The sequence below is a fragment of the Rattus norvegicus genome, chromosome 2, assembly GCF_036323735.1.
Source record: "Rattus norvegicus strain BN/NHsdMcwi chromosome 2, GRCr8, whole genome shotgun sequence".
NCBI classification, from domain to species: Eukaryota; Metazoa; Chordata; class Mammalia; order Rodentia; family Muridae; genus Rattus; species Rattus norvegicus.
Genome location: NC_086020.1, coordinates 76176700 through 76320878, shown reverse-complemented (window position 1 = coordinate 76320878; position 144179 = coordinate 76176700).

Below are 144179 nucleotides of genomic sequence, written 5' to 3'. Positions count from 1 at the left end.
GGGAGATCATAGGGGGCTTATGGACAGGAAACCAGGAAAGGGAATAACATTTGAAATGTAAATAAAGAAATCTCCAATAAAAATTATATTTGCAATTGAAAAAAAAACATGAAAAAATACAACCCTCACAACAACAAACAGAACAATACAGAGAATAAACAAAACCAAGACTGGATTCTTTGAGAAAATCAACAAAGCAGACATATTCTTAGCCAAACTACCTAAAAAACAGAGAGTCAGTGTCTAAATTAACAAAGTCAGAAATGAAAAGGAAGACATTAAAAACAGACAGTGAGGAAATTAAAAAAAATACTAGGTTTTACTTCATAAGCCTATAATCCACAAATTTTTAAAATTGAAACAAAAGCAATGGGTTCTAAAATCAATGAGTTTACTTACCAAAGTAAAATTAGAATCAGATAAACCAAAGCCTTATAGTACCCAAAGAAATAGAGGCAATTTTTAAAATTCTGCAGCAACAACAGATAACCCAAACCAAACCCCAGTGTCAGATGATTTAGTGTAGAAATCTGCCAGATTTTCAAAGGAGAGCTAATACTGAGATGGACCAATATATTCTACAAAATAGAAACAGAAGGAACATTGCCAAACTCATTGCCCTAATATCTAACATACACAAAGACTCACCAAAGAAGCAAAATTTCAGAACACTCACTGTTTTCCTTCATGTGCACTGGTACAAAAATGCTGAACAAAATACCCATGAACCAAATCCAAGAACACATCAAAAACAACATCCAACATAATAAAATAGGCTTCATCTCAGAGCAGCATGTGTGGTTCAATATAATAAAGTCCATTGACCAATTCCATAAAAATCAGGGACAAGCTAATTCTGTCCACTTTCTCTGTATCTCTTCAACATAGGACTTGAAGTTCTAGCTAGAGCAATTAAGACAAGAAAAGAAATCCCAGGGGACCCATATTGGAAAAGAATTCACTGATGATATTGCAGTATGCATATGTGACTCAAAAAATTTTAACAAAGACCTATAGCTAATACACACTTTCAGCAAAGTGATTAGGTTCAAAATTAACTTAAAAATATCAGTAGCTTTTCTTTTTCCAATAATAAATGGGTTGAGTAAGAAATTACAGAAACAATACCATTTAAAATAGCTAAAATAATATAAAATAGCTTGGGGTAACTATAACCAAGCAAGTGAAAGACATGTAATGACAAGTACTTTGAGTCTCATAAGAAAGAAATTGAGGAAGATATTGGAAGGTAAATATCTCTCATACTCATTGATCAGTATGATTATCATCATGGACATCTTATCAAAACCAATCTCAGATTAGACGCAATTCCCATCCAATTCCAATATCTTGAAAGAGTAATTCTCAATGTCATATGGAAAAACAAACCCCCCAGGTCTACTGTAACAAACAATCCAAACCATAAAGAAGTCCTGGACGAATCATCAACCCCGATCTTTCTTTTTTTTTTTTAGCATTTTTTTTCTTTATTAACTTGAGTATTTCTTATTTACATTTAGATTGTTATTCCCTTTCCCAGTTTCTGGGCCAACATCCCCTAACCCCTCCTCCTCCCCTTGTCTATGAGGGTTTCCCTCCCCATCATCCCCCCATTACCGCCCTCCCCCCAACAATCACATTCACTGGGGGTTCAGTCTTAGCAGGACCCAGGGCTTCCCCTTCCACTGGTGCTCTTACTAGGATATTCATTGCTACCTATGAGGTCAGAGTCCAGGGTCAGTCCATGTATAGTCTTTAGGTAGTGGCTTACTCCCTGGAAGCTCTGGTTGCTTGGCATTGTTGTACATATGGGGTCTCGAGCCCCTTCAAGCTCTTCCAGTCCTTTTTCTGATTCCTTCAACGGGGGTCCCGTTCACAGTTCAGTGGTTTGCTGCTGGCATTCGCCTCTGTATTCCCTGTATTCTGGCTGTGTCTCTCAGGAGAGATCTACATCCGGTTCCTGTCAGCCTGCACTTCTTTGTTTCATCCATCTTGTCTAATTGAGTGGTTGTAGGCCACATGTGGGGCAGGTATGAATGGGTGTTCCTTCTGCCTCTGTTTTAATCTTTGCCTCCCTATACCCTGCCAAGGGTATTCTTCTTCCCCTTTTAAAGAAGAAGTGAAGCATTCACATTTTTATATCCGTCTTGAGTTTCATGTGTTCTGTGCATCTAGGGTAATTCAAGCATTTGGGCTAATAGCCACTTATCAATGAGTGCATACCATGTGTGTTTTTCTGTGATTGGGTTACCTCACGGAGGATGATATTTTCCAGTTCCCTCCATTTGCCTACGAATTTCATAAAGTCATTGTTTTTGATAGCCGAGTAATATTCCATTGTGTAGATGTACCACATTTTCTGTATCCATTTCTCTGTTGAAGGGCATCTGGGTTCTTTCGAGCTTCTGGCTATTATAAATAAGGCTGCTATGAACATAGTGGAGCACGGGTCTTTGTTATATGTTGGGGCATCTTTTGGTTATATGCCCAACAGAGGTATAGCTGGATCCTCAGGCAGTTCAATGTCCAATTTTCTGAGGAACCTCCAGACTGATTTCCAGAATGGTTGTACCAGTCTGCAATCCCACCAACAATGGAGGAGTGTTCCTCTTTCTCCACATCCTCGCCAGCATATGCTGTCACCTGAGTTTTTGATCTTAGCCACTCTCACTGGTGTGAGGTGAAATCGCAGGGTTGTTTTGATTTGCATTTCCCTTATGACTAAAGATGTTGAACATTTCTTTAAGTGTTTCTCAGCCATTCGGCATTCCTCAGCTGTGAATTCTTTGTTTAGCTATGAACCCCATTTTTAATAGGGTTATTTGTATCCCTGCAGTCTAACTTCTTGAGTTCTTTCTATATATTGGATATAAGCCCTCTATCAGTGGTAGGATTGGTAAAGATCTTTTTCCTAATCTGTTGGTCGCCGTTTTGTCCTAACCACAGTGTCCTTTGCCTTACAGAAGCTTTGCAGTTTTATGAGATCCCATTTGTCGATTCTTGATCTTAGAGCATAAGCCATTGGTGTTTTGTTCAGGAATTTTTTTCCAGTGCCCATGTGTTCCAGATGCTTCCCTAGTTTTTCTTCTATTAGTTTGAGTGTATGTGGTTTGATGTGGAGGTCCTTTATCCACTTGGACTTAGGCTTTGTACAGGGTGATAAGCATGGATCGATTTGCATTCTTCTACATGTTGACCTACAGTTGAACCAGCACCATTTGCTGAAAATGCTATCTTTTTTCCATTGGATGGTTTTGGCTCCTTTGTCAAAAATCAAGTGCCCATAGGTGTGTGGGTTCATTTCTGGGTCTTCAATTCTATTCCATTGGTCTACCTGTCTGTCTCTCTACCAATACCATGCAGTTTTTATCACTATTGCTCTGTAATACTGCTTGAGTTCAGGGATAGTGATTCCCTCTGAAGTCCTTTTATTGTTGAGGAAAGTTTTAGCTATCCTGGGTTTTTTGTTATTCCAGATGAATTTGCAAATTGTTCTGTCTAACTCTTTGAAGAATTGGATTGGTATTTTGATGGGGATTGCATTGAATCTGTAGATCGCTTTTGGTAAAATGGCCATTTTTACTATATTAATCCTGTTAATCCATGAGCATGGGAGATCTTTCCATCTTCTGAGGTCTTCTTCAATTTATTTCTTGAGAGGCTTGAAGTTCTTATTATACAGATCTTTTACTTGCTTGGTTAAAATCACACCAAGGTACTTTGTATTATTTGGGACTATTATGAAGGGTGTCATTTCCCTAATTTCTTTCTCAGCTTCTTTCTCTTTCGTGTAGAGGATGGCTACTGATTTATTTGTGCTAATTTTATACCCAGCCACTTTGCTGAAGATGTTTATCAGCTTTAGTAGTTCTCTGGTGGAACTTTTGGGATCACTTAAATATATTTTCATATCATCTGCAAATAGTGATATTTTGACTTCTTTTCCAATCTGTATCCCCTTGACCTCCTTTTATTGTCTGATTGCTCTGGCTAGAACTTCAAGATCTATATTGAATAAGTGGGGAGAGAGTGGGCAGCCTTGTCTAGTCCCTAATTTTAGTGGGATTGCTCCAAGCTTCTCTCTATTTAGTTTAATGTTAGTGACTCATTTGCTGTATATGACTTTTACTGTGTTTAGGTATGCATTTGAATTCCTATTCTTTCCAGGACTTTTATCATGAAGGGGTATCGAATTTGGTCAAATGCTTTCTTAGCATCGAATGAAATGATCATGTTGTTTTGTTCTTTCAGTTTGTTTATATAATGGATCACGTTGATGGTTTTCCGTATATTAAACCATCCATGCACGTCTGGGATGAAGCCTACTTGATCATGGTGGATGATTGTTTTGACGTGCTCTTGAATTCGGTTTGCCAGAATTTTATTGAGTATTTTTGCATCGATATTCATAAGGGAAATTGGTCTGAAGTTCTCTTTCTTTGTTGTGTCTTTGTGTGGTTTACGTATAAGAGTAATTGTGGCTTCGTAGAAGGAATTCGGTAGTGCTCCATCTGTTTCAATTTTGTGGAATAGTTTGGATAATATTGGTATGAGGTCTTCTATGAAAGTGTGATAGAATTCTGCACTAAACCCGTCTGGACCTGGGCTCTTTTTGGTTGGGAGACCTTTAATGACTGCTTCTATTTCCTTAGGAGTTATGGGGTTGTTTAACTGGTTTATCTGTTCCTGATTTAACTTCGATACCTGGTATCTGTCTAGGAAATTGTCCATTTCCTGAAGATTTTCAAGTTTTGTTGAATATAGGTTTTTATAGTAAGATCTGATGATTTTCTGAATTTCCTCTGAATCTGTAGTTATGTCTCCCTTTTCATTTCTGATTTTGTTAATTTGGACGCACTCTCTGTGTCCTCTCGTTAGTCTGGCTAAGGGTTTATCTATCTTGTTGATTTTCTCAAAGAACCAACTTTTGGTTCTGTTGATTCTTTCTATGGTCCTTTTTGTTTCTACTTGGTTGATTTCAGCTCTGAGTTTGATTATTTCCTGCCTTCTACTCCTCCTGGGTGTATTTGCTTCTTTTTGTTCTAGAGCTTTTAGGTGTGCTGTCAAGCTGCTGACATATGCTCTTTCCTGTTTCTTTCTGCAGGCACTCAGCGCTATGAGTTTTCCTCTTAGCACAGCTTTCATTGTGTCCCATAAGTTTGGGTATGTTGTACCTTCATTTTCATTAAATTCTAAAATGTTTTTAATTTATTTCTTTATTTCTTCCTTGACTAGGTTATCATTGAGTAGAGCATTGTTCAATTTCCATGTATATGTGGGCATTCTTCCCTTATTGTTATTGAAGACCAGCTTTAGCCCCTGGTGGTTTGATAGTAAGCATGGGATTATTTCTATCTATCTGTCTGTTGAGGCCTGTTTTTGACCAATTATAAGGTCAATTTTGGAGAAAGTACCATGAGGTGCTGAGAATATGTATATTCTTTTGTTTTGGATAGAATGTTCTATAAACATCTGTTAAGTCCATTTGGTTTATGACTTCTCTTAGTCTGTCTACGTCTCTGTTTAATTTCTGTTTCCATCACCTGTCCATTGATGAGAGTGGGGTGTTGAAATCCTACTTTTATTATGTGAGTTGCAATGTGAGTTTTTGAGCTTTAGTAAGGTTTCTTTTATGTATGTAGGTGCCCTTGTATTTGAAGCATAGATATAGGATTGAGAGTTCATCTTGTTGGATATCTATGGAATCTTTTTTGCTCCTGAGATTCTCTCTTCTATCTCTTGTATTCTGTGGGTGATGCTTGTATCTACAGCTCCTTGTCTCTTCCTTTGGTTTTCTATATCCAGGGTTGTTTCCTTGTGTTCTTTCTTCATTGCTTCTATTTCTATTTTTAGTTCCTTCAACTGTTTGATTGTGTTTTCCTGGAATTCTTTCAGGGATTTTTGTGATTCCTCTCTATAGGCTTCCTGCGTTTCTCTAAGGGAGTTCTTCATGTCTTTCTTGAAGTCCTCCAGCATCATGATCAAATTTGATTTTAAATCTAGATCTTGCTTTTCTGGTGTGTTTGGATATTCAGTGTTTGCTTTTGTGGGAGAATTGGGCTCCGATGATGACATGTCATCTTGGTTTCTGTTGCTTGTGTTCTTGTGCTTGCCTCTCGCCATCAGATTATCTCTGGTGTTACTTTGTTCTGCTATTTCTGACAGTGTCTTATAGGCCTGTGTGTCAGGAATGCTGTAGACCTATTTTCCTGTTTTCTTTCAGCCAGTTATGGGAACAGAGTGTTCTGCTTTCGGGCGTGTATTTTTTCCTGTCTTTACAGGTCTTCAGCTGTTCCTGTGGGCCTGTGTCCTGAGTTCACCAGGCAGGTCGCTTGGAGCAGAAAAGTTGGTCTTACCTGTGGTCCTGAGGCTCATGTTTGCTCGTGGGGTGTTTCTTATGAGCTCTCTGTGAGGGCGGCATCTAGGGGGGCCTGCACTGCCTTTTCCGTGTGCCCTCATGCACCAGGGTCCCAGATGGCATTAGTTGTTTTCCTCTGCAGTCAGAGATGTGGGCAGATTGTAATCTCTTTTGGCTTCCCACGCTTGTCTGCCTCTCTGAAGGTTAAGCTCTCCCTTCCACGGGATTTGGGTGCAGATAACTGTTGATCTGGTCCCTTCAGATCATCAATACCAATCTTAAACTGTACTACAGAGCAATAGTAATAAAAACTGCATGCTGTTGGTATGGAAACAGATTGCTTGATCAATGACATCTAGTCAAACACTTGGAAATAAACCTGCACACCTATGAACACTAGATTTTTGATGAAGAGGCCAAAACCATAAAATGGAAAAAGAAAGCATCTTATAAAGGGTGGGGGGAAGCTGGTCTAAATGGATGTCTGCAAAAGAATGAGAATAGATTCATATTTAGCATCCTGCAGAAAACTCAAGTCTAAGTAGTTCAAAGACCTGTACATTCAAATTTCAGAGAATAATTAACTATGGAGTGACAAGTCCAAACTGATACATGTACACCACAGTCCCTATACCTGAATGAAAATAGAGAAAAGCCAAAAGTACAGGACATCTACCTGGATACACTGTTTTATATATCTATGACAAGACATCTTTGCCCATTAAATTTCAACAATATTATCACCTATATAAAACCTAAAATATTAGAAGAGCAGTTGGCATTTCAGAGTAGATGGTGAAAATCTCACAAGGGTGATATCTAAATGAAAGCTGAAGACAATTATTGACAGATAAAAGATGAAATAACTCACAGGAAGAGACATTTCTTAGGTTATCCAATTTCAAGTGGTCAATCCTAAGCACATATACATCAACTCATAAGGTTGTCTCTCTCTCTCTCTCTCTCTCTCTCTCTCTCTCTCTCTCTCTCTCTCTCTCTGTGTGTGTGTGTGTGTGTGTGTGTGTGTGTGTGTGTGTGTGTGTATTAGAAAAATAAGAGGCCAAAAATTTGAGGGGGCATATCTGAAGAGTTGTATGGCAGACAGAAAGGGGAAATATAAGTACAGTATTTTTAAAAAGATATATTGATCTTGCGCATAACTTCAGTTTTCAACATCCAATTCATGCTCGGTTTTGCCAGGTTTTGCACAACTGCCTATAACTCCAACTTAGGTAATCCAGTAGTTTCTTCTATACTCCAGTGGCAATTCCAGTGGCAACTGCACGTATATGCACACACACCTAACACTTTTTCTTTTTAATCTTCAAAATAAAGATCAAGGGGCAGTCAGCTGTCTCATTTGCCTTCTTCTCTGCTGGAGAGTGCAAGAGACCCTGCTGGGATTTGATGGGATGATGGTGCATCATGTGTTGTCCCACTGCAGGGCTCCTCACATTGTCTAATTATCTCTGTGTATTTCCTTCTAAAAGAGAATTGCCAACAGGTAGAAATCGCCAAACAGTCATATATCCTATTTCAGATGAGCGAATGTGGAAGAGAGGGAAAAGTTGAATAAAGCGTAGTGCTAAGATCCTCCTGATCCTCAAGCAATTTGAATAAGACCAGCAACAAATGAGTGGAGTCAGCAAAATATGACCAGGTCTCAACCAAAGCCAAACTGGTGCAGGACCCAGGGAGGGGTCAAGCGGAAGTAGCTACAAGAGCAACTGAAAATCTGAGCCAATCTTCAGAGCCTATAACACCATTCTGAGTATATTTAGGGAACTTCCTTATGCTCTATCATACCATAAATACACATGTTCCACTGTGTTCATAAAAGCCTTATTTGTAATAGCAAAAGCTGGCAACAACCCAGATGTCTTTCAACTTAAGAATGGATATAGGGGGCTGGGGATTTAGCTCAGTGGTAGACCGCTTACCTAGGAAGCGCAAGGCCCTGGGTTCGGTCCCCAGCTCCGAAAAAAAGAACCAAAAAAAAAAAAAAGAATGGATATAAAAAATGTAGTTCATTTACACAATGGAATATTATTCAGCTACTGAAATGAGAATATCATAAATTCTGCAGGCAAATGGAAGGAACTAGAAAATATTATCCCGAGTGAGGTAACCCAACCCAAAAGGACATACATGGCATGTACTCACCAATAAGTGGTTATTCGCAAAAATGTACAAAATACTCATGAATCAAGCCACAAACTGTAAGAAGTTTAACAAGAAGGAAGGCTCAAGTGAGGATGCTTCAATCCAAATTAGAAGGGAGAAACTAAGCCCAGAGGTCCAGGAGAATGAATGAAAACATGATGGTTCTGGGGATGGGGGATGAAGGTACCCTCTAGAAAGTCTCAGAGACGGAGACCCTGGCATCTGAGAGGTTCCCAGTACACAACGGGGATGATGTTAGCGAAAATTACTAAGGGTGAGGAGAGGGAACCTGAAGAGACTATCTCCAGTGATAGACAGGTCCCTCAGTGGAGGGATTAGGTCACCAAGCCGCCTTCAAAATTTCTGACTTGGACAAGTTCCTGTCTAAAATAAATGTGTGGATATAAAATGGAGCAGAGGCTAAAGGAAAGGCTTTCTAGTGAAGGGCCCAACTTGAGATCTATAACATAGGTAGTCACTAAATCCTAGCACCGTTATTGATGCTATATTGTGCTTGTAGACAGGAGCCTAGCATGGTTGTCCTTTGAAATAATCTATAGCAGCCTACCAAGACAGATACTTAGAGCCAACCATTGGACTGAGTTTGGGTGGGGACCCCTATGAAAGAGTTAGGAGAAGAACTGATGGCAACACAACAGGAAGACCAACAGTGCCAACTAACCCAGAGCCCAGAGACTAAGCCACAAAACAAAGCACATGTACAGGCTGGACTGAGGGACCACACACATTTGTAGCAGAGGACTGTCTTGTCTGACCTCAGGTGGAGATGGTGTGCCTAATCCTGTTCCCCAGGAAAGGGGATTTGCAGGGGTGGGCATCTTCTCAGAAGCAAAGGGTTTGAAGAATGGGATGCAAAATTCTGGGAGGAGATATCAGAAGAGGGCATCATTTTGAATATAAATAAATAAAATAAGTAATAAAAAAGTACATTCAGAAATTGTTCTCATTTGTAGGAAATATAACCTAGTGAGAATAAGTGTTTATTAACATTTGGGTAGGGAAAAACTAACAAAAAAGTTAATTTGGACCACATCATCATGATTTTAAATATTTTTCATATTTGTATTCTTTATTATTATGTTAAAAAGAGAAGTATAAAATGTATTTTAGACCAACATAAAAATCCAATCCTACAACTGTTTAAACATGGCTGCTTTAGAGTTATAGGTCACAAGTCAACATTATACAATTATTAGTGAAAGTTCGTGAAGCCTAATTAAGTAATTTCAGTAGGAGAAAAATATAAATGGATCAAAAACTTAAAATCATACAGCTAGCTATGATTGCCTCTAACATATCATATATAGATGCAATAAATAAGCAAAACAAAACATGATTTAAAAAGAAAAATGCTAGTAAAGATCATTTATTAAATTATTCTATCAATGCAAGTCAAATTGCTTGGTCATGATTTTTACAGGAAGAAGGTTAGTGTTACATGCCTAGACCATGTAAAATCATTAGTAATAATGTTCTTGAAACACTTGTAAAAAAGTATTCCTTATCTGATTTTCAATTTCCATTGTCAGTTATGAATTAGATTGTGCCTTCTACATACCATCTCCTAATATCAGACAATCTTATTTGGTTTAATATAAATTATAATTTCAATTCCACAATTCCAATTTATGGTAGTGAGTGAGTCAATTTGGTTGCTTTTTTGGACGTTTGAAAATGGTGTGGAATACTGCAAGTCATTCAGCAGCTGCTATGGTAGATGATGAATCTATGCATATACTGACCTCACTGTCCATTCCAACTGCCATCACCAGTTATTCACAATTGTAGATTTCTCTTCTTACAGGGTCTCACATGATGAGGCTCAGATTAGGAAGTGGGATTCGTTCTCATCTCCTTTACAGGTCAGAATGGGGCTGTGATTATTGGATGAAGACAAATAAAACCGGCATTAAACATTTCGTATTTTCAAAAATACTTCATCATCTTTAACATGTAAAGCTGAGTGAATATCTACATTAAACTTGAAAGTATGTATTGTTGTCACTGACCAAAATCAGTCTATACAAATCCTTATGCTAACTGAAGTGTACCTTATGACATTACTAGGAGAGGACATCCAAAAATCTCACTTACACATGAATAAAGAAGGGCAGCAATGGTGAAGATGAATGAATGGGGAACGGCTCACAGTGCCTTAAACATACATCAAAATACCACAAGCTTCTGAGGAGCATAGAGTGGGAGAAACGGTCTTCTCCAAGATTTCAGTAAGTTGCCATTCAAAACCAAATGGTTAGCCCTGCAAAAGTACATACAAGTAATATCATATAGACTGACCCAGTTTTTGGTAGAAATGCATGTGCTTATATAGAGACTCTTATGCTTATAACTATAATTAATGCAAAAAGAGTCTATGAATAATCAAGATAGTAAGGATTGGTATGGGAGTGGTGCAGGAATGAATGGGAAAGTAGAAATGATTTAAAACTAAATTATAATCTCAAGAATAAAAGAAAAATACCTAGAAGTATCTATGCTATACATTTCCATAGATGAATATATCTGAAAGGGAAAACTGGAAAAGAGAATATTGATAGAGTTTCTCTATCTCCAAGCACACACACACACACACACACACACACACACACACACACACACACACACACACATACCACAGACACACAGAGTTAGACAATAGTTAATTTAAGGAGGCATAAATAAAACTTTTGTTTATTTTTATTATTACTTATTCACTTTACATCCTGACCACTGCCCCCACTCTGTTTCCCCTTCCCACAATTCCTCCCCTTGCCTCTCTCCCCTTCTCTTCTGAGCAGATGGGGGCATCCCTCAGTATCTCCCTACCCTGGCATATCAATTCTGCAAAGTTAGGCCCATCCTTTCCCACTGAGGCCAGACATGACATCTCAGCTAGAAGAACATATCCCATTTTTTTACTATAACTTTGGTGACATCCTGTTCCCCTTGCTATAGTTGTTCAGGACCCATGTAAAGACCAAGATATGCATCTGCTAAATATGTATGGGGAGGCCTGGTTCCAACCCATGTATGTTCTTTGGTTGGCTCTTCTGAGAAGCCCCAAGGGTCCAAGATAGTTGACACTGTGGGTCTTCCTGTAGAGATTGTATCCCTTAGGAGCCCTCAATCCTTCTTGCTATTCTTCCATAAGTCCCCAAACTCCACCCACTGTTTGTCTTTGGGTGTCTGCATCTGCCTGAATCAGCTTCTGGTACAGCTTCTCGGAGGACAACCATGCTAGATTCAGTCTGCAAGCATAACAGAGCATCATTAATAGTATCAGGGGTTGGTGCTTGCCCATGGGATGGGTCTCAAGTTAGTCTGGTTATGGCTTATAAATGCATTTCTTTAGTTGTCCAATTACTGATAGAGAGCAGTTAGACATTTTTGAACATCACATAATATTTTTGCTATGATTGCTGGTGGATAACTCTCTTCAATTATATCATTTCACCTGTCTAAGTTCTCATGAACAGAATAAGGAATATGAATTTAATAAGGCATAGGCTTACAAACAGATACTAGGTTTGGAGTTAGTTCTTTATTCTTTATTTGAAATACCTCAGGTCATAAAAGATTCCTAGTTCTCCAAATGCACCCAAAATTTTGTTACTGTCACACCTTCATTGGTTGATCCGTATAGCCTGACTAAAGTTATGAGCATCACGTATGTTGCAAAAAATTCTCTGAATTTAAAGCATTTTAATTCAAAACATTTTAGCTGACATATCTGTGCTTCTTAGATATGATATTTTAAATACTTTTATGAAAATTTCATAAATATTCAGTCTCATTGTATTTGTCTCATTAAAATCTATAGACATTGCTCTAAATATCTGAGAGAAGAATGGATATTTTACATATGAAAATATAAAAAATTAACTTTAAAATAAATCTTTATCTAACACTTGAACTCAATCTTGGACTTGAAACAATTTCATGAGACTTGAGAATTATTTAAAATAGTTGTCAGCTTCATTTCAGGACTGTGAATGAGGTGGGTCATGTAATGCCCTAGAGAACTCTAAAACTTTAGAAAGCTTTACATTTGATAGTAAGAAAAATGCTTCTGAATATATTAAGACTATTTCCAAATAGTATTTACATTAAATAGAGGGCTGCCTTACCATACGGACAGTTGTATTTTTCATCATAAGACTTTAAGATGTTTTATTTTTGAACATGCTTGCTCGTACATCTATGATCATGATAACAAGAACTGTGTATACAAAGTAAAATCACAGACACTTGTCACTACATGGTCCAAAACATTCTCATTACAAAAGAAGAGAAGCTTCATAGCATTGCCCTTAATTTTTTATTAGCCTTAATTACAGATTTTTCCTCCTTTAGATTATGCATTTAGATGACATTAGTAAAGATCATGTTTATCTTTCTAATCAAATTTATATCATCTAGTGATAAATATTTCTTCTAGTTACAGAGCCTCATTTTCTGAAGTAAAATATACAGATAATAATCAGTGACAAATTCGAGAGAGGAGAAGAACTGTCTTTGAGCTAATGGAATGTAACTTATTTTATCACCCTAACTACATTACTTATGAGAGCAAACATACAAGAGGATTTTAGTATTAAGGTTTTGAGGGAAGAAATTTACATGACATAAAATATTATGTAACTAATAGTCTTTGCTAAACGACTTTACTTCTTTAGTTTATCATGACACAGTATGCACATGATATAAAAAAGAGTGTCTATGATTGGGTTGTAAGAGACACAGTTCTCCCTTGCCATTCTGTTCTCCTCTGATAGGCACCGCTGCTCATTTTTCTTTATCTTTAATAGGCCCTTCCATCTTGTGCACATTTATAACTGTTACATAATTCACTTCATGTGAATAATGTGAATAGTCACCCCTGAGATATTCTCCATGTAGCTTCTACCTATATTCAACAAATACTACTTTAATATTATATTTTATAATTTGACTACTATATTTTATATTTTGCTTATACAATCAACCCTCTCTAACTGCTTCTATGAGGATGCTCCCCCCTACCCCATATCACCACCCTGGCATTCCCCTACGCTGCGGAAAGGAGCCTTCACAGGACCAAGGGCTTCTTCTCCTATTGATGCTACATAATCATTGATTACTAATTTTAAGAAATAGTTAAATTCAAGAAATTCAGGAATTTTCCTATCTTATGAAACTTGACACATATTTTGGAATTTGTCATGTTCCTTATTTGTTGTTATTTTATATTTCTACTTTTAAGTTTTCACAAATGTTGTGAAATATTTACAGAATATATTTTCTGAAAGTTTTCTTTTTTTGTCATGGCACTTGAAAAGGAGCAGAGAGTTATATATCTCAATCTGCAAGCAGCAGAAGACTGGTTGCCACACGGTGTAGCTTTAACATAGCAGATCTCAAAGAATGTCCATATATCCAACAAGGCCATACTGCTTCATTGTGCCATTCTTTATAGGCTAAGAATTCGAACACATGGGTCTATGGGGCTATACCTATTCAAAGCACCACATTGCATACTTTCCAGCTCTACCTCCTCCTCCTCCTTCTCCTTCTCCTCCGTCTCTCTGTCTCTCTGTCTCTGTCTCTCTCTCTGTCTCTCTCGCTCTCTCTCTCTCTCTCCCTCTCTCTCTTCTTATTGGATAGTGTATGTATTTACATTTCAAATCTTATCCTCTTTCCCAGACCCCCTCGTCCATCCCTCCTTTCCCTGCTTCTATAAGGATGCTCCCACTCCCACCTTACTGCTCCGGCATTCCCCTATACTGAGGAAAGGAGGCGTCAGCACCAAGGGCTTCTCCTCCTATTGATGCCTGACAATGCCATCCTCTGCTACATATGTGCCTGGAGCCATGGTCCCTCTATGTGTACTCATTGGTTGGTGGTTTAGTCCCTCAGAGCTCTGGGTGGGGTGGGGTGTCTGGTTGGTTGATATTGTTGTTCTTCCTATAGGTTTGTAAACCCCTTCTGCTCTTTCAGTCCATTCTCTAACTCCTCCATTGTGGTCTCTGTGCTCAGATCAATGATTAATTGAAAGCATCCTCATCTGTATCAGTAGGGCTCTGGCAGACCCTCTCAGGAGACATCCATATCAGGCTCTTGTCAATAGAAGAACTGGGACATTGGCTCAGTGGGTGGAGTGAATACTGTCCAAAGTGTTAGGGTTTCTAGCACCCATGTAAAGCCAGTCATGGAGGTGCATGGGGGAGGAAGCTGAGGTGACCTCTGCTCTTGATAGACAGAGACAAAGAAGATGTGCTAAACGTCCAATGTAGTTAAGTGATCAAATCTATGTTCAGTCTCAAAACATTTTGTAAGCAGTTTTAAAGGAGCATAGTTATATAAATTAAAAAACATTGTTCAGGAAAACATATTCCCCTGACACATTAGGAAACAGGAATGGAAATAAGATAAGAAGAAGAGATGGAGGAAGAGGAAAGGAAAGGGAAGGATGAAAGGAAGAAGGAAGGAGGAATGAAGGAGAAGAAAGGAAGGCTAAACCTGAAAATCAATTAGTTTCTATCCCTTTTGCCATGTAATTCCTTGGAAGTTTACTAAATAACTTTCACATCATAATACATACTAGAATAAATTTTTAATCACCTTCATGTAATACATTTTGCTATTACATGCATTTTTTAATTCTCTTAAAATATTGATGTGCTTTTCAATTTTTTTCTCTCAATTCATACTATTATCTTTTCTGTAGTTTAACTTACTCTCTCCACTTTATTTTTTAATATTATTAAAAACATTTATAAAATGATTTGCTGAATGCTGTCTTAGAACTAACATTGGAGTAAAACTGTCATGTAGAGTGATCTCTTTACATGAACATAGTCACATAGTTTATATTTTCTTCATATTTGAGGCATTACTATGATAATAGAAATTTTGACAAACATGCAGAGAAAAATGCTGATAGATTTTTAACAAAATTCAAACAAATTAATTTACATGATCTAATACTTTTCTTAAATATGTACATTCTCCAGTTTGTCATTTTTTAAAAAAAATTTATTAGATATATTTTTTACATACATTTCAAATGTTATTCCCCTGTCCGTAAGCTCTTATCCCCACCACTCGCCCTCCCCGATATGGGTATTCACCCTATACATCCACCTTACTGCCCCTCATACTCGCCTGCACTGGGGGTTCAACCTTGGCAAGACCAAGGCTTTCCCCTTCCACTGGTGCCCTAAAAAGGCTATTCTCTGCTACATATGCAGTTGGAACCTTGGGTCAGTCCATGTATAGTCTTTCAGTAGTGGTTTAGTCCCTGGAAGCTCTGTTGGTTGGCATTGTTGTATTTGGGGGGTTGCAAACTCCTTCAACTCTTTTAATACTTCCTATAATTTCCCCCAAGGGGTCCTTTCTCAATTCAGTGGTTTGCTGCCAGCATTGACCTCTGTATTGGACATACTCTGGAAGTGTCTCTCAGCAGTGATCTATATCAGGTCCCTTTCAGCATGAATTTTTTAGCTTCATCAATCTTGTCTAATTTCGGTGGCTGTATATATATGGGCTACATGTGGGGCAGGCTCTAATTGGCCATTACTTGAGTTGCTGCTCTAAACTTTGTTTCCATATCCTCTCTTATGGATATTTTCCTCCTTTTAAGAAGGAGTGGGAGCATGCACATTTTGGTCATCCTTCTCCTTTAGCTTCCTGTGGTCTGTGGTTGCATCTGGGGTAGTTCAAGCTTTTTGGCTAATATTCACTTATCAATCAGTGCATACCAAGTATGTTTTTCTGTGATTGAGTTACCTCAATCAGGATGAAATTTTCTAGTTCATTCCATTTGCCTATGTATTTCATGAAGTCATTGTTTTTGATAGCTGAGTAATATTCCATTGCATAGATGTACCACATTTTTTAATCCATTCCTCTGTTGAAGGGCATCTGTGTTCTTTCCAGCTTTTGGCTACTATAAATAAGGCTGCGAAGAATATAGTGGAGCATGTGTCCTTGTTGTATTTTGGAGCGTCTTTTGGGTATATGCCCATGAGAGATGTAGCTTGGTACTCAGGTACTAGAATGTCCAATTTTCTAAGGAATGTCCAGACTGATTTCCAGAGGTTTGTACCAGTTTACAATCCCAGCAACAATGGAGGAGTGTACCTCTTTCTCCTAATCCTCGCCAGCATCTGCTCTCACCTGAGTTTTTGATCTTAGCCATTCTGACTGGTGTGAGGTGGAATCTCAGGGTTGTTTTGATTTGCATTTCCCTGATGAGTAAGGATTTTGAATATTTTTAGGTGCTTTTTGGTCATTTGATAATCCTTACCTGAGAATATTTTGTTAACCTCTGTACCTAATTTTTAATGGGGTTATTTGGCTCTCTGGAGTCTGACTTCTTGAGTTCTTTGTATATTTTGGATATTAGTCCTCTATCAGATGGAGGATTGGTAAAGATCTTTTCCCAATCTGTTGCTTGCCCTTTTGTACTAATGACAGTGTCTTTTGCCTTACAGAAGCTTTGCAGTGTTCTGAGGTCCTATTTGTTGATTCTTGATCTTAGAACATAAGCCATTGGTGTTTTGTTCAGGAAATTTTCTCCAGTGCCCATGTGTTCAAGACTCATCCCACTTTTTCTTCTATTAGTTTTACTGTATCTGATTTGATGTGGAGGTCCTTGATTAAGCTTGGACTTAACTTTTTACATGGTGATAAGAATGGACCTCTTTGGGGTTGGGGATTTAGCTCAGCTGTAGAGGTCTTGCCTAGTGAGTGCAAGGCCCTGGGTTCAGTCCCCAGCTCTGAAAAAAAAGAGAATGGATCCATTTGCATTCTTCTACATGCTGACCTCCAGTTGAACCAGCACCATTTGTTGAAAATTCTATCTTTCTTCAGTTAGATGGTTTTAGCTCTTTTTTGTCAAAGATCAAGTGACCATAGGTGTGTGGTTTCATTTCTGGGTCGTCAATTCTGTTCCACTGATCGATCTGTCTGTCTCTGTACCAATACCATGCAGTTTTTATGACTATTGCTCTGTAATACTGCTTAAAGTCAGGGATAGTGATTCCCCCAGAAGTTCTTTTATTGTTGAGTATATTTTTCGCTGTCCTGGGTTTTTTGTTATTCCAAATGAATTTGCAAATTGCTCTTTCTATCTCTATAAAGAATTGAGTAGGAATTTTGATGGGAATTGCATTGAATCTGTAGATTGCTTTGGCAAAATGGCAATCTTAATGATATTAATCATGTCTATCCATGAGCATGGAAGATATTTCCACCTTCTGAGATCTTCCTTAATTTCTTTCTTCAGAGACTTGAAGTTCTTGTCATATAGATCTTTCACTTCCTTGGTTAATGTCACAGTAGGATATTTTATATTATTTGGGACTATTGTAAAGGGTTTCATTTCCTTAATTTCTTTCTCAGCCTGTTTATCCTTTGAGGAGAGGAAGGCTACTGTTTGAGTTAATTTTTGCCCAGCCACTTTGCTGAAGTTGTTTATCAAGTTAAGTAGTTCTCTAGTGGAACTTTTGGGGTCACTCTCATATCATCTGCAAATAGTGATATTTTGATTTCTTTCCTTCCAATTTGTGTCCCTTTGACCTCCTTTCGCTGTCTGATCGCTCTGGCTAGGACTTCGAGTACTATATTGAACAGTAGGGAGAGAGTGGGCAGCCTTGTCTAGTCCCTGATTTTAGTAATATTGCTTCAAATTTCTCTCCATTTAGTTTGATGTTAGATACTGGTCTGCTGTATATTGCTTTTACTGTGTTTAGATATGGGCCTTGAATTCCTATTCTTTCCAGGACTTTTATCATGAAGGGCTGTTGAATTTTGTCAAATGCTTTCTCAGCCTCTAGTGAAATGATCATGTGGAACTTATCTTTGAGTTTGTTTATATAGTGGATTACATTGATGGATTTTCGTATATTAAACCATCCCTCCATCCCTGAGATGAACTTTACTTGATCATAATGGATGATTGTTTTGATGTGTTCTTGGATTCATTTTGCAATTTGAATTTTATTGAGTATTTTTATGTCAATATTCATAACGGAAATTTGTCTGAAGTTCTCTTTCTTTGTTGGGTCTTTGTGTGGTTTCAATATAAGAGTAATTGTGGCTTCAAAGAAAGAATTGGTAGTGCTCCATCTGTTTCTATTTTGTGGATTAGTTTGGAAAGTATTGGTATGAGGTCTTCTATGAAGGTCTGATAGAATTCTGCACTGAACCCGTCTGGACCTGGGCTCTTTTTGGTTGGGAGACCTTTAATGACTGCTTCTATTTCCTTAGGAGTTATGGGGTTGTTTAACTGGTTTATCTGTTCCTGATTTAACTTCGATACCTGGTATCTGTCTAGGAAATTGTCCATTTCCTGAAGATTTTCAAGTTTTGTTGAATATAGGTTTTTGTAGTAGGATATGATGATTTTTTAATTTCTTCGTATTCTGTTATGTCTAACTTTTCATTCTGAAGTCTTCAATTTCTTTCTTTATTTCTTCCTTGACTAAGTTGTCATTTAGTAGAACAATGTTCAACTTCCATGTATATGTGAGCTTTCTGTCATTAGTTTTGTTATTGAAGACCAGTCTTAGTGTGCAGTGATCTGATAGGATGCATGGGATTATTTCTATCTTCCTGTATCTGTTCAGGCCTGTTTTGTGACAGATTATATGGCTAATTTTGGAGAAGGTTCCATGAGATGCTGAGAAGAAGGTATATCCTTTTGATTTAGGATAGAATGTTCTATAAAAATCTGTTAAACCCATTTGATTCATAACTTCTGTTAGTTTATCTATGTCTCTGCTTAATTTCTGTTTCCATGATAAGTCTATTAATGAGAGTAGGGTTTTGAAATCTCCTACTATTATCGTGTGAGGTGCAATGAGTGCTTTGAGCTTTAATAAGGTTTCTTTTATGAATGTAGGTGCCCTTGTATTTAGAGCATAGACATGTAGGAATCAGAGTTCATATTGGTGGATTTTTCCTTTGATGAATATGAAGTGTCCTTCCCAATCTTTTTTAATGACTTTTGGTTGAAAGTCAATTTTATTTGATATTAGAATGGCAACTGCAGTTTATTTCTTCAAGTAGTTTACTTGGAAATTTATTTTCCAGTCATTTACTCTGAGGTGGTGTAAATTTGGTTTTGTCATGGAATATCTTGGTTTCTCCATCTATGTTGAGAGTTTTGTTGGATACAGTAACCTGAGCTGGCATTTGTGTTCTCTTAGGGTCTGGGGTCTGTGTGACATTTGTCCAGGATCTTCTGGCTTTCATAGTCGCTGCTGAGAAGTTTGGTATAATTCTTATAGGACTGCCTTTATATGTCACTTGACCTTTTCTCTTACTGCTTTTAATATTCTTTCTTTGTTTTGTGCATTTGGTGTTTTAAGCAATATGTGACGGGAGGAATTTCTCTTCTGGTCCAATCTATTTGGAGTTCTGTAGGCTTCTTGTATGTTTATGAGCATCTCTTTCTTTAGGTTAGGGAAGTTTTCTTCTATAATTGTGTTGAATATATTTACTGGCCTTTTAAGTTGGGAGTCTTCAATTTCTTCTTTACCTATTATCCTTAGGTTTGATCTGCTCATTGAGTCCTGGATTTCCTGTCTGTTTTGGGCTAGGAACTTTTTTGCATTTTACATTATCTTTGACAGTTTTGTCAATGTTTTCTATGGTATCTTCTGTCCCTGTTGTGATGCTTGTATCTATGGCTCCTTGTCTCTCCCTTAGGTTTTCTATTTCTAGGATTGTCTCACTTTGTGCTTTCTTTATTGTTTCTATTTTCATTTTCAATTCCTTCACCTGTTTGGTTGTGTTTTCCTGTAATTCTTTCAGGGATTTTTGTGTTTCCTATCTAAGGGCTTCTACTTGTTTACTTGTGTTTTCCTGCATTTCTTTAATGGAGTTCTTTATGTCTTACTTAAAGTCCTCCATCATTATCAAAAAATGTGATTTTTAAATCTAAATCTTGCTTTTCTGTTGTGTATGGATATCCAGTATTTTCTTTGCTGCGAGAACTGGGCCCTGATGATGCCAAGTAGTCTTGGTTTCTGTTGCTTAGGTTCCTGTGCTTGCCTCTAGTCATTGGGTTGTCTTTGGTGTTTGCTTGTCTTTTGTTTCTGAGAGTGACTTGACCCTGCTGTAGTCCTCTGTGTCAGCACTCCTGCAGAACTGTTTTCCTGTTTTCTTTCAGTGTTTTCTGCAAACAGGTCCTCTGATTTCGGGTGTGCCGGTGCTTCTGGAGATTGTCTTCTGGCTCTAGACATGGGCAGGAATAAAATGTTCCTGTCTCTGATTGCTCATAGGTCCTTGCATTCAGCAGGCACATTTGGCTCTATTCGATTATCTCTTGTGTCTGGCCTGTGGGCAGAGGGTATTCTCTGACTTCTTAGGAGTATCCACACTTCGGAGGGTTCAGCTCTCTTCCCCATAGGATTTGGGTATAGGGATCTGTTTGGCCAGTTCAGTTCGGTCCTGGGCATACACCAGAACTGCGTGTACTGGCAGTTGTCTGTTCTTTTATCCCTGTGTCCAGAGGCACTATGCAGTTTCTCCTTGGACCAGGGATGTGGGCAGAGGTGTGCAGAGGTGGCAATCTGTCCAGCGGTCTAAGGATGTCTGCCCTCTCATCCCTTTCTATTTATTTGTTTAATTTTTTAATATGAAAGCTATTTCTATATCTGTCATTCCTAAATTTAACTTCTAAGTAAAAGCAATAAAAAACAATTGATAGAAGCATTGTGTGTATGTGTGCTTTTGGGTCATAGTGTGTATATGTACATGTCTGCACTGTAGGTTTGTGTCACTGAACATGATCAGGTACATATAATTCCAGGTTTCATTTATTCAAAATTTCAATTGTCCATAAGTGGAATATCTTTTCTTTACTTCTGAATTCTTCATAGAAAATGATGCTATGTGATATTTCAAAGATGAATAGATGTTCAGAAAGTATGTAAAAAAATTCTTTATTCAGATTCTAGTGTCTGAAACTGAAGTGCAGACATTGAAAGAAAATTTTTGTATAGTTTGTAAATTAAAAAATTGTATAATGTATTCTGATTATGATTTTGTTATCCCAGATTATCCTAACGTCCCCATCCACTCAAATCTACATTCCGTTCTCTCTTTTATTAAGAAATAAAAACTCCATTCTCAGCAACAGACAGATCATGGAAACAAAAACTAAACAGAGACTGGGTGAAATTAAGAGAAGTTATGAACCAAATTATTTTAAAAGATATCTATAGAACATTTTATCCAAAAACAAAAGAACATACCTTCTTCTCAGCACCTCAGGGTACCTTCTTCAAAATTACCCATATAATTGGTCACAAAATAGGCCTCAACAGATACAGGAAGACTGAAATGATTCCATGCATCCTATCAGATCACCACAGACTAAGATTGGTCTTCAATAACAACATAACAACAGTAAGCCCACATACACATGGAAGCTGAACAATGCTCTACTCTATGATGCTTAGTCAAGGAAGAAATGAAGAAATAAAAGACTTTTTAGAATTTAATGAAAACGAAGCCACAACATATCAAAACTTATGGAACACAATTAAGGCAATGCTAAGAGGAAAACTCATAGCTCTGAGTGCCTCCAAAAAGAAATGGGAGAGCATACAGTTTCTGTGAGAATAACTTCTTTTCTACCTTTCATTCTGAATTTTATTCTTATGCCCTATATTTGTATCTTTCTTACCATTCATTGTGCCTCATATGGATAGACTCCAAAGTTTTATTTGCTTCACAGGTCATATTAATTGCCAATTGTTCTATTAGCTTTCTTCTCTTCACGGATGGCAGCAACATTTCTCCTCATTTTTTATGAGACTATTAAATAAAAAGTATGCTTTTAAATCAGAACTCCTCTCAAACACAATGGCAGATTTACCTTGGATAATATGAAGGGAGTAGGGAAGAAGACTATTGCACCATTTGTAGAGATTGAGGATGAAATGTTACCCGAAAGAACAGGGTACTTTAGTACATTGGACTTACTGTGCATCCTTCCATCTGTAGGTTTAAGTCAAGGAAGAGCTCTTAGGAGACTGTAAAACAGAGCTGACTGTAAGGAACAACTAACAGTAATTATACCCTTAGCAAAGACAGGTAGCCCAGAGCACCAATAAATGGAAGAACACATTTATCTCCAAAATGAGAAGAATAAAACTCTTTTTTTTTTTTTTGGTTCTTTTTTTCGGAGCTGGGGATCGAACCCCGGGCCTTGCAGAATAAAACTCTTGATCATCTTGTTGGGTCTTCTTCCTAAAATCAACAACTGCATAGATATCCAGATGCCTAGAAGACTCATTGATAATACTTATGCAGTTTTTATATGCTTAATATAAAAAAGGGAGTGAGGCAAGAGCATCGATCATAAAATATCCAAAATGCCTTTCATTTGAAATTTCTTAACACCCAGCATCAAATGGTAATGAGACACAATTAATACTGATTTAATTTAATTTTAGAATCATCCTAATATGTAGGATGAGGACTAACATGCAGTAGCCAGGTCTGTACTCTCAGGTAAAACATCCCTGAAAGTGTAGGTGGCTATTGGTAATTTTGATATAAATTAGTAGTGTTAAATAGAAGAAGGCCTCTAGATATTCAAAACTATAGCTCTCCAACTGCTAACTTTCCTTTATTTGGCAAATAAAAGTTTGCAGATGAGATTACCTGAAGGATGCTGCTGTGAAGAGGCCATCCACACATCAATCAAGGAGAGAACCATGGATTGGACAATAGAGGAAATGTAGCCAGGAGTGTAATTATAGACACAGATTGAAGAAGTGAGGCAGTCACAGCAGGGGACAACTGGAGACATTAGAAGCTTGGGAATAGACTCTCTGTCTCTCTCTCAGATTTCAGGGTAACTTTTCCAAGAATTTGAGTTTGGAAGTCCGTCCCTAAAATTGTAGAAAATCTTCATGATCTGCTTACTCTTTTTGTTCAAATAGCTTTCATGTCATCATAAATGAAGTATAAAATTTCAATTGATTTTTATTGTTTCTATGATCACTGTATATTTAAAAGGCAAAGAAGTATCCTGCCTATCATTCCTGCCCTACAGCAAGTCATTGTCACACTGAGACTGGTTTGAAAACAGACTTAGATCTTTTACATGCATCCATGGTGGACCTTTGGCCATTGGGAGAGCAGGAGACTGTGTTCATGCTGTTTTGCAGACATACGAGGTTAGTAGTCTTCTGAGAGATACAGCACTTTCAGTTTTCTGTTCCCTGAAGGGTCATAAAGGGCATCCATCTTGGGTCAGCATTATAAATGTAAATGCCTATATATATTTATACAAATACATACAAATGTGTAACAGCAATTAATAAAAAAGCCAAAAATCTGAAAGTCAGCAAGGAGGGGGTACATATGTGAGAAGGTTTAGAGGCAGGAAGTAGAAGGGGAAATGATGCACACAAATTAGAGTTGACAGAGCATACCAATTCAGAGTAGGCAGTCCATGAGTACTGAAATGTAACATACACTTTTAATGAACAACAAAGACTTAAAGCCATGTCTTAATGCTGTCATGTCATAACTAAATGTATCTTAAGCACACATTTAAGAAAGTGCATAAATGGCATTCCCAAGGTCTTGTATGAATAGAAGGTCATAGTTTCAGTACTTGTCTGTTGAGAAAAATTTTAAAGCACCTGCTTTCCTCAAGATTCCTGCTCCTGGATTGCAAACACTGTATAGTGTTTTCCCTTTTGTATTGAAACAACTGAATGGCAGAGACGGCCCCACCTTGAGATCCATCCCATTTGCAGACAACAAACCCCTACACTATAGCCAATGTCATGAAGTGCTTGCAGATAGGTGCCCGGTATAGCTGTCCTCTGAGAGGTTCTGCCAGAGCATAACAAATACAGATGAAGGTCCTCATAGTCTACCCTTTGACTGTACTCTGGGGAACTCAATGTAAGAGTTAGTGAAGGGCTGAAGAAGCTGAAGGGGACTGAAGCCCCATAAGAAAGAACAACAATATCAACTAACCATGAGTCCACAGAACTTACAGAGACTAAACCACCAACCAAAGAACATACAGGTGTGAGTCCATGGCTCCAGCAACATAAATAGAAAAGAACTGCCTTATCTGGCAGCAGGGGGAGGGGCACTTGGTCCTATTGAGGCTTGTTCCTCTTTCAAAGGGGAATGCTGGAGGGATGAGCCAGGAGTGAGTGGGTGGGTGGCAATCACCCTCTTAGAGACAAAGGGGAGGGGGAATTGGGTAGGGTTTTTGCCGAGGGGAGACCAGGTGGGGGATAAAATTTAAAGTGTAAATAAATAAAATAATTAATAACAGAAAAGAAACAGAGCAACTGAAACATAACATGAACTATTGCAATTACATTTAAACAACTATGTGATTTGATTTTCATCCACATGGAGACTATTCAGGTGGCAGGGACTTGATCAGGTAAAGTGTACAAGTGATGGGTGTACGTGAATTCTGTTTGCTGTTAGCCTCAAAAACTCATCATCTGGGAATTTTGCCACTGCAAACAAAAGCAAACTTTCTGCTGACAACCAATAAACCTTTGGAAAGGACACAGCCTGAAATGAAATGACAAACCTGGACAAACTCAGGCTCCAGCCTGCTGAGTATGCTTTACAGTGATTGTGCTTAACCTAGGCTGCAACTCTTGACTTTTGAAAACTTTTATAATATATTGGCATGAGTTGAAATTTCTGTGCCTGTGGCAGTTTGTTAGTGTCAGAAAACTGGTGTATGAGCTTCCCTTCCTAGTATCTAAGAGTTTTCTATAGTGTTAACAGTGTTAATATTCCTGTGTAAAGGGAATAGGCCAATGTATTTATGTCCTGAGATCCTGAATTCAATTCCTTAATCATTTTCTAATTGTCTAGATTTCAGAGAAGCACATTGGAAGTAAAACTTCTAATTCAGTCCTTTTAAGACTACGCTTTAGAACAATGTTACATTTGAAATGGAGAGACAGATAATCTGTAGTCATCCCGTATCTTTAGGAAGTTCATTCTCCATGTAAGTGCTGCATGACAAGTAAAAAATTTAAACCGACACCTATGATTGTCATAGTCTGAAAGGTTAACTCCATACTTCTCATTGACTTCTGTACAGCTTTCTCTTAGGTGACATTCTCTGGGGACAGCAGTATGCATATTTAGTTTACATAAGCACGGAATTGGTGAGACTTGATTCTCTGGCTTGACTTTTAGATGATTATTAGGTATTACTATTCCTAAAGGTTAAAAAAGGTAACAGTCTACTAAAGTTTTTTATAACTGTAACTATTGATGTCACTGTTAGATAGCACATTGTTTCATAATGTTCATTTCCTATACATGTATTTGAATGTCACTGCATATCGAGTTAGCTAAATTTTCTGAAATGGAAACATTAATGGAAAGATCTTTAAGTCATTTAAAGATGACATATTTTAACATACAGGATACATATTTCATCAAAGGGAAAACCATACCTGCAGACAAATAGAAAAGGGGGAGACAGTATAGGTAGAAAGAATGTCAACGTAAGTTTAAACATAAGCCAACATAGATGATTTTGTAAAATATTTACCGCATATTTTATACAAGATCAGCACAACAGAAAAAGAATGACAAAGGTAGTCTTTTCTTTGTTGTCATCATTTTTTTACTGTCAGAATCTTCACTATTGCACATGTTAACTTACCCCGAGCAAGGCACATGAAAAGTGCACTGTGTAGTCATGAAACATTACTGAGATCCTTGATTTTATGTGTTTATATAACTATTTTATTCGGTGTTATGATAAAGTTTAATCATAAAACTTGAATGCAAAGCAACATGCACTTTAGTATATATAAGCTTGTGTATGTACATATACATGCAATCCTAACAAGCACAAACTTTTTCTCTAAGTGATTTAAAATTAAGCTGAGTTGCCATGGTTCCTTGTCAAAAAACACTTCACTGTGCAATTCCCAAGAGAGTAGCATCATCTCATTCCTATATCTAAAGCTTTTATCTTTGAAATGATAAAAGATGTTTTTAAATGTCAACACATTTTCTTCATATATTTTTAAAAAGTACATACACAAATCCAGAATAATGTATTTAATGAGACTCTGTATCTTGTCAGCATGTTTACCAGGGATGCCTTCCTTACTTCAGATTTTGGATTAACATGAATAATGTGCTTCATTTGCTTTGCAGGATTTTCACCTTTAAGACTGACTCACTAATCTGCACTTGTCATTTGTTTATTCAGCGTGTGCTTTGTAAACATATAATGATACATTAGCTATGTGACTTCCTTTGTATGAGTACACAGGTGAATATTGTCTTTGAGGCTCTGATCCAGAAGGCTCCTCTAAAAGCTCTCCATTGTCATGGAATCCATTTCTCCAGTGAACAGGTCTTGGTGTAGAGACTCAGCATTGATTGGACTCTGTCTAAAATACATATTTCTTCTGAAGTAAGAATAGCTGTCAGAATCAATTTTTTCTCGATTTCACGAGAAATACCAGTAATTCTGACCTATTTAGCTATTTGCTTCACATATTTAGAGCACAAGACTAATTGTTTGAAGATATTTTATTGACTCTTTTTTTCTCCATCTTCCTCACTAATCTCTAAAATATATGTCCACTGAATACATTGTCTTTAAAAAAAAAAACATAAACACCCACTACATAATAAGTTCGTATGTATTCTTTCCCAGCACATTAACACATTCAAATAAACGGTCTTTGGACATGGCATTTGAAATGTTGCATTTAGTTTAAAGAGGTTATACAGCTGACCATATTCCGCAACTTATTTCCTCTTTAAACTTTGCAAATAAAAATTGTAAACATCTCTTCACTTATCGCTTGATCTAATGGAAGCCAAATTCAGGTCAAACAAGTAAGACTTAGTGACAATTACCTAATACTATTTCTTCCATAGTAATTACTATTAATTTATGAGGAAGCTTAATAGATCACATGGTTAGGAAGTGATAATTTAATATAGTGCTAGAGATCAGATCTAGGATGTCACAGATGGTTAAAAGAGGAATTTACTATTAATACACATTTAGTATACCAATTAGTGATGCTCTTCTTTCTTTCTTTCTTTCTTTCTTTCTTTCTTTCTTTCTTTCTTTCTTTCTTTCTCTGTTTCTTTGTTTCTTTGTTTCTTTCTTTGTTTCTTCCTTCCTTCCTTTCTTTCTTTCTTTCTTCCTTCCTTTCTTTCTTTCTTTCTTTGTGTGTTTGTGTATAAAATGTGCATGCCTATGTTCATATTTCTTTCTGTAAGGGGACATTCGTATATTGTGAGTACCTATGCACATGTGTGTATGTTTGCATTTTATGTAAATACTATAGGTAGAGCTTTTATATTTTCTAGATTACTTTCACAACACATATCAGAGTTGAGTCTCTCACTTGAACTCAGACCTTACCAGTTTGAGAATACCTAGCCAATTTTCCTTGGGTTATTTGTACCTTGTTAAGGAATTACAAATGTCTACCCTATCTTCCCAGCTTTTACCTGAGTTCTGTGGATCTGAATTCTGAGTCTCACTCTTGCATGAAGAGTTTGTACACTGAGCCTGCAGGTGGTTTCAAGATGCAAGATGATGTACCTATTTTAATGTGTGACAAAATAAACTTCATCCCAGAAAGAATAGGAAGGGATAAGGTTGCTATATACCCATTAAGGGAAAGCCACCAATAATATATTTCAATTATAAACATTTATACACAAAACACAAGAGTACACAATTTTATAAAATGCTACTCCAGCTTAAATCACATATCAACCCTCACATAGGAATAGTGGGTGATTTTAATACTCCACTATTGCTAATAGACATGTCAAGTTGACAAAACCGAACAGAGAACTATTGAAGCTGAGTAATCTCATAAACTGAATGGACTTAACAAGTATTTACAGAACATTTAACCTTATCACAAAAGAATATATCTATCATTCAAAGCTCATGAAACTAACTCCAAACCTGACAATATACTTAGACACAGAGATAGTCTCAAAAAGTAAAATAAAGTCAAAATGACATCCTGCATCATATATGACCATCACAGATTAAAGTTGGATATCAGAAACAACCAAAATCACAGAAAATTTGCAGAATCTCATAAACTGATAAACTCACCACTGAATGAAGAATGGCTCCAGATACAAATTAGGAAACAAATAGAAAAGTTTAGAAATGAATATAGATAAAACAGAAAATATCCAAACTACTGGATAAAAGAAAGGCAAGTCAATCCATCGGGTGTGTCGCTGGTAAAAAAAAAAAAAAAAAAAAAAAAAAAAAAAAAAAAAAAAAAAAAAAAAAAAAAAACCATTTTTCAATTTAATAGCCTACCATGTGTTCTGAATGATGATGTCCTTTGCCATGTAAAAGATTTTAAGTTTTATGAAGTCAAATTTATTAACTCTTATTCTAGACTTATTATTCTTTAAAAAAGGAAATACAATGGCTGAGAAGCACTTAAAGAAATGTTCAATATCTTTAGTCATCATGTAAGTACATATCAAAACTATTTTGAGATTTACTTTACACCAATCAATGTGACCAATACCAATAAAACAAATGATAGTTTATGCTGGCATAGGTGCAGAGCAAGGTGGACACTCATCTACTGCTGGTTGTACAGTCGATGTGGGAATTAATGTGATGGTTCAGGAAGTTTGAACTGGATCTCCCTCCTCACCTAGCTAAACCACTCTTGGGCATATACTAAAAATATTCTACATCCCATCCTACTACAGAGACACATGTTCAAAGATTTAACTGCTGCTCTATTCGTAACAACCAGAAATTAAAGACAGAGATATCAATCAGTGAATGAATGGATAAATAAATGGTGATATATTAAAACAAAAAAAGAAAAAAAAGAAAGAAATTATGAAATTTGAAGGTAAATGGATTGAACTAGAACAAAATCATCCCAAGTGATGTAAGCCAGCCACAGAACTTCAACTATGGTATGTGTTTGCTTATATTTTGATATTGCCTGTTAAGTTTTCAATAAGCAGCATGTAATCTATATAACCACAGACAGTAAGTATAGAGGAAGGAATTAATCGATAGGGGTTAGATCATTATAGGAAGAGGAAAGAGAGTAAAGATTTATGGATGGGTGAGGGTGAACTAGAATGAGAGAATGAGAGGATCAAAGGAGTGGGGAGGCATATGAGAAAGAGCAGCTACAACTAGGGACCATTTGCCTGGTCATATGAAAACCTAACATCATAGAAGCTTCCTAAATTATATACATATATGGAGGTGATTGAAAGGAAATTTCTAAGTAAAAGGGGGGTCAGAGTCCCAGTTGGATATCTTTTATCACCAAACGAGACTGTAAATTCCAGAATAGAAAGAGCTTACATCAAATATTGTTGTTAGCCAAAGAGGCCCCAATGAAAACTCAAGCTTTTGCCAAGGAGTTTGGTTGATTTCCATACATTGACAGTTGAGGCCTTATTGCTGAAGATAACATTTGCACAAAATTCACCAAACAAGGAGAGGTTAAGGTGTTGGCTTCCTACTCAAGGTACTGGAAGATTATCTACATGCTACTAAAGGAGAAAGGAAAATAACAGCGCAACTAGACAGCCTTTTATTCATAATTGTGATGTGCCTGCAGGATATGCTGGTGCCATTGTAGCATAAAACCTGTAAAACTAATCACTCAGTATTTGTTTGAATTTAAGACCCACTCCATGAGGCAGATCCCATCCTGAATATTGCTAAGGTGTCTAAGAACCTGAGAAAAGACAGGGATTGGGCCTAAGGAAAAACATAAAACAACAAAAAATATTCTACTGTTTTGCAAAAGAAATACAGCAATTAAATGACTATTAAGAACTGGAAATCAGTCTGGAGGTTCCTCAGAAAATTGGATATTGAACTGCCTGAGGACACAGCTATACCTCTCTTGGGCATATACCCAAAAGATGCCCCAACATATAACAAAGACACGTACTCCACTATGTTCATAGCAGCCTTATTTATAATAGCCAGAAGCTCGAAAGAACCCAGATGCCCTTCAACAGAGGAATGGATACAGAAAATGTGGTACATCTACACAATGGAATATTACTCAGCTATCAAAAACAATGACTTTATGAAATTCATAGGCAGATGGATGGAACTGGAAAATATGATCCTCAGTGAGGTAACCCAATCACAGAAAAACACACATGGTATGCACTCATGGATAAGTGGCTATTAGCCCAAATGCTTGAATTACCCTAGATGCACAGAACACATGAACCTCAATAAGGACAGCCAAAATGGGAATGCTTCATTCCTTCTTTAAAAAGGGGAACAAGAATACCCTTGGGAGGCAGTAGGGAGGCAAAGTTTAGAAGAGAGGCAGAAGGAGCACCCATTCAGAGCCTGTCCCACTTGTGGCCCATACATATATGGCCACCAAACTAGATAAGATGGATGAAGCAAAGAAATGCAGGCGGACAGGAACCGGATGTAGATCTCTCCTGAGAGACACACCCAGAATACAGCAAATACAGAGGCGAATACCATCATTAAACCACTGAACTGAGAATGGGACCCCCGTTGAAGGAATCTTAGAAAGGACTGAAAAGAGCTTGAAGGGGCTCGAGACCCCATATGAACAACAATGCCAACCAACCAGAGCTTCCAGGGACTAAGCCACTACCTAAAGACTATACATGGATTGACCCTGGACTCTGACCTCATAGGTAGAAATGAATATCCTAGTAAGAGCACCAGTGAAAGGGGAAGCCCTTGGTCCTGCCAAGACTGAACCCCAGTGAACATGATTGTTGGGGGGAGGGCGGTAATGGGGGCAGGATGGGGAAGAGAACATCCATAGAGAAGGGGAAGAGGCGGGTTTGGGGGATGTTGGCCCAGAAACAGGGAAGGGGAATAACAATCGAAATGTAAATAAGTACTCATAAATAAAGTACTCTTTAATAAAGATTAAAAAAAAGAACATCCTCTGTTTCTAGTTTTGTGTCAATGGTCATCAGAGAAGGTTCGTTCTGTAATAGATGGACATAAATACAGGGACTCATAGGCACACAATGTTCAGAGTAAAAGACCTCGGGACAGTCAATTCTTAGTGTGTTGTTTAGACCAATTTCATCAACTCAGGGCTCCAGGAACACTCTATAAAGGAGAAAGAAGAAACTGTAAGAGTCAGTGAGTACAGACCACTCCAGGGGAATAAAGCCATCAGAACACAGCAGGGACAATGCTCATATCAGCTTCACAGAGACGGTGGCAGCATGCATAGGGTCAGCACAGGTCTGGCCATGATAGGATGTCAACAATAACAGCAGAAGGAAATATAAACCCACATCTCTAACACAAAAGCTACTCCAATGGATAACTGCTCTCAACAAGAAATTAGTCTTCTCCAATAGAGTCTCCCCGCATATATAAAACATGTTTAATGTCACGCACTGTACATGGCATTAGGTGATAGAACAAAACAAAATCAATGTATTTTTGGAGGTTCATTTTTCTCATCCTGCTTTGTCAGGGCTTACAAACTAATTTATTTATTTATTTATTTATTTATTTATTTATTTATTTATTTATTTATTTATTTATTTTTGGTTCTTTTTTTCGGAGCTGGGGACCGAACCCAGGGCCTTGCGCTTCCTAGGCAAGCGCTCTACAACTGAGCTAAATCCCCAACCCCCATTTATTTATTTATATTTGTTCATTTATTAATTTTTAACTTATAACACACACAAACACACACACACTGGTTTTACATTTTGTGGTTATCTGAGATTTTTGCATGCCTCAATGTACATACCTGCATCTAGATGTTTTTCTCTAGCTTTTTCGTTAGATCTTTGTTTTTCTGTTTGTTTCTTTGTTTTCTTCTGTTATGTACTGTTCACTTTTATTTTATTTTATTTTAACATGCTCATCTTATGAGATACCTGTTTGTATCCTAATGAAAAATAAAAAGAAAGGGTGTGGCAGAGAGGAAAATAGCAAATAGCTCAGGTAAATGGTGTTAAAATATGAATATATTTAGTTATGCTACAAGTATTTCTTCTTTCTTTAATTTTGATTTTTTTAATATATGAACTGCTCAAGTCTAAGTCTTGAATATTCAACCAAAGCACATGTGCTAAATTTCAAGTCCCGGCTTGGTGCTCTTGAGAAGTGTTGCAGAGTTAAAGATGTAGGAACACATGGGAGATTTTTCTGGGATTGGTGGCATGCTCATTAATGCCATGAAGTTCTGTGGTGCATTTGTCTAAGAAAGTAACAGGACTCAGGAAACATCTCCACAAGGTTATATGAATAATAAAAAATTGCTAAGGAAGTGAAGAATCTTCTATGAAGAAGCTTTGACAAACCCCACCCCAGGTTGGAGTGGAGGTTACCATTCTGTAGCTGCCCAAGTCACTCTGCTCTTTATTAAAGGGATTCAGTTCCTTTAGCCTCTGTTAACTGTACACAATCGTGGCTCTGTCTATTTTCACACGTGTGCATACCACATTTAGATCATATTTGTTCCCAATATCCTATCTCCTCTTCCTCTCCCTCCTTCTTGACCAACCCTCTTTCTACTTTCCTGGCCTATTGTGTGCTTTCTCTCCTGATGCTCTCAGGCTAGATATTCCTGCTTCCCCATCACGATGATTCTTACATTAAAATAATATCATGCTTATCTGTTTGCAGAATTAGAATAAAAGTTAACAATTTACATTTAGTACCTTTTACAAATAAATGCTATTTGCATACAATGTGAAAACAAGAAAAGAGGATAAAATACCTTGTTTGTCTCATTTTAATAACTGCAAATACTTGTGTAACAAAAGCCCTGAAAATAGCGTAGTTATGCATCACAACGTTCATTCCCTTGATCTGTAAGGCTGGAGCTCTAGGTTATCCAGCCTGTCACAAAGAGTTTCATAAATGTCTGATCAACAGTTGTGATTTTTTCCCCTCATTTATATTTTGTAAAATCAGTCCGTCAGAGAATGGACAGTTTCATTGTTTTTCTTTACAATCTAATCCAAATCTTTCAATCATAGCATTGAAGAATTAGAAAGCTGCAATAGAAATTGGGATGTGGAAACACTTATCACCAAAGGACATCCAGAGCAAGAATGTAATATTTTACCAATCAGGTGTGAAGTTCAGGTAGATAGGCCATCTCTCTAGCTGTTTAGAATGGATGCCCACAAATAGGGAAGTCTGAGGGCAATATTTGGCTATTTTCATCAATTATTTCTTAAATATTTCTCAACTTTATTTGTGGAGATAGTTTATCCAACTAACTGAAGCTCACTTATTTGCAAAACTGTTTGGTCAGAAAGTTCCAGAACTAGTTCTATGATCATAAGCAAATATTTCATATTTCCCACACTCAGAATTGTTCAAGTGTTGGAGACCTGAGTTCAAGCAATAAGGTCTGTGTAGACAACCTCTCTCAGTTAAAAATAACAGCTTTACACTTTTTTCTGAAATCAATTATAAATTCATAAATAATTGTCATATATTTACCCAATACCCAAATATATTATAAAAAACCCTCATACAATGATAAATGTAACTTTACTTTTTTTCAAACCCTATTTTTAATGATGGATCTTTTTTTTAATTTGGATACTTCTTTATTTGCATTTCAAATATTATTCCCTTTCCCGGTTTCCTGACCATAAACCCTCTATCCTATTTCCCTTCCCTTCTTCTATAAGGGTGCTCCCCTCCCCAACCACCCCCTTCTGGCCCCCCAAAGCCCCCTACACTACACAGGACCAAAGGTTTCTCCTTCCATTGGTGCCCAGCAAGGCCATCCTCTGCTACATATGCAGTTAGAGTCATGGATCTTAAGCACTTTAACCTCTCTTGTAGCCAGCCACCCAGCAAGAAGTAACGGAAAAGAAAGGGTAAGGAGAAATGGACCTGTTTAGAAAATTTTTTGGAGTCACCCCCATCTATGTTGTTTGGAAATTGGCAGTTCAGCTCACAGGTTAGCTGCAGCAGCTCAGTTGACTCACAAACACTTCAGCAGTCCAGTTTGGGAGTGTCGAGATACCAAACACAAATCAGCAAATGTGGAAGGACCTAGAAGAGACCACAAGGTCTCAGCCTCAGTAGTCAGCAGGAGGAACAAGGGCCAACCAGAACAGCAGGAGATGTTCTCAGCTGTGAGTTTCTCAGTGAAGCAAAGATTAGTGAAGATACAAGACCCACAAGCATTGCACAGCTTGCTCTATAAACAAGCCTAACTCAGTCTCCGTCACTGTCTGTCTAGTCCTTTTATATTCCCTCCAAACATCATGTGTCTTCCACGGGTCTTGCCTCAGCGTGTGTCTTGCTCAGAACGTGAGTCGAGTCTGTCTCAGCTGACATCACTCTGCCAAACAGCCCACAGAAGCAGCAAAAGACTGTAATACACCACCTGAAGGTTCTTGGCAAGTTTCTCTCTGTGAACTCCTGACAAACGGAGCTCAACTGTACACAGTAAAGTGGACCAATACATGTGTGTCCTTAGTGAAAAAGCTTTCATCATGTGTCTTTTCACATGCTTGCTTTAGCAGAACCTTCTTTCTCCATTTTCTGCTTCAGCAAAATGTTTATTTGTGAGTCTGCCTTAGCCTTTCACCTGTGTCCAATTCAGGTGAAGTTCCTGCACGTTTGCCCCAGCCAAACACCACCCAGTACCACTGACTTTCCAATGAACCCTTACATTTCCACTTCAGATAAACATATTTTTCTCATTCTCCTTTTAATAAGTCCACTTATGTGAGTGGACTTTAATGGGAAAATTTTGCTTATGTAAAATACTGTTTTAACTGATTTCAGCACCAAGAGATCTTGGATTTATTTTAAAAAGACTGTGCTTATTTTTATTATAGTTAGTTATTTTTTGTCTTTCTTGTAATATCTTCCATGATTGTTGATACCAAGCTTATTTTGTCTTAATAAATAGAATTGGGCAATTTGTCTCCTTCTTTAACCTTTGGTGATATGTGGCAATAATATGTATTATATAATTCATTAAGTCGGTTAAAAAACCTCACCTAGTTAATTTAGTCCTTGGATATTCTTTGCATGGACATTTAAATCAAGAATTTTTTTAGTAGCTCATATAACACCACTTAGCTCATCTTTGGTGATAGTTTATGGACTAAGTTTTAAAATAGTTCTATTTCATACATATTTGTAAGAATTATTGCAAAAATAAGCATAAAATAATTTCCATTTAACAAATAATTCTAATGCCATCTGAAGTCTGTGCAATGAACCCCCCTTTTGCATTTATGATACTGTCTGTGCTCTTGTTAATAATTTGACAATATTAAGAGAAATGAAGGAGATGGGTGGATTAGTGAATTATAAAGCTGCTACAGAAATGAGCCAGAATACTAACCAGTTAGTTTTGCATACTTGATTGGCCAGGAGATTCCTTTCTTTCTCAAAGGGCTCGCACTGAATTTATGTAGTGTATATACTGTATGCTCACTTTACACACATTGTATATAGCAATACTCAGCTTAACTTTGCTGGTAATTTATAAGTTACATTTAAATTTTTTTTCTATTTATATTTTAGAACTGTAAAAGACAGCCACATTTGACATTTTCTCATCCCAGAAATATTAGTGTTAAATTAGTGTTAATTATCAAACAGATGCAGGATTTGTTCTCAGCACAATCCACACTCCTCTCCAGTTCCACAACAAAGGAAATACCTTTGGACTCTCAACTGTTTCACGATTAATAAAGTATTTACTGCTGTTATTGAGCAAATGATGCATCTTATTTCTGATGTTTATTATCTTGACATATTTGTACATATTCATGAATGATTACATAACATATTACTTATTTGTGCATATTGGGAATGAGCAGCCTGGTCATTAAGTGGATATGTCAGTATGGTGAGTGTACCAACGTCCTCTCTTATATGTGAAATCTTACAAACATTACTATAAATATCAACCACCTTGCTCTGTCAGAGAAATTCAGAACTCAAATATTTTCTCTTTGTACAGAATTGTACCCGATAATCTTCCCAACTCTACACGTCTATCCTCATAGAGTAGTAACTTAGTAACTAAGGGATCCATCTCAGAACTTCATTCTGAAGCAATTATTTTTTTCTTTCGTTCCTTTTTTGCAAGTTTCACTAATGTGCAAAATTAGCACCTCACGGAATGCACATTATCTGCGTGAACAAGATGGAGGAAAAGTGGCCTAGATTCAGAAGAGTGAATTGCTACGATTATATCACTCAGGAAATAAACCAAAGCTGATGATAAGTATTCAAAGCAATGGGTCAAATGGTCTACAGTGGCTCTGCTACAGGGCACATGAGAAAACTTTACTAAACAGTTTAAGCACTGAACAGCCACATCTGCAAATTCAGTTAATACATCCTTGAACTAACTTTATAATTTATATAGCACATTTCCTCCACATAAATGCATTGTGTCACACTGTGCATATCTAACTGAACCATTGTTTTGGTGTTTTGACAAAAATGCCATCATGATGGGTATGAAGTATTTCCAACACAACAATTACTACTGTAATTGCAGCCTTCCATAATTATAACTTTTGCTGATTTACATCTCTATGCTTAGAGTAAAAGTCATCCCATATGTTTGTCATTCTAACGTTAGCTGACTTAAATGTGAAAGCAACATGGATACATTCTCATTTAATTTTCTCGTTTCTGTGTACTTATTGACATATGTAACGTAGTCATAAAATTCTATTTTAGTAATATTATGCATAGAATATTAGTCTGTCCTTGATGCATGTTTGTTATTTTAATGTACTTGCCAAGATGATTATACGACTATTTCAATAGATACAGACTCACATATGAAGTATGGTGTTGTGATTTTTTTAAATAATATATAAATATGGTATATTCGTTAACCATTAATTCCACAAAATTTAATAAAATCAAGTTATTTTCTTATTGGTAGTACAGGAGGTTTTTTATTCCAAAACTATATGCTTACTTATTGTGAAGTAATCAAATTGAGAATTAAAGTTTTATTATCAGCAAAACATTCATTTGACAGACCTTACAGATTTCTTGGATCTTTCTATATATCCAGTGTGGCCTTTGTCTGAGCAGCATGGGACTAATACACATTAGATAAATGTTGAATACAAAAAAGAGAAAAACAAAATGTATTTTCATGACACTAGAGATAACAAGATTAGTCTAATTTTTTCCAGTAGATATGTACCAAACACATACTAACAAGGCAGAAAATGTAAATATGAGTACTTAAACTAAGGTCACCTTAACTTAATGATCAAGATGAACATTCATAAAAAACAATATTTGTGAGTATGTTAATATGGATTGTTATTTTTTAAAAAAGAAAGGAAATTAAAGGTTGGTTTTATAAAACCAAGGATGGTAGATAGCAGGAAGGCAAAATAACGGAGGCACAGTAAATGATCGTAACTACATTCGAATGTCTAATGATGTACACCAAGGCTGAATAACCAGAATTGAACCAGAATCGATGCAAGGGAGCTTATAAAATACATCCCTGTTAGCACGAGGTTTAACATATATTCTGAACGCTTTTGAAACCAACATGCTTTCTTGACATACGCAGCTTACAGCCGTAGGCTAAACCTAAGGAAAAGAAAATAATGTTGGAGGTAGATCCACTCAAAGACAGTAGAGAAGATTTCCAGGTCAACTGCAAACTATGTGCTTCACCACATTCTTAGCACAATTACCAAATGTTCCTGTAAAAATGGGCATGCTTGAAATAAAAGTATCAAAATATTCTTTCACACTCATATTTTTATTTACTATCATATAAAAATTTAAAGTACGTCCTAAATATATTTATTTAATAACATATGATGTATTTGCAATCATACATGAGGTATGTTATTCTCTATGTAACTGCTATTATAGTAAATTAGCCATATACTTGTAGATTTTATAAAGTATGCAACAATATAAAGGACTTCTTTGGTGACTTTTCAATTAAAATTCCATCTTACGACATTTTACATCTGGGAAAACTCAATATTTGACAACTTGTTTACATCAACACAATCAGATGATTGGAACCAAAAACCTATTATACATATAAAATGAAGTAAGAATAATCATTTTTAAGGAGCAAATAATTTCATGTATAAGAACAAAAGAAGAAATGCTCTCATGTGGAAATTTGAAAGTATTCACCTCATAGATACATAAAGAATAGCTATACCAGAAGATTGTGAACATTTTCAAGAAATCTCTTACACAGTATGACAGTGATAAAGACGCGTAGTGTGGGACAAGTAGAATGTACTACCAGAAAGAAAAATTGGTAAGGTTGAGGTAGGTTCACATCCCCAGTAAATATCATAATTGAGAGTGGCAGGTGCTGCAAACAGCTTGGGGGCCGGCTCTCATGGAACTCGTAATCATGACATCCCACTAAGAGAACCATGACAAACAACAGATCTGATCACAGTCCTGCAACATGAAAACCTACATTTCTCTGTGCTAATGAAGTATCTAGATAGGCCTGAATCTTTAGCTAACATGCTTCTCTTCTTGGACATCTCATCCTGAAAAAAAAAATAATCCCTGGTTCACCCTTAGTAAGAGTGAACTATCACATCCACCATAATTAAAGCAGTTTGCTTAGGCAAGAACCATCTACTTTTTTAAGAATTGCTGTGGAGAGGGTCTGGGCACACAGAGGATTGAGAAAAACAGCATCTCTCCCAGCCCCTGCTGTTTTGCCCTGGAGGGATGGGGGGACACAGCACTATAGCATCCCAGAAGTGAGGCAGGCACACAGCTATTTTGAAAATTTTGAGTAGGCAATAGTTGTTTTCTTCCCCAAGTAACTAAATGAGAATATTTATACATTAGCCAGCTAGCCTTAGAACTTCATTTCTATTTTAAGATGGACCGTGTGTCCTTGTATGCATATGATTCTCCTTGTCAAATAAAAAATAAAAATTGCTCCAAAAAGAAAGATCTTGAATGAATGAATAAACAAAAAAAGAAAAAAAGAAATTTGAAAAAAATAATTGACTAAATGGAATTCAATTCCAAGTGGCAAATGCTGACATCCGAGGGTTGGATGCTGCTTAGGGGACTGATAGGAAGAGAGTTCAGTAGTTTGAGTCATACTGAACATAAAAGGGCATCTGGGGGTTGGGGAGCGGGGGTGTTGCAGTGGCCTCTGACTTGCATAAGGCAGAGGGCTAGCAGCCAGCATTGAGAAACCATTAGTGAGGTAGCCATCAACACCATTGCACTTCATCTGGTCTCACAAGACTGACCAACCGCCTGGTGGAAAGAGGGAATTGGTTCTCCAGCTTTCATTCCTAAAAGGTGTCTACTAATGTTTTTTTAAGCACTTTGACATAGGAACATTCAAAACACACACACATACACACACACACACACACACACACACACACACACACACACACACACGCACTGTAAGAAACACTTCTATATAATGAATAACTCAAAAACCTGGAAACTATTTTAAGATCAAGTAGCTAAGATGAAAACATTGCATTACTTGCATTTAGGGTATATGAATTGATTTTTACATTAGGGTTATGCTTGCATTGTTCTTTCTCACATGAGAGTAATGGGGTGTGTGTGTGTGTGTGTGTGTGTGTGTGTGTGTGTGTGTGTTTTACATTTTATTGGCTTGACAGTGAAGTTCTACTCTATGATTCTGACTGCTGAGTGTAAAGGGAAACTATTCCATATGAATTTAGTAGATCTTTATATTCCACACCGATAAGAGTGTCTTATGTTTGGAATCTCTGCTCTTTGTTTTACTTAGCATACCTATCTATATGTGGTTACTACAGAAGGTCATATGTGAATACAGATAATAAGTGTAGATAAGTTTATAAGCATTATTATTTTAAGAAAGTTAGATACTATAAGCATATTTTGTGTGTCACTTTTAGAATGGAGACTTTGCTTGCCAGTATTTTGTTATGGTTCATCTTTCACTTAAAACAGGAACTTTGGAGAGATCAGCGAGAGTTCTTTTAAGCCCAGAGCAATTAAGTGTACACAAATATAAGTCTCAGTTCTCAACTAGTTGTATTTTTGATACAGCTAATGATTCTCTTACCTGCCCCATGTCATTTATATGGAATACTGATTCTTTAGTTCAAGAAACACAAAAGTGATTCCTTAAGGAAGGTTAGAAACCTGAATCTTCTTTCTCATACACACTACAGATGTCATTTTAAGGATATTTCATTGTCACGATGATGATGCACTAAATTAAAATGCATTATCACATTTAGCCACAAGTAAAGAGAAATCGGTCAAATTTAAATTATTAAATTTGAGCGAAAGACATCTTCCATAACTAATGCTAAACAATTACCATTAAACACAGATGGGCAAACAGGACTTACTTCGTCGAATAATGTGACTATGAAAATGACATAGTATAGTTTGAAAACTAGGGTCATCTTTGAATCCATAGTTTAGAATCATGCTAATATATATTATTATTTTCATATTATTTTAAATGACAGAAATGAAATTGGTATTAAGTGTTTCCATATAAATAGTATTATGTTTATACTTATGACCAAAAGTAAGTTAAATTGAGAAACTTACCTTCATGCAAAAACTGGAAATTGCTTAGATATTTAATTAAATTGTGTGGGATATAGCTCAAAACATACTTATAATAAGATTTAAATATAAAATACATCATTCATATATACATTCATATGAATATAACTGAATACATAAATGTGTCTGTGAATAATGCTTCTATATCTATATCTGTCTATTTATCTATCTATCTATCTATTTCAGAGATATGTGGTATAAAATAAGATAATAAAATGTGTTATGTATGTTAATTTGTATATTATTTTTATTAAGTAGTCTTGTCTTTGTAAATTCCTGAAAAATTCCTGTTCTGAGTTAATTCACTTAGACAGTTTATATATGCACTAATCATACAATGTATTGGGTTTTGCTATAAATAAATACAAACATAAATATAATGTGTTGAACAAAAGTGGTTGTATTTTGAAAGAAGGTTAGGAGTGCTACAGAAAAATAAAGGATACTGAAGCAAAGACAATATACAACACCTTGACTAGGATTTCAAGGATCAGTAATCATAATGGATTCTTTATAACAAGTGTTAATTGTCAAGGACCAGCAAAAGACGCTAGGAAGCACCAGTAAAACAGCATGTCCCACTCTGAACATCACCAGAGCTAATAACAGAATCTTGCCTGTTAGCAATATACAAATTCAGGATGTTAAAAAAAATAAACACAGGATATTATCTGAGATTTTGAGTCTCAGAGATGAACATAGTGCTAATATCCAGTAATACGGGTATAACTCGAGCTTATAACCTGTTAGAAGAACAGTGATGGGAATTATGTAGATTCTCTTGCTTATCCCATTCATTATTGATAAGTTTGTAAACTATTTAATGAAATGGATTGTTCTGACTCCTGGCAGAATATGGAAGCAAAGAAGTTTCTTTTAACAGAGTAGTATATGCAACCTTGGAAAAATAGTTTGTTAACTGACATGTGTACAGTCGTTATGGTTAATGATGGGAAATAAGTAAGTACCTCATCAATTTTATAGCGTTTCTGGAGTAAAGGAGGATTAAACATAACATTGAAAGAATTGAAAGGTAAGTAGTTAAGTTATAAGAAATTTTCTAAATAATACAAAGAATTTCTACTTGTATCATATAATTACAAATATAATATAGAAAGATATGTGTCTATTAGATATTTCACAATTAATAAATTTATTTAATTACTAAACTTTTTATAAATACTGAAATGTATAATGAATTTTATGCAAACTGATAATAAAAATTAAACATTCAGTAAATTAAACATTGTTTAACAGTGTTAGAACAAATAAAGAACAGTGTTAGAACTTAGAACAAAAATATTTTTCAAGAAATTAAAGACTATTCTATTAAGAATAAATACACAAATTCACTATTTTAAATCTAAATTTCATATTTTACAAATTATTTACCTTTGTAGCAAATACCTTTGATTACTACTACATAAAATTTCAGTGTGCTTTTGCTTTACTTGTACTGTTTACTTAATTTCAAAATTATTAGCTTTCCTTTGAAATTTAGTAATCAGCAAAGCAATTCTACATTCTTAAGACAGTTCATTTCTAAGTTTTTGAAAAGTATCTATAATTCCTGAGCCAGTAAAGAGTTAATGCATTCAATCAGCCTAAAGCAGAAGAGAGAATTAGACAGTGAAAAAGCCTATGCATGCATTCCGTGTTTGGATTATAAATCTGTTTTACCATTAAAAATGTTGCATTTGGCAAATTTATCCAAGCAAAATGGAATGTTTTCCAAACATGAATAAAAGTAAAAGCATTGTTGTTTGAGAAGAGATAAAATGTGTGCTGACTGAAAATGTAGCTTAATTATATGAGACAGGAATTGCTGTTCAAATGTGCCAGACCAATTTCTCTCAAATCTATAAGGGAAATTAATACAAAATCAATTCAATGCATTCATCCATTTAAAAATTCTTCCTCCTCCTTTTCCTCCATTCTTAAATTTTCTTCCTTCTCCCTGCTCCTCCTCCTCTTCCTCCTCTTCCTCACCCTTTTCCTATTGCTTGTTTTCATTCTTTTTTTCTCTTCTTCTCCCATCCCCCTCTTTCTAATATAGAGTTCAACTATATATTTCAGGCTGTAGAAAAACATGAGGTCCTTCAGCTTTAAACTTTCCAACTACAGGGATAATGCACACCAGTATGTCAAGCTAAGTAGTTCGTTTAAAAAGAAATATCCTCAAAGTCTTATTACTTCTACCAGCTACTTGATTCTTCTAGTGTTTCAATGAGTGTCCTTTCACAAATTTTCACTTAAAGGAAAAGATGGTTTCAGGTATGGCAAATGTGATTTGCAAGAGAAATATCAACATTGGCTCTTATGGATGATGCTTGGTTTCTACTTAGGAGGAACTTTTGGGAAGGATAAGAACATGTGACACTGTTGATGGAAGTGTGGCCTTGTTGGGGAAGGTATGTTAATGGGGGTGGTCTTTGGGGTTTCAAAAGCCATTGCAGAACCATTCACAGTCTCTGATTTGCCTGTGTATCAGGAGGAGTGCTTAGACTCCCCTGTACTGACCCAATGCCTTGGTTATCTGCCCCCCATCATGCTCCCTGCCATGATGAGAAAGGGTTAACCTCCTGAAACTATAAACAAGCTCCCACCTAAGTAATTTCTTTTAGAATTTGCTTTGATCATACAGTCTTCTCACATGAATAGAACAGACCCAACATATCAAGTCAGGAGGAATATGGCATTGAAGGTTGCTTTGAGGTCTTAGGAGGACTCGAGTCTCTGTTGTGTTTTGATAAAATATAGACTCTCATTTTCTTCATCAAGAGTTTATAACATAGTACAGCTGCAGATAATCAGTCTAATGTTTCAATCATTTGACTTTAAAACTACAGAGGAGGTAAGATGGTTTGGGGGTAATGATTCTTGGTACTAATCCTGATGGCCTCAATTTTATCCCCAGAAGCCACAGAGAAGAGAAAAACTATTCTTGCTAGTTGTCTTGTGATCTCTACTCACATTCTACACTCTCTCTCTCTCTCTCTCTCTCTCTCTCTCTCTCTCTCTCTCTCCGTCTCTCTCTCTGTCTCTCTCTGTCTCTCTCTCTCTCTCTCTGTCTCTCTCTCTGTGTGTATGTGTGTGTGTATGTGTGTGTGTGTGTGTGTGTGTGTGTGTACAACAAAACAAAAAAAAGTTAATAGCAGTTATTTTATCTCTTGGAACATTTGTCTTATCAGGAGCAAAATCCCATGAAATTGCAATTTATTTATGTGGATGCTTTTGGCTGATTAGGATGCTGTGCTGAGGACTCAGTGTTTTTGGCAAGCTCTTGTCATCCATTCTGCAAAGCTTCTGCCTCTCTATGATTGTTTCCTTCAATCTCATCCAAACTCATTTGTAGCATGGTGGGTCTAACATATTGTTGAGTATAAATAATGAATTTTTCTTTTCTCAAAGAAAATCAGAACACAACTGCCACTGTCCCAAGTTCCTGGATTTTCTCCAGTTCTTTTAAGAGGTTTCTGTGTGTAGTACATCATGTCTAAGTACACAAAACCAGAAAATTTACCTTATTTTAGAGTTTATAAGATTTTACTATTTTCTTGGTAATAATTGTTCCTTCAAGTGTCTTTAGAATTAGAAGTGAGTTAAGTATTCAGGTAGGTATCCTCTTCTTGTTTTGGACCACAGAATGTTTTAGCTCTTTACCATTTGGTATGACATGATTCTTAGGTTTGCTGTCCGTTGTCTTCATTGTGCTGAGGAAGTCCATTCTCTACCATCTCTGTAGTGATTGAGTACAATGCCACAACATTAAAAGAAAAGACAGTGAGAATTGGAGGATGGTTTCACTCTCACAGGTGAGTTTTAAAGAGGGGTACATGTGTCTTTCATTCTACTCTTCTGACATATTAAAAGCTCTGTTGCTCTCTCTGTAGGATTTAGCATTCACTTGTAGCCTTGGAGGAAGTGTCAGTTCTATTATTAGGCAACAACTTAACAGTGCCTTGAGCTTGAATGTCTAAACCTTTAGAGGTAAGAGATTATTTTTTAATTATTTTTGAATTAATTAACTTGAGGTTTTGAATTAAATTATTTGCTGAAATTCTCACATTTCCATACTGTTACATCTGCTTTCTCTTTGAATATATGTAACAAATGTATGATCAAGTCTTGTTGAGTATCTTCCTAACTATCATCTTTTTTGTTATTTCTCACCTTCAATCTGGCATGCTATTTCAAGGCTAACATTAAATTATGAAAAAGAAACCTGTGAAAAGTCTCTATAAGGTTATCAATGCTATTCAAATACCTAGAATAAAGAAACATAAACAGGACATTTAACCACAACAAATCATTGACCACTTAATTTCTCTCTTTTTCTTTTTAATTTGATTAGACAAATATTTTTATTTTTCAAGTCAACTATTACAAATATTACTATAAGCAGATCAAAATCCTTAAGAATTCTAATAACATTCAAAGCGAGAGTTGAATCCAAATTATGTACATGGCACAATATAGCAAACTGAATTTTCCTGTGTGCACATGTTGTTAGACTCCCAAGTCTTTGGTTATTATTACAAGTCTTTGGCAAGCCTCCTTACAGCTTGGATTTTTCTATTTTATTTTTCCTGTGGTCTCACAGAGTTTGAATGTTAGAGAACATTTTACATTCAGCATGAGTCTATCCGGCTAAAATGCAGAACCAAAAATATACAGAGAGCCAAAATCTTTACATGTTCATCCTGTAAACTGCAGTTTTAGACATCGAAGGCATTTATTCCTTTATTCTAGCAGTCTGATGAAAGGCCAGGTATCTTCGGGGTTAACCATCATGGTGTCCATTGTTGAGCTTTGCTCCCTCTTCCACTTATAGGAGTCACCACCTTTAAATAGCAAGACCATAGTGCTAAGATTGTTGACCCTCCCTCCCCCCTGCCCTATATGTTCTGTAGAGTCCTGAGAACAGACCATACTAGTTCACCCTTCAGTTTAGAATGAACAGGTTTTTAAGTATATAACAAGCTAAAGTAAAAGAGTAAGTAGAAAATATAACAAAACATCATTTTAATCATGTACTTCAAATGTCCAGGGTGAATAAATGGGGGGTCCAGGGGGAGTCCTGCTGAAGCAGTCAGCTGGAGTTTCCAATAGAGTTCAGGACAGAACAGAGTTAACCTTTGGTATGGCTTTCAAATAAAAGATTAAATAGTAACCAAGAAAGTGAGAACTCCATCAGTCTGGATGCTCATAACAGTTAGCAAGAACTGTGGAGACAATATTCAGCACAGTTTCCAATTGAGCTTTCTCTCCATGACCCAGCTCCCATAGATGAGTTTCTGGCTTCTCTTTCCCATTTTACATCCAAGGACAAACAATTAAAATATCTGTTAGAAATGGTCACATTCTAGCTGTTTTTAAGGACACAGAATTTTCACTCTTGGGTTGTGTCTTTGTCGGGGTTTCTACTCCTGAACAAACATCATGACCAAGAAGCAACTTGGGTAGGAAAGGATTTATTCATATTACGCTTCCCAGGTTGCTGTTAGCCAAAGAAAATCAGGACTGGAACTCAAGTAGGTCAGGAAGCAGAAGCTGATGCAGAGGCCATGGAGGGATGTTCCTTACTGGCTTGCTTCCCCTGGCTTACTTGGCATACTTTCTTATAGAACCCAGGACTACCAGACCATGGAAGGGACCACCTACAATGGCCTTCCCACCCTTGATCACTAATTGAGAAAATGTCTTACAGTTGAATCTCATGAAGGCATTTCCTCAAGGGAGGCTCCTTTCTCTGTGATAACTCCAGCTTACGTCAAGTTGACACACAAAACCAGTCAGTTCAGCTTGGCTTCGCTGGTTCCTTCCTCCTATCAGAGTTAGGGGGAAAAGGCCACGCCTAGACAAAATACTTGGGAGGGCATTTTGAGACCAGCATAATTTGGGTTTGAAATGGGACAGGGGACAATCATGCTTCCAGAGTCATTTTCTCAGTGAGCTCTCTTGACACCTGACAGTTCACCTTACATTATATACCTTAAGCTTTATTTTGAACGATGATCAAACAGGAAGGACAATAAAGAAAGAGACAAAAGCAGGACAGGCTGTCTACACAGAAAGGTGGGCTGTCTGAGCATTGTGCTTGTAAGACTCTCAGAGAGAATCTTTCCTTAGGAGGGAGATCCTCTAGCCCAATGACCAGTCCGAGTCCACAGGCTGTAATCTGTAAGAGGATTTTTATTGATCAGGATACACTGGTATCTGTGGGCGTCCCAGTCAATTCGGAAGACTGGCGCGCCTAGCAGAACCAGGGACGGGTTTTTATAGTGTATTGGGAGCAGAAGCAGGCTTACAGAAGCAGATGTATGGTTACAGGGATGTGATTGGTGGAGTAAATGAGGCATACGTGTATGTTATCTATTTTGGCTATAATCATAACAGTGAGTTAGCAAAAAGTACATGGTGGTCAGGGCTTCTGGGGGCTCAGGGACTGTTTCTTTTTCCTGTCAGGTGGCCCATGGAGCAATGCCCATGATTTAGTCTGGTTTCTGCATTTTGTTTTCTTTCCTGGTCTGTTTCGTCTAAATGATGGGTCAGCTTGTCCCACATATCTAAAAACTTATTTTTTATTTCTATAGTTGAGTGCCTTGGGCTTGTACAATTCCCTTTCTGGGAGGGGGTCTTTTAGTGCTATTTGCTGCTGGAGGGCTGGGTAGTGGAGAGAGCAGAAAGGACTATATTAACGAAACAGTGCGCTTTCACAGTCAATGTTTGCTAGTATCCTCGCTAGAAAAAAAATTGCTTCCGATTGTGACCCCAAGATATTTTGAATTATTTCTTTCTCTTTGTTCGCTGTGGGATTGGTGGTTTTTCCTTCTTTTTTTTTCTTTTCCATGGTAGATCTTGTAGTTCTTTAGCAATTCTTTCATGGTCCATCCCCAACAGTGAATGCTTGGGTTCCAGTTCTTGGATCTTTCAAGGCTTCCTTCAATTTCAAACTCCATGAGTGAACCACAGTCATTTCTCAAATCCACTTACTCCTCACATAGTTGCCTTGCTTAAATTTCTCTTATATAGAGTCTACACAGAATTGCTCAAGAAGTTTAAAATTCCTATTTCCTTCTTTAGGAATTCTCCGACCTACTTTTCTGTCTCTTGTGAGGAAGGGTGGACATTTCTTTATGGAAAAGCTTTTTTTGAGCTTATTTACATTGGGATTTTGATGTTCCATATTAAGCAGTTTCCATGTCTGTCTCTCTTTTTCCTGATTTCTCCACTGTCTTTCCCCATCATAGGATTATTCTTAACACTTGTAGTTTTTATCCTGCTACACTTCTTGTCTTCTGCTCTGCCTTTGCACATACACCAGCGGGTCATGTGCTCCTAGGGTCTCATGGCTCCGATTCCTGTGCTGCATTTTTTTTGTCCACGATGCTCCAATTTGCTGTTCTCCCTTATTTCTCTGCTAATCAGTCTACGACTCATCTCGGCTGCTCTTACCTCCAACTGGTCACCACACAGGGCCACGTTTTCTTTACTCCTAACACCTGGCCACTTCATCCTCTTCCTCTTACACTTTATTCCTCTCCCCTCATGGTTCCTTTCTCATCCCACCTAATTTCTTAATGTTGGTTTGGAATTATGCTATTGCCATAATTCAAAACTCACCCTCCCCTCAAAAATCAGGCAAGTTTTAAAACACAAAATAAAAAAGTATGCAAATAACATAGGCAAAGATAAACATACATAAATAAATAAAATCTGTAGAATATTAGAATATGAATGCTTTGGTTCTTTGAGAGACAATGTTTAAGTTTTCTTTTTATGAAAATGTTGACTTTTTTCCTGAAGTGTCAGAACTATGCAGAAGAGGAGGCAGAAAGATCTCCAACCACGGGGTTGGTTGACAAGAAGAAACAGTGTCTTCTAGACACTATAGGAATCATACAGCTATGAACTTGCAGAAACATGATGGTATGTGCAGTCTCTGCACAGGTCTTGGCCTAAAAGGGCAAGAGTCTGAGAGGGAGATTTGAACGTGAGCTCCATTCTCTAACTAAGATTCTCCAATTAACAATCACTTGGAAAAGTAAAAACATTTTTCTCCAATGGAATCTCACTAAATACATAAACCACACTTAAGGCCAGGCCACAAGGCCACCAGTAGATGACCCACAAAACAAACTCAATGATAACATTTGTAGATTTTTTTTTGGTCTCACATTATTTTTTTTTCTTTTTTCTTTTTTTCAGAGCTGGGGACCGAACCCAGGGCCTTGCGCTCGCTAGGCAAGCGCTCTACCGCTGAGCTTAATCCCCAACCCCCTCACATTATTTGCTTTGGGAACTTTTATCTTACTGGTCTTTTGCTTGTAAATTATTGTTTTTATTTTTATTTTTGTTTTAATGAATTTTATTTATTTTCTGTTCTGTATATTTGCCCACATTATTCTCATGACTTTTTTTAAGTATTATACATTTTAAAATTTGCCTGATTTTTTTTTTGGGGGGGGGATCTTAGAATTGGATGTAGAGAATGAGGAGGATCTGGGAGAAGATGAGGGAGGAGAAACCATGATCTGAATGTATGGTATGAAAAAATATGGGGATAAAAACTACAGTGTAAGTTTTTATTGTTTAATGCATAAATATCTACATTTTATAAATATTTTGCTTGTACTCAGGCCTTATATCTATGAGAGATTGGTTTGGTTATTATTTAAAAAGTATTTCATTAAAATCAAATATTTATAATTTTTTTGAGATTTCTCTGTAAGTCATTAATTAATTACACTGAAGAAAATACAGAGTTTACTTTGGAGACTGCCTGCTACTTCCAACTTACCCAAGTGACCAAAGTCTTGATCACTGGGTTATTATGAAGTGACAACATGTGTCTCCTGTTATGATAGGTTGAGGAGAAAACAATCTGACTCCTGGGGATATTTCTGTCAAAACTGCATAAGCTAAATCTGATCACTGGAGAAACAAAAAAAGAACCCACACACTAAGGAATAATGTTTGAATCTTTCCATATGCCCACACTAAAAATGCCAAGGTGAAGAAGAAATGAGAAGAAACACCTTCACTTGGGATACTTGTCGCAATCAGAATGTCACTCTGCATGAAATGACAGTTCAAACAATAGATCAAATGGAAGATGGTGAGTTTTGATATATTAATGTACCATGTAAGATACTTTCTTAGCTAATTCCCTCAGGGCAAATGTAGATCTTGTTTGTTAATTTACTTTTCTATTTTCAGCAACATTAAGGTAAATGAAGCTGAGATATCATAAATGTTACTAAGCACGAAGAAACATTTCTTTTTAATCTATATCTAGTTCTAGTATGTAGTATATGGTTCTATAATAGAAATTCACTACTAATTTTTAATTTCCAAATTAAGTTTAATCAAAAATATCAATATAATTTATAGATATTATATGTAAATATTAACAATAAAACCTAATATTAGCAATTATCATTAAGCACTGTGAACAAAACACCCAAAGCCATAGCATATACCCTACTACTAAAAGAGACTTTGTGCATGTCCTTCTGTCTCTTTTTGTGGGACCTGTAATGTCAGTTTCATTTTGTGATCAAAGAGAAAGAAATCAGAAGAGACTAGTGAACGTTATTCAAACCAGAATATGCGGAGTAAGCTAAAAGCGACTGCAAAAGCAGCTCCAAGATAGACTAAGTTTCAGACAGTGAAAAACTCTTCACTTGAAAAAATATATAACTCTTGGCTTCTCCTATACATGGGAAAAAGTTGGTCGTAGGAGAATGAGGTCAAAGTGGGGGAGGTGTTGATAGAAGACAAATATTAGGAAGAGACTTAAATCTAACCAGTAAATAATTATCTCGTTTGACATTCAAGAGTCCTTAGTCTTCTAGGAAACACTATGTTAATGTGACTACTTGATCTCATTCTCCTACATTCATCTTCCACCTTTTGCTTTTTTTTCTTTTTTTTTAAATTTTTTATTAGATTTATTTCTTTACTTGCACTTCAAATAGTATTCCCTTTCCCGGTTTCCTGTCTATAAGCCCGCATCACCACCCCCTCCCCCATACTGGTATTCCTCCCAGATCCACCTCCCTTACCGCCCACCCCCAGACATTCCCCTGCACCTGGGGTCCAACCTTGGTAGGATCAAGGGTTTCCACTGGTGCCCCAACAAGGCTATTCTCTGCTACTTACGCAGTTGGAGCCCTAGGTCAGTCCATGTATATTCTTTCAGTAGTGGTTAAGTCCCAGGAAGCTCTGGTTGGTTGGCATTGTTCTTTTTATGAGGTTGCAAGCCTCTTCAGCTCTATCAATCCTTCCACTAATTCGCCTAAATGGAGTCCTGTTCTTAGTTCAATGATTTGCTGCTAGCATTGACCTCTGTATTGGACATGCTCTGGATTGTCTCTAAGAGATCTAAATCCGGTCCCTTTCAGCATGCATATTTTGGCTTTATCAATCTTATCTAGATTTAGTGGCTGAGTGTATATGGGCCAAATGTGGGGCAAGCTCTGAATGGCCATTCCCTCAGTCGCTGCTCTAAACTTTGCTTCCATATTTCCTCCTCTGGATACTGTTTCCCCCTTTCAAGAAGGAGGGGAAGCATCCACATTTTGGTCATCCTTCCTCTTGAGCTTCCTGTGATCTGTGGATTACATCTTGGGTAATTCCAGCTTTTGGCCTAATATACACTTATCAATGAGTACATACCAAGTGTGTTTTTCTGTGATTGGGTTACCTCACTCAGGATGATATTTTCTAATTCATTCCATCTGCTTATGAATTTCATGAAGTCATTATTTTTGATAGTTGCGTAGTACTCCATTGTATAGATCTACCACATTTTTTAATCCTTTTCTCTGTTGAAGGGCATCTGTGTTCTTTCCAGTTTCTGGCTATTATGATTAAGGCTACTATGAACACAGTGGAGCATGTGTCTTTGTTACATGTTGGAGCATATTTTGGGTATATGCCCAGGAGAGGTATAGCTGGGCCCTCAGGTAGTGCAATGTCCAATTTTCTGAGGAGCCTCCAGACTTATTTCCAGAGTGGTTGTACCAGTCTGCAATCCCAACAACAACGGAGTATTCCTCTTTCTGCACAACCTCGCCAGCATCTGCTGTCACCTGAGATTTTTTTTTAAACAGTATCTTTAATATGATGTTCTTTTTTTTTTATCTTTATTAACTTGAGTATTTCTTATTTACATTTCAATTGTTATTCCCCTTCCCGGTTTCCGGGCCAACATCCGCCTAACCCTCCCCATCCCTTTCTGTATTGGCATTCCTCTTCCCATCCTCCCCCATTACCGCCCTCCCCCCAACAATCACGTTCACTGGGGGTTCAGTTTTGGCAGGACCAAAGGCTTCCCCTTCAACTGGTGCTCTTCATTGCTACCTATGTGGTTGGAGCCCAGGGTCAGTCCATGTATAGTCTTTGGGTAGTGGCTTAGTCCCTGGAAGCTCTGGTTGGTTGGCATTGTTGTTCATATGGGGTCTCAAGCCCCTTCAAGCTATCTTAGTCATTCTGACTGGTGTGAGGTGGAATCTCAGGAATGTATTGATTTGCATTTCCCTGATGACTAAGGATGTTGAACATTTCTCTAGGTGCTTTTCTGCCATTCGATATTCCTTAGCTGAGATAATTTTGTTTACCTCTGTACCCAATTTTTAATGGAGTTATTTGGTTCTCTGGAGTCTAACTTTTTTAGTTCTTTGCATATTTTGGATAATAGCTCTCTATCAGCTGTAGGATTGATAAAGATCATTTCCTAATTTGTTGGTGCCATTTTGTCTTACTGACAGTGTCTTTTGCCTTACAGAAGTTTTGCAGTTTCCTGAGGTCCCATTTGCCAATTCTTGATCTTAGAGCATTAGCCGTTGGTGTTTTGTTCAGGAAGTTTTCCCCAGTGTCCATGTGTTCAAGACTCTTCCCCACTTTTTCTTCTATTAGTTTAAGTGTATCTGGTTTGATGTGGAGGTCTTTGATCCACTTGGACTTAAGCTTTGTACATGGTGATAAGAATAGATTGATTTGCATTCTTCTACATGCTGACCTCCAGTTGAACCAGAATCATTTGTTGCAAGTGCTATCTTTTTTTCATTGGATGGTTTTAGCTCTTTTGTCGAATATCAAGTGACAATAGGTGTGTGGGTTCATTTCTGGGTTCAATTCTCTTCCATTAATCTACCTGTGTGTCTCTGTACCAATTACAGTTTTTATAAATATTGCTCTGTAATACTGCTTGAAGTCAGGGATGGTGATTCCACCAGAAGTTCTTTTATTGTTGAGTATAGTTTTCGCTATCCTGGGTTTTTTGTTATTCCAAATGAATTTGCAAGCTGCTCTTTCTATCTCTGTAAAGAATTGAGTAGGAATTTTGATGGGGATTGCATTGAATCTGCAGATTGCTTTTGGTAAAATGGCCATCTTTACTATATTAATCCTGCCAATCCTGCATAGAAGATCTTTCCATCTTATGAGATTTTACTCATTTTCTTTCTTCAGAGACTTGAAGTTCTTGTCATACAGATCTTTCACTTGCTTGGTTCAAGTCACACCATGATATTTTATATTATTTGGGACTATTGTGAAGGGTGTCATTTCCCTATTTTCTTTCTCCTCCTGTTTCTCCTTTGAGTAGAGGAAAACTACTGATTTGTCTGAGCTAATTTTATGCCCTGACACTTTGCTGAAGTTGTTTGTCAGGTTAAGTAGTTCTCTGGTGGAACTTTTGGGATCACTAAATATACTATCATATCATCTGCAAATAGTGAGAATTTGATTTTTTCCCTTCCAATTTGTATCCCTTTGACCTCCTTTCACTGTTTCATTGCTCTGGCTAGGACTTAGAGTACTGCGTGGAATAAATAGGAAGAGAGTGGGCAGCCTTGTCTAGTCTCTAATTTTTGTGGGATTGCTTCAAGTTTCTCTCCATTTAGCTTGATATTAGATACTGGTTTGCTGTATATTGTTTTTACTATGTTTAGATAAGAGCCTTGAATTCCTGATCCTTCTAGGACTTTTATCATGAAGGGGTGTTGAGTTTTGTCAAATGCTTTCTTAGCACCTAATGAAGTGATCACGTGGTTCTTATCTTTGAGTTTGTCTATATAGTGGATTATATCGATGGATTTCCATATATTAAACCATCCCTGCATCCCTGGCATGAAGCCTACTTGACCACGTTGGATGATCATTTTGGTGTGTTCTTGGATTCAGTTTGCAAGAATTTTATTGAGTATTTTTGCGTCAATATTCATAAGGGAAATTGGTCTGAAGTTCTCTTTCTTTGTTGGGTTTTCTGTGGTTTCAGTATAAGAGTAATTGTGACTTCGTAGAAGGAATTGTGTCCCATAAGGTTGGGTATGCTCTATCTTCATTTTCATTAAATTTTAAGAATTCTTCAATTTCTTTCTTTATTTCTTCCTTGACAAAGTCGTCATTGAGTAGATCATTTTTCAACTTCCTTGAATATGTGGGCTTTCTGTTGTTATTGTTGTTACTGAAGTCCATTTTTTGTCGGTGGTGATCTGATAGGATGCATGGAATTATTTCTATCTTCCTGTATCTGTTGAGGCCTGTTTTGTCACCAATTATATGGTCAATTTTGGAGAAGGTACCATGAGGTGCTGAGAAGATATATCCTTTTGTTTTAAGATGGAATGTTCTATAAATATCTGTTAAATCCATTTGGTTCATGAATTCTGTTAGTTTCTCTATGTCTCTGTTTAATTTCTGTTTCCATGATCTGTCCATTGATGAGAGTGGGGTGTTTAAATCTCCTACTTTTATTGTGTGAGGTACAACGTGTGCTTTGAGCTTTAGTAAGGTTTCTTTTATGAATGTAGGTGCCCTTGCATTTGGATGATAGATATTTAGGATTGAGAGTTCATCTTGGTGGATTTTTCCTTTGATGTGTATGAACTGTCCTTCCTTATCTCTTTTAATGACTTTTGGTTGAAAGTCAATTTTATTTGATATTAGAATGGCAACTCCAGCTTGTTTTCTGGGGCCACTTGCTTGGACAGTTGTTTTCTAGCCATTTAGTCTGAGGTAGTGTCTGTCTTTGTATCTGAGGTGTGTTTCCTGCATGCAGCAAAATGCTAGGTCCTCTTTTTGTATCCAGTCTGTTAGTCCATGTCTTTTTATTGGGGAACTGAGTCTGTTATTCTTGAGAGATATTAAAGAATAGTGATGGTTGCTTCCTGTTATTTTCGTTGTTAGAGGTGGAATTATGTTTGTGTGCCTCTCTTTTGGTTTCATTGCAATGTGTTTATACTTCTGCTTTCTGTATGGTGTAGTTTCTCTCCATGTGTTGGAGTTTTCCTTCTATTTTCTTTTGTAGCACTGGGTTTGTAGAAAGATATTGTGTACATTTGGTTTTGTTGTGGAATATCTTGGTTTCTCCATCTATGTTAATTGAGACTTTTGATGGATATAGTAGCTTGGGCTGGATTTTTGTTCTCTTTAGGTCTGTATGACATCTGTTCCCGATATTCTGGCTTCCATAGTCTCTGGTGGGAAGTCTGGTATAATTCTTATATGTCTGCCTGTATATGTCACTTGACCTTTTTCCCTTACTGCTTTTAATATTCTTTCTTTGTTTTGTGCATTTGGTATTTTAACCTATAATATGGTGGCGGGCAGATTTCTCTTCTGGTCCAATCAATTTGGAGTTCTGTAGGCATCTTCTATGTTTATGAGCATCTCCTTCTTTAGGTTAGCGAAGTTTACTTCTATAATTTTGTTGAATATATTTACTGGCCCTTTACATTGGGAGTCTTCACTTTCTTTGATACATATTATCCTTAGGTTTGATATTCTCATTTTGTCCTGGATTTTCTGGATGTTTTGGGCTAGGAGCTTTTTGTGTTTTATATTATCTTTGACAATGTGTCGATGTTTTGTATGGTATCTTCTGCTCCTGAGATTCTCTCTTCTATCTCTGGAATTCTGTTGGTGATGCTTATATCCAAGGCTCCTTGTCTCTTCCTTAGGTTTTCTACATCCATGGGTGTCTTCCTTTGTGATTTCTTTATTGTTTCTATTTCCATTTTTAAATCCTTTATGGTTTTGTTCAATTCCTTCAACTGTTTGGTTGTGTTTTCCTTTAGTTCTTTCAGGGATTTTTGTGTTTCCTCTTTCAGGGCTTCTACTTGTTTACTTGTGCTTTCCTGCATTTCTTTAAGGGAGTTCTTTATTTTCATTTTAATGTCTTCCATCATTATCATAAAATGTGATTTTAAATTTAAATCTTGCTCTTCTGGTGTGTTTGGATAGCCAGCATTTTCTTTGGTGGGAGAACTATGCTCTGATGTTGCCAAGTTGTCTTGTTTTCTGTTGCTTAGGTTCCTGTGCTTGCCTCTACATTGGGTTGTCTCTGGTGTTTGCTTGTCTTGCTGTTTCTGAGAGTGACTTGACCCCCCTGTAAGTTACTGTGTTATCACTCTTGTAGAACTGTTTTCCTGTTTTCTTTCAGCCTTTTCTGAGAACAGGTGCTCTGATTTCAGGTGTGTAGGCATTGCAGGTGACTGTCTTTTTGTTCTAGGTGCCGGCAGGAATCATAAGGGTTCCTGCCCCTGATAGCTCCTAGGTCCTTGCACCCAGAGGGCACAGTTGGCATGAGGCAATTCCCTCTTGGGTTTGGAATGTGGGCAGAGGTTAGTCTTCTCTAGTTTCTCAGGAGTGGCCACACTTTTGAGGTTCCAGCTTTCTCCCCCACCCCAAAGGATTTTGGTTCAGGAAACTCTTTGGACAGTTTAGTTCTCTCCTGGGTACAGACCAGAATCACAGGTACCAGCAGCTGCCTGTTCCTATATTCTGCACTGTACAGTTTCTCCTTGGACCAAGGATGTGGGTGGAGGTGTGCAGAAGTGGCAGTCTGTCCTGAGGTCTTAGGATGTCAGCAATACTGGGTATTCAGTTCTCTTCCCCTATGCTTTTCTTTCATACATTGTATGTCCTTATCTAATTTGTCTTTGTAAAGAAACTACCATTTCTGAGATAGGTATTTATGTCTCCTGTGCTAAAATTAACAATTTTATAGATACAATTTTCTCTACGTCTACTGAGAATCCACTTACAAATAACCTCATGAGTTCTTTCTCTCAGTTTTGTTTTTGTCTTTCTTAAATCTAATCATAACATTGCAGGCATACATGGAAACTATTTAGAAGGTTTTTTTTCTATTATAACTCAAAGCTGTTCAATACTTTTCAAACTCTATAGTTTTCAAAAAACTAATTCTTTTACATGTTGTATGGGCGTTTTCTCTCAGAAACTATTTACAAAATATGCTTTTGCTATTTTGGAGGTTATAACATAATTATACTGGTCCCCCCTTTCCCCTCAACTCTCAAATCCCCCTAATACACTCTTATGCTCAGATACATGGCCTCTAGGCCTCTATCTCCTGAGTTGTTTGTACTTGCCTATGTATATGCACATCATATATTCCTATGTAAAGTTTGCTCAGCATAGACCTTTATATTGCTAACTAAAACCAACTGAGTCTGTATAATGTGCTTTGTATGTAGGTTTCAGTTTTGACCATTTGGTATTGGGTACAGCTTTGTTTATATATACTGATAATGTGTTTAAAACGTATGCTTGGAACCAATATTGTAAAGAAAGAAATAGGCTAGGCTAGGAGAAAAAGATAAGTTGTGTTATATACTTCTTTTTGTCATGTAGGCACATCTTGCTCTTACGAGGTGAGTATAGCAGAGAGGATCTGCTTGTGAATCACAACTGTAGTCATCAGTGCTGGCAGTGGGGTGAAGCATTGCAGTGGGACTTATCTGATTTAGGCAAGTGCATGGACATCATAGGACACCCTTTTGCATTCTGCATACTCCAAACACATTAATGTATCTTCCTAAACAAAACATCCATCAATAGGGAAAACCCCTGCTCACACAGTAATGTTTGAATTTACTGCTGCTACCAATACTCATCTCAACTCTACCCCCTCTTCAGGTCATCTTGAATTGATAGCTGTGGGAACAAAGCCTTCACTACTGAGTCATGGTCAATACAGCATATCCTTGGAAGGAGTTACTGTGCTTATGTTTATTAAAATAATTGAAGAGAGAAAAAAGGCAAAGGTGTCATCATGATATCAGCTGATGTTTCTGTGTCCAGTTATTAACAGGAACTATGTTGATCAATAGCACTCAGAACTGCTAAGAAGGTGGCTCCTCTTACAATTTACCACTTCCTGAATATAGGTGCTATTGCCTGCTAAAATAAGAGATATAGTTTATTGTTCAATGATATTCTTTAGCCTTTCCACTTGGGAAAGGAGCAACTATTCAGGACCAGGTGCTATACCCAAGCATGCATACAATAGAGAAATTGCAAAAATTAGCATATTTTCCTTTGAATTGTTGCATATATTAAAAATGTGACCCAACTGCTTTGAATCCGTGGATACAACATGTTCTTAATCAGTGAATTTCTTCCACAAGAACTTGGAAAGATCTTACATTAAAGCGTTTGTTGAATATTCTGGTGAAAATTGAATTTCCCTTCTAATAATTCTTGTTCACTAATGTATGAATAAGTGTTGTTCTTTTCAGTATAGAATATTATACTGTATTCAACTCATAATCAGTTAGATAGTTGGACCAATGAGGTAACAATTCTGATTCTAGTCAGAGTTTTAGCCTCTCTCATGAGAAAATAGGACAAAAGACATCGATAGAACTCAAAGCAGTGTCATTTAATGGGAATATGATCTTTGGGCTTCATGTCTAGTGCTCATCATCATATAATAAACACTAAGTGCAGCAAAAGAACACTGGGAGAGTTAATGTAACTAGATAAATAATTTCTCATAATTGATTATTTTAGAGCACTAGCAATGTGTTTTCTAAGGCATGTGGTCATATGTTGTAAGTTGCTTCAAACTTTGTATCCACTCTCTTCTACTAATACACATATTTCTTCTACACATGATTTTACTCCATTACTGTCTTTTACATCTTTTGCTTGTATTCCTCTAGACTAGTTGAACCAGAAATTATGCTTATCTGTCAAACTTCACCTTCATATATGCACAGAAATGTCCCAGGCATACTACTTAGATCTGCTCATTGAGAGAATTTTCACTGGTATTGTATTTGAAGGTCACTCAGGATGAAAAATCTAATCAATCTGTTGTCCACATTGACTCAATTTTAAAAGGCCAATTTTACAATATGATTTTACATGACTCATCATAAGGTAATTGCATGCATATTACAGTAACTGGTAATGTGAGTCTCATTCACATCACTCTGCCCACTCTACCATATAATACCAGCCCTGTTTGACTGCAGTGTAGCACATCAATCATATGATAGATTGTTAGGAGGTCTGTTTGATGTAATCCCATCAAACAGCTTAGAGGATTCAGTTTATGATAAAGGTTATGCACATTGGGATTCCTTGTAGCAGTTTTCTATATTGATTAGGTCCCATTTACACAGTAGGTGTTGTTTGTTATTAGTTAAGTTATTAGTTTGTTATTAGGAAAGTAGAGGAATAAATTACATTTTTTACACATGACATAAATTCTGTATGTTAAATCCTTCATAAATACTTCCTAAGCCACATGCTGAATTATATGACAGAGGAGAAAGGCTACTTCTACTGTGCACTGTATCTACTGTGGAATGGTTACTTTTTGAGTCATGTTGCAAATCATCTGGAACATTATTCCTGTGTATGAAATATGTTGTCTCTGGAAAATGATGAGTATTACACCAGAGCATTATTTTTTGTCATGATTGAATGTACTAGATGCAATAAATATTCTAAATAAATTTTTATTATTTTTATAAATAATATAAAGTGTGCCACCCCACTCCATCACCCAATTCTCTAGTACATAACTTTTTTCTGTTTTGTTTTGCTGCTTGCCATAATTGTGAAGACTAAACACCAGGGCTATGTGGTTGCTAATTGGTATCCTGCCCCTTAAAATGGCATTCAAGTGTATCATCCTCACTTATACGAGGCTGTTATATCTTCATGATTTTAAGAATCAACCAGATCATGATATGCCACTGATTAAGATCCTTGCTAAAGTGTTATTTCATTTCCTGGGATATTGCACTGATTTCTGTTAAACTTGGTATCCATGCTGCCTTAGTTAAATATCTGAAGAGTTTATATATATATATATATATATATATATATATAATATAACAATATATAACATATATAATATATATAATATATATTATATATTATAATATATAATATAATATGATATGATATAATAATATAATATATGATATATAATATATAATATTTATATATAATATATATTCAATATATATTTGAATATATATATTCAAATGAATTTATATGCTCATGGGTCCAGAAAACTTCTTTTGCTTCCCTAATAAATCTCTCTGAATTATTATGAAATTTAAGCTAATTTCAAAGACAGTTTTCAACACAAAGAATGGGAACAAATGGGAAATGCTTTGAGTTTGCGACATGGACAATAGCTTCTAGTCTTGAAAGACTTTCAGCACTTGTTTGAAGAAGGAGACCATTTGGCAGATGTGAAATTTTTTGAAGAAAATGAAGAATCAAAATGGCTACGATCTACGGTCAGGAATTCTCCAAAATACTCTTCAGGTACTTTTAAAGCTTCCCTATACTTGGCATAAAAACTCAACTCCATTTAGATATTTAGTGGTTGTCAAAATTCAGTCAATTTGATCATCAGATCATACCCTTGACATCCTGCTTCCTTGAGCTGACCACAGAAAGATACTATCTGTTCACCAGCTTTGGCCATTGCAGATAATTCAACAGTTTGTTTCTAATGATGCAGCTTTCACCTTCCTCTCTAGACTCACATAGATACGGACTGCCAGTACTAGTTCATAAGAAGTAAGCAGGGACATTGAGGTTTTGGCACCAAATTTGTATTTTGTATTAATAAGTTTGAAGAAGAGGGGAGTATGAGAAATTGTGCATGCAAGAGGAAAAACCGAACTGCAGCTCAAGAAATCACCTCAGAAAGTGACAGTGTTGTTGAAACTAGGACTGCCGACCTCAAGATCCAAAGGTAGGAGAACATCACGCTCATTATACCTCTGCTTCCTTTGAAGAAGACTCAGTGGTAAAGCAAAGTGTTTGCTATCTTTCCTCTGAGTGTGATATGACTATGAAAACGTCCTCCCTCTCTTTAGTTAAAATGTATAAAGAAAATCAAGCATGGAGAGTTAGCTCCTAGTGTAAGGACATACACAACTCTTACAGCTTGTCACCAGTTCTAGAGGATCCAATGCCTTCTACTGACCTCTCTAGGCGCATATATATATATATATATATATATATATATATATATATATATATATATATATATATATGTGTGTGTGTGTGTGTGTGTGTGTGTGTGTGTGTGTGTCACACAGAGACAACACACGTGTATGCACACACAAATAAAAATAAAATCTGAAAACAGTCATACACAAAATTTCTAATTCCACATTAAGCCAAAGTGTAAAGAGTATTTCTTATAGAAAACTCCCTCAATAGACTTTATAAATCTATGTGAGTCCCACCTGGAGAACAAATTGCCCTAGAGCTCAAATAATTTCAGAAATCAAAGAGAAACAATATTTATTCTTCAAGTGAGGCCATGAATGTCATACATTGAATAAAGTAAAACTCAGCGCAGCACCTGAAATTGAAAAGTAATTAAAAACTGTCTTTCATTAAACTTAGCTCTCTGGAATTTATTAGAAGGTTGTGAGTTTTGCAGAACAATTTTAGGCAGCAACTGGGATTATAAAGCTAATTTACATCCAGCAACTTTTCAGTTGTAAAACTAATTTATAGTCAGCAATTTTGGGTACATACCTGAAGATATAACTTTACTTTTCAAATATTAAAATATATGTGACCGTATTTATTTGAAATAAAATATCTCATAATGTGGCAAATGATTTATAGTGGAAATAAAAGTCAGCTTCAGTTCAGGCAATAAGGGCATAATGAATATAATTTTATCATCCTTGTGGGAATAAAATGTGTACAGTGGTTGTAATTTTAGATATCCTTCAACTCTGTAGCAGATATTTAGATACATACTCAGCTTCTTTATGAATTAGAATAAATAAGCAAAAATAAATATAAATGGACTAAATGTAATATATCTTATATATTATATATTAGATAATATATATATACATATATATATATATATATATATATATATATATATATATATATATAGAGAGAGAGAGAGAGAGAGAGAGAGAGAGAGAGAGAAATAGCAGTGAACTAATCCAAGAGAAGGAAGAATTGGAAGAAAATAAAAGGAATCAAGGTGATATTTAGATGTATTAGTTATTTTCTCTTTTCTGTGACATAATACCTAATAAGAAACACATTAATGGAACAGAAGAAAGCAGCATAGGAGAAAGCATTAAAACTTACAGTCATGATAAGAACAACATGGGAATTGGAATGAAACAGTGTTGTTCTGGTGTATGAAACTCATGGACATGAGTCTAAGGATTGACTTCCTCCAACTAGGTTTCCTGTCTGAAAAGTTTCACAAACACCTAAAACACTACTACCAACTGACGACCAAGTGTTCAAAGATATGGAAATATGGGTATTATTTTAAATATAAATAATATTTTGCTCCTGAACGCTACAGGAATAATGGCATCTATTGTAAAATGTATGCAGTCTATCTTAAAAAATCTGAGGTTTAGAGTTACAAATCTGTTTAAAAATCAAAATTTCATGAACTAATAAAGCCTAGCTGACAAAGGTAATTGCTGCCAATCCTGTCAAATAGAGTTGGATACCCTTGACCCAAATAGTCGAGTAAGGAAATTGACTTGTTCATGCAATCATCTGACCTGCACATACATGCTGTGGTGCACAACACACACACACACACACACACACACACACACACACACACGCACACACACACAAATATATGAAACTTTTCTTTAAAAATCTTAAGTGTTCTCTGAAAATCTATACAAATACACAGCTTAGCGTTCCTTTAAAACTGAAATATGTTTCATATGTCTAATATACAATGGCACAGAGTAAATAGTCTCACACAAAAAAGAGGAATAAAAAATATATTAAAGAAAGATCAGACCACCATCTATTATAATTATTTTCATGTTGCTACGGGGCAAGCTGGTTGAGAAAAACAATTAAACAAATGATCTATCTTGACTCACAAATTATTGGTACAAATAATCATAGTGTGAAATCAGGCAGCTACAGTGAGGAAGAAGCAGAAAATGATGGATGCCAATGGTCAGCTTGATTTATCATGTTAAGTCAGTAGGGGACTCCAGTCTATGAACAAATGTGTCTCACATTTATCAGTGACCTACTAACCTCATGTAAACCATCAAGAAACTCCCTCACATTTATGCTATGAACTTTGTTCTTTTAAGCAAGATCCTGAGAAGCTGACCATAAATTGTGACATAAAATAGATTTGAACTCTAGCAGCATAAACATTACACACTACAGTTGTATGTCTGACATCTCAGATACATGATGATATAATCAGGTTTGGATGGGTTTTATAACCCGTATTTCTAGTCTGTGGTAACCATGGCCTCTCTCTTTGCGCCACTCAGTGTATGTAACTTTCCTGGTTGAATATCTAACATCCCAGGTGTCTGCAACATTGTGGTGTATTCCTTGTACCTGAAGCGTCACCATTACATCTATAAGCACAGCTGTCAGGAATTCCTCTACAAATTGTCTGGTTTCAGTTGTTTTGTGAACCTAAACAACAGCTTCTTTGATCATCTTATTTTTCTTTCGTGCTCACACAAACAAAACAATATAGAAAATGCAAGTCCAGTAAAACTAGAGTCTGTCTTCCTTGTGTCATAAAGGATGCATCTGCTCTTTACTGGCTGAACCTAGCATGATGCTTCCCCATTTAGCCTTCTCCCAGAAGGAGATACTGAAGGAACTCTGTTTTCAGGCCTTCTCCTTTCAAATGACTTAACATTGTTATCTCAATAAATACAGCTATCAATCATTTACTATAACTGGAATACTGTGTGTTTAAATTTTTCTCAACCAACAACTATGTAGGCTTAAAATTGTACAGGGTCATCCTTATTGTTTCCACACATCTCATTCCTCTGGACCAAGTTTCTGTGTTAGTTCTGACTATTATTTCTATGATTGAAGTCCCATCTTACCTGCATAAGGGTTTGTCTTGTGTCCACATTTGGAAGTTACTCTTTTTACTGGTACAGTAGCCATTGTGGTATAAACAGCTAGAAGCTGAGATTCCAGCAACAGGAAACTGTTTGCTCATATTGTGGTCAACTAGGAATCAGGTGGGACAGGAGGTGGATGTCCAAGCCCCGCCCTATTTCTTACAGCTGTTCCTCACACTCGAAAGGTTCTACAAAACAATACTAACAACTATGGACCATGTATATGCAGACATGGGATTGTGAGTGACATTTTACTTTCAAGGCTCAGAACATGATAAATATAGACAAAAAGAATGTATAAGTATTAATATATTTAAAAAAGTCTATCTTTCATAAGCTAAATTATAAAAACTGTTCTAAGCTTTTGGTAAGTGCTCTAAACTTTAGGAAATGAACTGCATTCCTCTTGAAAATATTCTTTCGTCTTGATATTTTCTTTGTAGGGAGATCACCTTGTGTATTCCATGGAAGCCTCACTTGTCACTTGAAATGTTTATGTCCTGCAGCTTAGGCAAGAAATAGAGGTGGGACATCTGGAGGTGAAAGAATTATTGGGGAGAAGGGGGCAGGAGCAGGAGCCCAAAGAAATGAGGAGACAGACACAATGGTATCTGAGCACTGGTATTCAGCCACACATGGCAAAATAGATCATAATAAATGGATATCGGCGGATCCCGGCCCGCAGCAGCTCTCTGCTCCCAGACCCCGTGGGAAAGAGACCTCACCGCCTGGTCAGGTGGGCACTCCTGAGGCTGCAGAGCGGAAGAGACTACAAACACTGCCCACCCCTGCCCACATCCCTGGCCCAAGAGGAAACTGTATAAGGCCTCTGGGCTCCCGTGGGGAAGGGCCCAGGAGCGGCAGGACCCCTGCCTGAGACACCGTCGGACCTGAAGGAAACAGACCAAACAGTTCTCTGCACCCAAATCCCGTGGGAGGGAGAGCTAAACCTTCAGAGAGGCAGACAAGCCTGGGAAAACAGAAGAGACTGCTCTCTGCACACACATCGCGGATGCCAGAGGAAAACACCAAAGGCCATCTGGAACCCTGGTGCACTGAAGCTCCCTGAAACGGCGGCACAGGTCTTCCTGGTTGCTGCCGCTGCAGAGAGCCCGTGGGCAGCACCCCACGAGCGAACTTGAGCCTCGGGACCACAGGTAAGACCAACTTTTCTACTACAAGACAGCTGCCTGGTGAACTCAAGACACAGGCCCACAGGAACAGCTGAAGGCCTGTAGAGAGGGAAAACTAAACGCCCGAAAGCAGAACACTCTGTCCCCATAAATGACTGAAAGAGAGGAAAACAGGTCTACAGCACTCCGGACACACAGGCTTATAGGACAGTCTAGCCACTGTCAGAAATAGCAGAACAAAGTAACACTAGAGATAATCTGATGGCAAGAGGCAAGCGCAGGAACCCAAGCAACAGAAACCAAGACTACATGGCACCATCGGAGCCCAATTCTCCCACCAAAACAAACATGGAATATCCAAACACACCAGAAAAGCAAGATCTAGTTTCAAAATCATATTTGATCATGATGCTGGAGGACTTCAAGAAAGACGTGAAGAACTCCCTTAGGGAAACACAGGAAAACATTAATAAACAAGTAGAAGCCTACAGAGAGGAATCGAAAAAATCCCTGAAAGAATCGCAAAAATCCCTGAAAGAATTCCAAGAAAACACAATAAAACAGTTGAAGGAATTAAAAATGGAAATAGAAGCAATCAAGAAAGAACACATGGAAACAACCCTGGATATAGAAAACAAAAAGAAGAGACAAGGAGCTGTAGATACAAGCTTCACCAACAGAATACAAGAGATGGAAGAGAGAATCTCAGGAGCAGAAGATTCCATAGAAATCATTGACTCAACTGTCAAAGATAATGTAAAGCGGAAAAAGATACTGGTCCAAAACATACAGGAAATCCAGGACTCAATGAGAAGATCAAACCTAAGGATAATAGGTATAGAAGACAGTGAAGACTCCCAGCTCAAAGGACCAGTAAATATCTTCAACAAAATCATAGAAGAAAACTTCCCTAACCTAAAAAAAGAGATACCCATAGGCATACAAGAAGCCTACAGAACTCCAAATAGATTGGACCAGAAAAGAAACACCTCCCGTCACATAATAGTCAAAACACCAAACGTACAAAATAAAGAAAGAATATTAAAAGCAGTAAGGGAAAAAGGTCAAGTAACATATAAAGGGAGACCTATCAGAATCACACCAGACTTCTCGCCAGAAACTATGAAGGCCAGAAGATCCTGGACTGATGTCATACAGACCCTAAGAGAACACAAATGCCAGCCCAGGTTACTGTATCCAGCAAAACTCTCAATTAACATTGATGGAGAAACCAAGATATTCCATGACAAAACCAAATTCACACAATATCTTTCTACAATTCCAGCACTACAAAGGATAATAAATGGTAAAGCCCAACATAAGGAGGCAAGCCATACCCTAGAAGAAGCAAGAAACTAATCGTCTTGGCAACAAAAGAAAGAGAATGAAAGCACACAAACATAACCTCACATCCAAATATGAATATAACGGGAAGCAATAATCACTATTCCTTAATATCTCTCAACATCAATGGCCTCAATTCCCCAATAAAAAGACATAGATTAACAAACTGGATACGCAACGAGGACCCTGCATTCTGCTGCCTACAGGAAACACACCTCAGAGACAAAGACAGACATTACCTCAGAGTGAAAGGCTGGAAAACAATTTTCCAAGCAAATGGTCAGAAGAAGCAAGCTGGAGTAGCAATTATAATATCAAATAAAATCAATTTTCAATTAAAAGTCATCAAAAAAGATAAGGAAGGACACTTCATATTCATCAAAGGAAAAATCCACCAAGATGAACTCTCAATCCTAAATATCTATGCCCCAAATACAAGAGCACCTACATACGTAAAGGAAACCTTACTAAAGCTCAAAACACACAATGCACCTCACACAATAATAGTGGGAGATTTCAACACCCCACTCTCATCAACGGACAGATCATGGAAACAGAAATTGAACAGAGATGTAGACAGACTAAGAGAAGTCATGAGCCAAATGGACTTAACGGATATTTATAGAACATTCTATCCTAAAGCAAAAGGATATACCTTCTTCTCAGCTCCTCATGGTACTTTCTCCAAAATTGACCATATAATTGGTCAAAAAACGGGCCTCAACAAGTACAGAAAGATAGAAATAATCCCGTGCGTGCTATCGATCCACCACGGCCTAAAACTGGTCTTCAATAACAATCAAGGAAGAATGCCCACATATACTTGGAAATTGAACAATGATCTACTCAATGATAACCTGGTCAAGGAAGAAATAAAGAAAGAAATTAAAAACTTTTTAGAATTTAATGAAAATGAAGGTACAACATACCCAAACTCATGGGACACAATGAAAGCTGTGCTAAGAGGAAAACTCATAGCGCTGAGTGCCTGCAGAAAGAAAAGGAAAGAGCATGTGTCAGCAGCTTGACAGCACACCTAAAAGCTCTAGAACAAAAAGAAGCAAATACACCCAGAGGAGTAGAATGCAGGAAATAATCAAACTCAGAGCTGAAATCAACCAAGTAGAAACAAAAAGGACCATAGAAAGAATCAACAGAACCAAAAGTTGGTTCTTTGAGAAAATCAACAAGATCGATAAACCCTTAGCCAGACTAATGAGAGGACACAGAGAGTGCGTCCAAATTAACAGAATCAGAAATGAAAAGGGAGACATAACAACAGATTCAGAGGAAATTCAAAAAATAATCAGATCTTTCTATAAAAACCTATATTCAACAAAACTTGAAAATCTTCAGGAAATGGACAATTTCCTAGACAGATACCAGGTATCGAAGTTAAATCAGGAACAGATAAACCAGTTAAACAACCCCATAACTCCTAAGGAAGAAGAAGCAGTCATTAAAGGTCTCCCAACCAAAAAGAGCCCAGGTCCAGACGGGTTTAGTGCAGAATTCTATCAAACCTTCATAGAAGACCTCATACCAATATTATCCAAACTATTCCACAAAATTGAAACAGATGGAGCACTACCGAATTCCTTCTACGAAGCCACAATTACTCTTATACCTAAACCACACAAAGACACAACAAAGAAAGAGAATTTCAGACCAATTTCCTTTATGAATATTGACACAAAAATAATAAAATTCTGGCAAACCGAATTCAAGAGCACATCAAAACAATCATCCACCATGATCAAGTAGGCTTCATCCCAGGCATGCAGGGATGGTTTAATATACGGAAAACCATCAACATGATCCATTATATAAACAAACTGAAAGAACAGAACCACATGATCATTTCATTAGATGCTGAGAAATCATTTGACAAAATTTAACACCCCTTCATGATAAAAGTCCTGGAAAGAATAGGAATTCAAGGCCCATACCTAAACATAGAAAAAGCCATATACAGCAAACCAGTTGCTAACATTAAACTAAATGGAGAGAAACTTGAAGCAATCCCACTAAAATCAGGGACTAGACAAGGCTGCCCACTCTCTCCCTACATATTCAATATAGTTCTTGAAGTTCTAGCCAGAGCAATCAGACAACAAAAGGAGATCAAGGGGATACAGATCGGAAAAGAAGAGGTCAAAATATCACTATTTGCACATGATACGATAGTATATTTAAGTGATCCCAAAAGTTCCACCAGAGAAATACTAAAGCTGATAAACAACTTCAGCAAAGTGGCTGGGTATAAAATTAACTCAAATAAATTAGTTGCCTTCCTCTATACAAAAGAGAAACAAGCCGAGAGAGAAATTAGGGAAACGACACCCTTCATAATAGACCCAAATAATATAAAGTACCTCGGTGTGACTTTAACCAAGCAAGTAAAAGATCTGTACAATAAGAACTTCAAGACACTGAGGAAAGAAATTGAAGAAGACCTCAGAAGATGGAAAGATCTCCCATGCTCATGGATTGGCAGGATTAATATAGTAAAAATGGCCATTTTACCAAAAGCAATCTACAGATTCAATTCAATCCCCATAAAAATACCAATCCAATTCTTCAAAGAGTTAGACAGAACAATTTGCAAATTCATCTGGAATTACAAAAAACCCAGGATAGCTAAAGCTATCCTCAACAATAAAAGGACTTCAGGGGGAATTACTATCCCTGAACTCTAGCAGTATTACAGAGCATTAGTGATAAAAACTGCATGGTATTGGTACAGAGACAGACAGATAGACCAATGGAATAGAATTGAAGAACCAGAAATGAACCCACACACCTATGGTCACTTGATTTTTGACAAAGGAGCCAAAACCATCCAATGGAAAAAATATAGCATTTTCAGCAAATGGTGCTGCTTCAACTGGAGGTCAACATGTAGAAGAATACAGATCGATCCATGCTTATCACCCTGTACAAAGCTTAAGTCCAAGTGGATCAAGGACCTCCACATCAAACCAGACACACTCAAACTAATAGAAGAAAAACTAGGGAAGCATCTGGAACACATGGGCACTGGAAAAAATTTCCTGAACAAAACACCAATGGCTTACGCTCTAAGATCAAGAATCGACAAATGGGATCTCATAAAACTGCAAAGCTTCTGTAAGGCAAAGGACACTGTGTTTAGGACAAAACGGCAACCAACAGATTGGGAAAAGATCTTTACCAATCCTACAACAGATAGAGGCCTTATATCCAAAATATACAAAGAACTCAAGAAGTTAGACCGCAGGGAAACAAATAACCCTACTAAAAAATGGGGTTCAGAGATAAACAAAGAATTCACAGCTGAGGAATGCCGAATGGCTGAGAAACACCTAAAGAAATGTTCAACATCTTTAGTCATAAGGGAAATGCAAATCAAAACAACCCTGAGATTTCACCTCACACCAGTGAGAATGGCTAAGATCAAAAACTCAGGTGACAGCAGATGCTGGCGAGGATGTGGAGAAAGAGGAACACTCCTCCATTGTTGGTGGGATTGCAGACTGGTACAACCATTCTGGAAATCAGTCTGGATGTTCCTCAGAAAATTGGACATTGAACTGCCTGAGGATACAGCTATACCTCTCTTGGGCATATACCCAAAGATGACTCAACATATAAAAGAGACATGTGCTCCACTATGTTCATCGCAGCCTTATTTATAATAGCCCGAAACTGGAAAGAACCCAGATGCCCTTCAACAGAGGAATGGATACAGAAAATGTGGTACATCTACACAATGGAATATTACTCAGCTATCAAAAACAACGACTTTATGAAATTCGTAGGCAAATGGTTGGAACTGGAAAATATCATGCTGAGTGAGCTAACCCAATCACAGAAAGACATACATGGTATGCACTCATTGATAAGTGGCTATTAGCCCCAATGCTTGAATTACCCTAGATTCCTAGAACAAATGAATCTCAAGACGGATGATCAAAATGTGAATGCTTCACTCCTTTAAGTGAGGAAAAAGAATACCCTTGGCAGAGAAGGGAGAGGCAAAGATTAAAACAGAGACTGAAGGAACACCCATTCAGAGTCTGCCCCACATGTGGCCCATACATATATAGCCACCCAATTAGACAAGATGGATGAAGCAGAGAAGTGCAGGCCGACAGGAGCCGGATGTAGATCGCTCCTGAGAGACACAGCCAGAATACAGCAAATACAGAGGCGAATGCCAGCAGCAAACCAGTGAACTGAGAATAGGACCCCTGTTGAAGGAATCAGAGAAAGAACTGGAAGAGCTTGAAGGGCCTCGAGACCCCATATGTACAACAATGCCAAGCAACCAGAGCTTCCAGGGACTAAGCCACTACCTAAAGACTATACATGGACTGACCCTGGACTCTGACCTCATAGGTAGCAGTGAATATCCTAGTTAGAGCACCAGTGGAAGGGGAAGCCCTGGGTCCTGCTAAGACTGAACCCCCAGTGAACTAGACTGTTGGGGGGAGGGCGGCAATGGGGGGAGGGTTGGGAGGGGAACACCCATAAGGAAGGGGAGGGGGGAGGGGGATGTTTGCCCGGATACCGGAAAGGGAATAACACTCGAAATGTATATAAGAAATACTCAAGTTAATAAAAAAAAATAAAACTATGGTGAGTTTTAAAAAAAATAAAAAAAAATAAATGGATATCTTTAGTTACAGTCTAATCAGTGTAGAGCCTAACTATATGGCCAAGGTATTTGTAAATATAATTTGCATCTGTCTCTTGTATCTGGGAGCATGGGGCTGGGAGTCAAAACTGGTATTTAGTTATAACAATTGTTGATGTGGAAAATATAAAATTTTATATCAAGTAAACAAAATATCTTAAATAAACGTTGGAGAAATTTAATCAAGACATGATGGTTTATATTGGGGCATTTTGCCTTATCTTGTAAGTTTATATGTTGTTATAAAGATATGAGATAATAGTCACTTCTCTGAATACAAACAATTAGTTAACCTAGATTCCTGCCCTAATTACTAGGCAAACTTAGGATATACTGTATTTGATAAATCATACTTTCAATCACCCTTCTCAATAATTAGGTATCATTTATTTTGCATCAATGTATATATTGAGCCTATATACTTGGATCTATAAAAAGTTAAATTTCCCTGTTTACTTGTAGGATCTTACCAGAGTGCCATTACAACAGATTCTGGTGTAATGGCTTAGTCAGTGAAATATTGCATTTTTCTACTTCTGCATAAAGTACTTCTTGGGCAGAAAAACATTTTGTTTTAATTCTATTTCTCTACCATTACATTCCCAAACAACTGTAATTAAAAATAAAACTAATAAAAGAGTTTTATTTTCATGTATTCTATAGATGTAGGCGAAGATCTCTCTCTCTCTCTCTCTCTCTCTCTCTCTCTCTCTCTCTCTCTCGCCTCTCTCGCCTCTCTCACCTCTCTCGCCTCTCTCTTCTCTTTTCTATGTCTCTTTCTCATACTTTACAGACAGTAATATTAATATGATACAGGCATAGTGGTATGTCTTGAATATCAATAATCTTTACTTCTCATGTATAAAAGAATCTTGCTCAAGACATGACTTCATTACCCAGCAAGGTGTGATCAAGAAGGGAACTTTGTAGCAAAGTTTATATGATCCTTGCAGAGGTCATTCTTCTGGGATTACTTTTCTGTTTTTTTTTTATACTTTTCATAAACAATCATGGTATTTCAGGCAGGACCTGGGCAGACAGTCAACAATATACAAAAACTCCCAAATTCCCTTCTTGTATAGACTACCAAAATCAGAACTCCACTATAAAACCCAATGAAGTCTTCATTCAGTGCTTTGAAAGGGGAAATAGCTTAGAGTGATGGTTGACATTTCACATTAAGGAAGTTGTTTAACAACTTTCCACAAGCCAACCTTGATGGGCGGGAACAGAACATGGCAGAATTATCAATCTGAAGTTCCAGTCTTTTATGAAAGGAACCAGCGACCTTCAGAGAACACTGGACGAAGTCACTGCAAAGTCCACATTGCCTAACAGATTAGAAAACCAATTTTGTGGGTCAGGTTCCAACAGGTCTCTGATTTTAAGGGAATTAAGTCTATGTTGATAATACAGGGGGATTACTTTTCTTTACCATTGGGTCCCCCACACTTGAGGCATGGAGAGACAACTCCAGAATTCCCTGCTTACTTTGTTCCTAATAAATATGTTTGACGGCATAAAAATATAGTTTAGTTTTTTTTAAAAAGGTGAAAAATGTGCTAGTGACTGTTTCATAACAGTTTTGGAATATTCTCAGACAATCTTTATAATTTCAAATTTACTGGACTTTTTATTAATCAGTATTTTCCTAGTAATCCTCACATTCTGCATGCTACATCTCCATTTCTATCTACATCACCAAAGACAATTACAAGTGTGTCATCAGCGCGGGTCTCATGTAGCTCCACATCTTTAGGCTCAGAGCTTATTACTCAGCTCTCTTCATTTGCTTCACACATTTGCTTGACACCATAACAAATCTCAATTATTTCATATAACAACAACAATAAAACCCTCCAAATTCAGAGTGTCCTCCAAATCTCTGACATTGACTTCTCCAATTGACCCCAAGGTACACACTTTTTGGTGTGGATGGAATTTTTTTTTTTTGCCTTCTGTGGACACTGCGGCCCCTTATCTTGTTTATTTATTTTTTTTATTAACTTGAGTATTTCTTATATACATTTCGAGTGTTATTCCCTTTCCCGGTATCCGGGCAAACATCCCCCTCCCCCCTCCCCTTCCTTATGGGTGTTCCCCTCCCAACCCTCCCCCCATTGCCGCCCTCTCCCCCACAGTCTAGTTCACAGGGGGTTCAGTCTTAGCAGGACCCAGGGCTTCCCCTTCCACTGGTGCTCTTACTAGGATATTCATTGCTACCTATGAGGTCAGAGTCCAGGGTCAGTCCATGTATAGTCTTTAGGTAGTGGCTTAGTCCCTGGAAGCTCTGGTTGCTTGGCATTGTTGTACATATGGGGTCTCGAGGCATTCAAGCTCTTCCAGTTCTTTCTCTGATTCCTTCAACGGGGGTCCTATTCTCAGTTCAGTGGTTTGCTGCTGGCATTCGCCTCTGTATTTGCTGTATTCTGGCTGTGTCTTTCAGGAGTGATCTACATCCGGCTCCTGTCAGTCTGCACTTCTTTGCTTCATCCATCTTGTCTAATTGGGTGGCTGTATATGTATGGGCCACATGTGGGGCAGGCTCTGAATGGGTGTTCCTTCAGTCTCTGTTTTAATCTTTGCCTCTCTCTTCCCTGCCAAGGGTATTCTTTTTCCTCATTTAAAGAAGTAGTGAAGCATTCACATTTTGATCATCCGTCTTGAGTTTCGTTTGTTCTAAGGATCTAGGGTAATTCAAGCATTTGGGCTAATAGCCACTTATCAATGAGTGCATACCATGTATGTCTTTCTGTGATTGGGTTAGCTCACTCAGCATGATATTTTCCAGTTCCAACCATTTGCCTACGAATTTCATAAAGTCGTTGTTTTTGATAGCTGAGTAATATTCCATTGTGTAGATGTACCACATTTTCTGTATCCATTCCTCTGTTGAAGGGCATCTGGGTTCTTTCCAGTTTCTGGCTATTATAAATAAGGCTGCGATGAACATAGTGGAGCATGTGTCTCTTCTATATGTTGAGGCATCTTTTGGGTATATGCCCAAGAGAGTTATAGCTGGATCCTCAGGCAGTTCAATGTCCAATTTTCTGAGAAACCTCCAGACTGATTTCCAGAATGGTTTTACCAGTCTGCAATCCCACCAACAATGGAGGAGTGTTCCTCTTTCTCCACATCCTCGCCAGCATCTGTTGTCCCCTGAGTTTTTGATCTAAGCCACTCTCACTGGTGTGAGGTGAAATCTCAGGGTTGTTTTGATTTGCATTTCCCTTATGACTAAAAATGTTGAACATTTCTTTAGGTGTTTCTCAGCCATTCGGCATTCTTCAGCTCTGAATTCTTTGTTTAGCTCTGAACCCCATTTTTTTTTCACTTTTTTAAAATCTTTATTAACTTGAGTATTTCTTATTTACATTTAGATTGTTATTCCCTTTCCCGGTTTCCAGGCCAACATCCTACTAACCCCTCCCCTTCCCCTTCTATATTGGTGTTCCCCTCTCCATCCTCCCCCCATTACCGCCCTCACCCCAACAATCATGTTCACTGGGGGTTCAGTCTTGGCAGGACCAAGGGCTTCCCCTTCCACTGGTGCTCTTACTAGGCTATTCATTGCTACCCATTAGGTTGGAGCCCAGGGTCAGTCCCCTTCCACTGGTGCTCTTACTAGGCTATTCATTGCTACCCATGAGGTTGGAGCCCAGAGTCAGTCCATGTAGTCTTTGGGTAGTGGCTTAGTCCGTGGAAGCTCTGGTTGGTTGGCTTTGTTGTTCATATGGGGTCTCAAGCCCCTTCAAGCTCTTTCAGTTCCTTCTCTGATTCCTTCAACGGGGGTCCCGTTTTCAGTTCAGTGGTTTGCTGCTAGCATTTGCCTATGTATTTGCTGTATTCTGGTTGTGTCTCTCAGGAGCGATCTACATCTGGTTCCTGTCGGCCTGCACTTCTTTGCTTCATCCATCTTATCTAGTGGGTGGCTGTATAAGTATGGGTCACATGTAGGCAGGCTCTGAATGGGTGTTCCTTCTGCCTTTGTTCTAAACTTTGCCTCCCTATTCCCTGCCAAGGGTATTCCTCTTCCCCTTTTAAAGAAGGAGTGAAGCATTCACATTTTGGTCATCCCTCTTGAGTTTCATGTGTTCTGTGCATCTAGGGCAATTCAAACATTTGGGCCATTTATCAATGAGTACATACCATGTGTGTTTTTCTGTGATTGGGTTAGCTCACTCAGCATGATATTTTCCAGTTCCAACCATTTGCCTACGAATTTCATAAAGTCATTGTTTTTGATAGCTGAGTAATCTTCCATTGTGTAGATGTACCACATCTTCTGTATCCATTCCTCTGTTGAAGGGCATCTGGGTTCTTTCCATTTTCTAGCTATTATAAATAAGGCTGCGATGAACATAGTGGAGCACGTGTCTTTTTTATATGTTGGGGCATCTTTTGGGTATATGCCCAAGAGAGGTATAGCTGGATCCTCAGGCAGTTCAATGTCCAATTTTCTGAGGAACCTCCAGACTGATTTCCAGAATGGTTTTACCAGTCTGCAATCCCACCAAAAATGGAGGAGTGTTCCTCTTTCTCCACATCCTCGCCAGCATCTGCTGTCACCTGAGTTTTTGATCTTAGCCATTCTCACTGGTGTGAGGTGAAATCTCAGGGTTGTTTTGATTTGCATTTCCCTTATGACTAAAGATGTTGAACATTTCTTTAGGTGTTTCTCAGCCATTCGGCATTCCTCAGCTGTGAATTCTTTGTTTAGCTCTGAACCCCATTTTTTAGTAGGGTTATTTGTTTCCCAGCGGTCTAACTTCTTGAGTTCTTTGTATATTTTGGATATAAGGCCTCTATCTGTTGTAGGATTGGTAAAGATCTTTTCCCAATCTGTTGGTTGCCGTTTTGTCCTAACCACAGTGTACTTTGCCTTACAGAAGCTTTGCAGTTTTATGAGATCCCATTTGTCGATTCTTGATCTTAGAGCATAAGCCATTGGTGTTTTGTTCAGGAAATTTTTTCCAGTGCCCATGTGTTCCAGATGCTTCCCTAGTTTTTCTTCTATTAGTTTGAGTGTGTCTGGTTTGATGTGGAGGTCCTTGATCCACTTGGACTTAAGCTTTGTACAGGGTGATAAGGAAGGATCGATCTGCATTCTTCTACATGTTGACCTCCAGTTGAACCAGCACCATTTGCTGAAAATGCTATCTTTTTTCCATTGGATGGTTTTGGCTCCTTTGTCAAAAATCAAGTGCCCATAAGTGTGTGGGTTCATTTCTGGTTCTTCAATTCTATTCCATTGGTCTATCTGTCTGTCTCTGTACCAATACCATGCAGTTTTTATCACTATTGCTCTGTAATACTGCTTGAGTTCAGGGATAGTGATTCCCCCTGAAATCCTTTTATTGTTGAGGATAGCTTTAGCTATCCTGGGTTTTTTGTTATTCCAGATGAATTTGCAAATTGTTCTGTCTAACTTTTTGAAGAATTGGATTGGTATTTTGATGGGGATTGCATTGAATCTGTAGACTGCTTATGGTAAAATGGCTATTTTTACTATATTAATCCTGCCAATCCATGAGCATGGGAGATCTTTCCATCTTCTGAGGTCTTCTTAAATTTCTTTCCTCAGTGTCTTGAAGTTCTTATTGTACAGATCTTTTACCTGCTTGGTTAAAGTCACATCGAGGTACTTTATATTATTTGGGTCTATTATGAAGGGTGTTGTTTCCCTAATTTCTCTCTCGGCTTGTTTCTCTTTTGTATAGAGGAAGGCAACTGATTTATTTGAGTTAATTTTATACCCAGCCACTTTGCTGAAGTTGTTTATCAGCTTTAGTAGTTCACTGGTGGAACTTTTGGGATCACTTAAATATACTATCATGTCATCTGCAAATAGTGATATTTTGACCTCTTCTTTTCCGATCTGTATCCCCTTGATCTCCTTTTGTTGTCTGATTGCTCTGGCTAGAACTTCAAGAACTATATTGAATAAGTAGGGAGAGAGTGGGCAGCCTTGTCTAGTACCTGATTTTAGTGGGATTGCTTCAAGTTTCTCTCCATTTAGTTTAATGTTAGCAACTGGTTTGCTGTATATGGCTTTTTCTATGTTTAGGTATGGGCCTTGAATTCCTATTCTTTCCAGGACTTTTATCATGAAGGGGTGTTGAATTTTGTCAAATGCTTTCTCAGCATCTAATGAAATGATCATGTGGTTCTGTTCTTTCAGTTTGTTTATATAATGGATCACGTTGATGGTTTTCCATATATTAAACCATCCCTGCATGCCTGGGATGAAGCCTACTTGATCATGGTGGATGATTGTTTTGATGTGCTCTTGAATTCAGTTTGCCAGAATTTTATTGAGTATTTTTGCGTCGATATTCATAAGGGAAATTGGTCTGAAGTTCTCTTTCTTTGTTGTGTCTTTGTGTGGTTTAGGTATAAGAGTAATTGTGGCTTCGTAGAAGGAATTCGGTAGTGCTCCATCTGTTTCAATTTTGTGGAATAGTTTGGATAATACTGGTATGAGGTCTTCTATGAAGGTTTGATAGAATTCTGAACTAAACCCCTCTGGACCATGGGCTCTTTTTGGTTGGGAGACCTTTAATGACTGCTTCTATTTCCTTAGGAGTTTTGGGGTTGTTTAACTGGTTTATCTGTTCCTGATTTAACTTTGATACCTGGTATCTGTCTAGGAAATTGTCCATTTCCTGAAGATTTTCAAGTTTTGTTGAATATAGGTTTTTATAATAAGATCTGATGATTTTTTGAATTTCCTCTGAATCTGTAGTTATGTCTCCATTTTCATTTCTGATTTTGTTAATTTGGACGCACTCTCTGTGTCCTCTCGTTAGTCTGGCTAAGGGTTTATCTATCTTGTTGATTTTCTCAAAGAACCAACTTTTGGTTCTGTTGATTCTTTCTATGGTCCTTTTTGTTTCTACTTGGTTGATTTCAGCTCTGAGTTTGATTATTTCCTGCCTTCTACTCCTCCTGGGTGTATTTGCTTCTTTTTGCTCTAGAGCTTTTAGGTGTGCTGTCAAGCTGCTGACATATGCTCTTTCCTGTTTCTTTCTGCAGGCACTCAGCGCTATGAGTTTTCCTCTTAGCACAGCTTTCATTGTTTCCCATAAGTTTGGGTATGATGTATCTTCATTTTCATTAAATTCTAAAAAGTTTTTAATTTCTTTCTTTATTTCTTCCTTGACCAGGTTATCATTGAGTAGAGCATTGTTCATTTTCCACGTATATGTGGGCATTCTTCCCTTATTGTTATTGAAGACCAGTTTTAGGCCGTGGTGGTCCGATAGCACGCATGGGATTATTTCTATCTTTCTGTACCTGTTGAGGCCCGTTTTTTGACCAATTATATGGTCAATTTTGGAGAACGTACCATGAGGAGCTGAGAAGAAGGTATATCCTTTTGCTTTAGGATAGAATGTTCTATAAATATCCGTTAAGTCCATTTGGCTCATGACTTCTCTTAGTCTGTCGACATCACTGTTTCTATTCTGTTTCAATGATCTGTCCATTGATGAGAATGGGGTGTTGAAAGCTCCCACTATTATTGTTTGAGGTGCAATGTGTGTTTTGAGCTTTATTAAGGTTACTTTTACGTATGTAGGTGCCCTTGTATTTGGGGCATAGATATTTAGGATTGAGAGTTCATCTTGGTGGATTTTTCCTTTGATGAATATGAAGTGTCCTTCCTTATCTTTTTTGATGACTTTTAGTTGGAAATTGATTTTATTTGATATTAGAATGGCTACTCCAGCTTGCTTCTTCTGACCATTTGCTTGGAAAGTTGTTTTCCAGCCTTTCACTCTGAGGTAGTGTCTGTCTTTGTGTCTGAGGTGTGTTTCCTGTAGGCAGCAGAATGCAGGGTCCTCGTTGCGTATCCAGTTTGTTAATCTATGTCTTTTTATTGGGGAGTTGAGGCCATTGATATTGAGAGATATTAAGGAATAGTGATTATTGCTTCCCGTTATATTCATATTTGGATGTGAGGTTATGTTTGTGTGCTTTCATTCTCTTTGTTTTGTTGCCAAGACGATTAGTTTCTTGCTTCTTCTAGGGTATAGCTTGCCTCCTTATGTGGGCTTTACCATTTATTATCCTTTGTAGTGCTGGATTTGTAGAAAGATATTGTGTAAATTTGGTTTTGTCATGGAATATCTTGGTTTCTCCATCAATGTTAATTGAGAGTTTTGCTGGATACAGTAACCTGGGCTGGCATTTGTGTTCTCTTAGGGTCTGTATGACATCAGTCCAGGATCTTCTGGCCTTCATAGTTTCTGGCGAGAAGTCTGGTGTGATTCTGATAGGTTTCCCTTTATATGTTACTTGACCTTTTTCCCTTACTGCTTTTAATATTCTTTCTTTATGTTGTGCGTTTGGTGTTTTGACAATTATGTGACGGGAGGTGTTTCTTTTCTGGTCCAATCTATTTGGTGTTCTGTAGGCTTCTTGTATGTCTATGGGTATCTCTTTTTTTAGGTTAGGGAATCTTTCTTCTATGATTTTGTTGAAGATATTTACTGGTCCTTTGAGCTGGGAGTCTTCACTGTCTTCTATACCTATTATCCTTAGGTTTGATCTTCTCATCGTGTCCTGGATTTCCTGTATGTTTTGGACCAGTATCTTTTTCCGCTTTACATTATCTTTGACAGTTGAGTCAATGATTTCTATGGAATCTTCTGCTCCTGAGATTCTCTCTTCCATCTCTTGTATTCTGTTGGTGAAGCTTGTATCTACAGCTCCTTGTCTCTTCTTTTTGTTTTCTATATCCAGGGTTGTTTCCATGTGTTCTTTCTTGATTGCTTCTATTTCCATTTTTAATTCCTTCAACTGTTTGATTGTGTTTTCCTGGAATTCGTTCAGGGATTTTTGTGTCTCCTCTCTATGGGCTTCTACTTGTTTATTTATGTTTTCCTGGAATTCTTTCAGGGATTTTTGTGTCTCCTCTCTATGGGCTTCTACTTGTTTATTTATGTTTTCCTGGAATTCTTTCAGGGATTTTTGCGATTCTTTCAGGCATTTTTGTGATTCCTCTCTGTAGGCTTCTACTTGTTCTCTAAGGGAGTTCTTCACGTCTTTCTCGAAGTTCTCCAGCATCATGATCAAAAATGATTTTGAAACTAGATCTTGCTTTTCTGGTGTGTTTGGATATTCCATGTTTGTTTTAATGGGAGAATTGGGCTCCGATGGTGCCATGTAGTCTTGGTTTCTGTTGCTTGGCTTCCTGCGCTTGCCTCTCGCCATCAGATTATCTCTAGTGTTACTTTGTTCTGCTATTTCTCACAGTGGCTAGACTGTCCTATAGGCCTGTGTGTCAGGAGTGCTGTAGACCTGTTTTCCTCTCTTTCAGTCAGTTATGGGGACAGAGTTTTCTGCTTTCGGGCGTGTAGTTTTCCCTCTCTACAGGTCTTCAGCTGTTCCTGTGGGCCTGTGTCTTGAGTTCACCTGGCAGCTTTCTTGCAGCAGAAAAGTTGGTCGTACCTGTGGTCCCGAGGCTCAAGTTCGCTCGTGGGGTGCTGCCCACGGGCTCTCTGCAGCGGCAGCAACCAGGAAGACCTGTGCTGCCGTTTCCGGGAGCTTCAGTGCACCAGGGTTCCAGATGGTCATTGGCTTTTTCCTCTGGCGTCCGAGATGTGTGTGCAGAGAGCAGTCTCTTCTGGTTTCCCAGGCTTGTCTGCCTCTCTGAAGGTTCAGCTCTCCCTCCCAAGGGATTTGGGTGCAGAGAACTGTTTATCCGGTCTGTTTCCTTCTGGGTCCGGCGGTGTCTCAGGGACAGGCTCCTGCAGCTCCTGGGGGCTCCCCCACGGGAGCCCAGAGGCCTTATACAGTTTCCTCTTGGGCAAGGGATGTGGGCAGGGGTGAGCAGTATTGGTGGTCTCTTCCGCTCTGCAGCCTCAGGAGTGCCCACCTGACCAGGCGGTTGGGTCTCTCTCTCACAGGGTCTGGGTGCAGAGAGCTGCTGCGGGCCAGGATCCGCGGGTGTGGAACTTCCAGTAAACACAGAACGTGCCCGGTCCTAGAGGAATTCTTCTTCCCTGTGTCCCAAGCTCACCAGGCAGCTTCCTTGCAGCAGAAAAGTTGGTCTTACCCGTGGTCCCGGGGCTCAAGTTCGCTCGTGGGGTGCTGCCCACGGGCTCTCTGCAGCGGCAGCAACCAGGAAGACCTGTGCCGCCGTTTCCGGGAGTTTCAGTGCACCAGGGTTCCAGATGGTCTTTGGCTTTTTCCTCTGGCGTCCGAGATGTGTGTGCAGAGAGCAGTCTCTTCTGGTTTCCTGAACCCCATTTTTTAATAGGGTTATTTGTTTCCCTGCGGTCTAACTTCTTGAGTTCTTTGTATATTTTGGATATAAGGCCTCTATCTGTTGTAGGATTGGTAAAGATCTTTTCCCAATCTGTTGGTTGCCGTTTTGTCCTAACCACAGTGTCCTTTGCCTTACAGAAGCTTTGCAGTTTTATGAGATCCCATTTGTCGATTCTTGATCTTAGAGCATAAGCCATTGGTGTTTTGTTCAGGAAATTTTTTCCAGTGCCCATGTGTTCCAGATGCTTCCCTAGTTTTTCTTCTATTAGTTTGAGTGTGTCTGGTTTGATGTGGAGGTCCTTGATACACTTGGACTTAAGCTTTGTACAGGGTGATAAGCATGGATCGATCTGCATTCTTCTACATGTTGACCTCCAGTTGAACCAGCACCATTTGCTGAAAATGCTATCTTTTTTCCATTGGATGGTTTTGGCTCCTTTGTCAAAAATCAAGTGACCATAGGTGTGTGGGTTCATTTCTGAGTCTTCAATTCTATTCCATTGGTCTATCTGTCTGTCTCTGTACCAATACCATGCAGTTTTTATCACTATTGCTCTGTAATATTGCTCGAGTTCAGGGATAGTGATCCCCCCTGAAGTCCTTTTATTGTTGAGGATAGCTTTAGCTATCCTGGGTTTTTTGTTATTCCAGATGAATTTGCAAATTGTTCTGTCTAACTCTTTGAAGAATTGGATTGGTATTTTGATGGGGATTGCACTGAATCTGTAGATTGCTTTTGGTAAAATGGCCATTTTTACTATATCAATCCTGCCAATCCATGAACATGGGAGATCTTTCCATCTTCTGAGGTCTTCTTCAATTTCTTTCCTCAGTGTCTTGAAGTTCTTATTGTACAGATCTTTTACTTGCTTGGTTAAAGTCACACCGAGGTACTTTATATTATTTGGGTCTATTATGAAGGGTGTCGTTTCCCTAATTTTTTTCTCGGCTTGTTTCTCTTTTGTATAGAGGAAGGCAACTGATTTATTTTAGTTAATTTTATACCCATCCACTTTGCTGAAGTTGTTTATCAGCTTTAGTAGTTCTCTGGTGGAACTTTTGGGATCACTTAAATATACTATCATATCATGTGCAAATAGTGATATTTTGACCTCTTCTTTTCCGATCTGTATCCCCTTGACCTCCTTTTGTTGTCTGATTGCTCTGGCTAGAACTTCAGGAACTATATTGAATAAGTAGGGAGAGAGTGGGCAGCCTTGTCTAGTCCCTGATTTTAGTGGGATTGCTTCAAGTTTCTCTCCATTTAGTTTAATGTTAGCAACTGGTTTGCTGTATATGGCTTTTTCTATGTTTAGGTATGGGCCTTGAATTCCTATTCTTTCCAGGACTTTTATTATGAAGGGGTGTTGAATTTTGTCAAATGCTTTCTCAGCATCTAATGAAATGATCATGTGGTTTTGTTCTTTCAGTTTGTTTATATAATGGATCACATTGATGTTTTTCCGTATATTAAACCATCCCTGCATGCCTGGGATGAAGCCTACTGATCATGGTGGATGATTGTTTTGATGTGCTCTTGGATTCGGTTTGCCAGAATTTTATTGAGTATTTTTGCGTCGATATTCATAAGGGAAATTGGTCTGAAGTTCTCTTTCTTTGTTGTGTCTTTGTGTGTTTTAGGTATAAGAGTAATTGTGGCTTTGTAGAAGGTATTCAGTAGAGATCCATCTGTTTCAATTTTGTGGAATAGTTTGGATAATATTGGTATGAGGTCTTCTATGAAGATCTGAACGAATTTTGCACTAAACCGTCTGGACCTGGGCTCTTTTTGGTTGGGAGACCTTTAATGACTGCTTCTATTTCCTTAGGAGTTATGGGGTTGTTTAACTGGTTTACCTATTCCTGATTTAACTTCGATACCTGGTATCTGTCTAGGAAATTGTCCATTTCCTGAAGATTTTCAAGTTTTGTTGAATATAGGTTTTTATAGTAAGATCTGATGATTTTTTGAATTTCCTCTGAATCTGTAGTTATGTCTCCCTTTTCATTTCTGATTTTGTTAATTTGGACGCACTCTCTGTGTCCTCTCGTTAGTCTGGCTAAGGGTTTATCTATCTTGTTGATTTTCTCAAAGAACCAACTTTTGGTTCTGTTGATTCTTTCTATGGTCCTTTTTGTTTCTACTTGGTTGATTTCAGCTCTGAGTTTGATTATTTCCTGCCTTCTACTCCTCCTGGGTGTATTTGCTTTTTTTGCTCTAGAGCTTTTAGGTGTGCTGTCAAGCTGCTGACATATGCTCTTTCCTGTTTCTTTCTGCAGGCACTCAGCGGTATGAGTTTTCCTCTTAGCACAGCTTTCATTGTGTCCCATAAGTTTGGGTATGTTGTACCTTCATTTTCATTAAATTCTAAAAAGTTTTTTTTTTTTTGGTTCTTTTTTTCGGAGCTGGGGACCGATCTAAAAAGTTTTTAATTTCTTTCTTTGTTTCTTCCTTGACCAGGTTATCATTGAGTAGAGCATTGTTCATTTTCCACGTGTATGTGGGCATTCTTCCCTTATTGTTATTGAAGACCTGTTTTAGGCCGTGGTGGTCCGATAGCACGCTTGGGATTATTTCTATCTTTCTGTACCTGTTGAGGCCCGTTTTTTGACCAATTATATGGTCAATTTTGGAGAAAGTACCATGAGGAGCTGAGAAGAAGGTATATCCTTTTGCTTTAGGATAGAATGTTCTATAAGTATCTGTTAAGTCCATTTGGCTTATGACTTCCACCTCTGAAGGTTCTTGATCCATATCTAGAAGTAGTTCGATTTAACAGGATAGTTAAGAGGTAGTGATTATAATTTCCTTAGTCCTTTGTTTGTCTTCTGTTTCCTGAGGAAGTACCCATAGTGGCAATAAAGGTGGGGCAGCAGGCAGCAGAGCAGAAAGCAGAGATATGAAGCATCAATAGCAAACACCAAGCTGAGTGGAAAAATTGGAGGTAGGGTGAGGCTATACTTTTTAATGAACTTTCTGTAGCAAGGCTACACCTCCTTAACGTTCCATAACATAGCATCACTTAGGCACCAAGTTTTGAAATGCTAGCTAGCATACCTCATTCAAGCCACCATACAAGGGTAAAAGAAGAGAAAATAGGTGTAAAAATTTCTACTTTGAGATGAAATAAAGGGTACATCTTGGAGAAGAAGATGCGCAGAGCAAGAGGGGAGCAGATTCAGGTGGCTAGGAAGATGAAAGAACTGATGGTATTGTTTCAGCAATATATCTGGAGATTATTTTCAAATCTGAAGGAATAACATTTATTATTATTTGTCATCTGTTTGGCTTTTATTTTTGTTAGCCCTGGGCTGCAGTAATAAATCTTCTCAGTTTACCTATTTAGTTTTGTTAGTTTCTGTTACTGACACTGTCATTTGTAGAGGAATTTTAATCCAGCAACATGGCTGCTCTGGCAAGGGATCACATCCAAAGACCTAGGTCTGTGTAATTCAGCAGCGATGCAGTCGTGCCACACACCTTTAATCTCTCTGTCTAGAATATAGACCCTTAGGGCACACTTCCAAGGAAAAATTCCTTTGTAGAAGGAAACAGCCATGTTTGAAAGTCTCATCTAAATGAGGGTCACGCAAAGTGTTGAACCAGAGAAAGATTTGACAGAGGAGTCAGAAAATAAAACCATTTCTCATTTGCACAAAAGCATTTTAAGAGTGGTCCCAGGAGAGATCTTTGTAAATGGGAGTCAATACAGTGAGTACAGTGCAATGGAATCGAATCCATCTGTGAGTTCTTGCCATTCTGTGAGGTCAACAGGGGCTGTTGAAAAAAAAAAAAGGGAGAACAAGAAGAAATCAGAATACTAGAACAAAGTTCTAGAGTTAGTCTGCTGCCAAGCAGTGGAGTTCAGTGAGAAATCACTAAGAGAAGCCAGATTGAATCAGTCAACTTGGAGAAAACGTTGAGCTGAACAGCTGAATTGAACCAGCTATCCAGAAAGCAGAAGGAGCTAAAAGGTTGAACATACTCATCAGTAAGCCTCTGAAATGACTATTACCTCTGGCAAATAAAAGGTTCATTTACCAACCTGTGATGGCACATTAAGTTGCAGCAGGACTAATCCCATCCTTTTCCACTGAGGCCAGATGAAGCAGAACAGCTAGGGTAAAGGAGATCCAATGGCAGGCGACAGAGTCAGAACAACCCCCACTCCAATTGTTAGGTGACCCACATTAATACCAAAAAGCACATCTGCTACAAATGTGTAGGAGGTATAGGCTTAACCTATGAATGCTTGGACCCAGGTTACTTGACTCTGTAGGTCTTCGTGTGACACACCCTTTCAAGAAAATTTCACAAATTTGAAGTGGGTGAGAAAGAGGTACACTTTGTTCCCTTTTGTCCCACATTTTTTGTCACCTGCCCAAATGGTTTTAACCATTTCTAAGGGGATTTCTTTTTTTTTTCTTCCATTTTTATTAAACTGGGTATTTATTTACATTTCAAATATTATTCCCTTTCCTGGTTTCCTGTCCATCAGCCCCCTAACCTCTCCCCCTCCCCTTCTATATGGGTGTTCGCTGCCCCATCTACCCCCCATTACCACCCCTCCAACAATCCCCTACACTCGGGGTCCAACCTTGGCAGGACCAAGGGCTTCCCTAAGGGGATTTCTTAAATTAATATTGACACATACTATCCCTCGTCCACTTCTAATTTTGTGCTGTAAAGTTTGACTGTATTAATATTTCTATGGGAAGAAAGGCTAATATATGTAGACTAGAATTAATTTCTTCTGCCTCTTCTTGATTGATACCAAAGAAATGCAGTGAGCTAGTTACGTACAGTACTTTCAAAGTGATAATCAAGTTAATATTGCCATTAATAATTAACTGAAAAACTGATCAGTGATTGTAAAGATGTCAATATTCTCATAATTTATTGTCATTCTGTAACATTACTTTTAAATTATCACAGAAAATACATACTGAGTAATTTTATTACCATACTAATCCTTTACCATCAAAGTAAACTGCCATGGTATATTTAGTAAATCAGTGTACTAGAAAAATCTGAGAAATGAAATAGGTAAAAGTTTTCTAGGTATCCCAAACATTTCCATTTTCCATGATATACTCTAAAATTAGTGAAGTACATTTAAGGACAATTGATTTCTATTTCAATAGAAGCTGGAATAATGTGATAGGCAATTAGATAAGTTTGAGAATTCATGTGTTAAGACAAACCTTTTACTCCCTACTCTTCACTGTTTATATTATGAAACTAGGTCTTCTCACTGCCTGAGAGTAAGCACTGGTTTTAGAATTGTGAAGTTCGGGTGCAGGGGACAATAGGTGCTTCAATATTTTTTCTGGAACCCTGGCTTTGGAAAACTTAAATTGAAAGGATATAGTGATCCCCAGTTTTAAACTCATGAAGTCTGGATGATGGACGCCCCGCAGGTGAAGAAAAGGTATTTGATGATGTGAAAATAAGTGAACCTAAGCTCTTTAATGTTAGCTTTTACACAATATCAATTATAGTAGAAGAATACAGAAGAGAAGAAAAATAAGACTTTTTACACTGATACGTTATTTGAAAGTCAATGTAAAATATTCATTTCTTAAAGTTTGTAAATTAATCTTTAATTTAGAAAGTAAATCTGTATTCTTTAAAATGCCATGCTTTCTTTCATATTTTATTTTCAAATATTTTTTCCCTGTGATGCATACTGTCTTCTTTAAACTGACTGGATCTCTCAAGGCAAGTTAACAATCAAAGCAAACTTTGCTTCAGGGGCTTTGCAGTTAAAGTCACTTGAATTTAAATCACAAAGACTTTTCAGAGAGAAAGCATTTTCATCTCCTAATATGGAACCCAGGAGTTAGAAAATCATAGCATCCTCAGGGAAACACCTTTCTGCTTTATCAACTTCGCATCTTGCACCTGTTTTCAAATTGACCAGAGGAAGGATTTGAATACAAGGGTTTAAAAGACTATGTCTTAAATTTATTTTAAAACTGCTACAGAAATAAAGCCTTCTTGTTTTGTTAAAGGCTACAAAAGGCTATTAGTGTCCAGCCAATCATGTTGGAATGGTGAAAATAAATGCTCTATGACTTTTAATAATAACGATTAAATCTGCAGTGTTAAAAGATGCAACTTACCTCAACAGTACACTTCCTCGTGCCTACCTTCACAGGCCACGATGAAAATGATCAATGAGATCAGCTCATTGACAGAAAACATCTTACTGCTAAATGACTTCTCATATGGTGCACAGAAATAGACTCAAACATATGCCCTGGAATATCCAGTGTCATTAGCATGTGATTTGTATCAAAAGGCAAGAACAGGGGATGAATGTATAGTTCAATAGTCTTGATGCCTAGCACCGAAAATTAAAAAAAAAAACAATGCATTAAAATATTGTAATTTTACTTAAGGTTTCTGTTGTTGTGACAAAATAGCATAATTAGAAGGAACGTAGAGAGTACAGGGTGCCATTTCATCATAAAATTCTAAAGACATGCTTTATCACTGAGGAAAATCAGAGCAGGAATCAGGAGGCAGGAACTGAAGCAGAAGCAGAGTGATCCTTAATTGCTTACTGGAATCCTCACTGCAACTTCCTCTGCTTCCATTTTTATAACATCCAGGACCATGTGCCCAAGGGAAACACCATCCCCAATATGCTGGTTGCACTTACATCAATCATTAATATAGAAAATGTCCATAGGCTTACCCAATGTAAATGTCTGATAGGACATTTTCTTATTTGAGATTCCTCTTCTGAAATGGTGCTGGCTTGTAACAAATACAACAAATACTATTATTTTGATTTTTTTACGTTATATGTTGAGTAATTATATTATTTTCATTATTTTTTAAATGGCTACCATATGGAGTTATATTAAATAAATTTAAGAAACACCAAATAGATTGGACCAGATAAGAACAACTCCCCACCTCATTATAATAAAGATATTAAATGTACAGAAAAAAGAAAGATACTAAAAGCTACAAGGTGAAAAGTCAAGTAACATATAAAGGCAGACCTATTAGAATTAACACCAGAATTCTCAACAGAGACTGTAAAAGCTACAGGGCCTGGACAACTGTCTTGCAGACCCTAAAGTAACACAGATGTCAGCCCAGACTGCTATACAAAGCAAACTTTTTAATAACCATAGAAGGAGAAACCAGATATTCCATAATGAAGCCAAATTTAAACAATTTCTACCTACTAATCCAGTTCTATAAAGGATAATGTAAGGAAACCTCAACACGTGATATGTAACTACATCCAAGAAAGAAGAAATAAATAATTTCAAACAGAAGGGACTCCCCCTCCCTCTCTCTCTCTGTTACACACACACACACACACACACTACCACCACCAACATCAAATAACAGAAACTAACAAACAATCATTGATCATTAGCATCCCTCAATATCAATAGAGTTAATTCACCAATAAAAGTGACAGCAGCTAATAGAGTGGATGTGTTCAAGAAATATACCGTAGCAACAAAGACAAATAAAACCTCAGAATAAAGGGCTGGAAATAGTGTTATCAAGTAAAAGGACCCATGAAACAAGCTAAAGTAGCCATTATAATATTGAATAATGTTGCCATAAAAAAAAATAAAGGCTTTACGACTGGTTCTCACCTGTATCCAGGCATTTGCTATCTTATTACTTCTGGCTCCATCGGGCCATAGGAACTAGCCCTAATTTATCTCAGGGGCTCCATGCTAGTACCCATGGTACTCTCTAACACAGGTGGCTGCAAGCCATTCTAGTGTGGCACCTTGCCGCACTGTTTTGCTTTTGCTCACAGTTCCCTTGGCAGGTTGTTACCATGCCAGGCATATACATCCCAATCCCGTGGTAGATTTGGTACGTCTGCCACCGTGCCTTCTCTTGAACTTAATTAAGTCACCATATGAAAGAACACACCACACAATAACCTCTGATCCAATTGATAATATATAATTTGCCCATGTAGACAGCACAAAATCCTGTACACACCCACCCTTAAAATATTCATTATAAACTGTATCTATGCGCAGAGAAGAATCTTAACACCTGCCATCATGTTCTCCCCATCTCCTTCTCTCCTGCTTCTCTCTCTCCTTCTCAAACCTGTGTTCCCACCTCCCTTCCTTCTCATCCAATGACAGGCCTCGTTTTATCTTGTTAGCCTTCACCTGCATAAGGACACCGACCTACAGCTAGGACTCAATATTCTCAGTGTCCGCATCAGCGACCACACCAGGCAGGAAGTCTGGCCAAGTCTTAATGATATCCTAGCCATGTGTTTAACACTCACAATTAATTTAGTTCACGTGCTTTTCTACTGACTCCTCAGAGGAACCAATGTACACTTCATTTCCTTAGACTTCTGCTACCTGAACTTCCTAGAGTTTTCATTCTTATGCCATTCTTGATTGGATCCCTTTCCACCTCCACTTACACCCTCTGCCCTAGTTTCTCCAGGATCCTTGAACTTCATTTGTGCCTCATCACATACCGGAAGACATCAGTTTTAATCATACTCTTAAGATTATGGTGGGTAATAACACTCAATCACTCACCACACACGGAGTATTATTCCACAGTGGTCCTTACCATGCCTTTGGAATTAGTGTCACATGAAATACCAGTTTAAATCTTGAGGGAGGTGCTAGCCTTGTGTCTGTGTCAGTGTTCTTACCAGGATCTCTTGGTCTACACTGTATCTGTATCTTCTGCTTCCCCTTATCTATAAGGCAGAGGGAAAATTACCTTCTGTTGAGTAACCTGTCCATGTCTTCATGGTTTTTGGATGTCTTAATGCATAATTTTTTAATTTCTGAGTTTCTTCTTCTTCTTTTTTTCTGAATCTCTTCATTTATGGAAGTTACAGAGAGGCAGGTATTAACCCACCAATTTACTCGGTAACCCTTAATCTACAATTATATTTTATTCAGCAGTTGATAAGAAAGAAATGGTGTTGTTTTCAATAAAATTTATGTAACTGAAGATTATGATGTTGTGATGGCTTGTTTATGCAATATCAGAAGGTGTAGCTTTGTTGGAGGAAGTGCGTCACTGTGGTATGGGCTTTAAGACCCTCATCCTAGCTGCCTGGAAGTCGGTATTCTGCTAGCAGCTTTCAGATGAAGATGTAGAACTCTCAGCTCCCCCTGCACAATGCCTGCCTGGATGCTGCCATGCTCCTGCCTTGATGATAATGGACTGAAACTCTGAACCTGTAAGCCAGCACCAACTAATGTTGGACTTATAATAGTTGCCTTGCTCATGGTGTCTGTTCATTACAGTAAAACCCAAACTAAGGCAAAAGTTAAGTAAAATATCATGTACTTTCTCTCATGTAAAGTATGGCGAAGATAAAATGGGAACAAAAACCACCACGAGACAATAGAGGGTCATATTACTAATATCTTTATCTAATAATACTTATCAGAATTTCTCTATAGTAGCTGGGCATGATAGCACATCCCTTTAATATCAGCAGATTTTTCTGAGTTTGGGAAGCAGATAACACAAATCTCTGTGGGTTCAAGGCCTCACTGGTCTACAAAGCAAGTCCAGAGCAGTTAGGGGGCTGTGTTACCCAGAGAAACCTTGTTTTGAAAAAAAAACTGTAGTAAGCTTTTGCCATAAGAAGGCATGACACTCATGGGCTTTTAATAAACAGGTATCATGACATTTTCACTACATTTTAACACAGAGCATTTTGAAGAGGACGAATTATATAGAATTGACACAGGATGTCTAACATTCATAATAGTAAATCATGACCACTATTAGTAATACATCTTCCTGAATCTTCTCAGTATGGTTATTTTCATGCTTATCTTTTTGCTTTAGAATAATTTTACTTCTGTAAATATCACAGCAATTACAAAATGTGTAGTTCAAAATGTTTGCTTCACATATAGCATCCACAGTAGGAAGGCTTAAGATCATACAATTTCAATTATTTCATAATTACATATATTTCTTGATTGAGTTCAATGTAGAAACATACTTCTCTAGAGGACAGAAAAGCTCTTTTCATTGACAAGGTGAAACTTGTACTGACAATAACACTCTTCAGGTTAAGAACTGTTTTTCTTCTTTCAATGGCACACAGCAAAGGAGCCTAACCATTGATTCAAGTAGTCTTGAATTTTTGCATTATACTAATGATGGAAAGTATAAACAGAGGTTGAGAGCATCTCCTATCAGAGGCACAGTTAAACACCTTAGAGAAGTGAAGAATTATTGGCATTTTGCTTAGGAGAAAGCAGAATATCTCATGCTCACCCAGCTGTTGTAACTGCTATAAATCTAAAGAAATACGAATATGTATTTCTCTTTCTCATAAGATGTCTGCCTATTCTGTCCATTTGAGGTAATATTTGACTAAGGTAAAAGCTTTACCATAACTGCACCTACAGGAGACAAATTTTCAGCTATAATTTGTTCCAATATTGTTGCCACCCAAAGGAAATTTTGTATCCGAAAAAGGTAGATTGTAAATTTTGCTGTTTGTTAGAGGTAGCATTCATAAAATATTAAAATTTCCAATAGACCACATCAAATAATTTGTCACTTTTTCAAAATTTAATAATGTCTTTAGTATTTAATTTTTGTTGTTTTAAATTGAAATCTTTGTAATAATGAAAACAATTATAATAAAGAATTAACAACATTGTAACATATTTAATATGAATCTGGGATTCTTTTAATTTATGGGAGTTATCAATGTAATTCTTGCAAGGCTCTGTGAATTAGTTAATATTATTCTTCCTTAGAGATAAAACATTCGACTCTGATTTATTACCTTTCATTAACTCTTGAATCAATTCTGCCTTAACATTCTACAAAGAAAACAACCTTGGATAAAATTATAAATTGCCTTGAATTGCAAAATCTAGTGAACACTTTTAATTTACTTCTTACTTGGTCTTACTTTCAAATTAATCACACACTCTACCAAAATATAATATCTTTTCGTATTTTGGGAACAACATTGTATCTAAAGACTATACATGGACTGACCCTGGACTCTGACCTCATAGGTAGCATTGAATATCCTAGTAAGAGCACCAGTGGAAGGGGAAGCCCTGGGTCCTGCTTAGACTGAACCCCCAGGGAACGTGATTGTTGGGGGGAGGGCAGCAATGGGGGGAGGATGGGGAGGGGAACACCCATAAAGAAGGGGAGTGTGAGGGGTTAGGGGGATGTTGGCCCGTAAACCGGGAAAGGGAATAACACTCGAAATGTAAATAAGAAATACTCAAGTTAATAAAAAGAAAGAACTGCATCCTGATTTTTAACCATTTTTCCATAAAATACTCAGAAGTTTATTTGGTGTCTACTTTTGTTATATAGCAATATTGCTACTAGCATATGTGATATTATAATATTACGTATCATCCCACATTTCATCATTGAAGTGTTAAGAATATTAAAATTAAACATATAGCATATAGATGTTGTAATATATTGACAAACAGCATTCTTATTATTCAATGCAAACCTTTGTTCACTAATGAATCCTTAGGAGAGGAGTAAAAAAATTATACCATCGAACATAAGTAAAAGATTCTGCTAAGTCTTGCCACTTTTAAAAATCTTCAGTGTTAATAATAATCCTTTTTAACCTCCTTATCCCCCCACCTCCCGCCCAAATCTTTCCTGCTACCATCTTTCAAATTTCTTAGTGGTTGTTTAAGTTAGGGTTTCATTGCTGTGAAGAGATGCCGTGATTAAGGCAACTCAGATAAACATTTTATCAGTGCTGGCTTACAGAGGTTTAGTCCATTATCGTCGTTTCAGGAAGTAAGGCAGCATGCTGGCAGACATGGTACTGGACGAGTTGAAAGTTCTACATCCTGATCTAAAAGCAGCAAGTAGAACAATCTCTTTGCCATGGTCAGATTTTTAAGACCTCAAACCTCAACCCCATGGTGATTCACTTTCTTCAAGAAAGCCACTCCTACTCCAAAAGGCCACACCTTCTAGTAGTGCCATTTCCCATGGGCCCAGTATATTCAAACCTCCATGGTGGTATACATGAAAATTGACTGTGTGTGTGTGTGTGTGTGTGTGTGTGTGTGTGTGTGTGTGTGTATGTGTGTGTGTGCATGTGCATACATGCCTGTGTGTCTAAATGTGTGTACACTCATATGTGTGTATGTCTGCATGCATTTATTCATATGTGTATATACAAATACATCATCAGTGATCACAACAAGGGTCTTTGACTGTACTTCTGCTTTAATGTGTAACATAGAAAAGAAATGGGACACCTGTGGCTCTCTCTATGGATCTATTGAATAACCACTAGTGTATCAGCATTAACCTTTAAATTCAAAATCCCAAACAAAATAAAACAAAAAGCAATGTGATGCTTTTCATGTGCTTTGCCCAGGGAATTGCACTATTAGAAAGTGTGACCTTGTTGGAGGAAGTGTGTCACTGTCAGGTGGGCTTGGAGACCCTCCTCCTAGTTCCTCATAGGATGAAGAGGCTGTTCCTGGCTTCCTTCAGGTGAAGATGTAGAGCTCAGCTCCTCCTGCACCATGCTTGCCTGGATCCTGCCATGCTCCCACCATAATGGTAATGGTCTGAACCTCTGAACCTTTAAGCCAGCCCCAATTAAATGTTGTCCTTTATAAAACTTGCACTGATCATGGTGTCTGTTCACAGCAATGAAACCCTAACTAAGAAAAGCAATGACTCTTCTTATCATAAAGTATATTTCTAATTATTGAATATGACTCCAAAACGATAGCTTAGATAGCCTCAACAGCATTGCCATGCCATATTTGGCTGTCATACATGTTAATCTCTAAAACCTTAGGGGATTGTCATAAATACCTGTTCCTAGGACCCCACGAAAGGTGGTTACTCTAGCTTGTACTAATGCACAGCTGTTTTAATCTGCAGTCTTCAATCTTCATTTCACCTGTGCACATCCATCCTAAGGCCCCGCCATTGTCATCGAGTTTCTGCTTTTTAGCCTATTTTGTTAAATATACATACCTAAAATATTACATGAGAATTTGTTAAGCTAATAAATAGACTTTCAATATGTATAGGCCCAGAACATGAAAGGGAAATGATTTGTGTCAGGGAAATAAACAAGAGGGGAAGATATAAATTATAAAGTCTTCTCCTGTTCCTAGTCATCAATTATTTTAAACACAGACACACAGACACACATACACACACACACACACACACACAAACGCACACACACAGAGAGAGAGAGAGAGAGAGAGAGAGAGAGAGAGAGAGAGAATCATTGGTTTATATTGTAGGAAGGAAAATAGAAAATAGGTGGCCATCTATAATATTAAAAACGTTTAATGATGCATTAGAGAATTATAATGTTTTCCCAACATTATTCAAGGTGCGAATATGAATAATCACTTATGTGTGCTAAACTGGTTCTATTTTGTTATCATATTTGCATGGAAGGCAAATAAAAAGAGAAAAAATACTACATTAACACTTTTCCAGGTCAGACTATTATAATGCAGAACAAATACTGCTTATTCAAGGTTTAATGGCAAGGTTAATGCCACCATCAATCTGTATGCTCAAGCTATAGAAAGAAAACTGATTTATATTAACTCAAACCCCTTAAAGATTAATAAAAATATCATCCTCCTGGCTAACCACATGGATATTTATTCCATTTCACTTAAACACAAAGTACTGCTGGTTGCTTTTCCTAGAAGAGCTGGGTGTGCTTTATTGGTATTTTGAGAGCATTTTAAACTCAGCTTTAACAAAATTTTATAATGGGTGTTGAATAAAAATTTTCCTCAAGGATTTAATTGACTACAATTAAAATGCACTTACACATATTTGTGTATATGCTTTTAGCTAAATAAAATTGAGTGAGATCTACATACACTATTTAGCCCTAAAAACTTGTTTGTGTATGTTAGAGTCTATAACCTAAGAGGTGACAAGTGCTGTGAATTATTTAAAAATCAAAATAGAATAACAACGTCAAGGCTGAGTTAGTTCCATGTGGTTATACAGGACTCAGAGGGTCAAATGTAACTAACTGGCCGTACAAATAAAAGCTAGAGGCTCTACAAGACATGTCATTCACCTATGCAATATTCATTTGAAAACTGTCAATGAAAAGAGTAAAAAGTTGTGAAATAAACTCATTGTATGTCTCCTAGACTTGAAGAAGGCATAGTAATACTACATAGTAGAGACAACAATCCTTAGAGTGTATCTGTGTTTAGTTATTTCAGTATTTTAAAATTGATGAAACTTTCATAAAAATATATGGAGTATCCTTTATGATGCAAACTATCAAATGTAACTGCTTCAATGTATAGATTTTCACTCATTCAATGTATAGTTTTTCATTTATTCATAATAGCTTTAATTCACATATATATGATGTTCTGACAAATCACACCTTCTAATACTTACTAATTCATTCTCTGTGTGTGTGTGTATGTGCGTGTGTGTGTGTGTGTGTGTTTGTATGTTGGTATATGACTATGCCCTAGCAATTGTACCCTGTGTGTATATGTGTTCTTCACCCAAAGAACAAAATGTGGAAGGAGCTCTCCACTTCTATTAGTTTTTAATCCCATATGCATGTGATAACTTTGACGTTTTAATGTCACAGATCTGATATACACAGAAGCTGTCTCTTCAAGAGCCTAATGAAACAATCTAAATTGGGCAAATACACTTACCTGGCCTGAGTCTTTTAGAAGCTCACCCAATAAAATTAAATTAAGCATCTACTGGAAATTTTAGAGCCTTTTAAATCCCTCTGGATTATAACAAAAATTACATTTTATATTAGAAATTAATTCCCTATTAAACATAACTCCCAAACTGAAATTCCTTAAAAAATGCCTTAGTCAGTATGCCCAGTGCTTAAAAACCTTATTAACTCAATATCTGCATTAGTCAATAGAAAAGAAGTCTAATAGTCTCTAACTTGGAAGACTGACATTAAAAGAATCATTATTAACTTTCCATTCAAAATAATATTTTATATGAATATTTTTCTATTTCAATGAAAAATTTGCATTTTTCAAATATTTGCACACATAGGGATAAAAATTATGGTACCTGTTTGATTTTTCTATATTCTGCATTATATATTAATGGTGACATTTAAGTATATAAGCAAAATGTTCTTACTTATGTGAGTAGAAATAGCCATGCAAGCAAGTAGCTTAAATAAATCTAATAGTTATTTAATACATGCAATATATAATAAAAAATCCTCATGAAGTTTACTGCTGAATGTCCAGATGACCAAAAGTCAAATTATTCTTAAACGTGATCTTTAATTTTCACAATATGAATAACAATTTAGTTTGAAGATTTCTCATAATAAAGGATTTATAGAAAGTTAATTGTGCATAAAGAAAACAATGCATATTTGATAAGGAAATTAGGCCATTGATAATTTTACAGTTGGATACAAGCCTGCAGGTTAAAAAAATTTGAAACATATTAATTGATATAAACTTGATACTTTAAAAAAGATCATGTTTACTGGTTCTTGAAATTATAAATTAAAATATGTGCTTGATTTGGGAAATGTTTTCTTTCAATATGAAATTACATTGAGTAAGGGGTTTGAATTACTTCAATAGAACAATATTCAGTGTTTCAAATATTTATCCCGAGGAGGCTGAAGTGGAGGAGATTATCCTGCTATTAATTTGCCTAAGGAAAAATGATTAGTTTTATTATTTTTATAGGCAAGTTAATCTATTCTGCATATATATTTAAAGATTCAAGAACCACTGCAAAGTGAAGTTTATGTGGGTTTTTTTTTATTGCCTCAGGCTTGTGAAATAGCGATGAGTGCTGTGGTTGTTTTATGAAGAAAAGATTTAAAACCTAAGGAGATGCAGTTCAACTAAAGCCTATATTTAATTTTCTGAATATTCCACTATAATACATTCAAACTTATTAGATACTGGAAGGAAAAAAGCAAGAGAAGACCACAGAATAATAGTAGCCTTAATAGAAAAACAAAACAAACACAAAACAAAGAAATGAAGTTTGCTGTCTAAGTCATATTGTTACTACTATAACCATTCCCTAGTCAAGACAGATTCCTTACAAAGAGAACAATATTTTAGTGCGTTTTCAATGAACCAAAAGCAAATGTACATGATTTAAAACACAAAATTCTACTGGAGGTAGTTTGATAAATTCTTAAGATCAAAACAATTTGAAGTCTCATTTAGCTAATCTTGTTTTCTAGGAGAGCTCTGCCTGTATTTCTTATGGTTTCAGGCCACAAAAGTATCTAAAAATCACATACAGTTCCCTAGTATTTCCTTGTTTAGGAATGAACGACTACCTAATTCCCATCTAGAAACTATAGATTTCTGATTCTTGAGAAATAACTGTATAAACTCCAGCTACATTGTAAAATAGCATAAAATGCTCCAGGAATTAAACCGTCATATAAATCTTTATAGATGAGCCTAAATATGTTTTCAAGGATTTATTTCAGAATAGTTCTTTGAGTTACCATTGAGGTCTAAGTACATAAAATGATTATCACTGAAATATATATTTCCAGTTTGATGATTTGTGTAGAATGTACATTAAATGTTTTAGAGTTACAGAACATTTTACCAATATCACCCTCAGATCTACTGTGGCAGATAATTATTAGGCTTTAATGACTATTTGGGGAATATTTGAAAACAACCATGAGACAATCTTTACAGACTTGGAAGTATAATGAATATAGCCACTGCTCAAAGCAGTTTATTTACACATGTCATTCATGAAGTGTCCTTCTGTTTTGCTCTGCTCTTCTCCTCATGTGCAGAAGGAACCAAAATGAGTGACAAATATTCCCAGGTCTCCAGAATTCCTGTGTGTCACTCCCCAAACGAAAGAGTCCTTACACGGGTCTCCTTTCCCATTTAATATGTATGTCAAAGCTGTTTACTCTCTTTGTCGTCTGCGTAATGCACTTACATTTGTGGTGATGTGTTGTACAGTCAGTTCCAACAAAAGAGCCAAGCTCTTGCAATGTGTGGCATTCTCTGTGGCGTGAACCTTTTTGGTTAACTGGCAGCCCATATTTTTTCTGAAGCGTGGAGTTTGCTAACAACGTCTGTGTGTTCAAAAACCTTTAGAGATGAGCCTAAGTATGTTCTCAAAGGTCTATTTTGGGATAGTTCTTGGAGTTTCAATTGAGGACTAAGTACATAAAATTACTATCACAGGAGCACACAGAAGCAAAGATTAAATGCATAAAATGATGACAAGCCAAAATATCACTATTTGCAGATGATATGATAGTGTATTTAAGTGATCCCAAAAGTTCCACCAGAGAACTACTAAAGCTGATAAACAACTTCAGCAAAGTGGCTGGGTATAAAATTAACTCAAATAAATAAGTAGCCTTCCTCTACACAAAAGAGAAACAAGCCGAGAAAGAAATTAGGGAAACGACACCCTTCATAATAGACCCAAATAATATAAAGTACCTCGGTGTGACTTTAACCAAGCAAGTAAAAGATTTGTACAATAAGATCTTCAAGACTCTGAAGAAAGGAATTGAAGAAGACCTCAGAAGATGGAATGATCTCCCATGCTCATGGATTGGCCGGATGAATATAGTAAAAAAGGCCATTTTACCAAAAGCGATCTACAGATTCAATGCAATCCCCATCAAAATACCAATACAATTCTTCAAAGAGTTAGACAGAACAATTTGCAAATTCATCTGGAATAAGAAAAAACCCAGGATAGCTAAAACTACCCTCTACAATAAAAGGACATCAGGGGGAATCACTATCCCTGAACTCAAGCAGTATTACAGAGCAATAGTGATAAAAATTGCATGGTATTGGTACAGAGACAGACAGATAGGCCAATGGAACAGATTTGAAGACCCAGAAATGAACCCACACACCTATGGGCACTTGATTTTTGACAAAAGACCCAAAACCATCAAAAGGAAAAAAAGATGGCATTTTCAGCAAATGGTGCTGGTTCAACTGGAGGTCAACATGTAGAAGAATGCAGATTGATCCACGCTTATCACCCTGTACAAAGCTTAAGTCCAAGTGGATCAAGGACCTCCACATCAAACCAGATACACTCAAACTAATAGAAGAAACACTAGGGAAGCATCTGGAACACATGGGCACTGGAAAAAATTTCCTGAACAAAACACCAATGGCTTATGCTCTAAGATCAAGAATCAACAAATGGGATCTCATAAAACTGCAAAGCTTCTGTAAGGCAAAGGACACTGTGGTTAGGACAAAACGGCAACCAACAGATTGGGAAAAGATCTTTACCAATCCTACAACAGATAGAGGCCTTATATCCAAAATATACAAAGAACTCAAGAAGTTAGACCGCAGGGAGACAAATAACCCTATTAAAAAATGGGGTTCAGAGCTAAACAAAGAATTCACAGCTGAGGAATGCCGAATGGCTGAGAAACACCTAAAGAAATGTTCAACATCTTTAGTCATAAGGGAAATGCAAATCAAAACAACCCTGAGATTTCACCTCACACCAGTGAGAATGGCTAAGATCAAAAACTCAGGTGACAGCAGATGCTGGAGAGAATGCGGAGAAAGAGGAACACTCCTCCATTGTTGGTGGGATTGCAGACTGGTAGAACCATTCTGGAAATCAGTCTGGATGTTCCTCAGAAAATTGGACATTGAACTGCCTGAGGATCCAGCTATACCTCTCTTGGGCATATACCCAAAAGATGCCCCAACATATAAAAAAGACACGTGCTCCACTATGTTCATCACAGCCTTATTTATTATAGCCAGAAACTGGAAAGAACCCAGATGCCCTTCAACAGAGGAATGGATACAGAAAATGTGGTACATCTACACAATGGAATATTACGCAGCTATCAAAAACAATGACTTTATGAAATTCGTAGGCAAATGGTTGGAACTGGAAAATATCATCCTGAGTGAGCTAACCCAATCACAGAAAAACACACATGGTATGCACTCATTGATAAGTGGCTATTAGCCCAAATGCTTGAATTACCCTAGATGCCTAGAACAAAGGAATCTCAAGACGGATGATCAAAATGTGAATGCTTCACTCCTTCTTTAAAAGGGGAACAAGAATACCCTTGGCAGGGAAGAGAGAGGCAAAGATTAAAACAGACACAGAAGGAACACCCATTCAGAGCCTGCCCCACATGTGGCCCATACATATACAGCCATCCAATTAGACAAGATGGATGAAGCAGAGAAGTGCAGACTGACAGGAGCCGGATGTAGATCGCTCCTGAGAGACACAGCCAGAATACAGCAAATACAGAGGTGAATGCCATCAGCAAACCACTGAACTGAGAATAGGACCCCCGTTGAAGGAATCAGAGAAAGAACTGGAAGAACTTGAAGGTACTCAAGACCCCATATGTACAACAATGCCAAGCAACCAGAGCTTCCAGGGACTAAGCCACTACCTAAAGACTATACATGGACTGACCCTGGACTCTGACCCCATAGGTAGCAATGAATATCCTAGTAAGAGCACCAGTGTAAGGGGAAGCCCTGGGTCCTGCAAAGACTGAACCCCCAGTGAACTAGACTGTTGGGGGGAGGGCGGCAATGGGGGGAGGGTTGGGAGGGGAACACCCATAAGGAAGAGGAGGGGAGGGGGATGTTTGCCCGGAAACTGGGAAAGGGAATAACACTAGAAATGTATATAAGAAATACTCAAGCTAATAAAAAAAAAAAAAGTGAGCTAGGCAGAGGCAGGCTGATATTTTCTACAAAGTAAGTTCCAGACCAGCCAGGAGGAGAAATATATGTGAGCATATGTACATGTACATGTATATATAATACATATTTTTTATATATTTCCTATATACATATCTTTACTATGTATAATTATTATATATATTTACTCCATATACCATATTGTGAAACCCTGTCTTAAAAAGAAGAAAGAATGAATGAATAAATGAATGAATGAAAGTCAAAAAAAAGATGACAAGCAATTGTTTTAAATTAGAGGTGTTCAGGAAATGTAAATTTATCTATTGAGAAGGATCATGTTATTAATGCTCACAATATGACAGACTCGGTGTTAAAATAGAATAAAGCTGAATTTGGACAATCACTTTAAGAAGCTTAAAAACAGATCCTCCCAATTCAGTAGAATGAATTGTTGTGTAACTTAAAGTTCAGGACAGTAAAAACAGTGTTATTTGGGGTGCTATACTTGTGTAATGCATTGTGACAATTATTGAAAATCACTCACTATAAACAAAGTATTTGAAAATTTTGATACTATGAAAAGTATATGTTTGGGCGATGATCAATACAAACTTTTAGCAGTAAGAAGAAGAATTTCATATAAAACCAAGCTTCCTATGTATTGAGAAATAATATGCATAGTTAATCTCATATACTAATTGAATGAATCCAAAAATCACAAGAAGTAGTCATGCCTCTGATGGAGTTATATAAATTAGGGAACTTTGTGTAGCATGGCTCTCTGGTCTGGGATAGTTAAAAAGGACCTGAGAGAATGAGACACCACATTGAGAATGCAGCGTGACTGTCTGCCTAAAGCTCTTGCCACTATTAATTGCAGGCAAAGGTTTGTTAAAACCTGGAAGGATGAATGGCAATCTGATCCTTTTTCCACAATTGCATTAGTAGACATATTCTATTATATCAGCAGAAAATTAACTAAAAGAGGAGGTAAGAGGAGTTAATCAGATATGAATGTGGTAAACTGAGTCTTCTGGATCCCAGAAAAACAAATCCTACTTAACTACAAGGCAAATGTACTCTATTTTACAAATGTACGCTATTTTACTTATGTTTGAAGATTAAACACAGGGCATTAAGGATGCTAGAAAGCATTCCATCTTGAGATCCTCCATTTAGTTTCATTTTAATTTTAAATAAATTTCAAACTAATTATACTTCATTTAATAACTAAGTTAAAATATGTTAAGACAATATCTTCTTGTCTTTGTGAATGTACTTTACCTCTGCCCACCGCTTGTTAAAGCCACTTACAATGGATTCAGCCCAAAATGTGCAGACAAAATAAACAATAAATGAGAATACACAATATGGAGCATTTTCCACTAGTGCAACTGAGAAGAGTTACCTTATATTGTGGGCAAAGAAAGATGTTCATCATGTAGTTTTGTGTTTTGTAAAAACAAAAGGGAGTCGGGGATACGTTTGGTAGAGCAGGTATGGTGAGGTGGAAAGGAGGTGCCTCTGTGGGCCCATGCTGAGATATCCCTTCCCCATGAGGTGCCGGCCATAAGAAGAAGGTATAGTATGGAATAGAGTTTATTTAGGGCAAGGGAAGGGGAATTGAGAAAGGAGTAGAGAGAGAGAGAGAGAGAGAGAGAGAGAGAGAGAGAGAGAGAGAGAGAGAGATTGGGGGGATGGGGAGTGAAGGGCCAGAGGGGGAAGAGGCTAAGAGGGCAAGAGAGTAAGGAGAGGGCAAGCAGCTCCTTTTATACTGAGTCAAGCATACTTGGCTGTTGCCAGGAAACTGTGGGGCAGAGCTTAGAAGAAATGCTAACAAGTGTAATACTTTAATAGTTTTAATTGCATAAATGGCCCTCACCCATTCCCACAACACCCAGAAGAAGAACATCATCCAGGTGCTCTAACACACCCAGAATCACAAGTGAGGAAGACACAACATCCCTTCCAACACCCAGAGTGACTGGGTTCCCCTGGGATCCAGGGACACAGGAAATCCTGCCCAGGCAGCCACGGGGATCCCTTCTAGTCTGAACTTGTGCCCTAAGTTGGGCACTGGTCCCACGCCTATTCCCACATCACCCAGAGGAAGCCCATCAACCAGGAGCTCCAACACACCCAGGATCACAGGTTCATAGGAACACAGGTAAGCTAACAGGCCCAGGATCACAGGAGCACAGGATCACAGAAGTTGTTCAACTCCCAGGAGATCTGACATACCCAAAAGCATTGAAATTCTGACACACTCAAGGTCACAGTTGAGGCTACAACTTCTTCCCCAACACCCTTCCTAATTGGGACCCATATAGCAACAAGGGAAACAAACGCATGCCCACCAAAAGCATGGGTTCCTTTCTGCTTTTGTCTGTGCTCAGAGCAAACTCAGGGGTCTGGCCTCCCCCTACCCACTCCCGCAACACTCAGAGATAGCTTGACTTCAGGAGCTTTGACACAACAGGACCTCAGGAGCTTGGTCTCAGAAGGACTTCAGTATCTCAGAGATACCTTGACTCCCAGAAGCCCTGACACACTCAGAATCACAAAGACTCCTGGAATCTGAGGAGTTCTGACACAACCAGGATCATGAGAAAGAGAAAGCCAGTCAGAGACAGCTAGAGAAGGCACTAGAGATAAGTAGATGGAGGGAGGCAAGCACAAGAACATAAGCAACAGAAAGCAAGGCTACTTGGTATCATTAGAATCCAGTTCTCCAACTGCAGCAAGTCCTGGACACCTCATCACACCTGAAATGCAAGACTCAGTGTTAAATTCATATCTCATGATAATGATAGAGGACTTTAAGAAGGACGTGAATAACTATTCCCTTAAAGAAATACAAGAGAACACAACCAAACAGGTAAAGGAATTGAACAAAATGATCCAGGAGCTAAAGACGGGAATAGAAACAATAAAGAAATCACAAAAGGAGATAACCCTGGAGATAGAAAACCTAGGAAAGAGATCAGGAACCATAGATGCAAGCATCACCAACAGAATACAAGAGACAGAAACAATCTCAGGTGCAGAAGATATCATAAAAAAAATTAAACAACAGTAAAAGAAAATGCAAAATGCTCCTAACCCAAAACATCCAGGACACAATGAAAAGACCAAGCCTGAGAATAATAGATACAGCAGAGAGCAAAGAGTCCCAACTTAATTGCATAAATGTTTAAATTACCTCACTTGTGTTGTGCTGCAAACATAGATATAAGAACAGCAATTGAAAACAAAAAAAATAAAAAATAAAATGTATAATGACATTGGAAAGAAACATATTTAAAATATATCACCTATTATATACCTGTAATTGTTTTTATTGAATGAAACTTTTAAATTGGAATATGGATTACTGAAATAGTAGTACAACCAGAGAGATATTCATCCTAAATTGTAAGCCCAATGTTTTTCAAAATAATAAATTTATGAAGGATATGGAGGTAGAGGTCTCATGAAACTAAAACTTCCAATATTTGTACTCTGTAATATTCTAGCTACTTGAAGTATTTGTTCATAAAACTGTTTTGTGAAGCACCAACAAGATGCTACTGGGATTTCTACTCTGGGGATGCAGGGAAGAGTTTTTTTTTTTAAGAAGAAGAAGTATTAGAATGACTTCGTATCTTTGGTTTTGTTAAAATTTAATTACAGGAGGATGACAAATGTGCACAAGATAATTAGCAAGTAATGAAAAACAGTATGAGTTTACATGATAAATGTGGAACCAACATCTAGTTTACGAGTACTACCCTAATTAATCTGAAACCACGAATATTACCAAGCCTTGAGGAAAAACGAGCAGCAAGTGACCAAAAAGATTGGGTAAATGTTCCGATTATGGTGTTCCCTCTAAATGCTTCCTGATTGTAACGTTCTGCCTGCTGTTTTTAACTGTCAGCATCCATTTTCTCAGTCCTGATGGTACTGTAATTACTATTATTCTTCTAAGCAGCATTTTGTCCTGACTGTTCAAACTGAATTTTATTCTTCTGTTTATGTAATATTTTGTTTGCTCCGAGGTAGAAGAGAAAGGATTCATCACTGAAAAGAAACCATGTACTCATTAGGTTCTCAGGATAACGATGCTTGGGTATTGTTCCTATACTTGCACTCAATTAATCAGTCTCTACTTAGAAAGCAAAGTCTTCATTAACCTCATACAGTTGTAGAGAGTCTTATAACACTGTGAGTGCAGAAAGAAACCCACATTTTCTTTCAGATAGGAGGAAAATAAAGCAGCCTCTGGAGCTTTCTCCGATGGAGGAAAGCTGTCCAGAATCTTTGGTTCATTTTTGCTTCATTATGTGGTAGATGGCTAATAGGCATCATAACATTTACCTCTGTGGAAATATCAATGACAGTATGTGAGTCAGTGGTTTTCTTTAGAAACTATCATACAGCGCCTATCATTCAGTTCAGCCACTGTCCCTGTCCACTGTACCATTTAGAATTCAGCAGTTCTCAACCCCTAAAGTGGTCCCATATTAGATATCCTGCATACCAGACACTTATGATTCATAACCATATGTTTCTGAAGTAGCAAGTAAATAATTTTATGGTTGGGGTCTCCACACATGAGAAACAGTATTAAAGTGTCTCACCATTGGGAAGGTTGAGAACCACTGCTCTTGATTTACTGAGGCCCTGGATCTAAAGGACAAGAGGCAATCCTATTTATAGTTTTGCCTGATACAACATCTTTTTAAAAAATGATCATATATTTTTAATTAATTATTTTATTTATTTACATTCCAAATGTCACCCCCTCTCAGAGTTCTTCACCCTATCCCCTCCCCTTTGTCTCTGAGAGAGTACCACTTTCTACCCCCAACCCATTAGGCATCCCCCTTCCCTGGATCATCAAGTATCTACAGGATTAAAGCCATCCTTTCCTACTAAAGCTAGACAAGGCAGTCCTATTTACATATGTGCCCAGTGGCCATGGACCAGCTCTTGTATGCTCTTAGACTGGTGACTTAATGTCTGGCAACTTCCCAGCTTCCTGGTTGGTTGACAATATTGGTCTTCCTATAGGTTTGGCAAACCCCTCAGCTCCTTCAATTTTTCACCTAACTCTTCCACAGAGATCTCCAACCTCAGTCCAATGGTTGTGTCAGTCAGCTGCTAGTAGAGCCTCTCAGAGAATAGCCATGTTTCCAAGTACAATATAGCATCTGTAATAATGTCAGTGTTTGGTATCTCCCCATGGGATGGATCTCAAGATAGGCCAGTCACTGGATGGCTTTTCCTTCAGTTTTTGCTTTATTTTTGTCCTGAGTTTCCTTAGAGAGGAATAGTTTGGTATCAACACCTCAAAAGAAAAGAATATACCTTATCAGCACCTCATGAAACTTGTTCCAAAATTGACTATATAATTGGACACAAAACAGGCCTTGACAAGCACAAGAAGATTGTAATAGTCCCATGCATTCTATCAGATGATCATGAATTAAGGCTGAACTTCAATAACAACAAAAAGAACAGAAAGCCTACATACCCATGGAAACTGAACAACTCTCTATTCAATGATAACTTTGATCAGGGAAGAAATAAAAAATAAAGATTTTCTAGAATTCAATGAAAATGAAGTCTCAGCATATCCAAACTTATGAGTCACAATGAAAGCTGTGTCAAGAGGAAACTTCACACCACTAAATGCCTTCATAAAGAAATTGAAGCAATCTTATACTAGCAACTTAAAAACACACAGGACAGTTCTTGGGAATAAAAAAGAAGAAGAAGAGAAGCAAACACATCCAAGAGAAATAGATGGCAGGAAACAATCAAACTCAGAGCTGATATTAAATCTTAATAATTGCCCAATTTACATTTGCTGCTTTTGTTTCTTATTTAGTTGTTTAGGGAAAATTATGTGGGGCAGAAGAAGTATGTATTTATTCATTTGGTAGTATAACTTTATATTAAATTAATATAACTAGCTTAAACCACATGGGTCTTTATACCTTGATCTGGACTTACATAAACTATTAAAACATTTAAATAGTCTTAGAATACATATTATGTATCTAGAGTTATAATAAACAAATATGGAATATAATAAATCAACTTTCTTGTTCTCCTTGATGAACACCGTATCATTTTAGAATGGTATTTTTTCCTATAATGTTATATTTTACTCTAACATCTTTTATTTTGGGGTGGGGCTTCTATATTTTATTGTGATGTGAAAAGCAATTACATTTTAAAATAGCAGAATTCAAACATTAAGAGATTGATATATTTCGGTGATCTCATATATATAATTTCAGTATGTTTTTGTTGTGTGCATATTTGCATTATGCTTATTTATTGTGCTAAATTTTTATATTATTACGTGATTCCCAGAATGGGATACAGTTTCATTTACATTTACAGAGTGGTTCTAGTCACTTCCTTGGCCCTTTTGGTGATTTCGTTCTCAGGTCTATGCTATTGAATCTGTTGCCTGTTCCAGTGACCTCTAAGTGCTCATGCTTTCCTATACTGTCAGCTTTTCCTACATTGGCTCTTCCCCATGAGTCATTAACTAAGCTTCAGTAAATACAAGTATATTTTGTTTTTTCCTCTGACCATACAATTCCCCCTAAAAGCCTATTCATTTCCACAGTCTTTTCACTTATATGTCTAATCTGTAATCTGTTCACCTGGTTTCAACATTCTGGATCCAGTTACTAATCCTGCAAAGTGTTTTTTTTTTTTTTCAACCTGTGCTAATTAGAATCATGCCAGTGAATTCAATGAGAATTTATTTGTTATTTTAATTCCCATGAAGATTTAACATAACTACATGTATTGTTGGGAGCAAGCAAAAAGAAAATTATTCTAAGCACTATCATTTTATTTTCAGACTCAGTATAATTATAAGGTGAAACTAAACTCAAGTTTCCAGGCCGTAGGCAATCCGGAGACTTCCCAATAGCTGAACAGTTTTTGTTGTAAGGAAACAGTTTTCTGAGTCCAGCCATCTCAGGGACAGTTTATAAGGAGACAGTTGTCTGAGGCTAGCCACCTCAGGGACAATTTGTAAAGAAAAAGTTGTCTGAGTCTAGACATCTCAAGGACAACTTCTTCATTATTGGCAGGGTCAAGTAAGTTCATGTTTTCAGGCCTAGGGATCAACTTCTATCCTGATTTTTTCTTATCCTCTTATGTCAAAATATGATGGGACAATGCTATAGCCCACCCTGCTCCCTGCTCTATGATTTCAATCCTTAAATATATTGTAAAATGTCCCATTGGATTCATAGTTAAGGTCCCCTTGCTGTTCTGTGCCTCTGAATGGACAGTAGTACCTTGATTAAAATAATTTTGTCATCTGTATTGACCTTGAATTTGAGTTACGTTGGATATATGTTGTAGTCAACCACACCCCACAACAGGGTGTCAAAGGATGCTTTGTTGCCTTCAAAGACATTGCTGAGGAAACACTACTGGTAAACATGAAATTTTGTGAGATGACATTTGAATGAGATTCAAAGCATATGGTTAAGTTGTTTGTGTTTATTTGCTGTTAAAGTAATTTATTCCTTGGAGTAACTATTTACTCCCCTCCCCCTTACCTAGTGGAGCTGAAGTTCTGTCTCTACTTTGTATCATGTTGGCAGGGAACAGTAAGTAGCACCTTTACCTGTGAGACTCACAGTGTCGGTTGGAACGTGTTAAATTGAAAATAAGAGATAGAAGACCAATATAATGTTTAGAATCTTGATGAGGGCCAGTTAAGTTATGGTATTATGCATAGTTAAAATCCAAGTCAGTAAGAAAATGCACTACTCCTTATCTTTGTGCCAGACTCAGAAAATCACCGTTTCAGCTGAAGGTTTTAATATACTGACACTAGTCTTATTTAAAAATATATAACAGCAATATAGATGATTTTAATTTTTTTCTAAAAAGTAGAATTTTAAAAAATAAAAGTAATGCCTTTAAGTGTAGAAAGTCACTCATGTTACTTTACTGACTTTTGTGAATGCTATTTAAAGCAGAAAAATTGGAGCATATCATATTAATTTGTAATGAGTAATAATTCTACTGGACAATTGTTTACATACCAAGTATAAAATTTATTGAAAACCTAGAAATAATCCCATGCATATAGTGAGTGGATTTTTGCAGAAAAACTAAAATTAAACACTGGAGAAAAGATGGCATCTTTAACAAATGGCTCTGGTCAAACCTTATCACATCTGTAGAAGCATGAAAACACAAGTATTTACTTCATACTGACTGCAAAATCTCAATTGGAAATGGATCAAGGACCCAAGCATAAGACCAGTGATTAGGATATATAAGCTGAATAAACCCTGTCTCCCAGTTTGCCTTTGGTCATGTTGTTTCTTCAATAGTATATGAAGGATACATGGAGACTAGGATGTGAGGACAAGCTAAAGAAAGAAATGTGGGAGGAACAACTGACACTAAAAGCCTTTTGGAAAAATGACACTAACATATATCATTGTAGAAATTTCTTAAATTATCAAAGTATAAGAAAGTATCATTCTGAATGGAGTTAACATATAATCAGGAAGAAAATGCCAAAACCAGATATTTTATGCTCACAAACATAATCTCCAGTGACAGAAATGGATTACATTTTCATGAGTTATTGACTCCAAGGGACCATTGTCTTCAAAATACGACAGTACTAATATACATACAAACTTACAGAGACTGTGACAGCACACTTAAGACTTGTTCAAATTCAAAGAAGACAATATCCAGCAAGAAGAAGGATGAGTGCACACAAAGACCCACTCCTAACCATGGAGCCATTTCCAATGGGTGCCTACTGGAAAGCGAAAATCGATTTTCTCTAATAGAGTGTCTCTGGGTATATTAAATACGTGTCTTAGCAGGCTCCAAACCCAGTATTTGGCCAACAAATATAAACTCCTTTTCTTTTTTTTTTCTTTTTTTCGGGGCTGGGGACGAACCCAGGGCCTTACGCTTGCTAGGCAAGTGCTCTACCGCTGAGCCAAACTCCTTTTCGTTGGTGTATTTTGTTGTATGTGTGTGTTGTTTGCTTGGTTGTTATATTCAGCAATATAACAGGCATCAAGAAGTTTATAATTTTCAAAATTGCATCGAGCAAACCTCAACACCTAGGGACAAAGAACAGAAGAAGTTACATTAAAGAACTAGAACAAGGAAAGAATGAATATATGAAAAATAAAACAAACAAGTAAAATATATCTAGTAGATATTAGTAAATTTTCATTTCAAATGCTCATGAATTATAGTAGAACATGTGTTTCAAATATTTTAAAATTATTATTTCTATATAATGCCATGTAACAAACACTTGTATAAATTACACATAGATTTTATAGAGAATATTTAAAATAAATATTTATTTCCCTGTACTGGCTTACTTTTGACTGCATCATAAAACAGATAAATTTATTTCATTTATCTATATTTTTATTATTCACTTCTATTTGTATGTGCCCATCTGTGTATATGCACATGTCCACTCTGGTGCACGTAGGGTTTGGAAGGGAGTGAATGGTTTCTCAGAGCAGGAATTAGAGGCATTTATAGTGAGAAGACTAGCACTCAGGCAAAACAAGCAAAACTAGCAAGTGCTCTTACCCAAGACCTGTTTCTGCAGCTTTATATATAAGTATATACCGCGTGTCATACTGATGAATATATATATATATATATGGTTTGTGGTCAACACATATAATCAAATCACATGGGTGATCTTTATACCTAAATCTGTGAAATCAGAATAGCAGATCTGAGCCCAGAAAGCCTGAGTCTATCATTCACAACTATTGTGACAGCACAGGGTTTTTCTATACTAAATCCATGAATTGTGGAAACTAATGTCATAGTTTTATTATTATCATTTTTTTTGCCTAGTAGAGAACGATGAAAGAATGGAAACACAAATGAAATTGCTGTCAAACACTCATCAGGAAAAATGCACTCAAGAGAAAGCATCTGTATCTTCATATATTTACTCAGACTCAAGGGAAACACTTTGTAGGAATTAAAATGATGTGTGGTGTCTTGAGATATCTCATAAAATGCTTAGGGATGGAAAGATGCTATTATAATAATTTCACTCAGAATTCACATTAAATATCCACGTCCTGCCATTGGTTATTGAGTCTCAAATTCTGTTTGATAAATTCAAATATATTGAGGGAAAAACATTTGCAAGATGAAACTATTATTAATATTTATAGCTGGCACTCTGTCATGTTTGCCAAGCAGAGGTAATGGCATATTTAGTTGTGATAACAAATGTTCCATGAAATAGAGCTATGTTTATGAGTCAGACTGTTCTAGTTGACTTGAACATACCGACTGAACTCGGGGCTTAAAGATTTCCTTCTCTCTGAACATCACACCTTTCCTCTGTAGGTAATGCATAAACAAGCTCCCCAAATCAAGGAGAAAAAATCAGTACAGGACAGCAGAGAAATGCCAGAATATAAACATTTAAAATCCAAACACACAGTAACTTGTACTAAAATATTTTCAACTAAATCTGAATACAAATGTAGGCTTATCTCATATACCTTAGGTTTGTCTAATTCAATCCAAACCTTTAATATATATATATATATATATATATATATATATATATATATATTTATATATATGATAAAAAAATCATTGGCCTTTTACCATCTTATGGTTTGGCAAAAATGATTATTTTATTCTTATGAACAGTAATGAACACAATTTCTCAAATTGTGTTTTATCTAGAAGTATCATGATACCAAATATTTAGATTTAAAACAACGAAACCATTTTTTAATGTTGTTGTGTGATCTTTGTAGAGGCTGTGGGGGCCCTCAGCACAGGTCTTTCTATAGCTCAGACTGGATGTGAAATTGCAGTGATCCTCTGGTCTCAACTGCCTGAATACTAGGAATTTAAATGTTTTTCAGCATTACTTGTTACACACATTCTTTTGAAAACTGTTCTATACTTCTTTTTTAATATAGATTTTTTAATTCCAGTGATGGCTAAGTTGGCATTTACTATTTATAAATAAAGAATGTTCTAGCTTAATTCTGATGCCTATGAAAACAGTTCTGTTATACATTGAGATTTGGTATATTATATAAAAGAGTAAGCAGTCAATATGCAGTAATTTTTATTTATTATTTGTTTTAGAATTTTAGATGTTCATGTAAGACTTGGATTGTTTAAATTGTTACTGAAGTCATAAAAATGCATTGCATTTAGTAAGCACGAAGAGAATTTTCCAAATAACATGTATTAATTAAATACTTGGAACAAAGATTTCCAGTAATACAGTAACATTGTGAAAATAACCATTTTTGTAATTTAGAAACATGTCTGGTCTGATATTAGCATTTATAGTAATTCACTGGTATAGTTTATCAAAAAATCTCTCTACAAGTCATACTCTGAATAACAATATGTGATTTCATTTACATGAACAGGGTTTGCACACATATGAAAAAGAGGATAAATAAGATAAAGAGGTCGAAGTAGCAGTGCAAGCCCTCCAGGACTAAGCTGAATAAGCTGACACCCCTACACCTAAGCTTCTCCCAGGGACCTAATCCATCCGTGTTCCTGCTCAGAAGGGATCAGATGACAGCCCTTCAAGTCTGTCAAGTCTTTGGTCTGAAAACGAAAATCCTCGTTAACACGGTGTGTTATAATCTTTATTGCTATGATATTGGAGAATGGAGCCATTAATTGTTATTATGTTTACCTGGGGTCATTAGTGTTGAGAGAAAAAGAGAGAATACTTTTCATAAGGAGAGAAACAATTACTTCTCTCTGTTATCATCAGTCTGTCTCTGTCTGTCTGTCTCTTTGTGTCTTTCTGTCTGTCTCTCTTTGTCTCTTTCTGTCTGTCTGTCTATCTGTCTCTGTGTGTGTGTGTTTTCACTATTTACCACTTCCTTACTTTTCTTCATTTGTCTTTTTGTTATCCACTGTAATTTCCCCAATCTGCAAACACAAAGAAAACACCTGAGGCATGGCCAGGTAGCCTGTATATCTATATTGTCTATCTATCCACCCATCTCTCTATTTGTCTGTCCATCCGTCCATCCATCCATCCACCCACCCACCCACCGCCCACCTATCTATCTATGTATCTATGTATCTATGTATCTATGTATCTGTGTATCTATGTATCTATCTATGTATCTATCTATCTATCTATCTATCTATCTATCTATCTATCTATCTATCTACCTATCTATCTATCTACAATTAAAACAAATGCTAAATTATAGTCAAAGTACTACAATAGGTCACTACATAATGAGGGCTACAAAGAGAAGAGAATCAAAGGAAAGGTAAAAGTTTCCTTCCCTACTCCATGTGCTTTGGCAACTGTAATGTGTATATAAAATGAGGGGATTTGTAAAAGGAAAGAGGTAGGTCTCTGTGAAGGAGATAGCTCACTCAAAGGTCTCATCAGAGAGACGTGTTTAAATGACAGGTTGAAAAGCGAATCTACAAGTGTGTGGCCCTAAAACAGACAAATTTATATTTGTTAATATATTAGAACTACAATGACATTATTGTACAAATGGACCCACCATGAAAGAAGTAGGTATAACATCAAAAATTTTACTTTGCAACAAGTCCGGATGACTTTTCAAGACCCTATCCCAATAAAACAAGCACAAGCAAGCTAACCAACCAACCTGTAGAATATTGGACTCTACAGGCAAGGTTACATCCTACCCTCTGCCTCTATCATACTACTGAAAGGATAAATTTGGGATATTCTAAATCACTGTAGTTATTACAATAAAATCAGCATCAAAAATCCTATACTTGAGCCTAGGAGAGATGCACCACCATGTAAGAGCTCTTTTCTCAGAGGACCAGGTTTGCATCTCCAGCACCTGCAGGGTGTCTCACAGCAGAATGGTAGTTGGTAACACCAGGTCCAGATGGTTGATGCCATTGTGTGAGCTCTATTGTATCCAGGCATGCACATTTATATAGTTAAAACATTCACATGAAATAAACTCTAAAATAATGAAAAATTTCTCCTTTTATATGGGTGACAATGACGAATATATTGTATGCACAAACTTGTGAGTGTGATATGTTAATAATTAGAATAGATATTTCTTCCATTGGAATTGGGAACAAAGTTTAGGGAACAAGATGTTAGTTATTTAACCAAGCACTGGAAATTTGAGCTCCGATTTTTGAGTAAGCATTATTGTTTCTCTCCTGGAAATGGGTGCTAGAGAGAAAATTCCAGCTTTTGATAATATAGATAGAACACTGCCTTCCACAGCATATTTCTGTAGTTTGTAGCAAGAGCTCTATTTTTATATGGAACCTGGACCTATGGAATTTATAGTGAATTTATAGTGAGACTGAAACTTAAGTCTGTAGCTTACATTCAAACATTTCCTCAGAAGAATTGTTCCGAGTGACTGAAATACTCGATACAAAATGAGAGAAAAAAAAAAACCAGCAATTTTGTGGTTATAAAAGTACTGCCAACTTTGTTAGTTTTATCACCAATCAGATAGGGATTCATGATGCTGATTTGATAAAAATAGCAAATTTTGTGAGTATAAAACTGCTGCCAACCTTGTCAGTTTTACCACCAGATGGGGATTTGTGGTGCTGGTTAAATCCTCTAAAGCGGTGTGTCTCAACCTTCCTAACTCTTTGACCCTTTATTATAGTTCCTCATGCTCTGGTGGCCACAGCCATAAAATTTTTATTTTTTGGCTAATTCACAACTGTAGCTTTACTACTGTTATGAATTGTAATGTAAGTATCTGTGTTTTCTGATCATTTTAGGCAACCCCTGTGAAACGGTTTTTTACTCTCAAGGGAGCCACAACTTACAGGTTGAAAAACTTCTGCTCCTAATTTATCACTGTCAGTCATATCTAGCATGTCTTGGGCTGGCAGGGTAAATCTACAATTTTTTAAAGTTCTCTTTTTGTAAGTAAAATGTTCAGGTTCCACTGTTGTAGAGCGATCCAATGCTAGCCATATTTATTATGCTTCTCCTCTGCTGAATGATGGGAAAGGAGGCAACACTGAGTTGGCAGATTTGGGGTCAGCAGCACAATAGCTGTATTAGCGATATTGGTAGACAAACTGGACTGAAGAATCGTAACTGTTCCTGTTACCCAAGTCTTTCCATGGGCTTCTTGAGCATGCTCTGAAACTGGCTTCTTAAAATGTGACACATTACAGCCATGGAATACTTCTTTCTGTCAAATTCAATACTAAAGTAATTGAATTCATGACATATATACCTCAACACTCAGATGGCCCAAAATAATAGGGGAAATTTGCTAAGCCTGTTTGTTATATTTCTTACATGTGGGTCTAACCAGTTGATTGCTGTTTAGCTGTTGCTTATGAATAAGTTAGAGCCACACTTCAGACTGCATTTATTCAGACATGGAGGGAACTGCGTTTATGATACAAGTGAACAGTTCATTTGTGTGTGTGTGTGTGTGTGTGTGTGTGTGTGTGTCTGTGTGAGAGAGAAAGAGAGAGAGAGAGATAGAGAGAGAAAGAGTGAGAGAGAGAAACAGTTTGCACTAGATATTCTTATTATTGTGTTCTATGACTTTACTTTGGTTGGGCCCCTTAGCATATCTTATCACTTTGAGTATGCAAGGAGGAGCTGTTATCTAATATGTCTGTTCTTTGTTTATTGATCACTGGTAAAAGAAAAAGGTGGAGAGATTACGGATGTTTCTTGAGATGAAGTGAGTCATGTAAGCAGTACTAGAGCAGATTCAAAGTGATTCTGTTTCATTTTCAAGCACACTTATGATTACCTTTCATATCTCTTTTAAAATTAATCATGGGATGACATTTCTGCATGTCCAAATTCAGTGTTTCATCCACAATGATGTTTTGTTCTTGTTGTTCTTGTTGTTGGTGGTGGTGTTTTTAGAAGGGTCCCTTTGTGCTAAAGTTGCCTTTATTTTGAGCTAATTTAAATATCATAAAACTTTAAATGGCAGAGTCAACTGGAAGATAACTGCAGAGAGAAAGAGAGGCTGTTAAATGTCTTGACATCAACCTTTACTGGTATTTCCTTTGGCTTGTTATTAACTCCTGGAAGCAATGTGAAAAGCAGTCAGAGTATGAAGACCATTTAGGTCCATTTCCAAGGAACGAGCAGAGTGTATCAGCAGAGAAGAATGGATCAGAAAATGCTAATGGATGGTAATGGGTTTGAGATGTTACTATGTCAAATTATTAATGCCATGAAATGTATCATAAAGGCCAAGGAATAGACTATGTGCCTGGTGTAATAAAGTATGTGTCCACTACAACCAAAGAGTAAAAACAAAAACAAAAACAAAAAAACAACAAAGATTAAATGTACAATTAATTCCTCAAGCCGCAAAAATTTATACATAGTTCATAAATCAGTATTTGTTTTATAATTCAGAGACTGGGGGAAGAATCTTAATTTATAGCAAAGGGTGAGTTAAAGAAATGGTGGAAGTGGCATGTGACACACAGGACTGATTCTCTGAAGAAAAACTGAGCAAGAGAGGGAAATGAGTAGAGCTGGTGTCAAGACCCCAAAAGCTAGAACTTAGTCATTTCATTTCTAAAAATGGAGAGAACCTAACAAATAACAGAAACTTTGAACACAATACCAAGAATTAGTCACATAAATGTGTGAGCTATTTCAGTTTATCTAAAGAGACTATTCTTTTTCTTAAATAAAAATGTGGACTTAGTAGATTTAAAAATGAATAGATGAATTTCCAAGGAAATGGCTCAGTGGTTAGGTTATGATGAGTCACTATTCTTTCAGAGGTCCCGGGTTCAATTCCTAGCATCTACTTGCCCGTTCACCTCTTTAACTCCAGTTTTGGAGGACACAATGCCTTTCTCTGGTCTTCACAAACACTAGTCATGCCTGTGGAGCAGAACCATACATTGAAGCAGAATAAAATAAAAACTTTAAAAATATATAAAGATTACATGAAATCACAAAAGCAAGTTGTGGGGAGTATAGGCCGAGTTGAAGGAAACAGAATATATACATGTATGACATCTTCCAATAATGTTTTTAAAATTACGTAAATATAATTGAGTTACTGCAATGACATTTAATTTGTCACATGTTGCACAATGTCAGAAAATAAGGCAATGTGCTGAAATACGACTGAGGAGAATAAACTGAGGATTAAGAGGCTTATACTTGAAGAAGCTGTGATTAATGAAGAGACAGTGTTCTCATTCTTCATGAAGAAAACAGCAGGGAATAACGTGCTCATACTTCCTCTACAAAACTCAAATAATAAAAAAATGCAGCCACCTCCAAGATGGATTATCAAAATGAATCTGGCAATGATAAATGAGGGAAAGTTCTGGTTATATGGAAGAACTAGCTTCATTCATTGGAATGATGGGTCCAAAATAAAAGAAATACACATATGGATATAAATTAACATATAAAAATATATACTAAAAAACACAATAGAATTTGATAACAATGTAATTTCTATAATCTCAATATGTAGACAAGTTAAATTCCATTCACATCACAACTTACAACCAATCCATACAAGTATTTAGAGCATAAGAAATTTTTCTGTAAATAATTTTAGTATAATGCTATACTTATTGTTATCATTATTATTATGTGTATCTGTGTGTATACAATGTTTAGGGGAAGAATCATGTGTGTCATGGTACTCCTGTGTAAGGAAAAGAAACAACTGTATGCCATGAACCATCTTCCTATTTACTTAGGTCCATGGGATAAAAGCTATGTCCTCAGGTTTGTGTGACACTTGCTGAACTCTCCCCCATCATTTCATCAGGAGTGCCTTCATGAAGCACATCTCTATAAATGCTTTTAACATTGAATTTGCTATTTCATTTTCTTTATAAAAATAAATAGTAATTTTTACAAAGGATCATTGTAAATGTCACTTAGAGCATACTTTGAAAATTATATAATCAGTTTAATTATGTTCTCCCATCTGCTGCTCCAGATATATTTATGAGTAAGGAGATTTTTAAAACAAATTTACCAACCATAATCTTTCACATTAATTCATTTTAAACTTCTCTACCTTTCCTGCAATTATCACAACATGCAACTATTCCCATTAGTTCCCATTATTGTTATAAGAAATTATCACAAATTAGCAGGTCATAAAACAAGCCATTATCTTAGAGTTTGGGAATTCATGTGTCTAAAGATTTTATAGGAGATTAAAGTCAAAGAATAATCAAGTTCCTCATAATTTTTGAATTCTAGCTGTCTGAGTGTGTGTGTGTGTGTGTGTGTGTGTGTGTGTGTGTGTGCGTGCGCACGCGCACTTGCATGCATTTGCATGTGTGTATAATGACAACTTTAAAATATCAGGAATCTCGGGGTTGGGATTTAGCTCAGTGGTAGAGCACTTGCCTAGGAAGCGCAAGGCCCTGGGTTCAGTCCCCAGCTCCGAAAAAAAGAACCAAAAAAAAATATCAGGAATCTTTATACTTCAAGTTCAAGTTTTGACTTTGTAATATAGGAGTTCTTACTGCTACAGGCTCTGCTTTGACCATGATGTGCATGCTCTGTGGACTCAGATTTCCAGACACTCATTATCAGTGAAATTTGACCTTAGGAAATATTTTCTTACTAGAATGAAAAAAAAGCGAAATAAAACAAACAAAATAGAATGCCTGATTTCTTACTAAGGAAAACATAAAAAGGAAAGAAAGGTTAAGTGTACGTGTAGCTTCTGAATAGTAGAAGGGGCACACAAGAGAGGAAAACACCACCTAACTCCTTTATCTAGCAGTTATTATAGGATCAAAGGATACATAAAGACTGACATAACCTTCATTGAGATTTCTGAGCTCTCAGAGGATCAGGGGGCAAGCGAATACAGGGCACACAAACTCTATTAGTTGCCTTGTCCCAACCAGGAAGATGATTTTGGGCTGCCCACCTAATGAGGTGTAACTGGAGCCCTGACCATGTCATCTCTGACTCTATGTTTTTTTAGTCACTTTGACTATTGGCTAGTCATTATTCCCTTGTCTGGCTGTGCTGTAATATTGCACTTCAGGTATTACACTCAAGTCACACTAAGCTCTATTTTTTCCCTCTCAATTATCCAAGATTAGCTGTGGATGTTCTTACTTAATCCTAGCAAACTCTTTGTCTGCAGGTTATTTTTCACATATCTGTTGAAATAAAAGAAGGTGTTATTGCAGTCTAGCTGGTACAGTTTGGTGGATTAAAAGGGGAAATACATATAGGGCAATACTAGATAGTCCGTGTTTCCGAGTAGGCAGTGTGGTTTGTCCAGCAAGCTAGACGGCCTTACTGCCAGTACTGCATCTTGCTTGAGAATGGCCTGCATCTCATCAAATTCTCCTGAACAATTGCAAGCTCATTGTTTCTTGCACTTAGTGTTCCTGGCCTCTGCCTCTGTAACCTTTGGGAATAACTGGGAGCTGCACCATGAGCCTTGCTAATACTGAAATCTAGTTTGTGCCTAAATAGTAAGGAATTGAATTATAACTCTACATTATCCTATTTGTATATTTTAATTCACTTCTGGTTACTCTATTGATAGATATCTCATTTTGGATACAAGTGTTCTTTGTCCAAAAATAAAAAATAAAACATGAAATGTCTACAAGTTTAGGCAAATGTAATTATAATATTAGCATATGTTATATACTAAGCCATTTAACACCCAAATTATACTAATTGTGTGTCTTATTAGAAGTTATAGCAGGAAGTTTGTGCCAGATACCAAGAAATATATTTGAGTTCTTTCAAATGAATTGGTTAAGTCTAAAATACCCAGTCATATATCTACTGTTTCACTGTTTCATGTGTTTTTTATTTTGTTTTGTTTTTCATGGAAAAAAGTATCATTTCATATTATTCCTCCAATAATCAACTTCTTAGTTGTGGGTAATTTATAGGATATTTTCTTCTCATATAAATAAGACTAGTTCAATTAAGGTAAACCTCTAAGTTGATCACTGTGAATTGATATCCCTTGATTACGATGAGAGCTTACAATGATTTATATATTTTATTTCAAGGTATTTAACAGCTGCTACTTACAAGTGTTCTTTTCCTGTCATTTTGTTTTCAGAATAAAGGTGAACTTAATGTGTAAGTTTAAAATTTCTGACCATTACGCTTCAATCTTTTTCTCTTACTGCTATTTGATTTTTCGTGAGTTGATTTATTTCTCTCTTTATATTCATCACATACTTTATCCTACAAGCTATATGCCTGCTGGTTAATTCCTTTAATGGAGTTTTTAAATTGTCCCACCTGAGTTTTAATTTCCTCATCAGTCATGTGTGGCTCAAGCGTGCTGCCATAGCAGTCTTCCATAGACCTCTTTGTATGTGTGTTAGTTGTTTTTATTTCTTATTGGTCCTCAGAAAAGTGACTAAAGAGACAAAAGCTTTAATTTGATTCAAAATTCAAGGTTTCATGGCATCATAACAAAGAAGTCAAATGCGATATTTGACTTGAAACCATTGGTTACACCACTGCCCATGTTCAAGGAGGTGCAGAGAAATGCTTCTATTCTCCATTCCTTCTTTCTTCATATAGCCCAACATATAGCCAACCTCACCTAAGGTATGGTGCCAACCACAATAAGTTCACCTTCCTACCTCAAAAAACAAGATACATAACTCCCCATATATGTGCCTAGAGATCTGGTTCCCATGTGACTCTAGATATTATTGAAAGAAAACTGACATTCAACACAAGAGTAACATATATCATTAAAAAGTAATTTTTTGTCTAAATTCATGTAATAACAATTTGTGGCTGTAGTTCTACTTCCAATTAGAGAATTTAAAATCTCTAGTTACACTGTAAATCAGATGTGGAGAACAAAAGATTATATTTTGGGTCTTTAATTTGCTCACTTTTAATCTCTTGTTAGTACATATTCTTTTTATGATCTATCTATCTATCTATCTATCTATCTATCTATCTATCTATCTATCTATCAGGTTCTTTGGCCATATTCTTTACCCTTATAGTACCTTGTCTCCTCTCTCCTCTTCAATTCATCATTTCCCCAAGTAGTACCCCTTCTATCATTGCCATTAATTTTCAATCCAGATTTGTAATATGAGAGAAAACATAAGCTATATTCACAGCTCATTAGCCAGAGCAATCCAAACATGTAAAAGTGCTGTGTACATATTTGCGAAAAGTAGTTCATGTCCCCTTGTCCTCTTGGGTCTTAACGGTCTTTATTGAGGATAAAATTGTTATCATGTATTTAAATGTTTCTAGTAGCTTGTTTTTCTTTTATCTTTACATTTACATTTCTGGTGCTCTCTTAACTCCCACATTTGCAGCAACCTCTTAGTTTATATTTGCTTTCCATTGGAATGCTCTATGAAGGTGTTTATCTATGTTAATTTTCTCTAAATATGTTTAAAATTATTATTATTTTTATTTTTTGACACTTTCACACATGTATTTAATGAGCTTCTTTGTTTCACCATCTGTTAACTTCTTCCATGCCCTTCTTTTACCAAAGTGTCCTCTCACCATCTTGTATCTTTGCTATGTATTATCTGGTAAAGGTTCACAATTATCAGTCCCTACGTTCTGTCAGTAAATTTGAGCAGATATGGATGTCTCTGCTCATGCATTTCCCATCTTTTTGTTTTGCTTTGTTATTTGTGACTCTTGCTTTCACATGTCTGCACTGTTAGACAGCATTTAGGCAGAAACAGGAAAAAAAGCTCAATCTCTTCAAGGTCAAGGCTGTTTTCATCAGTGTTAGGTTATGTAACACTTTTCTTACTACAATTCATCTTGAGCTGGAGTTCTTTTGTTTTCTACTATGAATTGATAGATAATTGATTCTTAATACTCTGGAGGTATTTCACAACTTCAACTCTCTGTTTCCAAAGACTAACTAATTCTTGAATAATTGCTTATGTAACTTAAGAAATAAGCATTTTGTAAGTATAATTTATAAGCATAATTTCTTCACCAAATTTCTCACTTTCACCAAGGAGACAGCTCTGTTCTTTTCTCTATTTGAGCATTAATCTCTGAAGTTACTCCTTGTGTGTGTTTCCCTCAGGTGAGGATAACAAGGAAACTCTGTCCTTGTTTATGACTTTCACAGCTTATTAAAGTCATGTGTAAATGCAGTACTAGGGAGATAAGATTGATAAGATTTCACGAAACAAGTGAATATAACCTACAGTAGTATATTTATGGGTGCATATGATAATAGAAAGTTGCAAAGAATTATAACGGGTTGTTTAGAAACTTTGGTGATATGCCATATCAACTGAATTACATAATTTGAATTAGTATTCTTAAGGCTTAAATCTACTTTCCCAAATAATTTGGGACTATACAACTTGACTTCAAGACAATGTCATCTCCAACAGTATGACTAAATGAAGTAAATGACTAAAATGACTAAATGACTAAAATGAAGTAAAACCTAATATTCCTCCAAGACACATTTTAAAAGTTGTAAGTAAATGTAGCTTCAGATGTTGATATTATTTGCAATGAAAATTAAAATGTATGTACAGCCAAACAAGTTTTCTTTAAAAAAAACCACAAAGTGAATAACTAATGAACTTTTCTAGCATTTTTATCAATCTTACATTTTCAATTAATATTCTTGTATCCTTGTTTTCTAAATTACTCAGTGGAAAAGTAAATTGATGGCATGAAATTAATTTCCACTTTTTAAAATCTACGTGGTTATGAATCACTGCACTTTGGCAGTGATTGAAAAATGACTGTATTAACAAAAATCATGTTCAACAGGCAAATAAACATCCTCACCAATACAAATCATGGCTGCTCATTTACCCATCATTAGCCATCATCTACTTAAGATGATGATGATAAATGACCACAGAAGCAGAAGCAGGAGAAACTCAGGGACAAGCACAGACAAGAAACCGGCTCCTGCGGAGATGGGCATCCAGCCCAGTGCAGACTTCCTCTGGTGTCTCCTCTGACACTGCATAGCTTATTTTTTTATTTTGGGGGTGTTCTGTCTCCCATGTTCTGATTGAATACTCTTCTACTAGATGTTGTTTATGCGTGCAGTGATGATAAATGGCAATGAGCTTCTCCAAGGTAAAGTCCATAACTAAAATACATAAAAAGTTAAGTAAACAAATTTAGAAGCATCATAGGACTAGGTATATTGGGCATAGGATATAATTAAGTTACATTTTATTTTCCAATAAAATACAGTCTTGCACATTATAAGACAATGTTTTAAAGTTATGTCTGTCATGCAGGCTTCTACAGTCCTGATTTCAGTTTGTAGTTATAAATTTTCAAGTTAGCTGCTATGGACAACCAACTCTAGAGGACCTCTCCAAGAGTGATGTTGATAAGGATGCGCCACTTGTGCTGGGAAGGGAACTAAGTCAATGAAGCAAGCAAGAAGACCTGTAGCTGGGTCCTCAATATCCATTTAAAAATATGGGCATTGCAACATGAGCTTATAAACCTAGCACTGGGGAGACTTTGATATGACTATCTCTTGTTCTCACTACACTGGATAAATTAGTAAGCTTTGGATTCAGAGAAAAATACTACTTTAAAAAGTTAGGTGGAGAGAGCAACATAGGGAAAGACTTAACATTGACCTCTAGCATACATTTTATGTAGTACCGCAGTAGTGTACCTTAACACAGACATGTAAGGATGTGTATCCACTCATACACAGAAGGACTGAGAGAAGGGAGAGTAGAGGAAGGTAGAAAGAGAGAGAAAAAGAGAATGAGGGAGGGAGGGGAGGAGAGAAAGGGAGAGGGAGAGGGAGAGAGAGAGAGAGAGAAGATCTGGAAAGGGAGAGATCCTTAATTAATGCCACTGATGAGTGTTTCTTTTTATGGGTATCAATTCATCCTTCTCATCTGTGAGAAACTTGCCCCTCCATTCTGACGAGCACACATGTATCTTCAGTGTCACTCCTGTCTGATGCTGTTAACCAGCCTTATGTTCATAGTGCGAAGCTTACTTGTCATGAACTGTGAGCACATTTATATAGTGTTATATGGAACTCTCTTATTTTGCAGTTTTTATAATTATTCTTAAGAATTTTTGTTATATAAAGCTCTTCTTGATATCTCTAAGTTTAACACTGGAGTAACACTGTAGGTATCTTACTAAATTGTAGATTCCTACACCAGAGAGACAACCAACTCTTTCTCACTAGGAAACAAAGATAACAATATTTATAGATTTCTTTTCATGGGACACTTCTTTTAGGAAGAAAGTGGTCTTGTGCTGAATTGTATGTTCTGAAAGTAGAGGATATTTTTACAAGCAAAAACTGTCATAATGTCTACCCACTGTCTGACAATTCAGATACCTTTTCACATCTTTGTTATTGAAAGTGAAGTTGCATGTTCCTCATAAGCAGTCATTATTTTTTATTCATTCAAAATAAATACTTAGTACAGATTCGGCAAATTTATACACTAAGGTCCAAGGTATATGATAACCGAGAAGCACAATCACACCAGAAGGCCTGTATCATCCATGAAAAATACCAATAGTACAGAGAGGTAGCTTGCTATTTCAGCCTGCATTGCTGAGGTCTGACTGACATATGTGTGAGATTTTCATGCATTTTAGGTGAGAAGAAAAATTCATAAACAGGGGAAGCTCCAAAGCTAAATGTGCTTTTGGACTTCAGTGTCAGTCTGTTCATTTACATTGCATTAAGTTATTTTCCTGCTTTGTTTCTGTCATATGTATCTCTTTGCTTTTATAAAGTGTCACAATTTTTTCTGCATCCTCTGTCATAAGTCCCCAACATTCTAGTCCTTCAAAGTGCTGTGAATATGTATTATTTTTTCTATATACCATTGACAGAAATTTCCGTCACCACACTTATCATGATCACTATAATTCAAAAATAATTGTGGCAATTTAACTATCAGTAAAGGGATGAACGACTCTTAAAAACTTCATTGATAACAACTACTCTCAGATTGCAGGCAAAATTTGTCCAAAATAATACTAATAATAATGTTAAAGGCATCAAACCGTTTTCCTCACTGGTAACCAATCCTTCACAGAGCATTCTCAATTCCGTGTCACAATGGGTAGAGGGTAGATTGCTGGTCAGAAATTGTGTTATCTGTGAACAACTCTTCATCATTTTTTTCAAGTATCTAAAAACATTTATAACATCTTTTATTTAAATGTCCGTACCTATGTCTTTACCTCCTGATCCAAGCATACATTTAAAAATAATTCTACCTTTTTTCATCAATCCAGGGATACCCTGGGCATATGAATGAATTCATTTATATTCATGGAAAAGTAAAAAAAAATTGTAAGGACTATTAAGACTAGGCTTAAATGTACTAGTTGAATAGAGAAACTTTTCATCAGCTGGGAAGCGCACCTTCCTTTCAATGAGCTTAAGACTTGTCCACGAACATTTACAAAACCAATTAGAAAGTGATCCTTGGAATCCAAACCTTTTAGTTATAATGATAGACTGGTAAGGAAGCAGCTTGTCTTTTAACAGGGCAAGGACACACATTTGTCTGTCACAGAGCTGTCAACAGTGTGTAGACTTGCTGCATCAGTGTAGTATAATTATTTTGCTGCAAGGTCCTGTAGAGGCCACTCCTCAGCGACACTCATGGATTTCTGGGGGTTGTAATGACGAACCAGTGGTATTCCATCAGGGATATAGACTTATTCTTACATTAGATTTTCATCAGCACTGACCTTAATGAATGCATCAAATGGATTTCCACTTTGCATCCTGATTGACAGATGCTTTATCTCCACAGGCTTTAAAAAGTAATAATGTTGTTCATTTTCCTAAATATACACATCCAGCCTACAGAGCACTGATAGCTTGCTTTCTCAACTTCATAAAAAGACTATCAGAGAACGATTTTCTAAGAAATGGTGGTATTAATTTGCTAATAATAGAGAATGTGTATGCTATAGCATAACCAAAATGCTTAGAACAGTTTTGAATGGTCTTCTTTTTTCTTCTTTTTAAATTGGATATTTTCTTAAATTGGATATCCCCCTTCCTGGTTTCCACTCAGAAAACTCTCAATCCTATCCCCCAACCCCATGCCTCCATGAGGGTGCTCCTCCACCCACCAACCTCCTACCTCCCTGCCCTGGTATTCCCCTATACTGGGACATCAGGTCTTCACAGGACCAAGGGCCTCTCCTCCCACTGATGCCCAATAAGGTTTTCCTCTGCTACATAGGCATCTGGAGCTAGGCTATGGTCACTTCTTTTGTATTCTTTGGTTGGTGGTTTAGTCCCTGGGAGCTCTGGGGGGTCTGGTTAGTTGATATTGTTGTTCTTCCTATGGGGTTGCAAATCCCTTCAGCTCCTTCAGTCCTTTCTCAGACACTGTTCTCAGTCAAATGATTGACTGCAGGCATCTGCCACTTTGTCAGACTCTAGCAGAGCCTCTCAGGAGACAGCTATATCAAGCTACTATCAGTATGCATCCCCAGTAGTGACTGGGTTTGGCCACTGTACGTGGGGATGTATCCCCATTTGTGGCCGTCTCTGGGTGGTCTTTCCTTCATTCTCTGATCCATGTTTGTCTCTGTATTTCCTCCTGTGAGTATGTTGTTTCCCCTTCTAAGAAGGACTGAATGACTCTGTGCCCCTTGCTTTCTATGTGGACCAAAAAACAAGGTAATGTAGGGAACTGGAATTTCTTCCTCAAACACGTCAGGCCAAAAAAATGGAAGAGGGCTCCAGTGAACTCTTTGAGGAAAATTTCTCCCTATGATTTCTAAACCCTTTCAGGCCGTGTTGCAGGCATGCGTAGAACCAAAACAATGATGGGGCAAAGACAGTGGAACCAAATCCTGACTAAAATTGTTATATGTCCAATTCTGTAAATCAACGGATTAATTCAATCAAATTAATGGTTTTAGGACCAACTACACCTCTTTAGAGTAGGGTGAGTCCATGTTTTGAGTCATTTGCTAAGAACAGTGGGAAATGGAACAGGCCTCTAGACATTAGTATGTTCTCTAGTTTTATTACAACTGATACCATGGTAGAAGGTCATTCTGGCCATAAATCTCAGCACACAGACAACACCACCAGCCAGAGCAAAAGCAAAGGCATGAACCATCAGCATTCACAGTTCTGGAAAGTCACCGAATGTACAAATCTTGCTTGTGGGCTTCTATAGTTCAGGTTCTAGCTGACTGATGTTTTACTGCTGTTAACCCAGGAAGGGAGTTTTGATTGTTCTAGATTTTTAGCTCAAGGCAGCCATCAGCCTCCATAGCTCCACTGATTCCAGTTTTTTTTCTCCCACTACTCTCCCTCTATCCTCATCCTACTTGAGCTCTTCTGTTCTCTTCCCCTCCTGCTCTCCACCCAGTGCTTCCCCATCCTGAATGTCTATTCTATGTCCACATCTCAATGAGACTCAAACATCTCTCCCACAGCTCGGTCCATTCCCATTATTCAGCTTTATTGGTTCTGTGTAGTGTAACATAGTCATCCTGCATTTATGACTAATATTCACTCCTAAGTAATACTATATTTGTCTCATGTGTCTGTGTTACCTCACTAACGATAATTTTATTCTTGCTCAATTAATTTGTCTGCAAATTTCTTTTTTTTGTTTTTTTTAAAGATTTATTCATCTATTATATATAAGTACACTGTAGCTGCCTTCAGACACACCAGAAGAGGGCGTTAGATCCCATTACAGATGGTTGTGAGCCACCATGTGGTTGCTGGGATTTGAACTCAGGACCTCTGGAAGAGCAGTCAGTGCTCTTAACCACTGAGCCATCTCTCCAGCCCCTGCAAATTTCATGATGTGGTTTTATAATGACTAAGTAACATTCTACTCTTTAAAAGTTTCTTTGGTAGCTATTTGTTAAGCCTATTGGATTTAGAATGTCTGTTAGTTTCCATATTTCTCTGTTTAGTTCCTGTCTGGATGATCTTTCCATTAGTGAGAGTGGGGTGTTGAAGTCTCCCACTATTAATGTGTGGGTTTTGATGTGTGATTTAAGGTATAGTAATGTTTCTTTTATGAATGTGTTTCTTTTACCCTTGCATCTAGGCATTTAGACTTGTGAAGCCATCTTGTATGAATTGATCTTTCCTGTCTGTTTTGCTTAATATTGGTTGAATATCTATTTTATTAGGTGTTAGAATGACTGTTCCAACTTGCTTCATGGGTCTGTTTGCTGGTAAAATCTTTTTCTGGACCTTTATTCTGAGGTATTGTCCATCTGAGGTATGTATTTGTATGGAGCAGAATTCTGCTATTGCAACTACTCTCTTAGCCTGTGTCTTTTTACTAAGGAATTGACTCCATTGATGTTGAGAGATATTAATGACAAATGATTGCTACATCCTGTTATTTTGATGTTGATGGTAGTAGTAGTAGTAGTAGTAGTGGTAATATTAGTAGTAGTAGTAGTAGTAGTAGTGGTAATATTAGTAGTAGTAGTAGTAGTAGTAGTAGTAGTGGTAATATTAGTAGTAGTAGTAGTAATAGTAATGTGTGCCTGTGTGTCTGTGTGTGAATTTTTTCTTTTCGTTTAGCTAGTATGAAATCATGCATTTTATGTATTTTCTTGGATGTAATTATCTTCCTTGGGATGTGATTTTTCTTCTTTGATCTTCTATAAGGCTAGATTTATAGATAAATAATTTCATTTTAGTCTATATAGACTATCTTGTTTTCTCCATCTATGGTAATAGAAAATTTTGTTGGGCATAGTAGTCTGGGCTGGAATCTGTGGTCTCTCAGACCACAAGACTTTTACCCAGGTCCTTCTGGCTTTTACAGTCTCTGTTGAGAAGTTGGGGTTAATTCTTCTAGGTCTGCCTTTAGATATAATTTGATTGCTTTTCCCTTGCAGGTTTTATTATTCTCTCTTTGTTCTGTATACTTAGTATTTTGAATATTATGTGTTGGGATAATTTTTCCTTTTGGTCCAATCTCTTTCATGTTTTGTAAGCTTCTTGTATGTCTAGAGCCATCTCTTGCTTTAGGTTGGAAAATTTCTTTTTGTAATTTTGTTGAAAATATTTATAGGCCTTCAACCTGAGAATCTTCTTCTATTCTGATTTTTCTTAGGTTTGGTCTTTTCTTATTTTCTCAGACTTCTTATATGTTTTTTGTAACAGGAACTTTGTTGATTTTACATGTTCGTTGACATGTGTATTGATTTCTTTTATTGATCTTCTATACCTGAGATTCTTTCATGTCTTGTTTTCTGTTGATAATGCTCACATCTGTATTTCCCGCTCTCCTATTTAGGTTTCTATCACCAGGATTCTCTCATTTTGTGTTTCCTTTATTGCTTCTGTTTCCATTTTCTGGTCTTGAAGAGTTTTATTCATCCCCTTCACTTTTATTTTTTCTGTATTTTTGAAAGAGGTTTATCCATTTCCTCTTTAAAGTCCTCTATCATGTTCATTAATTTGGATTTAAGATCATTTTATCACACTTCAGCTGTGGTATTCTAGCTGGGCTATGGTGGCACATATTTCCCTGGGACTTGTTTAGATTGTGTTTCTATGGTGGCCTCTGGCAGTCTGGGTTTTGTGATTGTCCTATGCTCAGGTACTGATTTTTGAGTTTTTCTTTGTTGGATGTGTGCTTTGTGGATTTGTCCCCCCTTGTTTTCTGCTTCCTCTGGTTTTTTTAACCTCAGTGGTCTGGACTTCTGGTCACAACTGAGTTTTTTTTTATAGCCTTGATGGTCACTGGAGTTTGGGGTGCTAACTAGTATTACCTTGGGGGTCCCCTGTACTAGCATGTTCCTAGTGTCTGCATGGCTTGTGAGAAAGCAAGTATGTTGGGCAGAATGTTGAGCACAGGGTACAGTTTTCTGCTGTTGGGTGAATATTCACAAAAGTTGGCAGGCAAGGAAGACTGCCACTTTTAACAAGTATGTTTATGTGTGCTTACGTAATATATTCTGTAACTTTTTTAGAAGTAAATTTTGTTTTGAAAATATTACACTTGAAACTCAAAACACAGACAGCATATATTTGTTTGTCACTCAGTGTTTGCATTTAACAGTATTATAAATTGGCACAATATAGTATACATTATATATATAATATTATATATATAAATCTTTTTAGCAACTTGACTCATTTAAATTAAGTGTATACCTTCTTAAGGCTTGGTAGTAGAAAAATAATAGTCCCTATAAATAACAAAAATACATTTTATTTTAAGCAGAGAAATTAAAAAGCCTCTCACATATAGCTGTCTGTGTTCACATAATGTTTCCTATCTCAGTGGTGATAGTTACTGTCTTTTATCTGACATCATTTGTTGAAAAATGAAAGTAAAAATGTTAATTTGGATTAACATACACATTGAGATTAGACTGTGTTCTGCGCCATGTTACTTCATATCATATAAAAATGCTTTTTTTCCATGCCAGTTATATGTGCTGGGAGACTTTGAATTTGAATGCACATGCACATACTTCACACTAGTTTGAATCTTGCAAAATTAGTAAAGAACACTGTTTACCGTTCCATATGAGGCACAGAATGACAAGTGAACTGTTCCTTAGGGAAAAAAATGGTGTCATTCTATACATTTATCAAAGGAAATTTGACCACATGAACATGTATTTGCATTCCAGTCATGTAGGAAAGTCAAATCCCAAGAACTTAATGGACAAAGCAGACTGAGGTAAGGTGTAACACTCTTTCCTTCTTCCTATATAATTGAGGATTTTTAATAATTTTTGGTCAACAGATCCATTCACTTTCCCATTTGATAAAACAGTATGTGAATCAAGGCACAAAAACACTACAGAATGGTCCCATTGTCAGCATATCCATTTTTTCACTACCTGTACATGAAATTGCTTAATTTTAGTTCATTCCATCAATTGTTAGGCTCATTATCTACCTGAATCTGTTTCTATATTGGTCTGGATAGGCTCCACCACTTGTTTTCATGCCTCAGTATAATTCTGACCTGATTTCAATGCTTTATATGCTGTGTTGTCCACAACTCACTAGATTATTCAGCTCTGCTCACTCTGCAGCCCTAATAGACTCTTCTTGAATCTCTACTAGTTTCTTGCCCATCTTTAAGGTTTATATTAAGCTCTTTGAATTCTAATCCATTTTGTTTCACTTTTGTAGCCATTTTAGTGTGTGTGTTTGTGTGTGTGTGTGTTTGTTTGTGTGTGTTTGTGTGTTTGTGTTTGTTTGTGTGTGTATATGCATGTGCCTGCACACTGCACATGTGTACACACACACACAGAAACACACAACTACATGATGTGTAATGTCAAATATGAGAGTTAATCTTAGTACTTAAGGTTCAATGCTTTAAAATCCTGCTTTGCTTTCATTTGTTTGTAGAATGAAGAGAATCAGGATTTGTCTAATGTTATTAGTCAATTTAAGCATCGTGGAAAGACACACACACACACACACACACACACACACACACACACACACACAGATTATTTGCCTATTACTTCTGAAACAGTTCCTTCACCATATAGAGTTTCTTTAGGTAAATATGTCACAGAGTGTGTTTGAATAAATGTAATTTTAGAGTCATTTCTATCTTAATTATTTTAGCCCATAAATGGTTGTTATTTTGTTAAGATAACCATTCTTTAAATAAACATTCAAATAATATTTAACCTATATTTTTAAAATGTAGCTTTTAGGTAAGTTGTCTTTAAAACTGGAAATCGTGCCTGAAAAATACATTGAAATGTAAGGTTGTTATGCATGCAATTTTCTAAACATTTAACTCAAAAGTGTAAAGTTATTTTCTCATTTAAAATTGTCTTATCATCTTAAATTATTTATATTCATTGCACGGTTTCAATATGGCAGTTTTAAAAAACTCATTGTAATAACTATGTTATCACTAGGTTGGAAATTTCACATCCTGAAATTTTCAACTAGAATGCCTGCGGGACCCTGATCAAATATGAGTTACTGAAGCTAAGACACAGCCTGTCATCGAGCCATCAATCACAGATTGACAGCCTTCTTGGGAGTGAGATCTCTTAGTAAGTGCTTATTTGAGTTAGTAAATCATTCTTTCATGTCTGAATTCTGTGTCTCCCAGGTAAAACCACTCCACTTTGATTTGGTTATTCTGAATATAGACTTATTTTGTTTTATTTTTGACACTAAGTCACAGGTTATTTTGAATTCCCCAGACAGGACAACAAATACAATGAAAATAATGTCTTCGATCACTAAAGAACAAACAAGATTCTTGCCTTGAAATGTATCGTTTTGAATTGTATTTTCAAATTTACTGGACTTAATGAAATTGTTTTCAGATGCTACAGAAATCAATAAAAAGTTAAGAGCATTTAACTGCTTTTCCAGAAGACACTAGCTCATTTCTCAGCACCTACACCTCATTGGGTGACTCACGCTGCCTTAACTTCAGCTCTTCAGTTAGAATTCTTTTCTGACATCTATGGAAACTGAATCCATGTCATTCTCTATCTTGGTCTAAATTTTGTTCTCCTCCGTTTCTGTGTCTGTGTCTGTCTCTGTTTCTGTCTTTCCCTGTCCGTCTCCCTGTTTTTCTCACAGAGGAGAACCAAGTGGTATAAGTACAGTACATATGAAGGAAAATTTAAAATATACAGAAAAAGTCAGCTTTCATGTTGCTTGAGGGGTTTGGATGAATTAATTTTAATATTTATATAATATATGATTTCAACATAATATGTAAGCTTTTTCTTAAATTTTCCTATTTTTCGTATAAAAGTGTACAATTGTGACCTCACATTCATTCCCCTAATTTTACATGACAAATTTTAAAATATTATCAATCTTATCTCAAATTATACTATAAATTTTATTTTAATATCTCTCATTAATTTTTATTATATAACCTTATTGATCCCTATGTTGGACACAGGGTGTGCTGCATTAAGTTTTGAAGTCATTATTTGTTCTCAACCCCGAGTCACACTGTAGAGGTCATGTATCTCGCTGTTTTTCTAGCCAGTTGTGGATGAAGGAGAATAATCTTATGGAAAATGCTTGTATTGAAAACTCTCAAGGTCTTCCAGTCTCTGAAAAGACAATGTTTAGGTAACTGGAATGAAATTCTCCTTTTGGTTAGCATTAAAACACCACCTGTTCTTTACCTAAGAATGCTGTATCCTTTGTTTAAGTTTCATAAAAATTCTAGCACTTTTAGTTGTCTGTTAAAGTAATTTAACCTTCAAAATTATTTAATGTTATATCATACTGATAGTTTACCTTGATTAAAATACCCTCATACATCATCAATGGAAACTACCTCTCAATATTAATATTGCACATAAATGTTATTCCTCAGGGGATAACACTTCATCTAGAGCAGTACACACACTGTGTGTCCCACATCATTGAATAGAAGAAATTCAATTATAAGAGAATTATATTCAAGAAATTGAATTATAAGAGATACTCAGGCATCCAGTAAAGTATGTGCCATAAAGTTCTTGCAGATTCTTTGTATTTATTGAACTATATTTCTAATGTACCATCACTGAGGTCTTAGATGAACCAGCATTTCTAACACGGTATGCCTTTTCTAAATACCCTTGTGTATCCTTATTTTACTAACACTTTTCTTGAGAATCAATGATTGATAAGATTATCTAGAATGGAAAAAACAGTTCAATATTACCAGCATTGTTGGTAGACATCCCATCAACAGGGAAGATAACTTGATTTTGAAAAACTCAAATTTAGTTCTGCAGTTATGTCTACAAACCATAAAGTTGAAAGTTTCTAGTTGAGCTCTAACACACTCACATTTCAATCAATGCAAATGGAAATTTTAGTCTATGCTGGAATCTTTTAAAATTAAAGTTTACATCTCAATATTAGTCCCTCTCTCCACTCCCACCCCCCCTACTTGAAGCTCCTCTCTGTTTCATACTCCCTCTTCTCTGAGATGTGAAACATCCTTTTTTTAAAACTCTTTTCCTATTATTGCATGGAGTTACACTAGTCCAAGTTAAAAGCAGACCCCAAATGATTACTGCAAGGTGTTTAAACTTGTGACAAGGGACAAAGGGAAATTCTACTCATTTCAAGGAAATCCTCACTTAAGCTTCAGAGTCATGAGCACTTAAAACCCATGAACTTTGAACTGATCATCCTTCATCTGTAGAATCTGTATCAGGAACTAGAATATGTTCCTGAGCTGGTCACTCTGTAGCTAAATTACTTCTCCATATTCTCGATGCTCAATTACAGTACCATTGCAGGCAAATTAGGTCAGACAAGACAGTCCCGTTAAAAGAGAGAGACCTGCAGACACATAGCCGATTGGGAGATAGCCACCTGTCCAGTTGTTGGGAGACCCTCCTGAAGACCAAGCTATACATCTGCTACAAATGTGTCAGGTAGTGGGAATAGGTCTAGTTCATGCTCTCTCTTTGGTTGGTGGTTCAGTCTTTGGGAGCACCCCATTCCCCTCAGGGGTCCAGTTTAGTTGTTTCCCTTGGTCTTCCTGCAGAATCCCTGTCCACTTTGAGTCTCTCAATCTTTCCTTCAACTCTTCTACAAGACTCCCAGAGATCCATCTAATGTTTGCCTGTGAGTCTCTGCATCTGTTTCAGTCAACTGCTTAGTAAAGCCTCTCAGAGTATGGTTACACTAAGTTCCTCTATGCAAGCATAACAGATTCTCATTAATAGTTTCAGAGACTGGTTTGGGGTCATGGGTTGGGTCTCAATTTGGACCAATCATTAGTTGGTCATTCCCTCTGATTCTCCTCTATCTTTTTCCCAGAACATCTTGCAGGCACAGCATATTTTAGGTACACAGTTTTTGGGGGGAGTTGCTGTCCTTACCCTTCCACTGAGAGTTTTGCTTGGCTAGAGGAGATGGCCACTTCAAGATCCATATCCACCACAGCGAAGAGTCTCAGCTAATTTCACTCCCATAACCACTCTGTACTTTCCCCTATCTCAGGTCTCTGACACATCCCTGAGATGCCTCCCCCCACATCAGTATCTATACACACCTATTTCTGTTAACTCTTTCTCTCTCTCTTTCTTTCCCTATACCAGATCCCCAAATGCCCCTCTCCCATCTTGTTGCCCTCCTCCTCCAAGTTTCCTCATTCCCCCAACTTCCTATATCTCTTTTCTTTCTCTTGATGAGAAAGATTCAAGCATTCTTCCTTAGGCTGCCCTTGTTGTTTGGGATCTTTCGGTCTGTGGATTGTAGAGTGGTTATCCTGTCCTTTCTGGCTAATATCCACTTTTAAGTGAGTACATATCATGAATGTCTTTTGGGTATGGCTTATCTCACTCAGGACGATATTTTCTAGGCCCCCTCATTTTGCTACAAGCTTCATGATGTCCTTTATAATGAATGAATATTATTATATTATGTAAATGAGGCTCACGTTTTGTCTGGTTTTGGTTGATGGTCATCTGATTTGCTAAAGTTTCTAGCAATTGTAAATAAAGTGACTATTCAAGATGTCTATGTTGAGAATTCTCTGTTTAGTTCTCCACCCCATTTTATTTTGATTATTTGTGTTGTTGGTATATAAGTTTATGAATTCTTTATAAATTTTGAATATTAGCTCTCTGTCAGATGCAGGTTTGGTGAAGATCCTTTTCCAATCTGTAGGCTGCTAATTTGTCCTATTGACAGTGCCCTTTGCCTTGCAGAAGCTTTGTAATTTCATGAGGTCTTTCTCATTTATCAATTGTTGATTTTAGAGCCAAAGCGACTGGTGTTCTGTTCAGGAAGTTGTCTCATATACCTATAAGTTCAAGGTTACTCCCTACTTCCTGTTCTATTAGAGTTAGCATATGTAGTTTTATGTTGAGATCTTTAATCCACTTAGATTTGGGTTTTGTGTATGGTGATAAATATAGAACTAATTCCATTATTCTACATGCAGATATTCAGTTCGATACACCATTTGTTGAATTTGCTTTCCTTTTTTCACTGTACAGTTTTGGTTTCTTTGTCAAAAATCTGTAGGTTTGTGGGTTTATTTCCAGATCTTGAGGTGCAATCCATTGGTCATCCTATCTTTACCTACATCAGTACCGGGCAGCTTTCAGTACTATTGCTCTGTAGCAAAGCTTGAAATTGAGGATGGTGATTCCTCCAGAAGATGTTTTATTGTACCAGATTGCTTTAGCAAACCTCTTCTGTTTTGCTTTTTCGTATGAGGTTCAAAATTGTTCTTTCTAGATGTAAAAGAATTGTGTTGGAATTTGGATGAGAATTGCACTGAATCTATAGGGTACATTTAGTAAGATGGTCATTTTTACTATGTTAACCCTAGTGATCCATGAGCATGAGAAAATTTTTTATCTTCTGTTACCTGGTTTTCTTTTCATCCTAGAGACATGAAGTTCTTGCTATGCAGACCTTTTACTTGCTTGGTTAGTGGTACACCAATATATGCTATATTATTTGTGGCTATTGTAAAGGGTGTTAGTTCCTTATTTTTTCTCAACCCATTTATTATTTGTACAAAGGAGGGATCCAGATCTCTTGCAGTTAATTTTGTATCCAGTCACTTGGTTGAAGGTATTTTTCAGCTGTAGGAGTTCTCTGATAGAATTTTTTTAGTTACTTATGTACATTATTGTATCATCTGTGAATAGCGATATGTTGATTCTGTCCTTTACAACTTTTATCCCCTTGATCTCCTTTTGTTGTTGCATTACCCTATCTACGATTCAAGTATTATATTGAAAAGATAGGGAACGAATGGACAGCCTTGTCTGGTCTTTGATCTTAGTGACATTGCTTTAAGTTTAAGTTTTCCTCTCCATTTCATTTTATGGTGGCTATTGGCGTGTTGGCTATTTGTTGTTGTTATTGTTCTTTGTTTTGGTATTTTTGCATTTATTGTGTTTATTGTGTTTTATAGTGTTTATTGTGATCTATAGAAGACTTTTAACATGATAGGGCTTTGGGTATTTTTAAGGGACTTTTTAGCATCTAGTGACATGATCATGCAATATTTATTTTTCTATTAGGAGTTTCTACTTGATGAATTAGTTTGGTAGATTTTCTTGTATTGAACTACACCTGTATCCCTAGAATGAAGGTTATTTGATATCTTTTATGTGTTCTTGGACTTGATTTGTAAGTGTTATATTGAGTGTCTTCACTTCTATGTCATAAGGGAAATTGGTCTGCAATCCTTTCTTTGCTGTATTTTAAAGTAGTTTAGAAAACAGGTTGACTGTGGCCTCATAGTTGGGGTTAAAAGTCTCACCTGATAGTCACTGATGACTGTTAGTGTTTTGGCTTGTGCTTAGAAGTATGAAACTGGATGATGGTGTGCAAAGTCTGAGGACAGAACTCAAGGTCTTGCTGGGGACCCATCAGACAGTAGTTTGTAGTTTGGGGTACTTACCTGGTTGGCCCTGACCACAGCAGCCCTTTATGATAGAACCTTTTAGAACCTATTGAACTATATACATTCAACTAATACAAAGTTTCATGGAACTACAATTGATTTGATCTTCACTCACCTTGTGTCATGTAAGACTGGCTTAACTGTAAGTTTCATCTGAAACTTGCATAGGTGGTTAGGGAGATGACTAAATGTATAAAGTCCTTGCTACACAAGGACAAGGACAGGGGTTGGGGATTTAGCTCAGTGGTAGAGTGCTTGCCTAGCAAACACAAGGCCCTGAGTTCGGTCCTCAGCTCCAGAAAAAAAAAAAAGGTCAAGGACTGTACTGTTGATTTTCAAACACCATGTTAGTGCTGGGCACATGCTGTGGGCTTTTTGTCAAATCTCACACTGGAAAGGAGAAAGACAGATGATGCCTTTAAATCTGGCTCCCTGAATAGTTAGTTAGTCACTGAACTTGTATTCAAAGAAATCTTGCCTTAGTGAGTTGTGTGAAAAGAAATCGAAGAAGATACCTGAACTTAACTTTTATCTTCCACACATGTGCACTTGTGCATAAGTACACATCCACATACATGTATACTCATATATGCTAACACATATACCCATGCACACATATACATACACTCTCATACACACAGTTGCCCAAACAGAAGATAAACTTGAATTCAAATATACATGTAAAAGAAAAACCTCTTAAATATATGACTCTGATATTTTAGTAATTTTAATTTATTTTTATTAAAGCTTAGATTATAAATCCCTCCAACATTTATCCACAATTTATTATTCTGAAAGACAATTCTATTATTCTGATTATTATGTAGTATGACCTCTAAAAAGTACATTTTATAGTATTGATAAGCATGTAATATATGAATGTGTTTATTAGCTAAGATCAATTAGAATGTACTAATACATGGTACATACAATTTTAGCAAAATTTATCTAACAAACCAGGGACTAGACATTGTCTATATGTTACAAATTTATTGCAATTAATACTATACAAATAATTACCACATTGCTTTCCTTCCTGTATTTCAAACTGCAGTGATAAAGAAAGATAGAGAGTTGCCTATTCATTTCCCTGCTAGCATGCTTAAGCAAATAAGTAAATAGTTTAGGGTATTTACCAGTAATAAAGGAAACAGATTATATCTCAATAAGTTTATGAGTTTCATAATCAATAAAAACTGTTGAAAAGGTGGTTTAAAAGAATCATTATTTAAAGGAATTTTATTGGATGTGCATTTTATGGGCCTTACATGCAAGATGTAAAACATGCAGTCTAATTTTGATAGTCACATGCCACAAATGGGAGACATATAGCACTCTCTGGAGAGATGGGTCAATATCATAGAAGAAGAGCAAACTGAGTAACATCCTGCACAAGGATCAGGGATATTTGTGGAATGCTAACTCAAAGTATGATATGGCTTTTATCATTTGAATTCACTGTTACTGAAAAACAAAGGAACTATGGGTTTCTACCTATTCTTAAGGATTTACATTCAGGGATTTATTGCTGTGAAAAGACACTATTTCCAAGGCAACTATATTGTAAGGAGCATTTAATTGGGGCTGCATTACAGTTTCAGAGGTTCAGTCCATTATCATCATAGCAGGAAGCGTGGCAGCATGCAGGCAGACATGGTTCTAGAGGAATTAAGAGTTTTGCACTTTGATATAATGGCAGGAAACCAGGGGGAAGAGTTAGAGCACTAGGAGCCCTCAAAGACCACCACAAAGTGATGCACTTCCTCCAACAAGGCCACACCTATTCCAACAAGGCCACAGCTCCTACTCATAGCATATCCTTGGGACAAACATTCAAACCACCACATTCCACTCCCTGGCCCCTATAGGCTTGTTCAAACACACAAGTCTATTGGGAGTATACACTGCCATAGCATAATGTAAAGCACATGTAGTCCAACATCAAAAGTCGCCATAGTGTATACAGTCCTAACAATGTTAGAAGTCCAAAGTTCAAGGTCTCCTCTGAACTCTCTTAAATATAATCCCATATAAAACACAAATCAAAAAGCAGATAACATACTCCCAACATTACAGAATACATATAACCATTCCAAAATGTCATAAGGATGCAATTGTAATCAAAAAAAGATAGAAAAATAACTGGTGTCTCCCACTGCAACTAGGCTTAACCAATTGTCTATGGAACCACCAATTCATGGGGTTCCTTCATGGTGCCAACCCTCAGTTTCTTTGCATAAACATTTCAGTCTTGGACCATCCGCTGTAACTGAGGCTGCACTTTCACCAGTGTTCATCCCTGCCCTCTCACTGTGCTAAGACTCATCTGCTTTCCATGACCCCTTCATACCTTCGAAATCAATACCACCTGGATGATTCTTATAAATTACCAATTCTGGCTTTTATCTCTGGAACACAACTTCTTTGTACTCCCTGAAAGTATTTCCCAGAAGATTTCACCCCAGTGGTGCTAGTCTCTTCTTAATCACTGTTACTCTCTTAGCTCCAGCTAACCAGCATGAATTGTCCCAGTAACTCCTTCTATTTTGGACTCTAAAGACAGTGTCACATGGCTGAAACTGACAAGTGCTTACTGAACATGGGCCCTTTCCCTATTACATTATCACCAGCTGATTTATTTTTCAACTCCTTTACTGCCTAAGCTTGTATGTCCTGGGACTTCCTCTGTAGACAGACCTTGAACTCTGCCTCCAGAGTTCTAGGATTAAAGGCTATATCACTATGGCTAGACATAAGCATTTTTCTACTTGTAACTTGTTCTGCCCCAGGATGGTTTTGTATTAGATACTTGCCTATCTCCTGAGATTAAAAGTGTGTACTACCATGTGTAGGCCTAAGCTTTTCATGACTAGTATGCCTGAAGAAACAGATCAAAAGCCTGTGTCTTCCAATCTCAAAATCTCAGTCACAATTGTGCTACATTTTTAGACTGTAGTTCATTCTAGATTAAAAGCCCAAATAAAAACAATAAACAGATTAAAATAAGGTTTATGTACATCTATGGCTTATTCAATTGTAAACATACAAATAATAAACTTGCGTGGGTGGCATCTTGCCTTAATTTCATGTAATATTTTGAACACAGGATTTACTTAAAATATACTTTCTGGTTCCTCTTTGCTCTTTCAACCATACATTTTGTATTTTTCCTTCCTAATCTTGCTATTCTTGATCAAAATGCTCTTTATGAGAGTAAATCTTAGGACAAAGTCTATGATGGGCTTCTTTGGGACTTCAGAAGAACAGTCTCTAGGTCACATATCATAATTCTTATTCTCTGAAAAACATTGAGACAGTACCATAGAGTTTAATTTACCCTCAGCACAAATGTCTTCCATATTACTTAAAGAATGGCCCACTAAGGCCCATTTAAAGCAGTCCACTGGTTTCCAAATTAAAAATCCTAAAGTCCACAGAAATATGGGCAGACCTATTACAGCAATTCCAGTTGTGGGTACCAACTTTTGTCTTAGTTAGGGTTTACATTGTTATTAAGAGACACGGTGGCCAATGCAATTTTTATAAAGGATAACCTTTATTTGGGCCGGTTTCCAGTTTCAGAAGTTCAGTTTATTATCATCATGGCAGCAAACATGACAGTATTTAAAAACACATGGTGCTAGAGAAGTAGATGAGAGTTCTGCATCTTGCAGCCTGGACAGTTTGTGTCTTGCAAGAGGCAAAGTTTTGCCAAGCATACTCAAACCACCACAAAAACCAAGGTTGGTGGGAAAAGGTACAATATTTCCTTTAGTCTTTAAGTCATTGGTCAAAAGCACAAGCTACTACAACCAAACCAACTGAAACCCACTGAAAAGAGGAAGGAAAATAACACGAAGAGAAAACCAGGAGACTCTAGCAGGATGAATATGATTAAAATACATTATTGACAGATATAAAAATGTCAGCACAAAACCTATTATTTTGTGTAATTAAGGCAATTTAACTACATATTAAAATAACATTTTTATTTATTTCAATGAAGTCCTTTAGTGTAATTAATTATATATTAAATTAGTAACTATGGCTAAACTAACATTTAAAATTTTAATCTTTAAAACTCCTTTAAATATAGAGACATAATTTTTCCACCCTGAATTTGAGATGACAACAATCTTTATAATAGAAATGTGAATATTACATATATCTGTATAAAAATCTGTATCATTGTGCACTCTATACTATTTTAATTCCAGTTTTACGATGTCTATACTTAAAGCACTTCCCCTTTTTCTTTCTTACATGTTTCCTCTTTTCTTTATTTAATGTTGAACTCAAGAAGACTATCATCTATACAAGGAGAGCAATCTCATTTGAATAGAGTAAAAGAATTAGTCATTACTCATGCATAGACAATTTTAAGGATTCAGCTGTGTCAGTGATAGATGGATCGACTGCTGAGAAACCCTTTGGGATTTTTGTGATTAGGTTAGACAGGTCCCAGGTCCTATTAGTGAGCATTGCCTTGCTCTGTTAGAGAACGAAGGCAGCTGTCTTCTTCAGTTTCCCCCAGGTGCTGCTTGCTTTAACTAAGCCTATAACATTTCAGCAGGCAAATCAGGGAAGACTTTGCAGACAGATGGTAATGCTTCCTATGCATTCTCATTTACATGCAACCTTAGTTTGTAACTGCATTTGAGCCATATGCATTGGGGTTTGCATTCCCTTTGGACTGACCTTAAACACCAGGCACACAAATCAAATTTAACTTGGTCCATGTTATTTAGTGTGATTTAATTCACTGGAGCTACGCAAAGTGTGCATCAAAAGAATTTTTAAAACTAAAATCTTTGCTATGTGCAAAATATGGATACCAATCATGGAAAGTGAAAAGTGCTCCATTAGACTTACTGATGTAGGACATTAAGATTTAGTCATACTAATTAATAATCTGCAATGAAATCAATATGCAAGAAGACTGATTGTGAATTGGAATACTCTAAGTCTAAGGCAAAGTGCTGAAAATGTTATTTAGTCATAACTAGTCACACTGTGTACAATTTATTATTTCATTACACAGTAAACTAAAATAACATATATAACACACATTCTTCCAATAAAAACTTACATATTATATTTCACGTATTTAAGTGTTTTGTCTGCATATACATATGTGTCCCTCATTCATGCCTGTTACCTGCAGAGGCCAGAATATTGGATTCTCTGGAACTAAAGTTATAGATGATTGTGAGGTGCCAGGTGGACATGGGGCATAGAAACCTGGAAAAGCACCTAGTGCCATTAACCACTGAGATAGCTCTACAGCTTTTAAATATCCTTTTATACTTAGTAATGGATCATTTCAGCAGGGTTTTATGAATTCTAAACTAGAAATGAGTATGTGATTTCCTAAAACAAATAGTATACCTTATAGAATTATAGCTAATAACTATTCTCTATTGGGAAATTTAAATATTAGTAGTGAGCATGAATAGACTATATACATCTAATCTATTTGTACTATTTACCAGTGAGTCTTAAATTGCAATGTTTTTTAACTTCAAAATTTGACACTCAATTTAGTTCTATAATTTTGTGCTAACACTGACTCATAATGAAACTAATTATAGAGTTTATATTCTGTTTTCATCTAAAGAAAATGAAATATATAGCAGTTTATAGTAACTTAGGTTCCATTCAATATTCTGTCAAGTAGATTAGTAGAGCTTACTTCTATCTTTGCTTATTACCCTTTAGCTAACCTGCCACTATTTCCTTTCCATTGGCATCTTGGACTCTGACCATCAAAATTATATATTCAAATATTATTTCACTTATTTCACTTCATGGAATGCCCTTTAACTATATTCACTTCTCTGTAAAACAATGGAGTATGGATTCATTTATGGCATAATATGATTACATTGTATATATGTAACACACATTTTCCTTATCTATACAGTCACAGTAAGGTAATTTGATAGCATGTCTTGAGTTTTATGAATACTACTAAGATACATCATGTGGAACTGTTATATGCCATATGATAGACTTATTTGGAGATGTGAATATGCATGAACCAATATCTGTAATGAAAATACTTGAAAGTATACTCAACAAAGCACTAGTTTAATCCAGTGGCCTAAGAATATGACCATTCATCATAATCAGTAGAGATACCTTCTAGGGTAGTGGAGTAGTTCCTTACACACAAATCAATAAATGGCATACATTTTATTAAAATCAAAGCAAAGCAAAATGTATATTATTGTAATACATAAAGAAAATACACCTACTGATCTTTCAAAATGAGTAAATCTATTGTAATGTAAATGACAAT